General features: G+C 56.7%; 6 protein-coding genes and 2 pseudogenes across 23 annotated transcripts in view; 5 read left to right on the plus strand and 3 right to left on the minus strand.

Annotated features, from left to right (window-relative positions):
* BRD2 (bromodomain containing 2) overlaps positions 1-8,712 on the plus strand; it is an 11,768-nt gene extending 3,056 nt beyond the window's left edge. For 3 of the 5 annotated variants that reach the window (XM_084891080.1, XM_084891079.1, XM_084891081.1), the window contains exons 2-13: positions 1-937; positions 2,476-2,779; positions 3,407-3,544; positions 4,031-4,169; positions 4,249-4,463; positions 4,558-4,932; positions 5,424-5,552; positions 5,737-5,970; positions 6,099-6,364; positions 7,324-7,628; positions 7,787-7,909; positions 8,018-8,712. The exon at positions 1-937 is cut by the window's left edge and continues 344 nt beyond it. In XM_084891080.1, coding sequence (XP_084747206.1) covers positions 912-937; positions 2,476-2,779; positions 3,407-3,544; positions 4,031-4,169; positions 4,249-4,463; positions 4,558-4,932; positions 5,424-5,552; positions 5,737-5,970; positions 6,099-6,364; positions 7,324-7,628; positions 7,787-7,909; positions 8,018-8,154 — 2,391 coding nt within the window. In that variant the 5' untranslated portion in view covers positions 1-911 and the 3' untranslated portion in view covers positions 8,155-8,712. Of the gene's footprint in view, positions 938-2,475; positions 2,780-3,026; positions 3,119-3,406; positions 3,545-4,030; positions 4,170-4,248; positions 4,464-4,557; positions 4,933-5,423; positions 5,553-5,736; positions 5,971-6,098; positions 6,365-7,323; positions 7,629-7,786; positions 7,910-8,017 lie in introns of all 5 variants that reach the window. The other 2 variants (XM_084891082.1, XM_084891083.1) reach the window with 1 other exon arrangement.
* Positions 8,713-31,346: 22,634 nt separating this feature from the next.
* LOC311625671 (HLA class II histocompatibility antigen, DP alpha 1 chain-like) lies at positions 31,347-45,457 on the minus strand (annotated as a pseudogene). Its single transcript has 5 exons — positions 45,452-45,457; positions 45,164-45,245; positions 32,538-32,782; positions 31,955-32,225; positions 31,347-31,495 (listed from the first exon to the last, which is right to left on the minus strand). The product of its transcript is annotated as an HLA class II histocompatibility antigen, DP alpha 1 chain-like (transcript).
* A 5,102-nt stretch (positions 45,458-50,559) lies between these two features.
* On the plus strand, positions 50,560-57,368 carry LOC311625672 (HLA class II histocompatibility antigen, DP beta 1 chain-like; annotated as a pseudogene). Its single transcript has 4 exons — positions 50,560-50,658; positions 55,531-55,794; positions 56,481-56,759; positions 57,232-57,368. The product of its transcript is annotated as an HLA class II histocompatibility antigen, DP beta 1 chain-like (transcript).
* A 5,970-nt stretch (positions 57,369-63,338) lies between these two features.
* COL11A2 (collagen type XI alpha 2 chain) lies at positions 63,339-93,524 on the minus strand. Of its 4 annotated transcripts, XM_084891005.1 has the most exons (66): positions 93,280-93,524; positions 90,692-90,841; positions 90,355-90,565; positions 89,773-89,935; positions 88,048-88,239; positions 87,097-87,174; positions 86,418-86,480; positions 85,569-85,748; positions 82,954-83,013; positions 82,815-82,856; positions 82,576-82,638; positions 82,187-82,261; positions 81,643-81,729; positions 81,340-81,396; positions 81,129-81,182; positions 80,987-81,040; positions 80,838-80,891; positions 80,623-80,676; positions 80,490-80,543; positions 80,365-80,409; positions 80,170-80,223; positions 79,744-79,788; positions 79,524-79,577; positions 79,294-79,338; positions 79,127-79,180; positions 78,859-78,903; positions 78,635-78,688; positions 78,497-78,541; positions 78,250-78,303; positions 77,834-77,941; positions 76,537-76,590; positions 76,300-76,353; positions 76,146-76,190; positions 76,015-76,068; positions 75,897-75,941; positions 75,751-75,804; positions 75,612-75,665; positions 75,401-75,454; positions 74,829-74,936; positions 74,424-74,513; positions 73,873-73,926; positions 73,613-73,720; positions 73,432-73,539; positions 73,067-73,120; positions 72,937-72,990; positions 72,679-72,786; positions 72,496-72,549; positions 72,231-72,284; positions 71,908-71,961; positions 71,762-71,815; positions 70,521-70,628; positions 69,619-69,672; positions 69,429-69,482; positions 69,265-69,318; positions 68,885-68,938; positions 68,416-68,523; positions 68,279-68,332; positions 68,099-68,152; positions 67,850-67,957; positions 67,688-67,741; positions 67,427-67,462; positions 67,223-67,276; positions 66,870-67,137; positions 65,390-65,502; positions 64,967-65,173; positions 63,339-64,562 (listed from the first exon to the last, which is right to left on the minus strand). In XM_084891005.1, the coding sequence occupies exons 1-66, from the start codon at positions 93,350-93,352 to the stop codon at positions 64,422-64,424; spliced, it is 5,202 nt and encodes a 1,733-aa protein (XP_084747131.1). In that variant the 5' UTR covers positions 93,353-93,524; the 3' UTR covers positions 63,339-64,421. The 4 variants fall into 4 exon arrangements, with proteins under 4 accessions (XP_084747131.1, XP_084747132.1, XP_084747133.1 ...); XM_084891006.1 differs by lacking the exon at positions 85,569-85,748; XM_084891007.1 differs by lacking the exons at positions 85,569-85,748; positions 86,418-86,480.
* Positions 93,525-94,616: 1,092 nt separating this feature from the next.
* Positions 94,617-101,103, minus strand: RXRB (retinoid X receptor beta; the record flags this gene model as incomplete). Of its 8 annotated transcripts, none has more annotated exons than XM_084891169.1 (10): positions 94,617-95,720; positions 95,858-95,963; positions 96,306-96,397; positions 96,513-96,645; positions 96,839-96,968; positions 97,377-97,549; positions 98,863-99,042; positions 99,333-99,489; positions 99,967-100,214; positions 100,872-101,103. In XM_084891169.1, the coding sequence occupies 10 exons, from the start codon at positions 101,101-101,103 to the stop codon at positions 95,573-95,575; spliced, it is 1,599 nt and encodes a 532-aa protein (XP_084747295.1). In that variant the 3' UTR covers positions 94,617-95,572. The 8 variants fall into 8 exon arrangements, with proteins under 8 accessions (XP_084747295.1, XP_084747294.1, XP_084747298.1 ...); XM_084891168.1 differs by having other exon boundaries at positions 96,306-96,409; XM_084891172.1 differs by lacking the exon at positions 99,967-100,214 and having other exon boundaries at positions 96,306-96,409; positions 99,333-99,386.
* Positions 101,104-101,411: 308 nt separating this feature from the next.
* On the plus strand, positions 101,412-105,769 carry SLC39A7 (solute carrier family 39 member 7). Its single transcript, XM_084891183.1, has 8 exons — positions 101,412-101,553; positions 101,844-102,252; positions 102,340-102,508; positions 103,086-103,139; positions 103,262-103,414; positions 103,532-103,672; positions 103,878-104,074; positions 104,887-105,769. The coding sequence occupies exons 2-8, from the start codon at positions 101,848-101,850 to the stop codon at positions 105,157-105,159; spliced, it is 1,392 nt and encodes a 463-aa protein (XP_084747309.1). The 5' UTR covers positions 101,412-101,553; positions 101,844-101,847; the 3' UTR covers positions 105,160-105,769.
* On the plus strand, positions 105,769-108,020 carry HSD17B8 (hydroxysteroid 17-beta dehydrogenase 8; the record flags this gene model as incomplete). 2 transcript variants are annotated; one of them, XR_014795653.1, is made up of 9 exons in its annotated part: positions 105,769-106,036; positions 106,165-106,382; positions 106,471-106,587; positions 106,659-106,794; positions 106,884-106,969; positions 107,053-107,137; positions 107,351-107,393; positions 107,563-107,637; positions 107,815-108,020. XR_014795653.1 is itself a non-coding variant. In XM_084891218.1 (9 exons), 9 exons carry the CDS (start codon positions 105,769-105,771, stop codon positions 107,829-107,831), a joined length of 1,002 nt encoding a protein of 333 aa, XP_084747344.1. In that variant the 3' UTR covers positions 107,832-108,019. The 2 variants fall into 2 exon arrangements, 1 of the variants encoding a protein (XP_084747344.1); XM_084891218.1 differs by having other exon boundaries at positions 106,702-106,794; positions 107,815-108,019.
* A 999-nt stretch (positions 108,021-109,019) lies between these two features.
* Positions 109,020-113,845, plus strand: RING1 (ring finger protein 1). Its single transcript, XM_084891199.1, has 7 exons — positions 109,020-109,629; positions 109,732-109,852; positions 110,660-110,820; positions 110,917-111,132; positions 112,304-112,693; positions 112,832-113,102; positions 113,458-113,845. The coding sequence occupies exons 2-7, from the start codon at positions 109,775-109,777 to the stop codon at positions 113,557-113,559; spliced, it is 1,218 nt and encodes a 405-aa protein (XP_084747325.1). The 5' UTR covers positions 109,020-109,629; positions 109,732-109,774; the 3' UTR covers positions 113,560-113,845.
* Positions 113,846-121,896: the final 8,051 nt, after the last annotated feature.

The raw sequence follows: 121,896 nt of genomic DNA on the forward strand, positions 1-121,896 counted from the left end.
GGCGCGCTGGGAATCAGGTTTATGACGTAACCGCTCCAGCGGGCCAATAGAAGATGCTCCCGCGGAGAGGCGTTCCTCCCCCTGCGCCTGGACTGCGTCCCGGGCGTGCGCGCGCGCCGGGGGTGGGGGAAGTCTCGAGCGCGGTGGCGCGCATGAGCGGCGAAGCTCCGCCCCCCCGCCTATATATAAAGGGCTGGCGCGGGGCTCGGCGGCGCCATTTCGCGCTGGAGTGGAGCAACCTCTAGAACGAGCTGGAGGATTCTGCCTACCGATACAGAGCTTTCCAGTCGTCGGGGCCCGCCATTGCAATCCACATCCATCCGCTTGGAAATGGCCTTCGTCTCGGCCTATGACCGTTCCCGGCGGACAGTACAGACCCCATAGAAGCCCCCGGAGCTCCCCTTTTTCGGGCCCCGCCCAGTCCTCGGAATCTGTCCACCCCCTCTACTCCGCCCTCAAGAGGATTTCAAAGATGGAGGCGGCGGCTCCTTAAACCACTTTCTGTGTTCATCCGCCTCCATCGAGATTGAAACGGGACTTCGTCCGGCCCGGACAGTCCCCGCAGGAAGAGGGGATTCTTGCAGACCAACAGCGGGCAATATTGACGACGGTGTCTGGGACCGGGGGCCTTCCTAGGGTTGGAAGAGACTCCCCCCTCGCTCGCCTGCCTCTGCTGAGGCCGCCGCCATTTTCTCGCTGTCCGCCGCCTGCAGAGCGCGCCAAGCTACCGGGAGCTTTCGTTGAAACAGCGGAGGAGATTCTCTCGCCTGCCCGGTGGGGGGGTTGTCGCCTGGAAGGCAAGGGCAGCGGCCCCCCCTACTTGCCGGGTTATGCTGGACCGGGCGGCAAGGGGAAGCGAGGCCACCCGGACTTGCCGCGGCTGAGTGCAGCGCCGGTTCCCCGCGGTCAAGATGCTGCAAAACGTAACTCCCCACAAGTACGTGGTCGCGAGCGGGACGGGCGTTGGGGGGCTGCGGCACGGGGTGCGGGATCGGGAACACGGAACTGACTTGGGCGCGTTGCTCTTCCGTGGCGCGACTGTTGACTCGGGGCGCGCGGAGGGGCTTGAGCGACGGTTTTGGAACTGGTCGTGCCCCGGCCGCTGCGTATGGAGGGAGGACAGGTTGTCAATGTCTCTGCCACTTTCTCGGCGGTGGCCCAGTCTTAACCAAGTCGGTTCCAGCTAGGTTGGCGGCGGAATGTAATGGGAAGGACCACATTGATGTGGCTGCGGGTAGTGGGCCTTGTGTTTAGCGACGGTTTTTCAGTCCTTTTGAGATGTTCCCGGCCACAGCCAGTGCCTTACAGGGTTGCCATGGTGACAGCTTCAGGCACTGGCTACGGGAATTCCCAGAGTGGGGTAGAGGGATTATTGTTTAGCCCGTGGGTTTTTGTATCTGGGCTGGGTCATTAAACCCCTGCTTGTCTTACAGTGACTGGGTCGGTTTTGTGTGAGGGTGTGGAGTGTTTTGTTCGGTGGAGGGGACGTTTTGAATATCCTTGAGTTTCATTCAAGGTGGGAGGTGGAACTAAAGGACTCCTGTCTTCGGGTGTCAATAAGATCTCAGGGTAGTGATCTAATCTTGGGCCTGAAACACCTGGTCCAGAGGAGCACCAAGGAGAATGTAAAGCTGAACCACTGTTGGCCTTGAGTCTCCAGAGTTGATGCTCCAGTAGGAACTGTTGGAATCTTGTTTTTTGGCAAGGTGGGGGCGATGGTCTAACCCTCTCGTGACCTTGACTGGACAGCTCTATTTTTTGAGGCCCTTGGAGCGAGGAAACTTGATTTGCCAAAAATTCTGGGGGCTGGCAGATGGATTATTCCCGGCTGTGAAGTCCGACAAATACGCTCCTTGTCTGATTTTCTTTTTTAAGTTGGTATGGTTTTCCGTTAGATTTCCGGGGTCTGTTTTATACTTTGAAGTTAACTATGCAGAGCATGTGAAAGATGCTGATCTCTTCTGCCCGCATGGATTCTTAGCTGTCTCATCAGCATTTATGAAATTCTCCCTTTTTCGTTCCCTTCCTCTTTTCACCTGCTTCCCCCAGGCCCGACCACCATGGCAACCATTAGGCCCCTAGTGGATGAGGTCCTCAGGCTTGGAGCTTGAGTTTCTAGGCTCCACCCATTTTACTTAGGTCTCTTCCCCATAAGCCTGTGGTTCTCAAGTTATGTCCTAAAAGAAGCCATTTGTTTGTGTTTTTTTCCTAAGTAATTTTAAAAAACCAGATGATAGAACCTATCAGACTCCAGAAGGTAGGATCTAAGTACGTGTGCTAGAAAAACGGAAACAAAAACATGGGGATGGGGGACAAGAACAAAATCTCTGAGGATGTTTGAGGTACTGGTTGTAGTTAAGCTTGCCTACCTCTCACTAGTTCCCAAGCCTGGATTTATTGGGCGTGTAGTGTAAATGATACTCTTCCCTGGTTTCTATAGCTTGCCACATCTAATTTTGTTTCCCATTTTCACAGACTCCCTGGGGAGGGGAATGCAGGGTTACTGGGGCTGGGCCCAGAAGCTGCAGCGCCTGGGAAAAGGATTCGGAAGCCCTCCCTGTTGTATGAAGGGTTTGAAAGCCCCACAATGGCTTCAGTGCCGGCTTTACAACTGACCCCTGCCAACCCACCGCCCCCGGAGGTATCCAACCCCAAAAAGCCGGGCCGGGTTACCAACCAGCTGCAGTACCTGCACAAGGTGGTGATGAAGGCTTTGTGGAAACACCAGTTTGCGTGGCCCTTTCGGCAGCCTGTGGATGCTGTCAAACTGGGTCTGCCGGTGAGTTGAGGAGTTGAAGTGGGGAGGTGTGGGGATGGACAAGGATGTGTGTGAGTGGGGGTGGGCTGTCTGGTATAGTTACTGCGGCCCCTAGGGATTTCCCGTCTCCCCCCATTGAGCAGATAGCCACCAAATTTCTGAATTTTTGGTCCTTTGCCATTGATCCAACAGTTTGCTCTCTTGGCATTTATCTTTGTGCCCTCCGTGTGTCCTTCCTTAACTTTTGTGCCCTGGCTCCATTTTACAGATTCCCACCCCTGGTTGGGAGAGGACCACGGTGGCCAAAATTCTTAGCTTCTTCCTCTCCCTCATGCAGCCCATGGATAGCCAGCCCCAGAGGTAATGTCACAGGATGGGAAACCTTGCCGAGTGGGTGGGAGGTATGGGTGGTTAGAGAAAGACATTAGGGGCCTCCTGCTGGGTGTTAATCCTATTCCTTTTTTTTTTTTTTTTCCTGTCCTGTAGTTTAAACAGGGGCCGCAGTTTAGGGGACCCTGTACTCCTATGACACAGGGTATGTGCGTATGTGTGTGTGTTGGAGGATCAGTAATTTGCTTAAGAGAACGGGTATGCATTTTTTGGTGGCTCTGACCTTTTTGTTTTGGGTTTTTGTTTTTTGTTTTTTAGGATTACCACAAAATTATAAAGCAGCCTATGGACATGGGTACTATTAAGAGGAGACTTGAAAACAACTATTATTGGGCTGCTTCAGAGTGTATGCAGGATTTTAATACCATGTTCACCAACTGTTACATCTACAACAAGGTGAGTTTTTCTTGTGTGTTCATTAATAGACAGGAGAGATGGTGTTTTCGTTGCTGGAGTTTTGTCTACACAATTCCATTACCATAGTAGGCAGTAGGCAGGATCTAGAAAATATGATTCCCTAGGGTACCACTACCTCGTGATGTGGCTTCCGAAATCCAGGGTTAAAGGTCAGGTAGAACAGACACTCTTCATAGTTGGGGGTGGTGGCCCTGTTAGAAATTCCTAGAGATCTGAAAAGAGCAGGATCTGCTTTCCTTGTCAGATCTCCTTCCCTTATTTCTGAATTTTCTTTCTTGGTTGCATTTGAGGGACAGGGTTGAGAGAGAAATTGAGAATTAGTGTCCCGTGTAGGTAATTTTTAGTTCTTTGTGACAAACTTAATCTACAGGATCTACAGGTGATGATGCCTGAAGCTAGGAATTCCTTTGAGGAAAGGAATGTATTTCTTGCTAATATTTGAACCTTTTTGTCTGTTCTCTGTAGCCCACTGATGATATTGTCCTGATGGCACAAACGCTGGAAAAGATCTTCCTACAGAAAGTGGCATCGATGCCACAGGAGGAACAAGAGCTCGTGGTGACTATCCCTAAGAACAGCCACAAGAAGGGGGCCAAGTTGGCAGGTAGGAAGAGTCGGAGTTTTGCTAATGGGGGACCAAAAGATGGGGAAGATGATCAAACTAACCTCTTTTTCTCTTTTAGCACTCCAGGGCAGTATCACCAGTGCCCACCAGGTGCCTGCTATCTCTTCTGTATCTCACACAGCCCTGTATACTCCACCTCCTGAGATACCTACCACTGTCCTCAACATTCCCCACCCGTCGGTCATCTCTTCTCCCCTTCTCAAGTCCTTGCACTCCGCCGGACCCCCGCTCCTTGCTGTCTCTGCAGCTCCCCCAGCCCAGCCCCTTGCCAAGGTATACACCCATGGGTTTCTTTCGGACAACGGGGAGGGAAAGCTTGATTGAGGTGGACTGAGGTAAAAGGCTCCTGTCTTGCTTTTCTTTGCAGAAAAAGGGGGTAAAGCGGAAAGCAGATACTACCACCCCGACACCTACAGCCATCCTGGCTCCTGGCTCCCCAGCTAGCCCCCCTGGGGGTCTTGAGCCAAAGGCAGCACGGCTTCCCCCTATGCGCAGAGAGAGTGGCCGCCCCATCAAGCCCCCACGCAAAGACTTGCCGGACTCTCAGCAACAACACCAGAGCTCCAAGAAAGGAAAGCTGTCGGAACAGTTGAAACATTGCAATGGCATTTTGAAGGAGTTACTCTCGAAGAAGCATGCTGCCTATGCATGGCCTTTCTATAAGCCGGTGGATGCTTCTGCTCTTGGCCTGCATGATTACCATGACATCATTAAGCACCCCATGGACCTCAGCACTGTAAAGGTACCCACTGCATGGGGCAGATGGGACACGCAGGCAGTGATCGGAGCCAGGGAATCAATAAAAACTCAGTCACCTCCTACGGGAACTGCAATCTGTGTTTTAGGATTTTACTTTTACAAAATAGTAACCTGGCAATCAGTCAAGTGCTTGATAAGAGTCCCTATTTTCTGGAGTTTGAAATTGTATGGTGGGTCTTCAGAACAACTGTGTACATTTAAGTCCTGCTTATTGGGGTATTGGGTTAGGGTGGTTAAGGGGTGAAGGATAGCCAGGGGTCACTGACCCCTGTTACTTCAGAAGGATTTTTTCCCCCTAAACATGGATATTTCTTCAACCCACCCAAATTCCTTTGACTTCAAACTTGAACCCCAGGGCACAGGTCCTTATCACCCCCACTGTGCTCTCAAGAGGGCTGCTCTTGCGGTGTCGGGTTGGCAGGGAAAGGTGAGTCTCCCTGCCTGTGCAGCTTCTGATGCTGCCTCCTTCTGCAGCGGAAGATGGAGAATCGGGATTACCGGGATGCCCAGGAGTTTGCTGCTGATGTGCGGCTTATGTTCTCCAACTGCTATAAGTACAATCCCCCAGACCACGATGTTGTGGCCATGGCACGAAAGCTACAGGTGAGTGTCAAGATTGGAGTCGAGAAGGACTAGGTCTGGGAGAGAATTTTGTCATCTGCACTGTCAGTCTTAACATGAGGGTCTCTTAATCCTTCCAGTTGTAAATTGGAGCCGTGTCACCAGGTGGCTGGGTGCAGTCAGGGCATTATCCCCACCCTGGTTTTGAGTCTGCCTCTCTTTCTAGGACGTATTTGAGTTCCGTTATGCCAAGATGCCAGATGAACCGCTGGAGCCAGGGCCTCTGCCAATCTCTACTGCCTTGCCTGCCAGCCTGGCCAAATCATCTTCAGAATCCTCTAGTGAGGAGAGTAGCAGTGAGAGCTCTTCCGAGGAGGAGGAGGAGGAAGAGGAAGAAGAGAGTGAGAGCTCTGACTCCGAGGAGGAACGGGCTCATCGCCTGGCTGAGCTGCAGGAACAGGTACTTCTCTCTGTTCAGCTCATTAAGACACTATTGCCTTTCTTTGCGCTTTTTTTCTTCTCTTGGTCTCTTCGAATTGTTCTACTTGATGTATATTTCACATCTTGATTCTTTTTTTTCCTTTCTAGCTTCGGGCAGTACATGAACAACTGGCTGCCCTGTCCCAAGGCCCAATATCCAAGCCGAAGCGGAAGAGAGAGAAAAAAGAGAAAAAGAAGAAACGGAAGGCAGAGAAGCATCGAGGCCGAGCTGGGGTAGATGAAGATGACAGGGGGCCTCGGGCACCCCGCCTCTCTCAGTCCAAAAAGTCCAAGAAGGCCAGCGGCAGTGGGGTTGGCAGCGTTGCTACACTAGGTCCTCCTGGCTTCGGACCTTCTGGAGGAAGTGGCACCAAGTGAGTTGTAACAGGAGGATGCATCCTTCATTCCTTAATGTTTTCTGTGAACGGCCAGGTGACAGACAGACTTTGAGGAGCACAGGGTCTCTCAAAGCTACTCAACTCTTGACAGTTCGAAAGTAGCCATAGGCAATAAAGATATGAACATGAATATATGTTCCAATAAAACTTTATTTACAAAAACAAATGGCACAGGCTATAGTTTGACTACCCCCTTCTCTAAACCAGTAAATGAATACTTTTTCTTGTTTTCCATGGTAAAGGTTGGTTAATAGTGATTTGGGGAAGAAAGATGTGCTCACACAAGCCAGCATACCTATATCTAGTTCACAAAGCCCAGAATAAAATGGTTGGCATTCCCTAATACAGTGTCCCAGTAGCCCACCTCTGACTTGACTCATATGCCTTAATGGAAAACCAAGCTGCATCCTAGGCAGGAAATCTAAAGAGCATGGTGTCACAACAAGAGTAAGATACCAAAAAAAAAAAAACTTTGCGAGTATAAACATAATTTGTGACAAAACCATAAAAGGGAAGGCGGTAATGGTCTGAACGGACAAAGGAGGAAGGAGATCAGATGTACTCAAGCCACTGTATATATGCAGTTTCATTTTTTTACAAATCTAATGGTAACCATACACAAAAATCCCCAAACCAGGACACAGCTTAAAAAACGAAACCTAACACAAAACAAAGAGACATTATTGGATTGAACAGTAGGAGCCTGATCAGAGAGGTTAGCAGGGGTCCTCAAACTTTTTAAAGTGGGGGCCAGATCACGGTCCCTCAGAGAGCTGGAGGGCCGGACTATATGAACTACTAATTCCTACTGTAACACCTCGGCTGCGCTCACTGCCCAAAAAACCTGGCGGGCCGCATGTGGCCCGCGGGCCGTAGTTTGAAGACCCCTGGGTTAAAGGATGCTTCTCTAATTGAGAATTTTCTTTTGCTTGTAGACTACCCAAAAAGGCCACAAAGACAGCCCCGCCTACCCTTCCTGCTGGCTATGATTCAGAGGAAGAAGAGGAAAGTCGGCCCATGAGTTACGATGAGAAACGGCAGTTGAGCCTGGACATCAATAAATTACCTGGGGAGAAGCTGGGCCGAGTGGTGCACATAATCCAAGCCAGGGAGCCCTCGTTACGTGACTCAAACCCGGAAGAGATTGAGATTGATTTTGAAACTCTCAAGCCATCCACGCTTCGAGAGCTTGAGCGTTACGTCCTGTCCTGCCTTAGAAAGAAACCACGGAAGCCCTACAGTGAGTATGGGAGGGCCCGCCCGTCTTTGTGCGAGTCCCAGGACGGTTAGAAAGGCGGTAGTGGTGTGCATACTTGGTGTGCTCCTGTCAGCTGTCAGGATGGAAGGCTCTTGGCAACATGAGGTGCCGTGTCTTAGGCCTGATCTCCCCTTTTCCAGCCATTAAAAAGCCTGTGGGAAAGACAAAGGAGGAGCTGGCTTTGGAGAAGAAGCGGGAACTAGAAAAGCGGTTACAAGATGTTAGTGGGCAGCTCAATTCCACCAAAAAGCCCCCCAAGAAAGGTGAGTATCCCGTCCGTTCACCACTGCAAGGTCACTGTTCTGCTAACTTGACTGACCCTTCTTCACAAACGGACACCCGACTTACACATCTTTAACTTTGTCCTGCAGCGAGTGAGAAAACAGAGTCGTCATCTGCTCAGCAAGTAGCAGTGTCACGCCTCAGCGCTTCCAGCTCCAGCTCAGATTCCAGCTCCTCCTCGTCATCTTCCTCCTCTTCGGACACCAGTGATTCAGATTCAGGCTAAGGGCCCAGCCAGATGGGGCAGGAGGCTCCGCAGGACCGGACCCTTAGACCACGCTGCCCCCCGCCCCTTCCCTCGTGCTGTGACACTTGCTCATCTCACCCACTCCCCCCACTGTAGGAGAGCTGGCTCTGCAGGGGGGAGGGATGCAGGGACATTTGCCGAAGGAGGAACATAATGGACAAAATAAGGTTGCGTTCCCAGCCCCATTGAAATGACCTCTTGGGCATAGGGCCCCATTCAAAATGATTGGGACCGGACGGTGGGAGTGGGCAAAGACCCCAATGGGGGTTGCCTTGAGGCCGTAGCGGCCCTGTTGTGAGGTTGGTTCTAATTTATTTAAGCTAGGTAAGGCTGAGGCGCGTGGGGCCGTGGTCCCTTTGGCCTCCATGGGGAAGGAGGAAGGGGGAGCTCATTTTTTACGTTGACATTTTTCTACTGTTTTCCCTTTTTTCTTCGGCTCTGTTTGGGGCCCTTGGGGGTTTCTGTCATCTCCCCATTTGGTCCCCTGGATTGTCTGTCTGTTGATTCTAACTTGTAAATAAAGAAAGTATTATTCAAGTTCTGCGCTATCTTAACATTTGTTTCTGGGGTGCTTCAAAAAGAACGTGGTAAAATTGAGAATTTTGAGAAAAGTATTTTTGAGGTGAGAAGGTAGAAGTCCTCCTGTAGTTGGATGGCGTCTTGGTTTTTGTACAAACCTGTAGGCAGTTGCTGCTGGGCTAAAAGGAAATGCTTCTGCCCATTGTAAAGTGAGTTCCAAAGAGTGACCTTTGGGTCATGACTCCTGCCAGGTTAGGTGAGCAAAGCCAGCCCTTTGGCTCCTGCAGCAGACAGGTTTTCCGCAGCGCTGTGTGGGGGGAATGGGAATTGGCTACCTTGGCTTCCGATTATAGATTGACAGGGCCTGGTGTAGTTTACTAATACAATGACAACTGAGCGTTCCAGTCACACAAGCACCTCCACAAGTCTAACCCCTTGTCTTGCTAAGGGGAGGGGCTGGTATAGTTCAGGAATCTGGGACTTTTAGGCTCTGGAATTTGGGACTTAACAGACTAAAAGAAAGACTTCTAGCTTAATGTAATGGGCCATGTAAGAACCTAGATATTGTAATAAAAACTGAATTGGGAATTTAAAGCAAATGGCTTATTCCCCCATAAGTATGCTGGAAGAAAGAAGATGGAGATGGTAGTGAAGATTTTAAAAGCGATTTTTCAACCCTGCTTACGTATTTGAACTAAGCTTATTAAAACAATGCAATTATTTCTGTATTCTGTGGTTATGAATTCTCAGCAAATTGGGGTCTGCGCAACACATTTCAAAAGCTTAGGAGATGGTGATGTGCAGCAGGATGAAAACTACTTAGTAGTGTTGTTCAAAGTCCTTCACTTGGTTTTCATGGGGAGGAGACCCCCGGAGTGGGCTTTTTGGCCAGCGTAAGGGGTGCTTTGAGTGCCCTCAGCTAGCCCCCTTTGAGTTCTCGTGTTAGGAAAGATTTTGAGAACTCAGGTGCTTTACCAAGGTTTGTGTTAGTGGGCTAGGATTTAAAAGTCTTACGAATAAACGTGGAGGTGACAGGTTTATTTAGATTCTTGTCTAGGACTTCAGGCTGGCAAGGCAAGGTTTTGGAAGAGAAGGCCAAGTTCTAGGAAGAATAAAACAGGAAAGGGCCCAGGTATGAGCTGGATTGACTCCAAGGAAGAAGCCATTGGCCTGAGTCCAGGAGCTGAGCAGCTTTGTGGACAGGTCAGTGGGCGTGGTTCACAGGTCACCAGGAGTCAGCTGACATTTCAGAAGGAATTTCATGTTTGAGTTGGACTAGTTTGGGGAGGAGACTAGTTACAGAATCTTAAGGTAGACTGTAGTTCTATGCCTTATGTTCATAAGATGCTTTTTATTATAGTTTGGAAAAATTAAAAAATGTCAACTATCGAATGTTAGGTATGTTTCTAACATTGTACCTTTGGAGGCACCTTAGTCTGGGGTCCTGTAGACGGAGTTTCCTGAACCCGGACTTGAGGACCACTGTAAGTGCTGTGAGAAGAGCCTGGCTTGTCCTCAAGAAAAGGCTGAGACTGGGACGTGGCCTGGCCCTGTGGCTCACGCCCACCCTGCCACGTGAGGCAGTTTCCATAGCACGTGGATTTCCTCACCAGCAGCCTTTTGGTCAAGTCCCTGCCTTGTTCGCTGAACCTTGAGGTTTCGGTTTGAGCCAGTCTGTCCTGATTCACTTTCTCTGTTAGTCCAAGCCCCAGCTCTACTCTCTCCCGCCGTTTGGACGCTGTAGTGGTTACAGGAGACAGACTGAGTGCTATACTGTTGGGATAAGGCCTCCCACAGTAGCTGGTCTGCCCAGCTGGCACTGGGGGCTGGGAGTGGAGGGATCCTTCCCAGAGCAGCCCAGCTCTTGTCCTGACCACTACTGCTGCTTTTTGTTTCTTCCTCTCATGCCGTCTGCTCCCCTTGAATCCTATATAATAAAAGGCTAATATGCAAATAGACCGAACTGCCAAACAACTGAACAACCGGTCACTATGACATGTTCTAACCACCAGGGGGGGCTCATGCAGAACATGGTCTTCAGCTGCAGCAGGATGGTGGAGCAGGTGAGCAGGGGCACCAGACCAAGGCAAAGCGCTGGTCACTGTCAATTGGGATGAACCTCTGGTGGTTACTGAAAATTCTTTGCTCCCACATGCGGAGGTCCACCAGGCACTCGCACCTGCTGCCAGCATCGGAGCCACCACTTTCACCCACAGCCGGCACCAGCGTTGGCCTCAATTGGTCGGCATGTGCAAGCTACAGCTGTGGTCCTAATCGCCCCTCAGGCCTCTCCGCCTCCCCCTCCTGAGGGGCATTAGGGGCCGCAGCTGCCATTTAACTGGCGCTGGCTCTCATCCACTGCTGTCGCATGAGCAGGGTGGCGCTGTCAGTGCATGGGAGCAGAGGCAGTGGGAGGGGCCAGACGGTTGCGGAGGAGGAGCTGAGACCCGCCCCTGTGCCTACAGCAGCCTCCAGGCCCACAGTTCCTTTCAAGGTGCATGAATTCGTACACTGGGACCCTAGTGTTTCCACAGAAAGTATTTATTCAGTTGACATCTTTTGTTGAGTTTCCTTGCCTGCTTTTTATTTCCCAAGAAGCTCTACTAAGTTGAGGGGGTAGGGATGTAAATGGAAGACGGGGCCCTGTCTTCAAGAAGCTTGCTCTATCATAGGGTTCGATTATTAATCATGGAAACTGGTTTTACTGGTTGGCTTCCATGTGTGGCCCCAGTCCCGCCCTGCAAACCTTTCTCTTAGGTCCGTTCAGGACTGTCCTCATTGGGCTCCCAGGACGAGGACCAAAGATTCAGGGGGGGGGGGGGGGGGGGGCTGTTGTCCAAATAGCTAAGGGAGGTCTCCCTGAGCAACGAGAGGGACTGATAGCAAGCGGGAAGATGTTGGAATGGTAGGTGGGAACTGAGCTGACGTTTCCATGATCTCACATCCTTGCTGATAGTCTTTCCAGATCGCCTTGGTGCAAGCTCTTTCCAAATTCCCACTAGCTGGCCTCCAGCCCCGAATGAGACGGCTTTCTGCCCCATGGTTGGTGTGCTGGGAGTGAGGAAAGGGGCAACATCAGGTAGCTGCAGGGTGGTTTTGTGTGTTTTGTAATTATAAATGATCTTAGCAGCACAGTATGCAAAGATCTAAAACGAATTCATAGGAGGGGGTTCTGATCTGAGAGACGGCTAATCAGAGATGAGAGCTTGCAGCTGACGGGTGAGTGATGGCGGCTGGGAGGAGGAAAGGAGATGGGAAATGGCCAGAACGCAGGTGGCACTGAAGCAGCAAGAATGAAGGGAGTGCTTTCAGAAAAGTGGGCGAGCCACAATAAGGACTTGAATTTTTATCCCAAAAATCTATGCCAAGCACACGACTTACGAAAAGATAGAAACTGTAAGCTCATTTCGTCCTCATTTTGACTCTGTGAGGTAAGTCATTCTCTCATTTAACAGATGAAGACATGAGGCACAGAGAGAGGGTACTAAACTTGCCCAACGTGGCCCCAGTGAGTGCTGGAGGGGGGACTTGAACCCCAATCCCGTGGGCTGGTGGGCAGTGAGGAGACATACTTGGAAGCAATTGCTGTCAGGAGCCGTGGGTTTGTGGGTGGCGGGATGATGCAGAGTGCTCATTTAAAGCTGTCAGGCTCGGTCCACCAGTGAGGAGGTTTGGCATGGAGAGCAGCGATGGAGACGCAGGGACAGGCACAGGCCCGGAGCTTGCAGTGTGGGCATCTGACTGAGTGACTGAGGAGTGTTAGTGCCAGCTGGCGGCTGGGAGACACGTGGTAAAACAGACACAGGTCTCTGGCGCCACCTGGTGAGCATGACTTCCTCCTGAATCTAGTTATTTTGTGCCACCCTCCCCTCTGGGTTCTTTTCTTCCCTTTTTCTTTCCCTGTTACTTCAAGTTTGAAGCACAAGTTTCTCTGAAGTGCCTCCTGGGTTTCCCCGGCTCCTTTGACACCACTCCTCCCCTCACACGGCCCTCCTCCTCAGTGTGGCCACGGTCAGGCTCAGCCTCCCAGGAGATGCTGTGCTCCCTTTGGTTCTCCTCTCGCTCGCACCTTGTTGCTAAGCAATTTGACTCATTTGTCTGGAGGCAACGCCCATCCATGAGCTCCGTCCAGACTTTGCTCCAGTCTGTTTCTCAGCTGCCTGATGGCGATGTCCCATGGGCGCCGGCACTCAGCACGTGTCCGAAAACAGTCCGATTTCCCCCCTCAATGTGTCCCTCTGTGACTTCTCCGTTCCTGCACAAGCACTCGGAGAGAACTTGAAGTGTGCCAGACACTTCTTTTTGTTGTTGTTCTTTTTACAAACCCTGTGTCGAGGGCTGACTTTCAATAGATCGCAGTGAGGGAGCTGCTCTGCCCACATACGAAGCCCAACGCCAAAGCAGGTCTTCTCGAACGGTTTAGCGCCAGGTTCCCCAGGAGCGGGCGTTGCGTGAAGGGCGAGGGGGTGTCCCAGACACTTCTGACGCCTTTACAGTTCAAGTCCTCAGTAACACCATGAGGTAATCACCACCCTTTACAGGTGAGGAAACGGAGGCTCAGAGCGGTTCGGTAACAGCTCTACCATAAATAAGGAGGAGCAGAGCCAGGATTACTAATGTGCCGTATTCTCCTAGGCACTTGAGCCAGAGCTTGGTACTCTGCCTGGACTTCTGCCCGTTGCCCTCTCGCCCCCCTCACACCTGCTGAGCTTTCCTCTGTCATTTCTGTCAGCGCTCATTGGGCTGGACCATCGGGACTCTTCAGACCATTAGTCTGGTCTTGTATCCACAGTCTCTTTTCCATCTGATGAGTCCAGCCCTGACTCTGTAGCTGCCAGAGAGATGCTTTAGAGAACAAGTCTGACCATGTTGCTTATTACCCTTAAGGGGGAAAGCTCTCTGCAAGCCTCTCTATAGCCCTATTGCCTCTTCAAGAAATGACCCTCATTCGCCCTTCCTTGAACTCCATGCTCAACTCAGGGCAAAGATGAGCCTTCTCTTGTCTGGCTGGTGTGGCTCTGTGGTTGAGCATTGACCTAATCAAACCAGAACATCATGGTTTGATTCCCAGCCAGGGCACATGCCCAGGTTGTGGGCTCAATCCCCCGTGTGGCAAGAGGCAGCCAATCAATGATTCTCATCATTGATGTTTCTATCTCTCTCCCTCTCTGAAATTCATAAAAATAAATACATATTTATATAAAGACTAGAGGCCCAGTGCATGAAAATTCATGCACTGGAGAGGGAATCCCTCAGCCCGGCCTGCCCCCTCATAGTCTGGGAGGCAGGAGGCAACCTGGTCATCAGGGGAAGGTGACACCCCATCACACCTCTGCTGCTGCCACTGCCGGCAGCTCAAGCCTCGGCCAGCCCTGGTTACCTGAGCCTCAGGCATCCCTGGGCAGCTGGGCAGCCACCATCCAAGGCTTGCCTGCGCCTCGGGCCGGCCCTGAGCAGCTGGGGGCGCTGAGAGGACTGGGGGACTCCAGAGGTGGGCGGGCCCAGCCTTGTCATGGGCCTGCCACCCCGGTGGGGCTGAGTGGACTGGGCACCGCCATCTTTTAGGGTGTGGCAGTCAATTAGCATATTCCCTCATTGGCTGTGGGCGCCACCATCTTTGCGACAGCATGAGGGTCAATTAGCGTATTCCCTCTTTATTAGATAGGATGGGCCTGCTTGGGTTCTCCCACGCTGCTTATTGCCACTGGGCCTTGGCACGTGCTGTTCTCTCTGCCCAGAATATCCTCTCCCATCAGCAAATCCTACAGAATTTCCAAGAACAACTGGCTTCCTCCACTGTAAAGACTTTTCTAACTATCCTATCTTCCATCACATGCACGTGCACACATGCACATGCGCACACACATGCACACACACACAAGCCTACAAGGAACCTCACTGAGCACACGGGGCCCTCTCCATTCAACCACTGCCTTGTCTCCTGACTCCAGCAGGAGTGCCCTGCATTGCGTTAACATGGCCTCTCCATCGTGGCTGTTCGCAGCCTGGACGACTGCGAACAGACTGGCGAACAGACTGGCGACTTCCACTTTTAGTTCACACGTAAGACTTCCTTCCTCCTAAGCTTTGCCCCTTTGCGTGTTCATGGCTCCCACGGCTCCCTTGTGATGTGTGGGCTGTCTTTTCGTCACATGCTTACCCCGCCCGGTGCCACTTAAACGTAAGCATCTACGATGGTTACACCACCTCCTGGCATTTGTGTTCATCCAGGGCCCCTGCACAGGAGCTCCCCAGCCCTGCCCCAGGCCCTGCAGGCCCGGAGCTGAGGCTTGGACAGGTGTATCATCAAGGTGTGCTAAATGGAGGGCAACCAACTGCCTCTGGTTTGCCCCAGACACGGGACTTGCAGCAATAAAACTGGGGAAGTCCTGGGCAAATTGGGGTGAGTGTTCACCTCAGGAAAGGGAGACATCACATCACCTTGGTGGTGGAGGGGGACAGTGAGCGCTAACGTACACCAGGCATTTACGGTTTCCCAGGCCCCGTGCTCGCCACTTCCGTACCATCATCTTGTGCTTCTCAAGCCATCCAATTGCTGGTCATTAGATTCTATTGCCCCACTTAATAGAAGAGAAAACAAAGGCTCACAGAGATCTATTGACTTGGCCTAAATCACTGCTTCCAAACTCCACGCCTCTCTGCTGTGCCATGTGGTGGCAGGGCCATCAACTGCTTTGCCCAGGCTCCGCCTCACCGCCCTTGCCAGGAGTCCTCCCTCCCTGAGGACCAGGCCTGCCCCCTCAATCTAAGGTGGCCACGATAAGAATCACTCCTTGTGCAAATAAGAGGGACCAATCATCCTGCTAAGTTTGATGTATGTTTGTGTTCTTGTGTAACAAGTAAATATTTATACCTAATGACTCGAGTGTGCTTGCCAACTGAGGGTATTGATAGTTTTGTCGGTGAAGCAAAAGTTTGATTTGAAGTTGGAGGAGAAAAGGGATTCTCCAGGGATAAGGATTTTTGTCAGGTGTTCATTTGAGAAAAAAGACAGTGGCATGTTTCTAAAGTGATCCTCAGCCCTGGCCAGGTAGAGTGTTGCCCCATATGCCAAGGTTGTGGGTTCCATCCCTGATCAGGGCACATATATGAATCAACCAGTGAATGCATAAATAAATGGAGCAACAAATCAATGTCTCTCTATCTCTCTCTCTCTCTTTCTCCTCTCTCCCAAATTTTTTTAATTTGTTAAAGGTTGGTTTAAAACACACACACACTGAAACCTGTATAATTTGATAACCAGTAGTCATGCTAATAACTTCAGCTTTTAAACAATCTTACCAAATAATAAAGAAACATGTAAATTGGCCATACCTTCGCTATGCCCACAGCCAATTAGAGTAAGTATGCAAATTAACACAACAAAGATGGCAGTTAATTTGCATATATACTGGGTCCAGGGAACCTCCTTGCACCCAGGTCACTCCCAGCTGGCCATCAGGCAGAGGCTTTTGGCTTGGGAAGGGGCTGAGCCTGTAATTGGAGAGGCGGGTGTCTCCTTCCCAAGCCTAACGCCTGAGGCGGAGTCTACAATCAGAGGTGTGGAGGGGGAGGAGCCCCTTCCCAAGACTAAACCTGGGCAAAGGCTTTAGGCTTGGGGAGGGGCCGAGCCTGCAATCTCGGAGGGAAGGGAAAAATATCAATGGAAACATATCCTCAGGAGAGGATAAAAAGAAAAATAAAGAAAGGAATGTCATCCTATGAAAGTCACATCTTAGAAAGTTGTCATTGTTTCATGGTGAAGGGACTGGACTCTGTGTTGATGAAAACACCTTGGCAGCTGTGGTGACTGGCAGTGGCTGCAGCAGTGGGGTGATGGGGCTGGCGCCTTCCCCTGATCAGCCCAGTCGCCTCAAGCAAAGGGAGGCCAGACTGCGGCTTAGGTCCGCTCCCAATGGGGATCAGGCTTAAGCCATCATAGGACATCCCCGAGGGCTCCCAGTATGGGAGAGGGGGCAGGCTGGGCTGAGGGAACCCTCTTCAGTGCATGAATTTCATGCACCGGGCCCCTATAAATTCAACTTTTAAACAATTTTAAAATAAAAAAATAAAGTGATCCTCAACGAACTGCAACTGTCAGGCCTCAGAGAGTCTGTGGCTGTTGCAATTCCTGCGACTAGAAGAACGTGTCAATCGAGAAATACTTCCTCTTCTTCTGCTCCTGCAGCACAGACAGTATACTGGCACTGGCTTCCCTCAAAGACAGGTGACAGAGACGCAGGATTCTTCTGGTGGTGACCACCGGTCCTGCCTTATCCGTACCGCCCGCCAGAGCTGCTGCGAGGAGCCGGTTTCATGGTTTCCATCATCCTTTTTCCTCTCCAACGAACCATTTTTCCTGGTTGTCTAGTCTGTTCTTACGCATTTAACCCTAAGTAACCCCAGGGGAATGGAAGCTGGCGTTACTAACTGTGATGGTGAAAGGGCTGGCCCGCCCTGAGGCCACAGTGCTCCTGGGCAGGAAGGGCAGTGAGGGTGGTTCTGGACAAAGAGCAGCGTGGCCCCAGGCCCCTCGGGTTCCTGGGTTAGATTTCCCGTCGCACTGCTGCCTTCCCTGGGGAGCTCTCCTTATGTGGCCCCAGTTCCCTGGGGTGCTGGACTGGCATGCGTGGACTTCCCCTTAAACTCTGCATCCTGTGCTGGACCTGGTTCCAAGCAGATGACCCAGACTGCTGAGTCCCTCTCCTGCCCCAGCTGAGCCCCAGCATCCTGTCTTCCATCATGAGCTCTGACCTCGGAACTAGACTCCGCAGTGCCCTGGTGATTTAACCAGTGATTTGGCCAGGAAACAGCTGTGAGGAGCAGCTGAGCAGGGAGCTGGGGCTGAGAGGCCAGTTCAGAGAGCAGTCTGTGAGGGGGCTGTGGCGAAGGGCTCAGTCCAGAGCAAGGGGGGCATTTGTCGCCTTCCCCCGACTTGTACAACATCACAGAGAGACCGTGTTTCCCCAAGCCCGGAGCCAGAGAGGAGCCAGGAAAGAGAACTGACACCGAGCTCTTGCTGACTGCCAGCTATTTTGATGGGCACTCTCTTAAAAAACACACACAATTCAAACTTTTTGGGTGTCCTGGAGAAACCAAGATGGCAGCATAGGTAAACACCTAACTGCAGCCTCACACAACAATTTCAAAAAAATACAACTAAAATACAAAATGGACATTATCCAGAACTACAGGAAAATTGACTGACTGGAAATTCTACAAGGAGAAGGAAAGAGAAAACCAGAAGGAACATCAGAGGAGCTGTAAAAGCCTAGGTACAGAGGAGACACAGTGTGCACGGGGAGAGGACAGAGCCAGAGAGGAAGGGCGGCTGAGTGCCTGGCTGGTGATCCCTAGCAGGAAAGAGATAAAAGCTCCGGACTGTGCTGAGCCTCAGTTCGGACTGCACTGAACCCCACTTCTAGGCCAGACCCTGGGGACCCAGGCTCAAATGGAGGGAGTCTGGGCTATAAAGTGGAAACTCAGGGGAGCAATGAAAGGAAGTCCCGGAGGCGCGCACTTTGTGCACAGTGGTTGGACTGTTGACTGTGCTGCTGGATTGCCCTAGCGGGAAGGAGACAAAAGCTCCAGATACTCTGAACCCCACTTCCAACCCCACTTCCAACTGCACTCACCCCCAGTTCTGGGCTCATTGGTGGAGAGCCTAGACTGTTTGGTAGCAGGCGAAACTCGAAGGCACTTTTCTCTCAGAGGTGCTTGCAGTGAGTACTGAAGGACACTGAGGAACACTGAGACTCAGGAACCTCATAGGGCGGGGCTGACAGTAAACCAAGGCTGTAAGCTCCACCCTGAAACTCCGCCCATCCAAGCTGAGGACAAAGGCTTTTGCAGTTTTCCAAGTTTAGTCGAATAAGGCTGTCTCCTGGCATAGACACAGCTGATCCTCACAGCCAATTGGCCTGGAGATCAGTTCCTCCCAGTGATACTAACAACAATCAAGACTTAACTACAAAAGGCTGTACACACAGTCCACAAAAGGGTGCACCAAGAGTGTCCACCCCAGGTAACTGGGAGGCTGACCCACTGAACCATATAGGACACCTTAGCACACAAAGCCACCCTACCAACTCAGGGAAGCAGTGAAAATGCCAAGACAAGGAAACAGATCACAAATGAAAGAAATGGAGGACAAAAAGCAACTGGCTATAGAGTTCAAGAATTTCCTAGAAAAGGCCGATAAAATAAACGAGACCTATGAGGATATGAAAAGGGATCAACTAGAAATAAAGAATACATTGTCTGAAATAAAAAATATTATACAGAATCCTAAAAACAGAATGGAAGATCGCAAGAATCAAATCAAAGATTTGGAACATAAAGAGCCAGAGGACACACCTCTGCAGAATTAAGAAGACAAGAGAATCCAGAAAGTTGAAGATAATGTAAGAAGCCTCTGGGACAACTTCAAGTAAACCAACATCAGAATTATGGGAGTCCCAGAAGAAGAGAGAGAGCAAGATACCAAAAACATACTGGAAGAAATAGTGACAGAAAACTTCCCCCATGTGGTGAAAGAATTAGACTTACAAGTCCAGGAAGCGCACAGAACTCCAAACAAAAGGAATCCAAAGAGGACCTCACCAAGACACATCATAATTAAAATTCCAAGAGCAAAAGACAAAGAGAGAATATTAAAAGCAGCAAGAGCCAAGCAGGTAGTTACCTATAAAGGAGCACCTATACGATTGTCAGCTGATTTCTCAACAGAAACCATGCAGGCCAGATGGGAATGGCAAGAAATATTCAAGGTGATGAATAGCAAGAACCTACAGCCAAAAATCCTCTACCCAGCAAAGCTGTCACTCAGAATCGAAGGCCAGATAAAGAGCTTCACAAATAAAAAAAGCTAAAGGAGTTCATCACCGCCAAACCAGAATTATATGAATTGCTGAAAGGAGTTCTTTAGGAAGAGGAAGAAAATAAAGATAAAAATTATGAACAACAAATACGTAACCATCAACAAGTGAATCTAAAAACCAAGGGAATTAAAAAATCTGATGAACAATATTAACTGGTGAATATAATAGAATCAGAGGTATGAAAGGGGAGTGAGCTGATGATTCTAGGGGAAAAGACTGAACAAAACTGTGCACCTATGGATGAGGACAAAGGGAGGTGGGGAAAGGGCAGAGGGTGGGGTGGGAACCTGGTGGAGGGGAACAATAGAGGGGGGGGGAATGAGGAACATTTGTAATAATATGAACAATAAAGATTTATTTTTAAAAAAAACTTTTTTTATTTAAAATTTATTTAAAATTCAAACTTTTATTGCAGTCTCTTGAAAATTTTCAAATTTGAATTATATTTCTAACACCAAGGAAAATGATTTAAAAGTCTTTTAAACTATCTTTTTCCCCTAAGATCTCACACTAGAATTTCTTTTCTTTTTTTCCTTTTTATTGATTAAACTATTACATATGTCTCCTTTTTCTCCCATTGACCTCTCCCTGGCTGCTCCCACCCCTCAGCACATGCCCTCACCCCCTAGTGTCTGTGTCCATTGGTTATGCTCATATGCATGCATACAAGTCCTTTGGTTGATCTCTTACCATTGCCCCCCCCCCCACCCCCTCACCCTCACCCCACACCCTGCCTTCCCTCTGAAGTTTGACGTTCGATGCTTCTCTGTCTCTGGATCTACCTTTGTTCATCAGTTTGTTGTTCATTATATCCCACAATGAGTGAGATCATGTGATATTTATCTTTCACAGACTTGCTTATTTCACTTAGCATAATGCTCTCCAGGTCCATCCATGCTATTGTGAATTATAAGAGTTCCTTCTTTTTTACAGCAGCGTAGTATTCCATTGTGTAGATGTGCCACAGTTTTTTATCCAAATCTTAGCTATGGTGAATTGTGCTGCTATGAAAATAGGGGTGCATATATCCTTTCTGGTTGGTGTTTTTGGTTTCTTGGGGTATATTCCTAGAAGTGGGATTATTGGGTCAAATGGGAGTTCTATTTTCAGTTTTTTGAAACTGGTTGCACCAGTCTGCATTCCCCCCAGCAGTGCACAAGGGTTCCTTTTTCTCCGCATCCTGGACAGCACTTGTCATTTGTTGATTTATTAATGATTGCCATTCTGACAGGTGTGAGATGGTGCCTCATTGTTGTTTTGATCTCTCAGATGCTTAGTGACTTTGAGCATGTTTTCATATGTCTCTTGGCCATCTTTCAAAAGGTGTCTATTTTAGGTCCTTTGCCCATTTTTTGATTGGATTGTTTACCTTCCTTTTGTTAAGTTGTATGAGTGCCCTGCAAATTTTGGAGACTAAACCCTTATAGGATATAGTATTGGCAAATATGTTCTCCCATGCAGTGGGCTTTCTTGTTGTTTGGTGGGCAGTCTATACACTTATTTCTTTCAGTCCACACCACACCCCTATCACGTGTGCATTGCTATTCCTGTTGTAGAAAAGAGGAAACTAACTTGAGGTGCATACGATCACAGAGCTAGCGAGACAAGACAAGGCAAATTGCAGAGTTTATCTTTCTTCTTCTATACTGAAAGTTTTTGGGTGTGTTCTAGATAATAAGCAAGAAAAGAAATTCAGAAATGAAACTTAGAAAAAACATTCAGATATGGTTGACTCCATCTACTTGAATCAAAGAATGAGACTACAAACACATACACTTCTCTCTCTCTCTCTCTCTCTCTCCCTCTCCCTCTCCCTCTCCCTCTCCTTCTAGAGATAGAGATAGAGATAGAGATAGAGATAGAGATAGAGATAGAGATAGAGATAGAGATGGAGATAGAGATAGAGATAGAGATAGATAGATATAGATATATCCCTATTTAAGTGTAGCTTGCTGCCCAAGATTCCTCCATGCTGTAGGAAATTCGTATTTTCCCCACCAAGGCCAATTAACTGAGCTGAGCTGAAGAACTATTAGAAAGTGTGAAGAAATGAAGCTACCTCATTCCCCAAGTACAAGTACAATAGTTCCCAGTGATTGCTTTTGCAGTGTGAGGAGGAAGCAGGCTGAGTGGGAACTATTCATACCCACCATCCTTCCTAACCCTCCTTCAGGCTTGGGCTTAGACATGGGGACCTTTCTGAGGGGCCAGGCCAGTGGGAACCAGGGTGTAGGAGGGGAAGGTGGACAAGACCAAGAGAGGAAAGTGAGGTGAGGGCAATATCTGTGTTTGTATTGCCCATGTGAGAGGACAGAAAAAGGATGACAAAAACTATAGACCAGGAATAAATAATAACTTTGCAAGATTTTGGAAACTATGTATCTTCTGAATTTTGCTATTTTTTTTTTTTATTAACCTTGTCTGTTTTCTGATTAGGGTTGACAAGAAAATTTCAAACATGGAGAAAAGTACAAAATCACAAACCATCTTAATATTTTTACAGTTGAATTTATTCTTTTATTTTTAATTTATTTTTTTGTTTTGTTTTGTTTTGTTTTGTTTTGTTTTGTTTTGTTTTGTTTTGTTAATGCTCCCCAGAGGAGATTTTCCATTGACTTTTAGAGAGAGTGGAAGAAAGAGGGAAAGACAGAGAGAAACACATCGATTCGTTGCCTCCTGCAAGAGCCCTGACCAGGGCCCAGGCCAGAGAGGAGCCTGCAACCCAGCTATGTGTCCTTAACTAGAATCAAACCTGGGACTTTTTGGTCCAAAAGCTAATGCTCTACCTACTGAGCCAGACCGGCTAGGCAGATTTATTCTTGATGTTCATGAGATGTATATAGACAGTATTTTAGTAATTTTTGACTGCAGAACATTTTTATCAAAGGATAAAATTTAATGAGGCAATTGTCTCCAAGATAAAATGAGACTGTGCTCTGAACCCATGGTTGAAAAAGTTCTAAAAGAAGTGGTTACATTTTATGTATATACTAGAGGCCCTGTGCACAAAATTTGTGCAAGAGTAGGCCTTCTTTCCCCTGGCTGCTGGCACCGACTTCCCTCTGGCACCCAGGGCCCAGGCTTCCCTCGCAGCCCTGGCTTCATCCAGAAGGTTGTCCAGAAGGACATCTGGTCTAATTAGCATATTATGCTTTTATTATTATAGATTTAATAACCATGTAATTAACCAAAATGTTAAAGGCATTACATCATGCTTATTTATTTTAGTTAAAATAAAAGAACAAAATATTTAAAATATCTGTTATGAAAGAGAAATTCAATTATTCAATAGGAGGCACACATCAGCTTATGGGTTCAGATTCCAGTAATCTCTCTTTTCAAGTATAGCTCAGCATCACACACTATGAAAATTCTAAACATGGAGGAAAGCTGGAAAAAGTGCAACTGTCAATATTTTGCCTGTTTGTTTCAACTGTGTGAATTTGTGTATCTGAATCCATTTCAAAATAAAGGCATCATGGAATTTTATCTCTAAACTAGAGGCCTGGTGCATGAAATGTGTGCATGGGAGGGGGGCCCTCAGCCCGGCCTGTGGGACCCTCTCTCACAACCTAGGACCCTCGGATAGAGTCTCTAGGCCTGGCTGGCAATGAGGGCTTATTGAGGCTTTCCTTCCCCTGGCTGCCAGCAGATGGCCCCGCCCCCACTGCTGCCACTGTTTGCCATCTGTGCTGCACAGTACTCCCTCCCCACCACCAGTCGCCTGCCTCTGCAGATGACAGGCATAGGGTGTGATTGCTTGGCTGGCCTGGGCCTCTCTCTGCAGGGTAATCGCTGGCAGGCCCTGCACACCCACTACAGCTGGCTGGTGACCTGGGCCTCCCTCTGTGAGGTGATCCTGGGGGGGATGGCAGGGCCCCCTGACCAATCCCATAGTACCTGCCTTGGCTGGTCTGGCACCAGTGCATGTCATAGGTGGTTGTCCAGAAGGTGGTCCAGATGGTTCTGCTGTTCAGTCATTTGGACGATTTGCATATTACTCTTCTATTATTATAGACTAGGGGCCCAGTGCACAAATTCCTGCACCTTGAAAGGAACTGTGGGCCACAAGGCTGCGATAGGCACAGGGGCAGTTCTTGGCCCATCCTCTGTGGCCCCACCCAGCCCCTCCCACCATGGCCCCAGTCCCCTGTGTGCTGTCAGTAGGTGTGAGTGGTGGTTGCTGCCCTGATCGCCCTCAGGAGCAGGGGGAGGTGGAGAAGCCCTCAGGGGCAATTAAGACCAGCTGCTGCAGCTTGCACCTGCTGATGGCACCGAGTGATCAGGACCAACACTGGGCACTGGTAGCGGGTGCAAGTGGCAGCTCTCGCATCAGCAGTGGGTGTGAGCACTGGGCGGGACTGCAGTGCACGGGAGCAAAGAATTTTTAGTAACCACCAGAGGCTCTCCCCGATGGCAGTGACTGGTGCCCCGCCTTGGTCTGGTGCCCCCACTCACCTGCTCCACCATCCCACTGCAGCCAACATCTGCCATATTCCGCATATGCCCCCTGGTGGTCAGCGCACGTCATAGTGACTTGTTGTTTGGTTATTCCACCATTGGTTGTTCCACCATTCTGTCAATTTGCATATTATCCTTTTATTATACAGAATACTTTAGCATGAAAGTGTCTTGCTATGTAACCAGAGTACCATAATCATATGAACAAAACTGAAAATAATTTCCTAATTCATTGATTACCCATATTTAAATGCTCCAATTTGTCTCAAAAAGTGCCTTTATATCTATTTTCCCCCAAAGATGTTAAGAATCACCCACTAAATTTGATTGTAATGTCTCTTAAGTCCCTTTGAATCCCTCCCCACCCCACCATTTCTTGCACTGCCTTTTTAAAGAGACCTGGCCAACTGTCTTGTGGAATAGCTCACATTCTGAATGTGTATGATGTTTCTTAGTGGTTTAATTTCACTTATTCCTCTACCAACAAACTTTCAACCAGAGGCTTGATTAGATTCAGGTGAGAGGTGTTAGCGATAGCCTAACAGGTGATGCTGTGTGCTTCACTGTTCCTCTCTGGGAGCAGTGATCACTGCTTGTCCTTTGTTGGTGGGCCTGTGCGGATCACCGAGATGGTGGTGACAGCCTGCTCTGTAAAGACAGGTTCTCCCTTCGTCAATAGCAAACGATCTATGGGCGTGAGCCTTTGGTTCGAAGTGACTCTCCAGCTCCCTGTCATCTGTTCTAATGACTAATTACAATGCCTTCCCTGAGCCAGTGGTCACATTGGTGGGCACAATGCTGACGTTCTGACTCCATTATTCTGTCTGCATTGACCAGCTGGCAGGCCTCTAAAGGGAGAGCTGTTCTCACCCAGGGAACTACCAGTGTGCAATTCCTCCTGCAAGGGCAGAATACAAAGCTTGTTTCCTCGTAGGACCAGCTTTCCGTGTTAAAAGTTCAAACATCACATCTGGGTGACAATAAAGTGTTGGTGTTGCTTGTTCATTTTCTTTATTTGATCACCAGAGGCCCAATGCACGAAGATTCATGCAAGAATGGGCTTTTCTTCCCCTGGTTGCCGGCAGCATTGGGTCTGGCCAGAGCCACCTTTCCACCTTCCCACACTGCCCAGAAGCCCAGAGCGGCTGGGGTGGTGCAGAACGATGCAAGCATTCCGCCCCACCCCTGGCCACTTAACACCTGTGTGTGCAAATTAACACGACATCTTTGTTGGGTTAATTTGCATGCTCATTCCTGATTGGATGGTGGGTGTCTCAAAGGTACGGTCAATTAGCATGTTACTCTTTTATTAGGTAGACTAGAGGCCCGGTGCATGAAATTCATGCACAGGGGTCCCTCAGTCCAACCTGCACCCTCTACAATCCAGGACCTCTCAGGGGATGTCCTACTGATGGATTAGGCCCATTCCCTGTGGTTCTCTGCTCTCTGTGGGCCTGGAGGTTTTGCTGCAGCCATGGAGATGAAGCCCCATGCCCTGCTCTCTGCTCTCTGCCTGCCTCGCCATGCGCCATGTGAAGGAAACCTCAATGCCCTGCAGTGTGCTCTGTCTGCAGGCCTGGGGGCTTCGCCGACACCAACACACTAAGGAAGCCTCCATGCCCTGCTGTCCGGACTCTGTTTGCCAGGCCTGGGGCTTCCCTGCGGCCTATGCCATGCTAACTGCTGTCAGTGCTCTGCCCATGCTCTCTGCCCCTACACCCAAGTCTCTTCCATTCCCTCCTAAAGAAAGAGGCCAGGAGTAAACTAGGCACTCTGATCACTCACACCTCCTCCTCATCCCAAAGTCCTTGCTGCTCTCACGTCCTTCCCTCCCTGGCCCTGACCTCCCTCCTCTCTGCGCTCCAGTGGGAGGACTGGCTCCCACTGGGCAGGGGCTCTCAGGGGCTCTCAGTAGAGGCTGGGCAATAGCTGAGGTGAGAGAGGGAAAGGCTCCTGGGCAGGGGTGGGGGTGGGGAGGGAGATGGGCATGGCCAGAGGGAAAGCCCAGGGTTGGGGAGGTGATGGAGAAAGGTGTTCCCACATCATCATTTTTTCTCATGGCCCCAGGGAGCCATCCTTCCCCCAGGCCCGGGCCCACAGAAGGAGCAGCAGGAACAGAGAAAATCCCACCTGAAAAGAAAGTGTGAGGGACTCCTTCCTCTCCCTCTTGCCTGGTCTGGTCAATTTTATAAGTGAAACTTGTTACTGAAACGTAAAATTAGTGTTTTTAGGAAAATCTCCAAATATTAGGAATTGCAATTATTAATGTGTGAGCCCTGCAGAGTGGAACAAGAGAAGCTTTAAGAAATAAAGGTGCGCATGGAGGACTGACCCTGAGTGCTGGCCACGCAAAGCTGCTCTGACAAGTGCTGAGGCGGTGCTAGCATGGCAGCCAGCTGTGGAGCAGGCGGGAGCCCTCGGGACCTGTGTCCTCTTTGGAAAGTGAAATGAGCACAGACCTGGTCTCTGCCAGAGTCCGCAGCACAGCAGCATTAGCATGAAAGTGCAAAAGAGACACGAAGGCCGATGGACCTCAATCTCAGCAGGGCTGAATCAGTGTAGATTTCTCCTGCTGTGATGGCGATGACTCATGGCAATTTCCTGACCTGATCATCTTTACATTGTTTACCAGACTTTACCTTTGATCTGCCTGCATGCATTGCTAAAGGGAAAATGTGTAACCAAACTGAATAAAAGCAGGCAGGACCCAGACTCCTGGGTTCCTCTTCTTGCAAGAGGCTCCACCTGGCCTCCCAATGCCTTAAAAATTCATATTTCTTATGTAGTATCTTCATTGTGCATCAGCCCTCCTACAGGTCATCCTGAAACCCGCTGTGTAGGTTGAGGCAGGTCTCAAAATGTCATCCTCTAATAAAAGGAACCAGAGCTCTTCAGAAAAATAGCTGATTCCAGGGTAAGACATAAGCAGATGCAAGATGAGCCAGGAACACCTTGGAATGTGGGAAGGGGACTGTACCTCCCCAAGGGGGAGTGCATGGCTGGGCCACCTGAGCCCCAGCACCGCTGGCTATGAACGTGGCTGGGACAGTGTGAGCAACCATGCGCTGGATTATAAGCCAAAACACAAAGGAGGTACCCTGAGTCCACGCTCCCGTGGGGTCTCCTCTCCCTCTAACCTTGTGCCTCGGGGCCTGGAGGTGGGTGGGGTCCTTATTTCTCAGCTGCTTTGGTCCTCCCTCTTGCCTAACACCCCTAATCCATCATCAGATTAGAGCCCCCACCCCCTCATTGCAGGTACCCCCATTCCTTTTAGCACCCAGCTGGCTGTCACTCTCCCCAGACTCTCCCTCCTCGATCCTGATGCTTCCAGCACAATCAGACTGTGTCTAGGCCAGTCCTTGGAGCCCTGGGCAGTGTCCATACAGGCAGACCTGGGTGCTGCACTGTGGTTCAGGACCTTGGACAGGGAGACAGGGGTTAGTGGGCCGCCCATCACCTTGCAAACCGGGAGGCAGAGCAGTTTCTGGGCTGGAGCAGGAGCTGCTGCAGGAGAGATGGGGCAGGAGGTCAGAGAGGTTCCACGGGTGTGTGTGGGGGGGGGGGCGGGGGGGCGGTGCTGCAGGGGCCACGTCCAGGGCCCAAGTTGTCCTCTAGGAGCTCAGGGGGCTCCAGCTGACAGCCAGCAAGGAAAGGGGGCCTCAGTGCTCCTCCACAGGAATCTGCATTCAGACCACCAAGAGGACGGTTCCGTGAGGAGCAGAGACCTGCCCGTGCCTGGCTCTGGCCCCATGAGGACAGGGTGTGCAGCCTCCACACGGCTCATGATGACTGTGCCACAGGACAGAGCACGCCCCCCGGAAAGGGGCTCAGCCTGCTGCTCAGCCCCGAGCTCCTCCCCTCCTGCCCTCCCGCTCGGCTCTCCCTGGTCCCCACCCCCTTGTCGTCCCTTCAACCTTGTCATGGTCAACAGCCATCCTTCCACAGCGGTGCTGCCTGCTCCCGCTCTGCCACCGCCCCCCCACCACCCTGCAGGGCAGGGCAGGGCAGGGCAGGGCAGGGCGGCCTAAGCTCTGGAAACCGGTGCCATGACTGGGCCGGGTCTGGTAATGAAGCATCAGCACCCCAGGCCTGGCTCTCAGGGGCTCAGCCGAGGGCGAGGGCACAGTCTGAGGGGGGGAAGCTCAGTGTTGGGAGCCCCATCTCCCTGGGGTTTCACTTCTCCTTCTCACAACCTGTGTGCGGTCCTCCTTCCTGGATACTCAGGGCCCAGCCCCAGCTCTCACTCATGAGGTGTCCGGTTTCTAAAGAAGTCTATCGGCATCTCTGTCTCCTCCAGGGGGACTCACAGTCTCCCCAGACCTGCAGAGTGTGAGCCCCCAGTTCCCAAACCCTCCCCCTGCTGCTCTGGGGCCCTGGTCCTGACTCAGACCTGGAAAGGTGAGTGCGAGGTCAGGAGGGAGTGACCAGGGAAGGCGTAGGTCCACCTGCCACCACCCAGACCCCAGATGCCCACCTCTCTCCCCCCCACACATCCCCCTCTCACAGAGGGTCAGGCCGGCCTGCCGGGTGCACAGCTTAATGACGTGACATTTGATGTGAAATGATCACCGTCATAAGCAGTTAACACTTCACCATACTAGTTACCAATATTATTCTTGTAATGAGAACTTTTGAGGCTTACTCTCTTAGCAATACCTGAAATTAATATAATGTTGTATGTCAATTAAACCTCAAAAGAAAAAAAAAAAAGAAAACAAGAACAAACGAATGTAAACACACACACACACACACACACACACACACACACAAATAAATAAATAAAATAAAATAAAATAAAATAAAATAAAATAAAATAAAAATAACCCTCACACCGTTTCAACATCAAAGATCCGAACCGGGAACCATGGTTGCCCTGCAGGGCCTGGGCCCCAGGGTCAGGCAGGGCCCGTGCTCAGGCGCAGGCCCTGCCACAGGCCAGGGCGACCCACCCTGAGGCCAGTGATGGGCAGCGCCGCGCTGAGGCCAGCGCCTGAGGGCGGGCCAGAGGGGGAGTGGGAAGCGGGCGGTGGCTCCTCCTCAGCAAAGCTGGGCTCCTGTGTCCCCTCACGCTCCCTGCTCTGCGCCGGCACCCCAGACCACGCAGAGGAGGACGATGGAGTAGTTTATGTCCGAATTCCCCCACTGAAACTGCTCGTGCACATCCCCGTACTTCGCTTGGGGGGGGAGGGGGGAGAGGGAGAGGGAGAGCTCGGACCTTAACCACAATTGGGGCTTAGACATGAGTAAACCAGCTAGCACATGGGGCCTCCATGGTGGGCGCAGGGCCCTTGAAAGAAGATGGGGGAGTGAGGCTGGAAGGGTGGGTGGGGTAGCAGTGGGCACAGTACAGATGGCTCCCCGCCTGTCCTGGCCCAGCCCCCGCCCACCGTCTGTGCTCCGGGAGGGGCTGTGCGGAGGCACTAAGGGGAGCACCTCGCTGGAGGAGCAGTGGGTCTGGTGGAGATGGGTCTTCCTGCTGCCCAGGGAGAGGGCCAGGAGGTCAGAGGCCAGAGGGGCGGACTCCGGCTGACATAGGAGAGGGTGGAGGGGAGAGCACAGAGAGGAAGTGAGGAATCGTCCGAGTGAGCCAGCCCCACCTGCTTGCTCCCGTGCCCACGCTGAGACCGGGAAGTGCCCGGGCGGCCAGCGTTCTCTAGACCCACCTCCTGGCAGGGCCACAGAGTGCCGCGTCCCGGCCAGGATGTGTGCCCAGGGGGCCGCAGTGTGGAGCCCGGGAGAGGCCCTGGGGTGCTGCCCGCCTGCCACACGGGGTGTGTTGGCCCGGGCTGCTCCGCGGGCAGCCTGGCAGGGAGACACTCAGGCAAACGGGCTCGGAGACTCGGAGACCATGTGGCGTCACCACACTTCAAACCTCATCTTTTATTGACGTCTGTCTACAGGGGGCCTCGGCAGGCTGCCAAGGGCGAGAGGTCACAGACAGGCCTCAGTCACTGGTGTGAACATAGAGGCTCAAAGGGCCTGAGCTTTAAAGCAGGCCTGACCCTGGTGTCTCCCCTCAGCCCTCTTCTGCCACCGACAGCCTGTCACCTGCAGTAGGACAAACAGCGGGTTAGGACACCCCGTGGGCACTGACCCTCTTCCTCTCTCGCCCCCTTCCCTGCCTCCCCTTCCCTGCCTCCTCCCTTCCCTGCCTCCCCTGCTTCCCTGCCTCCCGCCCCCTTCTCTGCCTTCCTCCCACTTCCCTGCCTCCTGCCCAGGGTGGCAGTGGGGGTCCCAGCAGGTGTTGCTGCCGCAGGGCAGGCGGGTGAGAAGCCAGGCGCCCAGGGAGAGCCCTTCTCCCTCTCCAGCTCTCCCCAGACGGCGATGCCCACCAGTGAGACCAGTGGACAGAGGCGGGTGGAGAGGGAGGAGGGCGAGACACTGAGAGGCTGCCCTTAGGGGCTCCAAGGACCATCTACACTGCGGCCAGCGGGCACCGTGCTGCTGCCTCCTCCCGAAGCCGCTCCCTCTGGGATGAAAGCTCTCACCGCTCCTGCCTCTGCGGCCTGAGCCCACGCTGCGCAGCGAGGAGGTGCCCTGGTCCCCGTGCCTGCTCCCGCCGCTGGTCAGAGCCGCTGGTCAGGGCCGCTGGGCGCCCGCACAGACCTTTCCCAGCACCTGCGCCAGCACCCCAGGGGGCCTGGCCGATCACACGCCGCCTCTCAGTGGTCCCCCTGGAAGCCACATCACTGCCTACACTTCCCCAAGCACACCACGTGGCTGCACCAGCTCCAGATGAGATGCCATCTTCGAAGCAGAAAGTATTCAGTGGGTACCTACTGCTTACGTAATAAGTTACTCTCTTATAAGAGACGTGTGCTAAGCACCCACTGTGTGCCAGGAGCTGTGCATTATGGGTAAAAGAAGCTCCACTTCCTGAAAAGCTTTAAGTGTGTGCTGCTCAAACGAGAGCCTCTGGGGTGCTGGCAGCGTTTGCTCTCCTGGCGAGAACTTACTGGTCACGGCCGTGCTGATACTCACGGGTGCACATCCATGTCGTGTGTTTTCTACATGTCTGACACCCAGAACCAAAGTGGATCCATCACCTGCCAGGAGCCCTTGCCAAACTCCACTCACGAGCAACTCCTGTGAGCCCTGAGCTGCCCCACACACACACCCGCCCAGCCCAGGCGACCGGCTGGCGCCTCTGCCGCAGTCCGGCCGGCAGCCCGCAGACACAGCCATTTCTCCTCTCCAGAGCCCGCCGCGGGGCTGGCTGCTACGTGCCTGGGGCAGCGGGCCCTGGTGCAGGACACACACCCCCAGCGCCCGCCTCCCCTTTCCACTGAGCCCCTGCCCGCCCCCGGGGACTCACAGGGGCCCCTGTACCCGGGGACTGTCAGGCCACCTGCTCCTCAGGGCGATGGACACGGCCACAATCCCCACCAGGCCCACCAGCAGGCCCAGGGCACACACCACCATCTCCGCTGTCTCGGGCACCTGGGTGGGCTCCTGGGCCTCTGGGCACACAGGAAAGATGAAGTCAGAGGTGTGGAGAGCAGGAGCAGGCCTTGGGCGTGGGCTTTAAGGGGCCCTGGCTGGTGTGCCCAGCGGTTAGAGTGCCGTCCGGCGCACCGGAGCGCCTCAGGTTCCATGCCTAGTCACGGCACATGCCTGGGTGGCGGCTTCATTCCCGCCCACCCCCCGTCGGGCGCGTGCAGGAGGCAGCCAGGCTCAGTGTCTGTCTCACATCGATATTTCTCTCTCCCCCTCCCTCCCACGCTCTCTGAAAAGCAATGGGAAAAAATACCCTCATGTGAGAATTGAAAAAAAAAAAAAGAGTTAGAACCCATGAGATGGTGACTGGGCAGATTGACGATACGCCACGGGATTGAGGAAAGCCAGAGAGCAGGTGCGGAGGCGAGGGGGTGCTGGGCCAGAGACGGTGCAGGGACGGTGTTGCGGGTGCGGCCCCGTACCCCAGTGCCCGAGGGGCGGCCCGGCCCGGCCCCAGTGCTCCACCCGGCAGGCGTAGACGTCCAGGCCGAGGGCACGAAGGTCAGGTAGTGGAACCTGAACTCCGCGCTGGGCGGGAAGATGTCTCGGCCACGCCCTCCGTCACCGCCCGCCCGTTGCGCAGCCAGGTCACGTTGAGCGCGGGCGGGAAGAACTTGTCCACGTGGCAGATGAGGGTGTTGGGCTGGCCCAGCTCCACGGGCTCCTTGAGAAACACCGTCACCTCGGGGGGCTCTGAGGGGGACAGCCCTGGTGAGCCTGGGCCTCCGGCTGCCTCTAAGGGTCCACCTGGGGCCCAGTTTTCTCCAGTTAGGGGTCACCCTCTCAGGCCCCCCCCCCCCCCCCCCCCGCGTACCCCCAGGGCGCCCAGGTCAGAGTCACGGCTTCTTGTGCCCCTGACCCGGCTGCCCTCAGCCCAGCCTCTTCCTCGAATAGGAGGGCAGTGCCTCCTCTGACCCTCTGGATGCTGCCCCCTCACGGGGCCACCACGAGTGGGCTCCGGGCCCCCCACCTGCCGGGCTGAGGGATGAGCAAGGGTAAGAGTACCATTCGTGGCGCTGGTGTAGTTGGCCCGCTGGCTCAGGGTGTCCAGGTTCTTTCTTGCCATGGCGATGTCAGCAAGCCCCTCCGAGCATCGTAGTCAAAGGTGTGGATAAACTCCGGCAGCCTCCAGACCGTCTCCTTCCTGTCCAGGTCTACGTAGAACTGCTCGTCCCCGTCAGACTGGAACATGTACTCCCCAGACGGGCTGTGCGTCTGCACAAACTCCGCATACGTTGACACATGGTCGGCTGCAGGCAGTGCAAGGAGGGAGGTTGGCAGACGGGTGAATAAGTAGGAAAAGTAAACAGAGCACAGAAAGCCAGCAGATAAAGGAAGATTACTGGGAACATGAAGGAGTAACACAGAACACATGAAGTGCACAATGAAAGAAGAGAACTGGGGAAAACAATGAGAGAAATTACTATCTAAAATTCAGGTTCTTGCCCTAACCGGTTTGATTCAGTGGATAGAGCGTCGGCCTGCGGACTCAAGGGTCCCAGGTTCAATTCTGGTCAAGGGCACGTACCTTGGTTGCGAGCACATTCCCCATGGGGAGTGTGCAAGAGGCAGCTGGTTGATGTTTCTCTCTCATCGATGTTTCTAATTCTCTATTCCTTTCCCTTCCTCTCTGTAAAAAATCAATAAAATAGCCTAAACTGGTTTGGCTTAGTGGATAGAGCGTCGGTCTGCAGACTGAAAGGTCCCAGGTTCGATTCTGTCAAGAGCATGTACATTAGTTGCGGACACATCCCCGGTAAGGGGTGTGCAGGAGGCAGCTGATCGATGTTTCTCTCTCATCGATGTTTCTAGCTTTCTATCCCTCTCCCTTCCTCTCTGTTAAAAATCAATAAAATATATTTTTTTTAAATCAATAAAATATATTTTAAAAAATAAAATAAAATTCGGGTTGTTTCTCTTGTTCCTGAAGACTTAAGCATTGGGTTCTTTTTCTTTTTGCTCTTTTGATTGGGTGTTTTTTTGCTTCCTCATATTTCAAATTGTTGATTTTATTCTCAGAAACCTCTACTCTACTGTAAGTCCTTCTCGGTTGCCAGTTCGATTCCCAGTCAGGGTACATGCCTGGGTGTGGAGCTGATTTCTGGCAGCTGATCGATGTTTCTCGCTCTCTACAGGACACCTACTACACAAGACCACTCTACCAACTCAAGAGGACATAGCAACTCTACCCAATACATAGAAACAAACACAGGGAGGCAGCCAAAATGCAGAGGCAAAGAAACAGGTCACAAATGAAAGAAATGGAAGCAAGCAAACTACTGAATACAGAGTACAAAACAATGCTTATAAAGTTACTCAGTGATTTTTTTAAATATATTTTTTATTGATTTTACACAGAGAGGAATTGAGAGGGATAGAGAGTTAGAAACGTCGATGAGAGAGAAACATCGACCAGCTGCCTCTTGCCCACCCCCGACTGGGGATGTGCCCGCAACCAACGTACATGCCCTTGACCAGAATCGAACCCGGACCTTTCAGTCCGTAGGCCGACGCTCTATCCACTGAGCCAAACCGGTTTCGGCAAGTTATTCAGTGATCTTAATGTGAGCTTCAAGGAACATGTGAGCTTCAAGGGACTTAGTGAGACTTTTAGGATCTTAGTGAGAATGTCAAAGAAATGAAAAGTGACCAGTTAGAAATTAAGCATACACTAACTGAAATAAAGAATAATTTACAGTAGAGTAGAGGTTTCTGAGAATCAAATCAATTTGAAATATGAGGAAGCAAAAAAAACACCCAATCAAAAGAGCAAAAAGAAAAAATAATCCAAAAATATGAAGATAGTGTAAGGAGCCTCTGGGACAACTTCAAGCATACCAAAATTCACATTATGGGGGGAGTGGCAGAAAATATTCAAAGTGATGAATAGCAAGAAACTATAACCAAGATTACTCTACCCAGCCAAACTATCATTTAGAACTGAAGGTCAGATAAAGAACTTCACAGACAAGAAAAAGCTAAAGAAGTTCATCACCACCAAACCAGTATTACATGAAATGTCAAAGGGTGTTCTTTAATAAGAGGAAGAAGAAGAAAAAGAAGAACAAAAATATGAACAATACAATGGCAATAAATACATATCTATCAACAATTGAATCTAAAAATTAAAAAAAAAAAAAAAAAAGGAAATCTAATGAACAGAATACATTGGTGAATAAAATAGAATCAGAGGCATGGAAATGGAACAGACTGGTGAAGGAGGTGGTGTCGGGGGGCGGGAAGAGAGTAAACAAAGATCTTATATGCATATATGCATTACCTATGGACACTGACAACAGGGTTTCGAAGACCTGGGGCAGGGCAGGAACCGGGTGGAGGGAGGCAATGGGGAAGAGGAGGGGGGACATCTGTAATACTCTCAACAATAAAGATTTTTAAAAATAAGAAAAAGGCCAAAACCGGTTTGGCTCAGTGGATAGAGTGTCAGCCTGCGGACTCAAAGGTCCCAGGTTCGATTCCGGTCAAGGGCATGTACCCAGTAGGGGGTGTGCAGGAGGCAGCTGACTAATGTTTCTCTCTCATTGATGTTTCTAGCTCTCTATCCCTCTCCCTTCCTCTCTGTAAAATAAATTAATAAAATATATTTTAAAAATAAAAATTTAAAAAATTTAAAAAGGTAGGTTATGTAATTTTGTTCATAATAAGGCAGGATAGTAAGAAGCTAGAAAAATTCCCAGGCAAATGGAATGGGGAAACTGAGATAAGATAATTAAATAAGACCAAACAATTTGAACAACTTATAGCCAGCTAGTGAATCTGAGGACCTTACCTTCCCCAACCAAGAACACTTGAGAGAAAACGGTGTATACCAGAGAATACATAGCTTGTCACCCAGAGATAGAGGACGGAGATCTAATTAACGCCATCTGTGCCAGCCAAACCCAAGGACAGATGAAGTCAGGAAACAAATGATAAAAGCCTGATTAGAGCCAGACAAACCCAAGATAAAAATAAAACAGTAAAACAAACCAAAGAATAATCCCAGACTCCTTATCAGCTCATTTTGATGCATCAGCATATTAAAAACGCACATGGAAAGCTGATGAATATTCTGCTGAAACCCTCCCTCAGATTCTCACCTGCAGAAGAGAGAGAAAAAAGGTGCCCAGAGTATGCCCATGCCCTTTCTTGGGCATGAACTTTTTACTTTCTTTCTCCTAAAATCTAAGGGTTCCCAGGAGACTTGCAACCAGGGGAGAAATGGGCAGCAGCAGCTTGTCCTGGACTAACCCCTGATTCTGTCTCCAAGGCCCCTTTTCTCTGATTTTCTTTTAATTAATTAATTATTTTAAAATATTTATTGTTGAGAGTATTACAGATCTTTTTTCACCCCATTGTCCCCCTCTACGTGGTTCCCACCCCACCCGAGACCTTCACGACCCTGTTCTCTGTTCCCATAGGTAAGGCCTATATGCATATAAGACCTTTGGTTTATCTTTCCCACCCACCCCCAATTTCCCCTCCCCCTGAGACTCATCAGTCTATTCCATTTCCATGCCTCTGATTCTATTTTATTCATCAGTTTAATTTGTTCATTAGATTTCTTGTTCATTCTTTTGATTTTTAGGTATGTATTTATTGCTATTTTATTGTTCATGTTTTGTTTTGTTTTTCTTCTCTTCCTCCTTTTTTTTTTTTTCTTTTTTTTTTTTTAAATAAGTTTTTATTTTTCATATTATTACAAATGTTCCTTCCCCCCCCCCCACCATTGCTCTCCTCCACCAGGTTCCCACCCCACCCTCTGCCCTTTCCCCTCTCCCCATTGTCCTCATCCATAGGTGCACAGTTTATGTTCAGTCTCTTCCCACGCCCCCCTCTCCCCTTTTCCCCAAGAATCGTCAGTTCACTCCCCTTCCATACCTCTGATTCTATTATATTCAACAGTTAATATTGTTCATCAGATTTTTTTAATTTCCTTGGTTTTTAGATTCACTTGTTGATAGTTACGTATTTGTTGTTCATAATTTTTATCTTTGTTTACTTTCTCTTCTGAAAGAACCCCCTTCAGCAATTCATATAATTCTGGTTTGGTGGTGATGAACTCCTTTAGCTTTTTTTTATTAGTGAAGCTCTTTATCTGGCCTTCGATTCTGAGTGATAGCTTTGCTGGGTAGCTTATTTTTGGCTGTAGGTTCTTGCTATTCATCACCTTGAATATTTCTTGCCATTCCCTTCTGGCCTGCATGGTTTCTGTTGAGAAGTCAGCTGACAATCGTATAGGTGCTCCTTTATAAGTTACTACCTTCTTTGCTCTTGCTTCTTTTAGTATTCTCTCTTTATCTTTTGCTCTTGGAATTTTAATAATGATGTGTCTCGGTGTGGTCCTCTTTGGATTCCTTTTGTTTGGAGTTCTGTGCGCTTCCTGGACTTGTAAGTCAAATTCTTTCACCAGGTGGGGGAAGTTTTCTGTCACTATTTCTTTCAGTATGTTTTCGATATCTTGCTCTCTCTCATCTTCTGGAACCCCCATAATTCTGATGTTGGTTCGCTTGAAGTTGTCCCAGAGGTTTCTTACATTATCTTCAATTTTCTGGATTCTCTTGCCTTCTAGCTTCTGTGGAGGAGTGTCTTCTGGCTCTTCATGTTCCAAATCTTTGACTTGATTCTTGCGATCTTCCATTCTGTTTTTAGGACTCTGTAAAATATTTTTTATTTCAGACAATGTATTCTTTATTTCTTGTTGATCTCTTATCATTTCTTGTTGACTCCTTATTAATTCTAGTTGATCTCTTTTCATATCCTCATAGGCCTTATCCATCTTTTCTAGGAAATTCTTGAAAAACCTTATAAGCGTAGATTTGAACTCTATATCCAGACGCTTTTTGTCCTCCATTTCTTTCGTTTGTGATCTATTTTGTTGTCGCATTTCGCAGTCACAGATGGGACGGGGTTTCAGGGTGGAGCCTGCAGCTTTGGCTTCAGTCAGCCCCGCCCTATGCGGGTCCTTCAGTGCTCGCTGCCGGCGCCTCTGAGAGAAAGGTGCCCTCGATTTTCGCCTGCTGCCAAACAGTCTATGCTCTCCCACAATGAGCCCAGTATTGGGGTTCAGTTCAGTTGGAAGTGGAGTTGGAGGTGGCGTTCACAGCAGTCTGGAGCTCCAGTCTCCTTCCCGTCAGGGCAATCCCGCGGCACAGCCGACCGTCCCTTCTCTGGGGGCAGTGTGCGCGCCTCTGGGACCTCCTTTCGCCGCTTCCCCAGGTTCTGCCTTACAGCCCAGCTCCCTCTGGCTGAGCCTGAGTCCCCAGGGTCTGGCCCAGAACTGGGGTTCAGAGCAGTCGGGGGCCCAGCACAGTCGGAGTTTTATCTCCTTCCCGCTAGGGAACGCCCGCCAGGCACTCGGCCTCCCTCCTCTCCGGCTCCGTCCTCTTCGCGTGCGCCGCGTGTCTCCGTACCTTAGGCTTTTACAGCTCCTCCGCGCTTCCTTCTGGTTTTCTCCTTGCTTCTTGTTGTAGGATTTCCAGTCAGTCGACTTTCCTGTAGTTCTGGGTAATGTCCATTTTATATTTTAGTTGTATTTTATTAAAATTGTTGTGTGCGGCTGCTGCTAGTTGCCTACCCGAGCAGCCATCTTGGATTCTCCCCTCCTTTTTTTTTTTTTTTTTTTAAGAGAATTTGAATCACAGTTGCACATTCTAAGGCAAAGAATCCAGTGGAGTATTTTAATTTGTTTATTTCTTGTTGTTGTTAATCCTCACCTGAGGATATTATTCCATTAATTTTTAGGGAGGGTGGAAGAGAAACAATGTGAGATAAACTCATGGATTGGTTGCCTCCTGCATGTGCCATGACCAGGGCCCGAGCTGTGAAGGAGCCTGCAACCCAGGTATGTGCCCTTGACTAGAATCAAACCCGGGACCCTTCTTTCTCTTCTTAAAGAATACCCTTCAACATTTCTTATATTATTGGTTTGATGGTGGTGAAATCCTTTAGCTTTTTCTTGTCTGTGAAGCTCTTTATCTGACCTTCAGTTCTAAATGATAGCTTTGCTGAGTAGAGTAATCTTGGTTGTAGGTCCTTGCTATTCATCACTTTGTCTATTTTTTTTGCCATTCCCACATTTTTTTTAAATATATTTTATTAATTTTCCACAGAGAGGAAGGGAGAGGGATAGAGAGCTAGAAATGTCGATGAGAGAGAATCATTGACCAGCTGCCTCCTGCACACCTCCTATCAAGGATGTGCCCACAACCAAAGTACATGCCCTTGACCGGAATTGAACCTGGGACCTTTCAGTCTGCAGACCGACGCTCTGTCCACTGAGCCAAACCAGTTTTGGCCATTCCCACATTTCTATTGCTAAATCAGCTGACAGTCCTATCGGTGCTCTCTTGAAATAACTAACACCTTCCCTCTTTCTGCTTTTAAGATTCTCTCTTTGTCTTTAACTCTTAGTATTTTAATTATGATGAGTCTTGGTATGGTCCTCTTTGAGTTCCTCTTGTTTGGGACTCTCTGTGCTTCCTAGATTTGTAAGTATATTTCTTTCACCAGGTAGGGGAAGTTTCCTGTCATTATTTCATCAAATAAGTTTTCAATATCTTGCTCTCTCTCTTCTCTTTATGACACTCCCATAATGCAAATGTTGATACATTTGAAGTTATCCCAGAGGCTCCTTACACTATCTTCATGTTTTTGGATTCTTTGGGGAATTTTTTTTGCTCTTCTGATTGGGTATTTTTTGCTTCCTCATATTCCAAATTTTTTATTTGATTCTCAGAATCCTCTACTGTTGTATTCCTGTAAATTATTCTTTATTTCAGTTAGTGTATGCTTAATTTTTGACAGGTCCTTCTCTGTGTCTTTGACATTCTCACTAAGATCCTGAAAGTTTCACTAAGTCCCTTGATGCTCTCATTAATTCTCTTGAAGGTCTCATTAAATCCCTTGAAACTTTCATTAAGATCCTTAAGTAACCTTTTAAACATTGTTTTGAACTCTGTATCTGTAGTTTTCTTGCTTCCATTTCATTTAGTTCCTTTTCTGGAGAGTTTTTCCATTTCTTTAATTTGTGACATGTTTCTTTGTCTTTGCATTTTGGCTGCTTCTTTTTGTTTGTTTCTATATATTCAATGTAGGGCTGCTATGTCTCCTGGAGTTGATAGCGTGGTCTTGTGCAGTAGGTGTCCTGTAGAGCCCAGTAGCTCAGCCTCCCTAGTCACCTGATCTGGCACTTTAGGTGTGCCCTGTGTGGGCTGTGTGCACAGGCTTGTAGTTGAGTCTTTTTTGTTTCGTTTTGTTTTTATTGGTTTCAGAAAGGAGGGAAGAGGGAGAGAGAGCTAGAAGCATCAATGATGAGAGAGAATCATTGATTGGCTGCCTTCTGCCCACCACCAACTAGAAATCAAGCCCACAACCCAGGCATGTACCCTTGAGTGGAATTGAACCCAGGATCCCTCAGTCCACAGTCTGATGCTCTATCCACTGAGCCAAACCAGTTAGGGTGTAATTGAGTCTTGATTGCTGTTGGCATCGCTGGGAGGAATTGACCTCCTGGCCAATTGGCCATGAGGACCAGCTGCAGCTATGGTGGAAGAGCTGCTGTGCAGGAGACACCCCTATGGATCAGGACTTGCTTCAGGGGAGCTTTGGTGCTCACTGAGTCTGCCCCTTGTGTGTGTTGCTTGTGGATGTGTAGAGTTGTAATATGGTATGGTCTGAAGCAGGCTGCACTGGCTCTTAGGTCTCCAGGGAGGTGCAAAGTCAGCCAATACCTGGGGCACCTGGCAGGAGCTACAGAGCATCCTGCAGATGGTTGCTACTTGCATTGGGGTAGGACAGTGGTTGGCAAACCGTGGCTTGGGAGCCACATGCGGCTCTTTGGCCCTTTGAGTGTGGCTCTTCCACAAAATATCATGCTCTTCCACAAAATATCACGTGCAGACGTGCACATACAGTGCGATTGAAACTTCGTGGCCCAAGCGCAGAAGTTGGTTTTTGGCCTGGACGAGTCTATTTTGTTTGTTGTTGTTTTTTGTTTGTTTTTAATAAGTTTTTATTGTTCATATTATTACAAATGTTCCTTTCCCCCCACCCCACCATTGCTCTCCTCCACCAGGTTTCCACCCCACCCTCTGCCTTTTCCCCACTCCCCATTGTCCTCATCCATAGGTGCACAGTTTATGTTCAGTCTCTTCCCACATCCTCCTCTCCCCTTTTCCCCAAGAATAGTCAGTTCACTCCCCTTCCATACCTCTGATTCTATTATATTCAACAGTTACTATTGTTCATCAGATTTTTTTTAATTTCCTTGATTTTTATATTCACTTGTTGATAGTTACGTATTTGTTGTTGGATGAGTCTATTTTGAAGAAGTGAAGTTAGAAAACTCAAGGGGACAAAGAGCCTCATGTGGCTTGCAAGACGCAGTTTGCTGACCACGGGGCTAGGAAGTGCCCAAGGGAGACCCAGCTATGAGGCCAGGCTGGTGTTGGGTCCTGGGCCTTTTATTGATAGGTTTGGGACATGCTGACTCCAGCTGCTGTTTGTTTAAGAGATTTTACCAAAGTCTGAAGCCTGAGCTAGAACAGGCCATTCATATGGAAAAGCTGCTGCAAACAGCTTGGGTGGGGCTGCAAATTGGATGGAGTGGGGTCCCAGGGCAGAGCAAACAGTGTGAGCCATGCTGATGGAAACTCAGATATGGCTGCCTGTGAGCTCAGTGACGGGAGAGGTCCCAGCACAGGAACAATGACTCCTGTGAGCACTCCTCTCTGGGAGAAAGCCGCCCCCAAGTTTCTACCCCAATGCCAGACAGTCCAGTTCCTCCCCGTATGCTCCCAGGTTCCCCCAAAGATGACACCAGGCTCTGGGGCTCAGAGGAAGCGAGACTGTGTAAGTTCGTATGCGGGTCCCTTAATAGGAACACCTAGGACTTCAGCAGCCTCTATGTTACTCAGCCATAATCCCCTCTGGTTTTCAGTCTCCAAAGTTATAGGAACTTCTCTTCCTAGCCCTGGAAGCTTGGGCTGGGGGTCTGGTGTGGGGCTGGGACTTCCTGCTTCTCCTGGGAGGCCTCGGAGATATCCGCCCTCCGGATTAAAAACACAAAACATACAACTCTGCAAGTGAGTGTTGGACAAGCCCGTTCTGCAGCTCTGCCCCTCCTCCCAGCGTCAGTGTGCTTTCTTCTTTAGTTCTCTAGTTGTAGGACTTCCATTCAGCCATCTTTCGGGCGGTTCTGCATGACGGTTGTTCTGCATTTTAGTTACAATTTTGATGTGGTTGTGGGAAGTACAGGCATTACCTATGCGGCCATCTGGGTTCTCCTCTCTGATTTTCCAGTGAGCTGACAGCAGCCCCACCTTGACTTAGCTCTTTCACTGTGACTGTGACTTCCCAGTGAGCCAACGGCAGCCACTTCTCGGCTCACTTCTTCCCTGTAACGTTTCTAGAAAACCAAAGCAGCCCAGCCTTGGCTCTCTCCGTTGCTTCTCCTACGCCAAGTCCTCCCTTTGTTCCCAGCATTAATAAGCACACTCCCTGCATCACCTGGATTTGTGTTGTGAAATCTTCCTGCTCAAGTCAAGAACCCACACACACCCAGGGGCATAGCTCAGTGGTTCGTCGTCAACTTATGAACTAGGACAGTGGTCGGCAAACTCATTCGTCAACAGAGCCAAGTATCAACAGTACAACGACTGAAATTTCTTTTGAGAGTCAAATTTTTTAAACTTCTTCTAACGCCACTGCTTCAAAATAGACCCAGGTCGTGGTATTTTATGGAAGAGCCACACTCAAGGAGCCAAAGAGCCGCATGTGGCTCAAGAGCTGCAATTTGCCGACCACAGAAGTAGGAGGTTACTGTTCAAATCCCAATCAGGGCACATGCCCAGGTTGTGAGATCGATCCCCAGTGTGGGCATGCAAGAGGCAGCTGATCAATGATTCTCTCTCATCATTGATGTTTCTATCTCTTTCCCACTCCCTTCCTCGCTGAAATCAATAAAAATATATTTTAAATAAAAAAAGAGCCCACACACTACACCCCCATCTGAGGTAGACCCTCTCTGGGCCTGGGCCCTGTTCAGTAACAAAAACACTTTTATATTAGGCATATTAAAATTAAAACTATTAATATTCATACGACATTCACAAATTTTCTTGTTGAATTTGTGGCTAAGTATAGTTTCAATTGGAAATAAAAATTGTTGCATTTAAAATATCTATGGGATATTTTCTGGCAACAGGAAAATCTATTATTCTTACAGTAAAACAATAAAAGTGACAGCGTTTGGGGTTAAGAGAGACAGAGGGACTCAGGGGAAATGACACTACGGGGTTCAGTGGCCTAGCTCCCTAGTTAAAGATTCCCACTCACCGCTCCAATACGTGGGGAACAATTCTCTCTTTCGATGCTCCTGGTGGCAGGACTCATGGTCAGTGAAAGAATTCACTGGATTTAGTGGCTAGAGAACTGCTCACCTACAGAGAAGGAGAGAAACAGCACAGACTGGCCGAATGGATGAGTCTGTCCACCTTAGGATGTTTCATCTTTATCATTTTCACAAATTCTTAAAGCTGAAGTTCTGTGCATTTTAAAGCAAGCATGTTAATTTTCATTCAGTAAAAGAGAGAGAGTGAGAGAGAGAAAACAAAACCTCAGAACATTTGTTGTGCAGCTCCACTCCCCAGGGACTAAGGAGACAACTCAGAAGACGTGGTCCTTGTCCTCTGCTGCTGGGAATCCAAAGGATGAGGAAGACGGAGAAAAGCCGTCGCTGGGCACACAGACCAGTGCTGAGGCACACGGGCACACAGCTGCTGCCATGGAGCAAGCGGGGAGCATCCGCGGCAAATGAGAAATGAGCAGGGCTGCTGGGGCTGGTGTCACCGGGTTAGGGACGCAGAGAACAGGCAATGGCATCGCCCAGCAGGAGACAGGGCTCGGGAGTGGAGAGGTGAGAAAGCCTGGAGAAGTTCAGGGTCGGTGTGAGGGGCGCATGGTGGCCTGGCCTGTGTGCTGAGCAGCGTTTGGGCTGATTCCACAGCCCCTGGGAAGTGATGGAAAGCTCTCAATCAAGAGAGTGACGTGGCCCTGGCCAGTTTGCTCAGTGGATAGAGTGTTGGCCTGCAGGCTGAAGGGTTCCAGGTTCGATGCCGGTCAAGGGCACATGTCCGGGTTGAGGGCTCAATCCCCAGTGTGGAGTGTGCAGGAGGCAACTGAGCAATGTTTCTCTCTCATCATTGACGTTTCTATCTCACCCTCCCCGTTTCCCTTCCTCTCTAAAATCAATAAAATATATTTAAAGAGAGAGAGAGACATGGTCAGCTTTGTACTAGGAGGTGACAGCAGTGGGGAAGATGAACTGAGGGAGGCCATGTGAAAGCAAGAGCAGTAGGACAATCAGGTGAGAAGTGGCCAGGTGGTGGTGCAGGAACACAGGGGAGGAGGAGAGAAGGCGGGTCGGAAGGGCATAGGAAATGAGATCCCCCGGGGATCAGTAAGTGACAGATGGGAGGAGGGATAGGAAGGCCCAAGAGTGAAGAACTGAGGCATCTGACAAGGCAATGAGGGGAAGGACATGACTGAGAGACAAGAAAGTGTTCTGTTTGGGACAGGCTGAGTTTGAATTCCCAGGGGACAGCATGGCGTGGGTTTGAGGGAGGCTGAAACAAGTGGGTGGGTCTTGGGCTAGACTGGGTTAGACTGGGCTGGACTGGGTTAGACTGGGTTAGACTGGGCTAGGAGCCCTCTGGCAGGAGAAGTTATACGTTTGGATTGGGTCACCCAAGAAAGGTACAGGAAGTCCTAACAGCAGGGTCTGGGTGTGCGGTCCCATGTCCTGGCAACGTGGACATTTTTAAAAGGCTGAATAGGCCGAAACCAGTTTGGCTCAGTGGATAGAGCGTCGGCCTGCAGACTGAAAGGTCCCAGGTTCGATTCCGGTCAGGGGCATGTACATTGATTGCGGGTATGACCAGTGCAGGAGGCAGCTGGTCAATGTTTCTCTCTCATCGACATTTCTATCTCTCTATCCCTCTCCCTTCCTCTCTGTGGAAAATCAATAAAAAATATATTTTTTTTAAATAAAATAAATAAAAATAAATAAACAAAAGGCCGAACAGGATAGGCTTAAAGGGTAGGAAGAAAAGAAGTGTGCTCATAAGAGACGGGGAACGAGAGAAAAGTTCTAGGAAGGCAGAAGTGGTCTCTGCACACATGACTAACCACACAGGTAAGGTGCACGGAGAAGTGGTGCTGGTTTGTTGTTCGGAGGCCACCAGTGGGCAGACATGGCAGACTCCTGTTTAAAGATATTTTCCTTGGAAATGTGAGAGAGTCAGACAGAGACAAAGACAAAGACAGAGACAGAGACAGAGACAGAGACAGAGACAGAGACAGACTGTCCGGAGGAGGATGCAGAACTGTGGCTCTTCCGTCATCAATGCTGTGACGTGAGGCTCAGGAGACATTTATTAATCCCCTTGAGCCTCCGTCTTTCTAAAATGAGAATAATAAGCGCCTTCCTGAAAAGGTGGTTGTGAAAATGAAGTGAGGTTTGGCACTTGGTAGGTGCTCATAGACTGTTATGGCTGTTGTTAGAAGGAGAGCAAGAAAAGATGACCTCGCACAAGAGGAGCCCCCACCCGCTCTGCCCACTGAGCACTCACCCCTGATGGCCCCAGTCCCCCAGGGGCTCAGCAGGACAGCCAGGGCGACAGCCGGCAGGAGCATGGCTCTGGTCTGGCTCCTCTGTGCTCAGGTGCCTCTGCAGTGGCCACCTGGGCCAGACAGCAAGGAGGAGGCGGCGGCAGGCGGGAGGGGCTGGCTCGGCGCTTCCGGCCCTCCCCCTGTGAGGGAGAGGGTGGGGAGGCAGCTGAGGGGCTCAGCCAACCAGACCAGGTGGGAAGGGGAAAGAAGACAGGCCTGCTGGGAGAGGCGTGGGGAGCTGTCAGGACCAGCATGTGGGACTGGAGCTAAGAGGAGGGCTGCTGGAAGGAGACATGAGCACTTCCTTTTATTTTTTATTGCTTGGTTGTTGTTAATCCTCACCTGAGGATATTTTTCCCATTGATTTTTTTTTAAAGAGAGAAGGAGGGGAAGAAGGAGAAAGAGGGAGAGGGAAAGAGAGAGAGAGAGAGAGAGAGAGAGAGAGAGAGAGAGAGAGAGAGAGAGAGAGATTGGTTGGTTGCCTCCCACACCAGGTACATGCCCTTGATGGGGAATCCAACCCTTGACCCTTCGGTGTGTGGGCCGATGCTCTAACCACTTAGCAAAGCAGCCTTCCTTTTGATGGAGTGCCTGGAAATGTCATTGAGGTTTACCATGAGTGTTTTTATTTGTAGTGATTTTTTGTGGTTTTTTTGCATGGATAATTTTTTTTCAGAATTTCACATTAAAATTAATGTCATGTTAAAATTAATTGATTGTTATCAAATGATATTATTTTTTATTATTTTATACCCTTGATAATTCTAGAAAAAGTCTTTGATTATTCCAGACATATAAAGAGAAAGCAATGTTTTATTGTTTAATTTCTAATTATTACTCTTATTTCTTCTTCATACAATACTGTGGTGGTATAAGTCACCTTTTTAAAAATCTTATTTTTAAGAATAATTTCTCTAATCATTTCACATTAAGTCTAATGGTATATCTTTCCTTTATATTCTCTGTTTTATTACAGAGAGGTTTGAAACTATAATAAAGGGGAATGGAGCTTCCATAAATTTCTCTGGTATTTATTGTAAAACTAGAGGCCCGGTGCATGAAAATTCATGCACTGGAGGGGGGTCCCTCAGCTTGGCCTGCCCTCTCTTACAGTCCAGGAGCCCTCAGGGGCAAGAGGTGACCAGGGGAAGGCAATGCCCCATCACACCTCTGCTGCTGCCACTGCCGGCAGCACAAGCCTCAGCAGCCCTGGTTACCTCAGCCTCGGGCAGCCCTGGGCGGCTGGGGGACTGAGGGTACTGGGCACTGCCACCTTGTGGCTGTGGGTGCCCCCATCTTTGAGGGTGTGGCAGTCAATTAGCATACTCCCTCCTTATTGGCTATGGGCATTGCCATCTTTGTGATGGTGTGACAGTCAATTTGCACATTCCCTCTTTATTATATAGGATAGTAGAGTTTCTATTATTGGACTAAACAATGTGTTGTATTGATTAAAGAGTTTGTGGGGGTCTGAACTAGCCTAGCATTGTAATAATTAACATTGCTTGATACCTTCCCATGGGCAAGGCTCTGTTTTAGAGAGGATCCCAATTAGTCCTCCAATAAACCAGCGGCATAGGCACCACAGAATTCTCCATCCTAGAGAGAGGAACGGAGTCCTGGTGCTCCAGCAGCTTGGCCCTGCTTCGGCCTGGGGGCAGGAGGCAGCCGGAGGGCTTCCCAGCGGGGAGGTTTCGAGCAGCCCCGAGTCTGACCCTGAGTCTGACCACTTCACCGGAACGTCCTGGTCCCAGCAGCAAACCCAACTCCAGTTATCAGATGTGCTTTCACTCAGTGTCGGCATTTTAATAAGGTCCTTAGTAAGCTGGTGGGGAATTAGATTCTTTTGTCATTTTCTCTCTGAAGTTTGTGCAGGGGGGAGGGGGGATGTTCACCTCATTTTAAGAACTATATGTAAATTAGTTTTGGGGGGTTATTTGGCATTAAAACTTTACCCCCCAAAATATATTGAATTGTGCTGAAACTGGTTTGGCTCAGTGGTAGAGCATCGGTCTGTGGACTGAGGGGTCCCGGGTTTGATTCCGGTCAGGGGCATGTGCGTTGGTTGTGGGCACATCCCCGGTGGGGGGTGTGCAGGAGGCGGCTGGTCGATGTTTCTCTCTCATCAACATTTCTGGCTCTCTATCTCTCTCCCTTCCACTCTGTAAAAAATCAATAAAATATTTTTTTAAAATCAACCTTTATTGTTCATATTATTACAAAGGTTCCTCATTTCTTCCCCCCTCCACTAGGTTCCCACCCCACCCACTGCCCCCTCCCTATCCCCCATTGTCCTCATCCATAGGTGCACAGTTTATGTTCAGTCTCTTCCTCCCTCTCTTTCCCTGATAGTAAATTCCTTTTCAGATAGTAAATCAGTTACTTAGCATTTTCTCATATCAATAATACCTCCACATGCCCAATGATACATTTCACACAAAAGACATTTCCAAATAGGTCAACCAGCCTCATCCAGGCACCACCCAAGGCACTCACAGATCAACACCCCAGCCCTATACTAACTCAACACATCCAGATCTAAGCCTTCAGCACTTGATTCAGCAGACCCTCAAGTTCCCACAAAAGTTTCCAGCCATGTCTGAGAGGCAGCCGTGGGGCAGGGGCAGGCGAGGAGCGAGCTGTTCCGGGCCTGGATGCTCCGGGCCTGGCCTCTGTTGCTCTGGATCGTTCCACAACCAGCTGCTCCGGGTCTGGTCACTGCCGCTCCTGACCTAGTTGCTCTGGACTTGGCTGCTGCTGCTCCAGGCCTGGCCGCACCCGACCTGGTTGCTCTGGGCCCAGCTGGTCCGGGCCTGGCCGCTCCGGGCCTGGCCGCTCCCAGCCTGGGAGCCACTGCTCCGGGCCTGGCTGCTCCCAGCCTGGCAGCTGCTGCTCCGGGCCTGGCCGCTCCTAGCCTGGAAGCCGCTGCTCTGGGCCTGGCCGCACCCAACCCGGCTGTTCTGGGCCTGGCCGCTCCCAGCCTGGCAGCTGCTGCTTCAGGCCTGGCCGCACCCGACCCGGCTGCTCTGGGCCTGGCCGCTCCCAGCCTGGCAGCTGCTGTTCTGGGCCTGGCCACACCCAACCCGGCTGCTCTGGGCCCGGCTGCCTCGGGCCCTGCCGCTCTGAGTCTGGCCGCTCCCAGCCTGGATGCTCCGGGCTTGGCTACTGCTGTTCTTGGCCTGGCTGCTCCCAACCCGGCTGCTCTGGGCCCGGCCACTCCGGGTCTGGGTGTTCCTGGACTGGCCACCCTGGGCTTGGCTGCCTCCGCCTCAGGCCTGGCTGCCACTGCCCCAGGTCTGGCTGCTCCAGTGCTGGCTGTTGTTGCTCTGGTTCTGGCTGCTGCTGCTCTGGGGCCTGGCCGTTGCTGCTCCAGGCCCGGTTGCCACTGCCTTGTGCCTGGGCACTCTAGGCCTGGCCGCCGCTGTTCCAACATTCTGTCCTTTTTTTTTTTTTTTTTTTTTAAACGCATATATGTTGCCATGTTGGCTGGTAAGTTGAGTTCTGACTTAGTCTTTGATTTTTCAAGATCTTCTTTGTATTCTTTCTTAAGTAATTTTACTATCTTTTGCTCTCACTTGATTTCTTCACATTGAGAACTTCTTTGGCTTCTTCCTCCTTGTCCTGGGAGCTCAGCAGGTTGGCCTGTGGCACCCCTTTGTTCTCCGCGGGCTCCCGCGCTGCTCCAGCCTGTTGCCTGGGTCGGCGCCGCCCAGGAAGCAGCCCAAGGCCTTGGCTCTGTTGCCCGCGCTCAGAGGTCGAAGGCTCAGGGGCACCCCCACCCCGGGGGCCCCGTCGCCCAGCTCCTTGCCAGCGCCCGGCTGGCAGGTGTCTGGCAGGGGCTCCTGCTCCCTGTCGCATTCCTCCAGTCTGGAGCTTTTTTTTCTCCTTCCCACTAGGGGAGTCTAGCATCAGAGTCAACAGACTGTCCTCTGCGCACAGTGCGCGCGACTCTGGGGGCTCCGCTTTTCGCCACTCCCCTGGGATTCCGCCTCACAGCCCCGTCTCCCCCTGCTCGAGCCTGGGTCCCCAGGGTCTGGTCCAGGACTGGGGTTCAGAGCAGTCCGGACTGAGGCTCAGCGCCGCCGGAGGCCCTGTTTCTTCCGGCTAGGGTAATCCAGCATCAGAGTCAACGTTCAGTCCTCTGTGCGCAATGTGCGCGACTCCGGGGCCCCTGCTTTTCGCTGCTCGCCTGGGATTCCGCCTCACAGCCCCGTCTCCCCCTTCTGGAGCCTGGGTCCCCAGGGTCTGGCCCATAGCTGGGGCTCAGCGCTGCCGGTTCGGGGGTTCAGCCCAGGCTGGGGGTTTTATTTCCTTCCTGCTAGGGAACGCCGGGCGGCACCCAGCCCTCTCCACCTCTCCGACTGCGACCTCTCCGCACGCGTGCGTGCGAGCGCGCAGCATGTCTCCGTACCTTAGGCTTTTTTTCAGCTCCTCTGATTTTCCTTCTGGTTTTCTCTTTCCTTCTTGTTGTAGAATTTTTCAGTCAGTCGACTACCTGTAGCTCTGGGCGATGTCCACTCTACATTTTAGTTGTATTCCATTGAAATTGTTGTGTGCTGCTGCGGTTAGGTGTCTACCCAAGCAGCCATCTTGGATTCTAGCTCTAAAATATATATATATATATATATATATATATATATATATATATATATATATATTATATATATTGAATTGCAAGAAAAGGATGGTCCTTAGAACATCATTGGTCTATTCAAACTCTCTCAGATCCTCAAGTTTCTCAGGCATTTTACTTGTCTGTTCTCACTCACCTGTACAGAGTTACGGAGAAGGCAGCGCTACCATCCCCACCTCAAACGTGAAGAACGCGGCCCAGGAAGGACAAGAAGTGCTGCCCAGAGCTAGGCCTGCCTGGTGCTAGGTCAGAGGCCCCTCCCTGCCCTGTGCGGGAAGGCCAGGCAGGCCTCTGCAGGGAGGACACAGCCCTCCCATGGCTGCACCGAGCTCTGCGGGACAGTCCAGCCCCCGCCCTGTAACTGCCAGGGCCTGCCCACCCCCAGAACTCGTCATACGGGGGCGGTGGGAGGAGGGGGCGAGGCAGGACTGGCCTGCTGGTGTCTGCTCCCCAGCAAGGGAAGCACAGAAACGAGCCCGAGACTCACCCAGATCCTCACGCGAGGACCCTTTCCTCACTGTCCTCAGTGATCCTCACACCCTGATGGGTCCTGTGCTTTCCCCGCCCTCTGCCTGGAGGGACAGGCCTGCTCCTCGGTTCCCTTTCTGGAATCTGGCCACGCCCAGGGGGCAGGGCTGTCCTGGCTCAGGGAGGAGGGAGGCCCACCCAGTGCGCTCTGCTCCTTCTGTGGATCTCCGGCCAGGCCTTCCCCCGGGGCCCAGGATGGTGGTCCCGCAGGCCGCTGGGGCCCCCTGCATGGCCTCTCTGATGATGCTCTTGGTGATGTTGGGCTCCCCTTGGGCTCAGGCAGAGATACTCCAGGTAAGTGCAGAGCCGCTGCTCGGGGGGGCCTGGCTCAGGGGAGTGACGGGGGGGGGGCGGGGGGGCATCCCAGGTGGGCCCAACCCACAAAGGCTGTGGGCCCAACATCATCCAGGGGCCACACTGCCCCCCAGAGGCTCCCTGTTGATCCAACACGAAAGAGCTGAGGGCATGGGTTTGTGGATCTTGCTGGAAACTCCTTGGTTGAGATGGCCAGGAGACACAGAGGTAAGTGAAAAACAAGCCAAGGCACTTCAGTTCCTCACCTCTTTTCTTGAGGACATCAGGCTGATAGACCAAAGCAAGGCTGCGGACTGGACACAGTCTGACCATGGTTGTATCTGGAAGGAGTGACCGTCCTATCGGACAGACAGGGGTGGAAATGCAGGCCGTTTCATAGCTGGTTCACATTTCTGTTCCTGCTGGACACAATGCGCCTGAGGCCAGGAGTGGCTTCGGGGGGCACGGCCCTCAGAGGATTAGGGTGACATTCCAACATCGGAGACCAGAACAGGGATCCCAGGTCACACAGCCAACCGCGCTCCGGCAGAGGCCCTTCTGCAGGACCAGGCCAGAGAGGAAGCGGGACAGGAAATGGCCCCTTTGGTTCCAGCTCCCCACCGGGCCCGGCCAGCAGAACAGGGAACCACCGACCGAGTGGTGTATGTTAAAATCCCACCCTCGCCATCCCCACCTATAAGCCAGTCCCACTTCTCCCTGAGAATCAGGTCCCTCAGCGTCTTCCCCGACTTCTAGAGCTAACAGCATTTAGAACTTTCAAAGCAACCTGCTCAAACCCTCCCCACTGCACCCACGTCTCAGACAGAAGGAAGGAGAGATTTCTGTGTGGGGGTTTCTCTCTTTTCCGCATCAGCACAGAAAAGGAGCGGGTCCAGTTCCTGAGTGAAGGCGGCTGGGGATTAAGAAATAAAAGAAAGAGACCAGATAGAAAGATAGAAGCAAAGCTGGGAGCCAGGCGGGATGCCATCCTCTCTGATGGAGGGACAGTGACCCCCAGCCCACGCAGCCCATTTATTTATATAATCCCAAATATCAGGAAGTATCACCAAAATTAGGGTCAAAGGAGCTTATTTGCATTCTTGAGTAGGCCCCAGCATTCCTGGTGCTTGCCTGGATTTACATATCAAAGCCCGCTACAGCTGACACTTGGGCAAAGGTAAAAAGTCAGTACAGACAACATGTCTGCCTTTTGGGGGAAAGCATGTTCCCAGGGCGTGGCTCTGCATATCGCCTGGAGTTCAGCTGACAATAATTAAAGAAATGCCCATGTGCCTCCCAGGGGCCTCTCACCATTCTGACATGTACACTCAGGTGGGCAGAGACTGGCCGGGCCGCTTGGCTGTGGGGCTGTGCCTGCAGGTGAGAGGAGAAGTGGGGCGTGTGGGTCAGAGAGCAGGGCCCTGGGAGCAGCTGGGAGATGGGACATGAGAAGGGAGGCGGGCAGGAGGCACAGAAGGCCTCTGGCAGGTGGACAGCGGTGGATGGAGGGTGATGAGTGCACTGCAGTAGGGCGGGCTTCTTTGGGGTGAGCAGTGAGCAGCGTGGGAGTGGGGGTGGGGAGGCCAAGGGGTTCGGGTCAGTAAGAGACAGGAGATGAGTGTGCACTGTGTGAGGGCCGGCTGGGGAGGGGACGGGCCCAGAGCTCTCCCACCAATCGATGCTGAGAAACTTGCTGCGGGTGAGATGTGGGGTCCAGGCGCAGGGCACCAGGGGGTGGACAGACCCCTCCGCTTCCTTCTTCCCACTCCCCTGGGTGTCTGCACCTTCCCCCAGAGCCAGGAAAGAGGGGTGAGATAGAGACCTCAGCATCTAGCATGAGTTAATAAACTCCTGTGTGAGCCTTCAGCTGGGCCAGGGCAGCCCTTGGAGTCATTCTGAACAGGCCAGGCTCCTCTTGTCTCCAGACCTCACAGCTCAGGGGGGAGGGCTCTCGCCCCCAGTGAGACAGACACTGCGCTCCAGCCTTCCTTTACCTGTCTTATGTCGTGTTAGCGGTAGTCCTTCCAGAGAAGCGGATAGAACCTTCCCTTTTCGAGGTGGACAGGTGGGGACGCCAAGAGGGTGCTGTTTGTCCAGGCACACAGCTGGGCTGCCTTCCTCAGACCGGAGTCGTCACGTACTCTTAGCACGGTCTGCTCTGAAGAGATGGGCTACTTTACAGACGCTGTCAGGCTTTGCTCTGGAGAGCTCAGATGTTTCCAAGAGTTTCACAAACTCTAATATTTTCACACACACACACACACACACACACACACACACACACACACACACAAAGCAGCTTTGAGAGACCCTTGTGTGACATTTCTGTGCGTTGCAAATTAGATTTCATAAGGGAGGGGAAAGTCAATTGCTTTTAAAAAAAGAAAAAAAAATTCAAACCACTATTCAGGACCACAGAAATGTGTCCTGTCTGGAAACCAGGTGCGAGCCCTGTTAGTGGGACAGGAAACGGAGTTAGACGCAGGGAATGGAGCAGGGAGGCAGGTGACGACAGATGCCAGAGAGGCCCCACCCTGGATGGGCCAGGGACTCGGGCTGAGGGCAGGCACTGGGCATGGAGACAGGCTCGGGAGGTCGGAGAGGAATGAGCGCAGCTGGAACCCCGTGGGCGAGGCTGGTGTGGCAGCTTCAAGCTGGGGCAAGAGGAACACTGAGGGAAGACGGGGACGCTGACCAGCTCACCCAGATCAATCCTGGCCAGCTCTGCAGTGATAGAGACATGGCAGGCCCCTCACACCCTCCTCCTGCTGCTCCCAGAACCTCAAGGTTCCTTGACAGCTGCTAGCCGCGGGAAGAGGGCAGAGGAGCGCCACCCGGAGCCTGGGCTCCCTGAGCTCAGCCCTGCCCTGACGTGGTGATCCTCGGGGTGACATATTCTTCTGATTCCTTCCGCCTCTGGGCAGCATCGCCCTCATTTCTGTGGTCTGGGAAGTCCTGTGATAAATTCCACCTGCAGTTTCCATTTATGACACATTTTAAGTCATGTGGAGGAGCTGTACCCTAAGACTCCTTCAGTAGACATCCCCCAACTGGATTGCAGCCAGCCAGCCATTTGTAATCAGTTGTCTCCGGCCATTGTCACGAGCAAGAAGAGCAAAGATGGAGTATTCACACCTCCTATTTCAAAATATATCACAAAGCTACAATAACCCAAACAGTATGTACCAGCATAAAAACAGACATGTAGAGCCATAGAAAGAAATGGAGAACCCAGAAATAATCTACACATCTACAGTCAGCTGATGTCAACAAGAGTGCCAAGAACACCCTGTGGGGAAAGGTCAGTCTCTGTATCCACCCGCAGAAAACCATGAAATGACCCTCACCTCTCACCATATGCAAAAATCCACTCAGAGTGGGCTAACGACGTACACGTCAGACCTGAAACCATAAAACTCCTAGGAGAAAACAGAGTTAAAGCTTCTTTTTTTATTTTTTTTAAATATATTTTATTGATTTTGTACAGAGAGGAAGGGAGAGAGATAGAGAGTTAGAAACATCGATGAGGGAGAGTCATCGATCAGCGGCCTCTTGCACACTCCCTACTGGGGATATGCCCACAACCAAGGTACATGCCCTTGACCGGAATCGAACCCGGGACCCTTCAGTCCCCAAGCCGACGCTCTATCCACTGAGCCAAACCAGTTTAGGCAAAGCTTCTTCTTCTTTTTTTTTTTTTCTTTTTTTTTTAATGTTTTTTATTGATTTTTTACAGAGAGGAAGGGAGAGGGATAGAGAGTTAGAAACATCTATGAGAAACATCAATCAGCTGCCTCCTGCACACCTCCTACTGGGGATGTGCTCCCAACCAAGGCACATGCCCTTGACTGGAATATAACCTGGGACCTTTCAGTCTTCAGGCCGACGCTCTATCCACTGAGCCACACCAGTTAGGGCAGAGTTACAGCTTCTTGACATTGGTCTGGGCAATGATTTTTGGATATGACACTATCTCCATTTTAGATACTATGAGTCTATTTCTATTCCCTGTCTACTAACTTATTAGTGATACCCTCTGCTTAACAGAAGTATTAAATTTTAATGTAATACATTTTATTATATTTTCCCCTTATCTTAAAGAATAAAAAGCGAATACACAAATTGACCAAGCAGCTGAACAGCTGATTACTATGACAGACACTGACCACCGGGGGCAGACGCTCAATGCAGGAGCTGCCCTCTGGTGGTCAGTGTGCTCCCACAGGGGAGCTCCACTCAGCCAGAAGCAGGCTCACAGCTGGTGAGCACAGCAGCAGCCGTGGGGAGAGCTTCTCCTGCCTCTGCAGCAATGGGACATCCCCAGAGGCTCCCAGACTGTGAGAGGCACAGGCCGGGTTGAGGGCCCTCCCCCACAAGTGCACAAATTCCATGCACTGGGCCTCTAGAGTTCTTACATTTGCTTAAGAAATGCTTCCTCGCCTCCATGTTCATAACTGTATTCACCTGTGCCTTCTCATATTTACCGTAGAATCTACTATTTATGTTTAGGTTTTTAATCCTTCTGGGGTCCAAGTTTTGATGTTAAGTACAGATCTAGATTTTTTCCCCTTCATAGCTAAGCCAGTTTCCTCAACCCCATCTGCTGAGCAAACTCCCTTTGTTAAGTGTTAAATCCCGTATGTTCATAAACTCTGAGCCTCTGTTCTGTTTCAGATCACCGTTGGTAAATTTTGTGATTCTGTAGGATTTCTTTATTTACTTTAATTTTTTAGAAAGGGAGATAGAAACATCAATGATGAGAATCACTGATGAGCTGCCTCCTGCACGCCCCCTGCTGGGGATTGAGCCTCAACAGCAAAGGGCACAGCCAGTGGGCAGCCCACTTAGCCGGCTGGTCCTTCTGGCTCTCAGAGGTCCGCGTGTACCAGCGGAGGAGCAACTGCTACGAGTTCAACGAGACGCACCACTTCCTGGAGTGACACGTGTACAACAGAGACGTGTTCGTGCAGTTCGACAGCACCGTGGGCGTGTTCGTGGCTGCGACCGAGCTGGGGCGCACAACCGCCAGGAACTGGAACATCCAGAGGGAGTTCCTGGAGCTGCGGCTGGGCGCAGTGGACGCTGTGTGCAGACACAACTACAAGCTGGACAGGGGCTTCACCCTGGAGCGCAGAGGTGGCGGGCGGGGCGGGCCAGCTGGGTGGGCTTGGGGCAGAGGAGGGCGGCTCTCCTTCCCATCTCCAAGCCCCAGTCCCAGGCCGGCGGCCGGAACCCAAAGGGCTGAGCCGGGCGCAGGGGCCAGAGCACATGGGGAAGGGCAGACTCCGGGTTGGTCCAACAGAAAAGAGCTGAGGGCATGGGTGTGTGAAGCTTTCCCTGGTGAGATGGTCAGGAGACACAGGTAAATGAAAAACAAGCCAAGGCACTTCAGTCCCTCACCTCTTTTCATGAGGACATCAGACTGAGAGACCAAAGCAAGGCTGGGGACTGGACAGTCTGACTCCATGGTCGTGTCTGGAAGGAGTGACCATCCTATTGGACAGGCGGGGGTGGAAATTCAGGCCATTTCATAGCTGGTTCACATTTCCTTTCTCAACATTAGTTACCACGGCCTACGTTTCTGGAGAAAGGGCCAAATTTGACCCTCTCTTCTCTGCTCTTCCTGATTCGTGTATGACAAGGCTGTCCTTGGGACATTGCAACTTTATTGTTTCCCTGCACCGTTCCCCATATTCGGCCTCCAAGTAGCTTAGCAGATGAAATCCTTACCTTTAGCCTCTAGAAGCCAATTTGCCAGAAATCTGCTAAACGCACTGCGTTAACTGTCTGCATCGTCACAAGATCCTTTTTCCCACTCCCAGTCCAGCCGAAGGTGAACGTGTCCCCCTCAAAGAGGGGGCCCCTGCAGCACCCCAACCTGCTTGTCTGCCACGTGACCGACCTCTACCCGGGCCACGTTCAAGTCCGCTGGTTCCTGAACGGACAGGAGGAGACAGCGGGCGTCATGTCCACCAGCCTGATCCACACGGGGACTGGACCTTCCAGATCCTGGTGATGCTGGAGATGGCGCCCCAGCGGGGGATGTGTACGGCTGCCACGTGGAGCACCCCAGCCTGGAGGCGCTGTCACTGTGGAGTGGAGTGAGTCCCTCTGGGCTCCAGGCTCTGGGCTCCTCTCCCTGCCCCCCGGGGTCACGCCCCCATGTGCCCTCACCACTCCCTAGCTGAGGTCTAGGCTGGAGCAGCAGGGATGTGGCTGCCCTGGGGGGAGGGGGGGAGGGGGGGAGAGGGCTAAAGAACCTGTCCTTGTAAGGAAAGAACCACCTCCACGACTGGCCCTCAGCCTGGGACGCGGCCTCCCCCTCTGTCTCCCTCCAGTCCCTGTCCTTGGACTTCACGGGTTGACCAAAACCAGCATCCGCCTCCTGTGGGCGTCACAGCATGAGGCCCAGAACTTTGGGGTGCTTTCTACATCTACTCCGTCCCCACAGTGGTTCCAGGCTCCACCTGTCCTCCCGCTCCCCTCCACGGCACCAGATCAGGCTCCGGGAGTCGGGGGGGGGGGGGGGTTGTAGCAGGTGGAGGGAGACTGACCCCGGTCCGTCCTTCCCAGAGGCCCAGTCCGATTCTGCCCGGAGCAAGATGCTGGCTGGAGTCGGGGGCTTTGTGCTGGGGCTCCTCGCCCTTGTGGTGAGCGTCACTCTCCGCTTCCAAGGCCAGCGAGGTAAGAACCTTCTGGAAAGAGGTTGATATTGCCCTTCCACTGTCTCAGTCAGTGAAGTTGAGGCAGAAAAGCAAATGACAGAGCGCATGAGGCCACTGGAATCGGATTCGGGTCAGGGACGGCAGGGTGGGCGAAGACGCCTGGGTTGAGATCCAGGCCCCGCAGCACACCTGACGCTGCTGCCCTGCTGCCCGGCCTGCAGGGGCTCCCGCTGGGCCAGCTCACGGCTCCACATTGTGCTGCTGTCACTCCCAGCGATGTGGGCGTGGGATGCCAATGTCTGTGCCTGTCTAAGATGCTGTTGCTCTTTATGTGTCAATCACTAACTTCCCTTAATGCTTAAAAAATACCTTTTATTGGTGTTTTTAGAGAGTGGGAAGAGAGAGGGAGAGAAATGTCGATGTGAGAGCGATACATTGATCAGTTGCCTCCCGTATACACCCCAACCAAGGATGGAAACTGCAACCTGGGCACATGCCCTGACGGGAATCAAACCGGCGACCTTGTGGTGCACTGGAGGACATTCAACGCACTGAGCACACCAGCCAGGGCTGAGCCTGCAGCTGCTGCTAAAACTCACACAGGACAATGCGTGTCAATCACTAAGAATGTTTTCCAAGTTTAACAATCACCATAAGCTCAGGATTATAAATAACAGGCAGGAGAGCATAACATATTATTGTTATTTTAAAATATTTTTATTGATCTTTTTACAGAGAGGAAGGAAGAGGGATCGAGTTAGAAACATCAATGAGAGAGAAACATCCATCAGCTGCCTCCTGCACATCCCCTACTGGGGATGTACCCGCAACCAAGGTACATGCCCTTGACCGCAATGGAACCTGGGACCCTTCAGTCTGCAGCTGACGCTCTATCCACTGTTTGGCTAGGTCTATAGTTATTTTTTATATTGTTGTTTGCATCAGCTTCTGGGAGCAGACATCCCATAGCTCTGTGTTCATCAGATCTCCTTAAACTCCTCTGAGTCGGTCAGTGGGAAGTACATCTCCAGTTTCAAAGATGTGTGCATATCAGTTTTTCAGACATAGGCCGGGTTTAGAATAGTTCATTAGGGTTTTTTAAATCATTTTAATTAATATTTGAGACCAGGACAGAAGTCATATTTGTTTCTGTCATTTCATTGAACTGTGATATCCTGGTTCATAGGCTGATGCTCAACCAGGGAACCAGGGCTAAAGTGTTCTTTAAAACGGGGGAGTGTTAAATAGGTCCTGTCTCCACCTAGAGGCCAACAGCAGGACCTGGACTTGGAACCAACAGGAAGGGAACTTGTCAGCACTGTGAGAGGGTTGGAGTGACAGGCAGGCCTGCACAGGACGTGGGTCAGAACAGATGTGGCTGAACGTGTAGGCTGCGGCAGCACCACACCACCCACATGACTTTGCTTCATTCCCACTGGACGGCTGTTGTTGGGCTGGCTGCTGTCATTTTCTTACTGACAACCTCGAGGGAAAGGTCCGTGCCCCTGTATAGTGGGGTGCTGCACGTTTTAAAAATTCTTGTGGCACACCAGTTGGAAATCGCTGGTCAAGACAAACCCAGTAAACAGGAAATGGGGTTTTATTAATAAAGTACAGAACCTCCACAAGGACACAATCAGGGCCCACTTATCTACTAGGCATAGCAGACACCATGCATGAGGACACACAATATTTGTGGGGTTCATGAAAATGTTTACATCTTTTAAAATACAAAGAAACTTTTAGGATAAAGAAAATATCTTAATTTACAATATTAATACACTATCTATGACCAACGCACTCATAAAATATACTTCTGGATTTTTTTAGGAAAGTGTCCAGAAAGGACAAAAATGCCTAGGGCCCATGGACATGAGGGTCATGGACATTCACGTACTGAAGAGCAAAGCAGCAAATGACAAACTAGTAGAGGTGCTGACTCCAAGGACAGAGAGCCCATGACATCGTGGCTACAATGCTGAACATGACTTTGAGGTGGCCCCTGGGGAGGAAGGGGTGGGGGAGTGCAAGTCATGAAGAGGCTGGCTGGAGCATGCTGGTCAAATGCACAGAGAGGGGAAAGACGCAGACACCTCTTGGTGTACCTCAGTAATCCCACCTTATGCCCCCAACACTTCTCTACCCCTCCCCCGTGCTCCATGTTCACTGAGTGGACAGATTATTATGATCTCTGAACAAATAATAATCTGGCCACTCAGTGTAAATATACACATATTAGAGGCCTGGTGCATGAATTCGTGCATGGGTGGGATCCGACCAGCCTGGCCAGGGGGAGGGGACATGGGCGGTTGGCCAGCCTGCCTACTGGCCAAATTCCTGGTTGAGGGGACAATTTGCATATTAGCCTTTTATTATATAGGATATACACTTAGTGACCAGATTATTATTCATTCAGAGATCATAATAATCTAGCCACTCAGTGTGTACTGTATGTATACATATATTTCACTGGGCCCCCAACATGGAAAGTGGGTTCTTGGGTTCTCAGGGAGACAGCTGACCCAGCAGCTAAGCCAACCAGATTGGGCCTCAAGGAGCCTGAGCCTTGGCAGCCAGAGACACAGAGACCGAGAGCAGGTCGGCCGGGCGGTGGTTCCTGCTCCTGGGACAGAGTCTACGGAGAAGCCATGAGGTCCCGAACTGTCTTTGCTTTTCCCAATAGAATCAACCCTTCCTCCAACTCCCAAGTACCCCAATATTTCATAATAAATTCCCTTTGGAACTTAAACTGTTCTGAATCAGATTTTTGTAACAAAAATCTGTAACAAAACAAATTACAAACAGCTGTTTGTAACAAAAACTCAAAAAGCGCCAAAACTGGTTTGGCTCAGTGGATAGAGCATCGGCCTGTGGACTGAAAGGTCCTGGGTTCGATTCTGGTCAAGGGCATGTACCTTGGCTGCAAGCACATCCCCAGTGGGGGGTAGGGGGGGGGGGGTAGGAGGCAGCTGGTTGATGTTTCTCTCTCTAGCTCTCTATCCCTCTCCCTTTCCTCTCTGTAAAAAAATCAATAAAATATATATTTAAAAAAAGAATATAAACACTTGAATAAATTTAGTTAAAAAAAACAAAACTCAAAAAGCATGGGTGCGGACAGCTCTGAGGTCAGGAGGTAAGGGCGCTCTGGCCCGGTGCCAGCGTGTCCCGGTAACCAGGGCAGCGTGGCAGGGCCGCCCGGGTCTCCCCAGGGCAAAGGTGCCATTCAGCGGGAATAGTCCCTTATAGTCTACGAAGAGGAAGATGCTGGGATTGAGCAGCCCAGTCAGAGCAGAGCCCACTGGGAGCTAAATGAAGGAGGGGCCTTGCTGGGAAGGCGGAGAGGTCTCCTGCCAGCCTGTCGTGCCAGAGCCACCGCCGGCCCCAGGTCTGCTCAGCCAGGCCGGCGGCCTCTGCAGCTTTGCTGTCTGCCTCCATTGAAACACGGCACCGCCTCCCATCTTCTCCCAAACCCTGATATCTCCAAAACACGTTTCTTAGTTTTTAGTTTTTGTTGATTTGTTTCTATATATTTTTACTTTTGAAAAGTAAGAAAAATCTTGAGGTATTCATAAAAACAGCCACAAGTGGAAAGCTGCAGAGTTATGAGAAATCTCTAAGAGCACTAGTAATGTGTATACCTCCCTCAGGGAGGAGAGTTAGCCAGGCCGGGCACACACAGGAACACGGAGCTGGGAGCCGCACGGTTTGGCCGGAGTCTCTGGACTCCGAGCTCTGAGGGACGCAGTGGTGAGACCTGGAGCCTGGCGTTTGCTCCAGCCGCCGTAGTGTCCCACGTGGCTTCTGCTTTCATGCTTTGGAAACCCGCCCTTCTATTTCTTGGGAATCAAAATCATCAGCGTGGAAGCAAGATGCGCTCATAGACAGAGGCAGGACAGAGTGGACGGCACGGCCACCTGATGTGGGAAGGCGGCGCGGTGGCTGGCTCTCACCGAGGCCGACTCCTCCGGCTGTTTGGGGGCAGCGGTAGGAGGTGCCCCTCTAGGTGCCCCGGTCTTCACCCAATAATATGAACGAAGGGGCGGGTCTTCCCCACAAGCTGGCACTCTGCCAGCAATGCCAGTTCCCACGAAACTGCCCGGGAGATGAGAGAAAGATAACAAAGGTGCGGGGAGGGCAAGCACGGGGGGAGGGGGGGGGGGAACGCAGCACCCTGCACACAGGAGCTTCTCTCTGGGGCAGCTGGAGCCTTGCTTTGACCCCTCCCGTCCCTGTCTCCGCCACCCACCCTGCCCTGCCCGTTCAGAAACTGCACATCCAGCATCCAGCTGGCCAAAGCGGGAGGACGGGTCAGGAAGCCCAGGGCCTTCTGGGACCCGCAGTGTGGCCGGTACAGCGATCTAAGTGGTGCACATGTTACAAGTTGTTTTTGACCGTAAGTCAGAGGCCCACACGTCAGCCCAAGTCTGAGGAGCAGTTCCGGGCGTCACAGGCTAGCGGACCCGTCCCCAGCCCGCGGGCTCTGCGGCTTCCTCCTTCCTCCGCCCTCCGCCACCCTGACCCAGCTCCCTCAGCTCCCTCACCTTCTAACAGCAGCGAGGACTCCCTCTTCCTGGTTGGGGTCACGTTAAACTCCCTAAGAGGCCGTCAGGAACCCGGGCCCTCCTGCAGGCGGTTATGTTCTGGCCCAATCAAACCCCAGATCCTCAAGGTCTCGGCCTCTCTCTCTTGTGTCCCCAGAAGCCACTGAGCCACTGGCATCCCGCATCCAAGTGCGGGGAACCTGCACTAACACGCCAGCCCCACCCCAACCCCAGCCTGGAGCCCGGCCCCCACCCGCCTCTCCTCTCCCCGGGCGCCCCGCTCGCCCCGCGGCAGAGGCTGTGGTTCCGGCTCCTCCGGACTCCTCCGGGCCCGGGCACCGATCGCTCTAAGCCCGGCGTCTGTGCACCGGCCCGGGCCTAACGCCGCGCGTGCCTGTCACCGAGCGACTGTGCGGCCCTGCGTCCGCGGAGGACAGCTCCGAGCCTGCGTCAGACCGGAAGTGGTCTTTGGGCATCGCCCCTTTGGCTCCAGAGACGGCCTCCAGGGGTTCGGCTCCCTCCGCTCGCAGAGAGAAGCTGAGAAGCCTCCGCTCCGCAGGGCGTGGGGGGGGGGGGGGCGGGGACGGGGAGAGTGGGGGCGTCTACTTAGGTCTGATCGCTTCCTCAGCGGAAGCCTGGGAAGGAAGGTTGTCAGGATTGGGGATTGAGATAGAGGGCGTGGGGTCCCCAAAACCCCGTCCTGACCCCAAATAGGCGAGACCGGGCTTCCCTCCCATCGTCCCTTCTTGGGCTGGGGGTGGGAGTGGGGGATCAGTGGGGCGGAGGAGGGTGGAGGTTCTTGGGCGGCTCGGGGCCCTTTAGGGGCGACGGTCTGGGCGCGGCCACCAGGGGGCGCCAGAGGCGGGGAGACGCGGGCGCCGGCGGGGCGGGCGGAGGGGTTTCGCCTGAGATCCGTTTTCCGTGGAGGTTTCTAGACACTCACCCCTCCCCACCCACTCCACCCCATCCCACCCCTCCCCACCCATCCCAAGAGAGCTTTGCTCGGAGAAGGAGTTAGCCCCTGCACTGGGGTCTGGGGTTTGTCCTTGGGCTCAGGTCGACCCAGGCGGGGCGGTCGGGGCTCCGCGGGAGGAAGGAGGGGTGTCGGTGGGCCCAGGGAGCCCCTCCGGTGCGGACGCGGACCCAGAACGCGCCGCGCCCACCCCCCGGCCCCGCAGCCGGAGGGTGACTGGGCCGAGGTCCCGGATACGTGGAGCCGCCGGGAGGCCCCGGGGGAGGGAGAGGCCCGGTGGGAGGGGGAGGCCCCGGGGAAGGGGGAGGCCCGGTGGGGGGAGGCCCCGGGGGAGGGGGAGGCCCGGTGGGAGCGGGAGGCCGCTAGGGGGACCGACCAGGTCCCGGACGGACCGCGCGGAGCCGCCCGCAGAGTGAGCCCGGGGCAGGACGGAGGTTGGGGGCCTGGGGGGGGGGGGGGAGGCCCAGAGCCACAGGGGCGGGGCGGGGTCACGGAGAGGAGCCTCAGTCCCGCACCGGCCACCTAGGCCCCCCCAGGCCTGAGGCCCCTGAAGGGCCCGGGAGCCGGAGGCACGCCTCCCCTCCCCGGAGCGGGCCAGCGCGGTGTCAGAGGGAACCGGGACGCTGTGACACCAGCTGGGCAGGCCCTCCTGGGAGCGGGTGAAGCCACCATTTCTGGCCACAGCTGGGCCCGGAAGGATGGGGTTGGAGAGGGGTGTGAGGGATGGAAGTAACCACACGCAGCACACATCCACCCTGGGGGGAAACGGTCACGTTTTAACCATCAGCCAGAGCGGACGCGGGTACAGGGCTGGACAAGGCCCCGGAGGCCCCGAGGCCCTTCCACCCACGGCCGCACACGGTCCTCAGCCGCAGCCCCAGGGCGGCGCCGGGGAGGACGGCCCGGAGGCCAGGGGGTCCTCAGGGCCCAGCTGACACTTTGGTGCTTCAGCAGCCGGTGCACCAGCCCGCACACCCTCCCTCCCCGCCCCCCGAGTAGCGGTGTTCCCGCGAGGCCCGGGCAGGTGACGGGGAGCAAGTGTGCGTTTCGGAGCCAAACAGCCAGTAAGTGGAGAGGACGCCCTGAGGCAGGAGGCGTGTATTCCGTGTTCACAGTGGGTGCCGGGCGCTGGGCAGGAGTGGGGTTCGAGTCACTGGGGAGCCCTGAGGCCAGGACGGACCCGGTCATCCCTGCAGAGCCCGTCCCAGGTCCGCTGGTCTGGTTGGCATCTCTACCTTTGTTGTTACTCAGTTTTCCACTCTTTAAATAATTAATATAATTACTTTTAAATACAAAATACACAGTGTCCTTTCTTCTCTTCCTCTTGTTTGGGGTGGTTGGGAGGTGAGTCTTAAATAAGTGTGTCAGCTGTCTAACAGGTCACAGGCGCCAGGCGGGGGGCCCTGAGCCCCAGACGCCACCCCTCCCGGGGCGGCCTGGCACGGCTCCCCCTCCCCGGTCTGCCCTGACGGGGCTCTCCGCGCCCGGGCCCAGGGCCCCGCTGGCGAGGAGCCCTCCGGAGTGTCCGGGGCTGGTGGTGGGGCTCGGGGGCCTGGTTTCCACGGCCGGGGTCAGAGAGACGTCCTAGCCCATGAAGCAGACAGGCCCCAGCAGCACCCCGCCCCGCCGCGGGGGGGCCCCCAGGTCCGAGAAGGAGGCGTCCAGCACGGGCAGCTGCTCCAGCACAGGGGTCCGCACCTCCAGCACCGTCCGGCCTTGCTGTGTCTGCAGGGAGAGACGGGAGGGCGCGCTGGGCGGAGGGCACAGCCCAGGCGGCCTCTGAGCACAGCGAGCGGTGACCCCCAGCGCCCCGTGACGGGAAGGCAGGGAGGTGTGTGTGGGGGGGGGGGCGGGTCTTTGAGATCACGGCCTGTGTGGTGATTGAGTCTGTGTTCTCCACAGGGGTGTGTGTGTGTGTGTGTGTGTGTGTGTGTGTGTGTATGGGGGGTGATATTAGCTGGCATGATTCCCATGTGCATGTGCCTGGGTGACCTGTAGGGTGGTGCCCACTCCTGTCTCCGCTGGGCCACTGTGTAAGCGTGTGTACTTGGTGATGCTGCTGTGCACACAGGTGAGCCCCATTTCCATCCCCCACCCCACACCCCCTGAGCTCCTCCCGTCCCGCCCACCTGACAGCCGGCCGTGAACTCCTTGACGTAGGGGCTGGTGTCAGGGCTCAGCTCGTCCTCGTTGGCCCCCCGGAGCTTCAGGGGGCCGTCGCGGGCCGGGCCGGAGCACGGGTACGAGACGTCCTGGTGGGCGGAGACGCTGAGCAGCCGCAGGAAGGTGAGCTGGACCACGCCCACGGGGGAGCCCTCCGAGTCCACGTAGGAGAACTGGGGGAGAGGGCGCGGTCAAGGCCAAGGAGGTGGTGAGCACAGGGCTGCGGGGTGGTGAGCACAGGGGCTGCGGGTGGTGAGCACAGGGGCTGCGGGGTGGTGGTGAGCACAGGGGCGGGGGAGGAGGGAGGAGGAAGGCGCAGGCATGGAGAGGGCGCTGCCGGGAACTGGTCACGTGAACCCAGGCCCGCCCTCCGTGTGCGTGGGCCGCACCTGAGTGACATCGTCCCGCGGCTGCACGCACGTCTCCCCGCCCGCCGTGAAGTTGCAGAACACCCGGAAGGCATCGCGGGTGCAGCCCTGGTTGGGGTCCACCCAGTACTCTCCTGGGGAGGGGGCAGCAGCTCAGACTGAAGATGCTCTTTGCACCACATCCCCACCCCCGCTCCCTACACGCTCCCAGCCTCCGCCCCTGCTCTCCCACCGGAGCCCCTAGCACATCCGGCACTGTTCCCCCCACCGCCTCCATTCCTGACACCCCACCAGCAGCATGCCCCGGCTCCCGAGCACGATGAGTATGAGGCTATAGTTTTGCACACTATTGTGGCTGTAGGTTTGCACACATGTGTGGCTGTAGGTTTGCACATGTGTGGCTGTAGGTTTGCAATGTGTTGGCTGTAGGTTTGCACACATGTGTGGCTGTAGGTTTGCACATGTGTGGCTGTAGGTTTGCAATGTGTTGGCTGTAGGTTTGCACACATGTGTGGCTGTAGGTTTGCACATGTGTGGCTATAGGTTTGCACATGTGTTGGCTGTAGGTTTGCACACATGTGTGGCTATAGGTTTGCACATGTGTTGGCTGTAGGTTTGCACACACGTGTGGCTATAGGTTTGCACATGTGTGGCTATAGGTTTGCACATGTGTTGGCTGTAGCTTTGCACACATGTGTGGCTGTAGGTTTGCACATGTGTGGCTGTAGGTTTGCAATGTGTTGGCTGTAGGTTTGCACACATGTGTGGCTGTAGGTTTGCACATGTGTGGCTGTAGGTTTGCAATGTGTTGGCTGTAGGTTTGCACACATGTGTGGCTGTAGGTTTGCACATGTGTGGCTATAGGTTTGCACATGTGTTGGCTGTAGGTTTGCACACATGTGTGGCTATAGGTTTGCACATGTGTTGGCTGTAGGTTTGCACACACGTGTGGCTATAGGTTTGCACATGTGTGGCTATAGGTTTGCACATGTGTTGGCTGTAGGTTTGCACACATGTGTGGCTGTAGGTTTGCACATGTGTGGCTGTAGGTTTGCAATGTGTTGGCTGTAGGTTTGCACACATGTGTGGCTATAGGTTTGCACATGTGTTGGCTGTAGGTTTGCACACGTGTGGCTATAGGTTTGCACGTGTGTTGGCTGTAGGTTTGCACACACGTGTGGCTATAGGTTTGTACATGTGTTGGCTGTAAGTTTGCACATGTGTGGCTGTAGGTTTGCACACGTGTTGCTGTAGGTTTGCACATGTGTGGCTGTAGGTTTGCACACGTGTCCGGCTGTGTGAGCGCAGGCCCTGTGCACACGTGCTATCTATCCCTGCAGACGGCGGGCTGACAGCGGCTGCACATTGGCAGGACTGGTGCTGGTGGGCGCCAGTGTTCCAGTCCCCTCGCCCCACCCGACACCGCCCCTGACTCTGCAACACCACCCTCCCGTCACGCCTGGCGGCTGCTCGTCTCGCCATGTGCCCGGCTGGCACTGACCATCGGGCAGCTCTGGGTGGCAGAGCTTCAGGTCCTGGCAGGTGCGGCCAGGGCTGTCCTGGGTGCCTGTCGGCCGCCTCATCTGCTCGATCTCCTCCCGCAGGGAGTCCAGCGAGCCGAAGACCTCCTCCAGCGCCCCCGGGCTGCCCGGCGCGCCCCCGGCCGGCTCGGCCGCGTCTTCCTGCACCAGGCGGCTGCCGTCCACGGAGCGCCGCGTCTTCTTGGGCATCTGGATGGGCAGGGGCTGGATCACCTCGCCTGGGGGGCCCTGGCGGAGGGGCAGACGGAGAGGACGGGTGAAGCAGAGGTGCCAGACGGGGGACGCCGGCACGCGGGCCAGGCCTCTAACTCACCGGGTGTCCCGGAGGGCCCTGGACGCCCTTCTCTCCCTTCGGTCCTGCTGGGCCCTGCAAAGGAGTAAACGAGGTCACGGAGGGGTCAAGGCCACAGTGGGGTCAACTCCGGATCCAGGCTGGGAGTGCTCCCCCGAGGGGCACTGCTCTGGAGAGACAGCACCACGTCCGACTGGGGGCGGGCAGTCAGGGGAGGTCACTCACTGTGGCTCCTTTGGCGCCCTTGGGGCCGGCGGGTCCCTGTGGAAGGAAGAACGAGGAAGAGAGGTCACACGGGGAAGGTCGGGGCGCAGGCATAGAGGCAAGGCCAGGAGCCCACGGCCACAGGCAGGGGGTCAGAGGAGGGCGCGAGGGAGCAGGGGGCAGGGGACCTGGGGAGGGCGGAGCCACTGCGGGTGAGCCTGTTAGGCTGGCATCGCCATGGGAGCGGTGGGTGGGGTTCCGGGAGGAACAGGTGGTACTCACAGTGAGGCCCGGGGGCCCTCCGGGACCGATGGGGCCAGAGGCTCCGGGGATGCCCTAGGGAAGGGGGGACCAAGTTCAGCTGGTTCTCCCCACCCCCAGCCCACCCCCAGCCCACCCCCGACGGGAATCTCCACCTCACCCCGCCAGGACAGCCTCTCTCACCGTCTCCCCCTTCTGTCCGGCGGAGCCCTGCGGGCCAGGGAGCCCCCGGTCCCCCTTCTCCCCCTGCTCCCCAGGCGGCCCGATCAGCCCGATGAGACCTGGGTGGCCCTGGAGGAGAGGGCGGTCAGGGAGAAGCAGAGGGGACGGGCGCGGGGTGGGGGGCGGGGGCCAGGGCAGCGGGGACTCAGGTCCCAGCCCTCGGGGGGAGGGCGGTGGGGGGGAGACACTGGCCACTCGTCTGTCACTCACCTTCTCTCCTTTGGCCCCAGCATCACCGCGGAGGCCAGGGAGCCCCGGGGGGCCCTGTGGGGAGAGAGAAGTCACTCTTTCCGGGAGAGGAGAGCCCAAGCCCCCCACTTCCCGCTCCTCCAGGTTTCACTCCTGCCCCCTGCCCAGGCCCGCCCCCCCCCCCCCCGGCCAGCCACTCACCACAGGACCCGGGGGCCCGGCCTGGCCCGTGGCCCCAGGACGACCTTGCTGGCCCTACAGGTGGGAGGAGACCCCAGAGTGAGGCAGAGTGCCCCCTCCCATGGCACCCCCAGCCCAGCCTCCCCCTCCAGACTCACCACTGAGCCCGGGAGCCCCCTCAGGCCATCGGGACCCGGCTTTCCTGCTGGGCCTGCGGGGCCCACGGGGCCCGTCTTCCCCGGGGCCCCCACAGCGCCCGGATCCCCCTGAAACGCACACGGGAGGTGCTCTAAGGGGCAGCAGGGGGCGGGGAGTCCAAGGGCGATGGGGCGATGCAGGAAATGGGTCTGAGCCCAGGAGCCCGGGGGCAGGAGCAGTAGAGGGAACCCCCTTCCCACAGGGGCTGGGGGTGTGTGGACAGAGGACTCTGAGGAGCAGAGAAGCGGGAAGATGGGAGGGGGGGTGTGGACAGAGGACTGAGGAGCAGAGAAGCGGGAAGATGGGAGGGGGGGTGTGGACAGAGGACTGAGGAGCAGAGGAGCGGGAAGATGGGAGGGGGGTGTGGACAGAGGACTGAGGAGCAGAGGAGCGGGAAGACAGAGGACAGCACCCGGGCGCCTCGCCCACCTTGGCTCCCTTCTCTCCTTGGCGTCCCTCGGGACCAGGCGTGCCGGCAGGGCCCTGCGGGCGGAGGCAGGAGGCGGATGAGGGCACCGGGCCCATCGTGGGGGGGGGGGGGTGGGAGCGGGAAGCCAGGTGTGATCGTGCGAGTGGCCCGGAGCTTTGGTGAAGAGCCACGCCCCCCTCCTGCCCCGAGAAGCCAGCCTTCCCGCCTGCTGACCGGTGTGTTCACACGCGCCCCTGGCAAGAACTTACACACGGCACCCCGGAAACAGACACAGCCAAGCATGCTCAGCACTCACACACACACGTGCTCCAGCACACACACCAGGTCAGCCCGTCCCCTGCCCCCACCCAAGGGCGCCCCCAGGTGTCACCTCACTTACCCGCTTTCCGAGTGGCCCGGGGGGTCCATTCTCCCCAGTGGGACCAGGGGACCCCTAAGGAGGGAGGATAAGGGTGGGCAGGGTGTAGCTGCCAGCCAGGCCCTCAGGGGGCACAGAGAGGAGCAGGGCTGAGGGCTCGGCTCGGGGGGGCACTGGTCACTCACCGGCTGCCCCGGCTCACCGTCCTCTCCGCGGTCACCCTTCGCCCCATCCTGGCCCTGCGGGGAGGAGGCCAGGTCAGGGCCCGGCCTGGGGGGTCACCTGAGCGTGCTGACCCCCCCTCCTTCCAGCCGCCCGGCCACCCATGCCCAGCGGCCAGAGGCCTGTCCGCCCCCCACACTGGCCGAGACTCACGCGAGGGCCACCTTCTCCGGGAGGGCCAGGGTCACCGGGAAAGCCGACAGGGCCCTAGCGGGAGGGAAAGCAGGTCATACCGCCTGGCCGCCCAGAGCCACACAGACAGACCCCGTGGGCCCAGCACACCCCGGCGGCAGCACCCACACCCCCGGCCCCCAGCCCCCAGCCCCAGCCTCCAGCCCCCAGCCCCAGCCCCCAGCCCCCAGCCCCAGCCTCCAGCCTCCAGCCCCAGCCTCCAGCCCCAGCCCCCAGCCCCCAGCCCCAGCCCCCAGCCCCCAGCCCCAGCCTCCAGCCTCCAGCCCCAGCCCCCAGCCCCCAGCCTCCAGCCCCAGCCCCAGCCCCCAGCCCCCAGCCCCAGCCTCCAGCCTCCAGCCCCAGCCTCCAGCCCCAGCCCCCAGCCCCCAGCCTCCAGCCCCAGCCCCAGCCTCCAGCCCCAGCCCCCAGCCCCCAGCCTCCAGCCCCAGCCCCCAGCCCCAGCCCCCAGCCCCCAGCCTCCAGCCCCAGCCCCAGCCTCCAGCCTCCAGCCCCAGCCTCCAGCCCCAGCCCCCAGCCCCCAGCCTCCAGCCCCAGCCCCAGCCTCCAGCCCCAGCCCCCAGCCCCAGCCTCCAGCCTCCAGCCCCCAGCCCCAGCCCCCAGCCCCCAGCCTCCAGCCCCAGCCCCAGCCCCCAGCCCCCAGCCTCCAGCCCCAGCCCCCAGCCCCCAGCCTCCAGCCTCCAGCCCCAGCCCCAGCCTCCCAGGACCCACTAGAGGCCGCTCGCCGTTCCCTCGCTCTGTGGGTCTCGCTCTAAACCCCACGACCACCCCAGGGGCCTCACTGCCAGAGCCCTCCCCCCAGGGCCCCTGCCAGTCCTCACACCCCCGGCCCCCAGTCCCAGACCTCCTCCCGCCCTCGGACTCACCGGGTTCCCCTTGGGGCCGTCGTCCCCGGTGGGGCCTTTGGGCCCGGGCGGCCCGGCCTCTCCCGGCTGCCCGGACTCGCCCTTCTCCCCGCGCTCCCCGCGTGGGCCCTGCAGCGGGAGGGACAGGCGGGCCCAAGGTCAAGGATGAGCCCCTGCTTCCAGGACGCCTGCACCCCCCAGGCCCCACAACGGGAGGAGGCACCAGACCGGCAAGCCCACCGTCCCCGCCTTCCGCCCGGAAAGGGGGCAGGGCGCGCAGAGGCCCAGGGACAGGCCCCGAGAAGGCTGGGGCCCTGCTCCTGCTGAGGAGCCGGTCATGGGGAAGGGGGGCTGAGGGGGTGAAGGGGGGGCTGAGGGAGGGAAGGGGGGCTGAGGGGGTGAAGGGGGGCTGAGGGGGTAAGGGGGGCTGAGGGGGTGAAGGGGGGCTGAGGGGGTGAAGGGGGGCTGAGGGGGTGAAGGGGGGCTGAGGGGGTGAAAGGGAGAGGGAAGGGGGGCTGAGGGGGTGAAGGGGGGCTGAGGGGGTGAAGGGGGGCTGAGGGGGGAAAGGGGGCTGAGGGGGTAAGGGAGGCTGAGGGGGTGAAGAGGGGCTGAGGGGGTGAAGAGGGGCTGAGGGGGGAAAGGGGGGGCTGAGGGGGTGAAGGGGGGCTGAGGGAGGAAAGGGGGCTGAGGGGGTAAGGGAGGCTGAGGGGGTGAAGAGGGGCTGAGGGGGTGAAGAGGGGCTGAGGGGGTGAAGAGGGGCTGAGGGGGGAAAGGGGGCTGAGGGGGTAAGGGAGGCTGAGGGGGTGAAGGGGGGCTGAGGGGGTGAAGAGGGGCTGAGGGGGGAAAGGGGGGGCTGAGGGGGTGAAGGGGGGCTGAGGGGGGAAAGGGGGCTGAGGGGGTGAAGAGGGGCTGAGGGGGGTAAGGGAGGCTGAGGGGGTGAAGGGGGGCTGAGGGGGTGAAGAGGGGCTGAGGGGAGAAAGGGGGGGCTGAGGGGGTGAAGAGGGGCTGAGGGGGGAAAGGGGGGGCTGAGGGGGTGAAGGGGAGGCTGAGGGGGTGAAGGGGGGCTGAGGGGTGAAGGGGAGGCTGAGGGGGTGAAAGGGAGAGGGAAGGGGGGCTGAGGGGGGAAGGGGGGCTGAGGGGGGAAAGGGAGAGGGAAGGGGGGCTGAGGGGGTGAAGGGGGGCTGAGGGGGTAAGGGGAGGGGGGAGAGGGGTGGGTTAAGGGGGTGAAGGGTGGGGAATGGCACCTCAAAGCCATCACTCACCTTGGCGCCTGGCTCCCCCTGGACCCCAGGGGATCCTGAATCTCCTGGCTCCCCCTGCAAGGAGACTGGGGTCAAAATCCCCTGCCCCAAACTCCTCATGGTCCCCACACCTCCTCTCTCCGGGCAGGCCTCGCCCTCCCGCTCACCTTCTCTCCAGGGGGGCCCAGGTTCCCCACGCCTCCGGGGGGGCCTTGAGGACCCTGGGCGGGACAGAAACGGGTCACGGCTCAGGGGGGGGGGGGGTGCCGCTCCAGGGCGGGGCCAGGTGAGGCCCCCCCCCCCCAGGTCTCAGGGGAGCAGCGGGAGGCCTTCCCAGAGGGGCGTCTGAGATGAGACCGGTTTATCACGGGGCGGGGGGGGGGGGGGGGTGAGGGGGGGTGGGGGGGGGAAGGAGGGGAGATGGGGGCGGGGGGTGAGGCAGAGGACCGGCCACATCGGTCTGAAGGGACCAGAGGCCACGGGGACTCACATCAGCTCCGTTGGGTCCAGCGGGGCCTCGAGGTCCTGGGGGGCCAGGTGGTCCCTGGGGGGAAACAGATGCACCGGAGCTAGCAGGGGGGCAGTGGAGCGGGGGGAGGGGCGTGGGGGCACGGGGGGGCTGCACAGGAACGTGGGGGTTGGGCAGGGCAGAGACAGGGCAGAGAAGAGGGGGGGGCAGAGGCAGGGAGCAGGGTGCAGCAGGCTGGGTGGGGGGGTGACCAGAGGTGGGGCGGGGCCAGTGGGGTTACACTCACCATAGGGCCCACGTCTCCTGTTTCTCCCTTCTCCCCCGAGGGGCCTGGCAAGCCCTGCGCAGGCACAGGGCACAGACCGGGTGAGCAGCCCGCCGGCCCAGCTCCCCTCGGCCCCACCGCCTGCCCCCACGCCCTTTCCCGTCCCACGGCTCCTGGCCCCGCTCTCGGCCGGCTCCCGCTCACCTGCAGGCCGATGGGCCCGGGGGGCCCATTGAAGCCTCTCGTTCCTTCGTCGCCTTTGGCTCCGAAGTGTCCCTGAGGGCCCCGGGCCCCGGGCTCCCCGTCTGCGCCCTGCAGTGGGGCAGGGACAGGGCCCAGATGGCCATAGCGCACACCCAGGTCCCAGAGTCCCTCCTCCCTCCCACCCCCAAGCAGCCGGACCGTAACCGGCCGGGACCGGGCCGGGACGCGGCTCCGGCCGAGCGGGCGTGGGTCACTCACCGCGGCGCCGGGCTGCCCCACAGGCCCGATGGGTCCGGGGGGTCCGGGCGGGCCCTGGGGGAGAGGAGAGTCAGACAGCAGGCCGGCCGGGGAGAGGGGGCGGGGGCCAGGCTCAGCTCAGGGCACTCACGTGTTCGCCTTTGTTCCCTTTCGTGCCCTTCTGTCCGGGGTCCCCCACCTCGCCCTGCAGGGGCGGCAGGCGAGTTAGGGGAGGGGGACGGAGGGGGGGAGAGAGGGGGAACAGGAGAAGGGGGGAACAGTAGGAGGCAGGGGGGGATGGTAGGAGATGGGGAGGGATGGTAGGAGGCAGGTGGGACAGTAGGAGGCGGGGGGGGGGGACAGTAGGAGGCAGGGGGGCGGAGGGGGGGAGGGAGGGGGGGCAGTAGGAGGCGGGGGGATGGTAGGAGGTGGGGAAGGGGGGACACAGTAGGAGGCGGGTGAGGTTGTCAGAGCAGCACTGCCATCTGGGAAGAGCCTGGTCCGGGGCTCCCTCACCTTGTCCCCGTCTTCTCCTGCCCCGCCCGGGGGCCCAGCGGGCCCAGGAAGGCCCACGGGGCCCTGCACCCCGTCGCGGCCGGTGGGGCCGATGGGGCCCTTCTCGCCCTGAGGAGGTGGACAGAGGGGTCAGGCCTGGACGCCCCGTGGTGGGCGGTGCCCAGCCCCGGCCCACACTCACCGGGACGCCCTTCTCGCCGGCTGCTCCCGGGGGGCCCTGAGGTCCTGGGCGCCCGGGGGGGCCAATGGGTCCCCCGGACCCCGCTCCCCCGCGCTCCCCGGGGGAGCCCTAAGAGAGGAATGGAGTCAGACCCCGAGGAGGCCAGCCTGCACACCAGAGAGCCCCACGGCTCCCAGGAGAATACCCCAAATCGGAGGCATACGGCTGGCCCTGCCTCCCTGCCAGACCGGCCTCCATGCCCCCAGGGGCCCCAGACTCACCGCGGGCCCGGGGGGACCGGCCGGACCTTCATTTCCCTTCAAACCGGCTCCACCCTGCAAACCGGAGATCCGGAGCAACAGCTGAGACCGGCAGGGGGCACCGGGGCGGGGGCACCGGGGCAGGGGGCACCGGGGCGGGGGCACCGGGGCAGGGAGCACCGGGGCAGGGGACACCGGGGCAGGGGGCACCGGGGCAGGGGACACCGGGGCGGGGGCACCGGGGCAGGGGACACCGGGGCAGGGGACACCGGGGCAGGGGACACCGGGGCAGGGAGCACCGGGGCAGGGGACACCGGGGCAGGGGACACCGGGGGAGGGGGACACCGGGGCGGGGGGCACCGGGGCAGGGGGCACCGGGGCGGGGGACACTGGGACAGGGGGCACCGGGGGAGGGGGACACCGGGGGAGGGGACACCGGGGCGGGGGGACACCGGGGCAGGGGACACTGGGACAGGGGACACCCAGGCCAGCCCGGAGGCACGGGTGGGGGCCGGGGGGTGGGCTCGGAGAGGGGGTCTGGGGCTCAGCCCGGCGGCCTCGGGGTCACTCACAGCGGTGCCCGGCAGGCCTCGCTCTCCTGGGAAGCCCCGCAGCCCGGCGGGCCCGTCCTTCCCTGGGGCCCCCGGAGGGCCAGGGTCCCCCTAGGGGGAGAGGGAAGGTGGTGAGCACTGCAGAGATCACTGCCCCCTCACATCTCCAGCTCTCCCAGCTCCCCTCGGCCGGCCCCCACTGAATTCTGTTAAGTTGAACTTATTGGGGTGACATTGGCTCGCAAAGCCACCCAGGCTTCAGTGTGAGCTGGTAAGGCGGGTCTGCACGGCATCCGGGCCCTTGGCCCTGTCTCCTCCGCCCCCGCCTTGCCCGAGGTACGGACGTCACGGATTCGTGTCACCCTTGCTGGGCCGGGCCGTCCGGTGTTCCCACTGAGCGGCTGTGCCCCGCACCGAACTACTGACCTTCGTGCCTTCTTTTCCAGCCGTTCCCGTCAGCCCCTGCTCTCCGGGGGGCCCTGGGGGGCCTGGGTGACCTCTCTCCCCCATGGGCCCCGATTCTCCTGCTGCTCCCTGGAGAGGGGCCGAGAGACCCCAGTCTCAGACCTGTCCTTCCTCCAGGCCCGAAGCAGCAACCGGGACCCCTAACACCCCCCCTCACCCCTCACCCCTTACCCCTTACCTCTCATCCCTCACCCCGGCCCAAAGCAGCCACCCGGCCACCCTAACACCCCCCTCACCCCTCACCCCTCGCCCCTCACCCGGCCCAAAGCAGCCACCGGGACCCCTAACACCCCCCCACACACCTCACCCGGCCCAAAGCTGCGGGCAGTCCCGCCCACCTGTGCAGCCCAGTGAGGAGCCGGCACCACCTGAGCCCAGCAGATGGGAAGGGCCCAGGACACACTGAGCTCAGCACCAGAGCCCAGCCCGCCCCACGTGCCCAGCCCACCCCCCACCCGCCAGCCCCCCGGCCGGGAAGGGAGAGGACGGTGCCCCGGGGCCAGGCCGGTCCACTCTCCACAGGGCAGACCTACCTGCGGGCCCACCACCCCTGGGGGCCCAGGCGGGCCGGTCTTGCCTTGGAAGCCCTGAGAGGAGAGAGAGCAGTCAGGCGCCTGGAGGAAGGCAGGTCCACCCTCCCTGCCGCGGCGGAGCCCCCCCCCCCCCCCCCCCCGGAGGGGTGCTGAGAGCCCGGCAGGCCGCCCCGCGGCTCTGCGTCCGGGCCGCGGGGCCGGCACCACTCACCACTTCTCCTCTCTGGCCCGGGTGGCCCGGCAGCCCGTCCTTCCCGGGGGGGCCCTGGAAGGGGTCTGTGTCAGGGATTCCGCGGGAGGGGACGGGAGGAGTCAGGGACCGAGTGGGCAGAGGGCAGAGGGCAGCTCACCGGCGGTCCTTTGGGGCCAGGAAACCCGTTGGGGCCCTGAGGCCCGGGGAGGCCCTAGAGACAGAGCTGGGTGAGCGCGGGCCGCGGCAGGAGCTGGGGGGAGCTGGGGGGAGCCGCCCCCGGCTCCCGTCCCGGGCCACACTCACCCTCTCTCCGGGCGGCCCGTGGGGGCCGTCTCCGCCCGACGTTCCCTGCGGGGAAGCAGAGTCAGAGGGGCCGAGGGCAGGCTGGGGGCAGGCCGGGAGCCCTGCCAGGGCCACTCACCTTCGCTCCGGACTTCCCGGTGGCGCCCCGGGGCCCCCGCTGGCCCCGCGGACCCTAGAAGGGGAGAGGGGAGCGGAGTTGCCAGAAAACCCACGGCCCCTTTGGCCTGACCCACCGCTCCGGGCACTCACCGTGGGGCCCCGCTCTCCCCGCGGCCCTGACTTCCCGGACAGGCCCTGGGGGAGGGAGAGAGCAGGTCACCGTCACCGGCACTGGCACCGGCACCGGCACCGGCCGCCCCACCCAGCGCCCTGCCCTCCGCGCCCTCCGCGCCTCCCCGCCTACCCGGGCCCCCTTCTCTCCGCCGGCTCCGGGGAAGCCAGGAAATCCGAGGGACCCCTGGAAGACAAGAGGGAGAAGAGAAGTCAGGAAGGGGAGGCCCGGAAGGGCCACAGGTCAGGAGAGGTGATGGAGGCGGTGGGAGGCTGGCTCCAAGGCAAACCCTGCTGCTCGCCGCCAGCCCGTCCCCACCGGCAGGTGTCACGGGAGGGCACGGAGGAGCGGTCATGGGCATCACGTCACCTTGGGACCCTGGCGTCCGGGGTAGCCAGGCAGACCAGGAACTCCCAGCTTGCCCTGTGGAGGGACAGGAGCGATCAGGACTGGAGGAGCCACAGGCACCAGGGGGGCCCTGAGGTCCTGGGGTCCCCAACCCTCCGGGCCGGAGCCAGCCGCCCCAGCACCGCGCCCACCAGGCCCGGCCCGCCTCCCGGCCCGGCGCTGCCCGCGTGTAAGCTCCCCTCCCGGTGTCTGCCACCCAGTCAGGTTCCTGGGGGCTGTGACCTAGTCCCTGCCTGTCAACCCGGGCTGCACCTGCCCCTGCCCTGCCCCTGCCCTGCCCCTGCCCTTGCCCTGCCCCTGCCCTGCCCCTGCCTCTGCCCTGCCCCTGCCCCTGCCCTGCCCCTGCCTCTGCCCTGCCCCTGCCCCTGCCCTGCCCCTGCCTCTGCCCTGCCCCTGCCCTGCCCCTGCCCCTGCCCCTGCCCTGCCCCTGCCTCTGCCCTGCCCCTGCCCTGCCCCTGCCCCTGCCCTGCCCCTGCCTCTGCCCTGCCCCTGCCCCTGCCCTGCCCCTGCCCTGCCTCTGCCCCTGCCCCTGCCCTGCCCCTGCCCTGCCCCTGCCCCTGCCCCTGCCCCTGCCCTGCCCCTGCCCTGCCCCTGCCCCTGCCCTGCCCCTGCCCTGCCCCTGCCCCTGCCCTGCCCCTGCCCTGCCCCTGCCCTGCCCCTGCCCTGCCCCTGCGGGCCTCCACACAGCTGGGGACACCTCTGCCTCCGCTCCGCTCGCACCCCCCACCTCAGCCCCCTGCACCCCGGCCTCCGAAGCTGCAGGCTGTGGTCCAGGCAGCTGTGGGCTGCGCTTGGGAGCAGGGACTCCAACCCGGCGGCCTGGCTCTGCCCGGGCTCCGCCCTCCCTGGCTGTAACTAGGGAGCATCTTCACCTCCGGGGCCTCTGTGAGGCCGCACGTGCAGCCTTCGCCCGGGCCTCTCTGTCTGACGGCCCGAGCCCGCTCACCACTCCCGCCTCTCCTCTCGGAACGCCTGTGCCCTCTGCCCTGCGCCTCAGTCACCTAGGGCAGCCTCGGCCTTGTCCCCATCAGCCTGTTGTAAGCGCCTCAGGACGGGGACTTTTCCCTGGCTTCTCATCCACCACCCCTCAACCCACCAGCGTCCAGGAGGTGCCGCATACAGGAGGAGCATATTTAACGCACGGTCGTCTTCGATCGACGCACTGGCTCCAGCTGCTGGCAAGCCTGCCCGCCCTGCCCCCAGGCCAGGCCCGCCTCCCCCGTGTCCCGGAGAGCAGACACCGGTCCCGCCCTGTCACCTTCTCGCCCACGAGCCCGGTGGGCCCAGGGTCTCCGGTGGGCCCAGTGCGACCCTTCGGCCCCTCGGGACCATCCTCTCCTCTGGAACCAGGGACTCCAGCCTCGCCCTGCGCGAGAGGGTGAAGTGAGGGTCAGGGGCTGGGTGGGGCTGGGCCCCAGGGGAGAGGCAGGCCCCAGGGGCTGAGAGGGCGGGCGGCAGGGGTCCCAGAAGCCGTTGCAGGCCAGGGGCCACAGGGGGAGACTGCGGGGATCGGAGGGACTCGGGCTGTGGGGCTGTTACCCTGCTGGGGTCCGGCCTAACGGGTGCAGGGCTCCGGAGACGGGGCTCGGGGCCTCAAAGGGATCGGCCGGGGGCTCCAGAGTGAAGGATCGTTAGGACTCGGACTGGGGGGGCAGTGAGGGGGCTTCTACTCACCCTGTCACCTTTCACACCCATGTCACCTTTGAACCCAGGAAAGCCATCGTCGCCCTACAGAAGGTGGGAGAGGACCCCGATGACAGCGGGTCGGGAGGCTGCGACGGAGGGTCCCGGAGGCCGTGCGTGGAAGGCGGTGTCCGGAGCGGAGGGCAGAGGGGCAGCAGGAGGGCGGGGCGAGGGGGAGGGGACAGAGAGGCTGGTGGAGGCAGAGTGGGGGTGGTGGGGAGTCGGGCACACTGCTCACCTTTTCACCCTTATGACCCTTCAGGCCCCGAATTCCGTCCACACCCTGGAGTCAGGGCGCAGAGACAGCGGTCAGGGACGGGCTCCCAGGCCTGCCTGCCCCCGAAAGCAGCCCTCTATCTCCCGGCTGTGGTCTTACCTTGACGCCTCGGGGTCCGGGGTACCCGAGAGGACCCTGAGGTCCAGAGGGGCCCTGGAGGAAGACAGAGGGATCGGTAAAGGGGTCGGGTGCCGTCCTGGTGGCCTCGGGGCGTGGGAAATCGGAAGTGCCGTGGACGAAAACAGTCAGAGCCTCGTTCATGGCGAGACGGGGAATCCCAGGGACCTGAGGCCCAGGCTGGGGGAGCGCCCCGGAAGGCTCACCTGGTTTCCTTTGGTTCCTGGGGGGCCTTCCTTCCCGGGGTGGCCCTGGGGCAGGAAGAAGAATGTGTCCGCTGGTCCCTTCACTTTCCTCACCCTCTACACTCCTTCACCCAGAACGCCCGTGAGCTGACGAAGCCAGCTGACCACGCAGGTGCCACGGTGACCTCCCAGTGCAGGGACAGGGATGGACGGTCCCTGCGGGCCCTGGAGGCCGCTCAGTGGGGTGGGAGGCCAAGGGGTGTTTGGGACAAGAAGTGGGTGCACTCACCGGGAGTCCATCGGAGCCAGGCATGCCGGGGAGCCCTGGCTTCCCGAGGGGGCCCTGCGGGAGGCGAGGAGGTCCCGGTTCACACGGCTCAGTGTGCACATGGCTCAGTCCCAGCCAGACGGCCCTCCCGGCACCCGCCCGCAGCCCTGCTCCCACAGCGGGCTCACCTTCTCTCCGTGAGGGCCGATGGCACCCTGAGGCCCCGGGAGACCCTGTACGCGGGGAGAGAGAAGTCACAGGGGCCCCGACGTGGGGCGCTCTCTCCTGCAGCCAGCACCCCCTCAGAGCACGAGCATCAAGGACTGGAGACCCTTCACTTCCGGTCCCCACTCAGGTCTGACCACGGGGAAGCCCAGGGAAGCCGCTGAGGTCGGGGAGGGGCGGGCAGACCACTCACCTGGGTGCCAGGCGTTCCCTGCTGTCCGGGAGGCCCTGGCTCCCCTTGGGGTCCCTACAAACAGGCAGCAGGCAGGGTCAGAGGAGGCGGTGGCCAGTCAGACGGGGAGGAGCGGGCAGGAGGACCCAGAGGGCGAGACCCGGAGGGCAGGGCTCAGCGTGGGCAAAGGGAACAGGGTTGGCAGGCCCAGGGCCGGGTGGAGTCGCCATGCATCACTCACCAAGCTCCCTTTGGGGCCGTGGGGACCGTCCATGCCGCGCACGCCCTGGAACACAGAGGGGTGTGAGCGGGAGGCAGCCGCCCCGGGAGGCCCTGTGGTTTCCCGGAGGCCGGGCCGTCCCCAGGGAGCGGGTGGGACAGGCAGAGGCACCGGTCAGTCCTCCGTTCCTCCCAGACCTCAGCACACAGCCGGCCCAGAGCCGCAGGGCGTGGGGCTGTGGGGCTGTGGGTTTGTGGGTTTTTGTTTTGTTTTTCTTGATGATTTTTTTTCTGGCTCTTCTTCGAGCCTTTGGTGCCCCACACCAGAAGGCCCTAAAAGGGCCCCTGGGGCAGAGGCTGGAGGGGGAATGGGAGGGGAGGTGGGGCAGTCAGGAAGATGAGAAGTCAGGGGGTGAGATCAGGGTCAGGAGTCGGGGCAGTCACTCACCGGGGGTCCAGGAATACCAGGCGGGCCTTTAGGGCCAAGGAGACCTCGAGGCCCCTACACTCGGCGAGGAGAGGACAAGGCACGCATGAGTGTCTCTTTCATATCTATGTCCCTCCTCCGGCGTTCCCAGAGCCCCCACCCTCCTGCCCCCACTCCCTGCCCCCCCCTCCCGCGACCTCACCCCTGGACACTCACCGACTCTCCAGGCAGCCCCCGAGGCCCGATCTCCCCGTCGTCCCCCTGCAGGAGGAGGCCGTGGTGACGTGCCTCGCCTCCCAGCCTCCCCCAGGCCAGCCCGGCCCCGGCCCTGCCACACTCACCCGCTCTCCGTCCTCGCCAGGGGGCCCAGGGAGGCCGTGGGCACCAGTCTCGCCCTGGGAAACAGGGAAGGGGCTTCAGAGCTCCCAGCACAGACACCGGCCCTCTCCAACGTCCCCTGCCCAACGTACTCACCCGGTGCCCCTTCTCCCCGGGAAGGCCTGGGAGCCCATCAAAGCCGCGGTCACCCTAGGGGAGAGGGGCGGCCACGTGAAGCCCCAGGCCCTTTCCCACCCCACCCCCTAGTGCCCTGAGGGGGGAGCCACTTCCTGGGGAGCCGGGGAACCCAGGCTCCTGAGATGATGAGCTCAGAGGGCTGAGCTGAGCATCAGAGGAAGGCCAGCTGTCACCTTCACGCCAGGTTCTCCGGGCATCCCTCGGGCTCCGTCAGCACCCGCCCGGCCCTGCAGATGCAAAGGAAGTGTCAGAACAAGCAGGGGCCAGCCCTCCACCCTCGGTGCCATCTCCCACCTGGCCCGCCCCACACTCAGTCACTCACCCTTCGCCCAGCCTTGCCGGGAGGCCCGGTGAGGCCCTGAGGTCCCCTGGGGCCCTGGGGAGGGAAAGTTGAGGTCAGGGTTAACGGGCACAGACAGGGAAGGCGGCACTGGGTTGGGGATCAAAGGGGTGCGGGGTGTCACCTGAGGTCCTAGGTCTCCAGACTCTCCCTTCAGACCAGGGCTCCCAGGTTGTCCCTGTGAGAGAGAGAGGTTGGCTATATGGAAGGACATCTCCAACAGTGACCCCAAAACCTCCCAAAAAAGCAAAATGACTTTGGATTTGGGCCCTTTCCAGAACTGTCCATCCCCCCACACACAAAAAGAACCTCCTACCCCACCCCCCTTCGCTCACCAAAGGTCCAGGGCGACCTGTGTATCCCATGGGTCCAGGGGGTCCACGGAGCGCCATCTAGGGGACGGGGGACACAGCAGAGGTGAGAAGAGGCAGCTGGAGACTCCCTCCCCAGGACACCCTCTAAACTCACCCTCCCACTCCTAACCCGTGTTTCACCGCCTTAGTGCTCCGACCTCCCTCTCAGCCCCAAACCAGCCCAGACCTTCCCCTTCCCCCTATCCCTCCAGCCTACCCCCCCAACCCTGCTAGAACCTTTCCTTCTCCCCCACCCCCACCACAATGCTCTCCAGCCCTACTCACCCGCGCCTGCTGCAGGATCGCCTGGGCCTGAGCCTCCTGGGCGGCCACCACAGGGCCCTTGTCACCCCCGCCACTGCCAAACCGGAACTGACGGGCAAGGAGAGAAGGCCCAGTTCTTTCCAGGAAATCCCTGGGACCTTCCAGCATTTCTGCTCCTGCTCCCAGGCCGACACACACACACACACACACACACCGCCCCATGCCCTCTCCCAGCATCTTCCAGTGGAGGTGTTCAGATAATCACTGAGAGGTTTTCAGAAACTCAGCTTCTGTCCTCCTCCCCCGATGTCTAGCCTCTTCCTCCAAAAAGACTCTCCTTTGGTTCTAGACCCCTGAAATATATAATTTCCTGCTCCACTCTAGATGAACCAAGCTTGACTCTAGATCATATTGGGTTCTAGATCATCTAATGAGGCCCTAGTCACCTCCACCAAGAGGTCCATTTCTTTGCACTGATGGTCTTTAGAGACTCCTGGTTCTCGGTGACACAGCACAATCCCTGCCCTCCCCCGCAGCCCCTCCCAAAGCCCAGAAGACAGCTCACCGGGAGCATGAGGGATGTGCCGGGAGGGCCAGGCGCCCCATCTGATCCAGGGAGCCCTGCCCGGCCGGGAGGACCCTGGAGTGGGAGAGAATGAGGAGGGTAGGTGACAGATAGGGGAGTCTTAGGCCTAGAGTCCCCTGGGAACCCTCCTCAACAGGACAAATGCAGACTTCCCTAGATCTTGCCTGAGCCTCACCCCAGCCCTCTGGAGAAAAGTCAGAGTAAGACCCAAGACCACTGTCCTCCCCAACCAGTCTGCCCTATTTGCAAGCGCTGGGGACACCAGTCCCTGTTCATTGATCAGCCAGCTAATGAGAAATCACTAAGCACGTGGCCCCTTTAGTGGCTCCTCTGCAGTGCCCCCTCCCATACAGAAGACACTCCCTTACCCTCTCGCCGGGGTCTCCAACTGGGCCTGGGTTGCCCTGGATGCCAGGGGGACCAGTCAGTCCCTGAGGAACAAAGGAGTAAGGGGTCAGCTGTGGGCATTCGGAGAGAAAAGGGGATGTAGCTGAGGGGGGGGTCTCTACAGCAGAGAGAGCTCGGATTGGAAGAATGCTCTGGAGTTCTGAGAAGGAGGCCTGGGCATACATGGGGAAGACACGGATGAAAGAGTGTTCAGACTCACCGCAGGGCCTTCTGGGCCAGGCGGCCCCTCCACTAGCATTCCCTGCAGAGTCAGACGTTAAGAGTCAGAGGCCACAGGACTAGCACACCTGCCTTCTTCCCTTCTCCCCCTGCCCTCAGCTCAATGGCCAGTGACTTACAGGCTCCAGGACTGCAGGCTCCCCCTTCTCTCCCTTCAGCCCCCGGGGGCTATGGGCAGCCTGAGGGAGACACACATGTAACCCCCAGTGGGGCCTGTGAGCAGCCAGGACACGGGGACTCCGCCCACCCTTCTCCCCCCTCCATTCTCAGGACTTCTGGAGGCCTCCTTGAGCCTACCTCCAGCCCGGTCCCTCCCCCAAGATTCTCTCCACAGACCCAGGCCTGCCCAGGAGGCCTCAGGGCTCCCCACACCCCAATCCTCAGCCCCACCTCAGCAAAGACAACCTCCTCACCTCCCTGAGAACTTCTTTCAGGAAGGTCCCCACATGTTTCCTGGGAATCCAAAGCCCTAACCTTCCCAAAGCTTCTTCTGTAGGACCCCACCCTTATCCATACTCTCTCTGACCCCAAGAATCCCTAGAACTTTAAGAAACCATCAACTTCTGCACCCTTACTCCAACCCACCAAAGAAAAATCTCTCCAAGATTATGGATAGATTTTTATTGGAGTTTGAAGGGAGAGTATGGATCCATATGAGAATATGCTGTAATCTATAGTCTTCAGAAAAGAAAAAAAATGTATGCCCTTATGCACAGAATTTTCCCTAGAATTTCAAGGAGTTCATAAGCTTAAAAACTTCTTGGAGGTAAAACATCCATACTCTAAGTAGATTTGGAGGGCAATCCGCACTGATATCTGAAACTTCCACCCCGTAATAGGTTCTTTAAAAAAAATACAGCTCTTGCAGAAACCGGTTTGGCTCAGTGGATAGAGCGTTGGCCTGCGGACTGAAAGGTCCCGGGTTCGATTCCGGTCAAGGGCATGTACCTTGGTTGCGGGCACATCCCCAGTAGGGGTTGTGCAAGAGGCAGCTGATCGATGTCTCTCTCTCATCGATGTTTCTAATTCTCTATCCCTCTCTCTTCCTCTCTGTAAAAAATCAATAAAATATATATATTTTTTAAAAATACAGCTCTTGCCCTAGTTGGCCTGGCTCAGTGGATAGAGCGTCGGCCTGCAGACCAAAGGGTCCCAAGTTCAATTCTTGTCAAGAGCATGTACCTCTTGTCAGGCTCATGCAGGAGGCAGCCGATGGATGCATTTTTCTCACCTGGATGTTTCTCTCTGTCTTTCCCTCTCTCTTCCACTAAAATTCAATGGGAAAATGTCCTCAGGTGAGGATTAACAACAAAAAATACAGCTCTTGGGCTAAGTTGGTCAAGCCTCAGAGCAGATCTCCCTCAAGTCCCCACAGTTCCTCTCTCATCAAGGACACTAAACTCTCACCCTAGTGCTCATTTGTACGCCAAGCCTAGCAGTTGCCCCTCTTCCACACTTCCATTCAGGGGTCCACCCCCAACTCCGGGGCCAGAACCAAGACAAGGACAGGGAGAACAGAGGACATTCACCACCACCCGAACTCTCCCATCGGAATGCCCCCCGTCTCCATCCTGACCGACAGTAATTTCCAAACTCTCCCATATTACAGCGCAACCTCACATTTCCAGAAAGCAGCATAAAAGCAAGACAGCGGAGGGTGAAGGGTGGCAATGTTAGAGAAAGGAGATGTGGGACAATGCAGCGGGACAGAGAAGGCAGCTCTAACAGCAAGACAGGCCAAAGATGCAGTGGCGTAGACAGGAAATGCCCCATCTAAGAGGGAGTGGTTGGAGACACGGGGAACAATTAAGGGAGACAGAATGAAGGGACAAACACTTGGAAGCAAGAATGATGCCAGGGCCAAGAAAAATTAAACCTGGCCAAAATGGCTAGAAAGTGAACTGAACAAACAGGAAGTGGTTGGATAGACAGGAAGCAGCCAAGAAAAGAGACTTCAGGAAGTGGACCTTCAGTAACAACCTGGCTACCAGGACCAATGGGAGAAATTCACAGAACAGACAGAAAGTGAGTCCTGGATAGGAGCTGATGACAATGCAAGACAATTCTTCAGAAAACACAAGCAGCAAAGTGAGTACACACAGGAAGGGATCATGATAAATATCTAGGCCCACAACGGACCCTTTATGATTTGGATGGCCTGAGACACACTTGAAGTAGCTCATTATCAAAGGCAATTGTCACAGAAAGCATGAAAAGCTAGATTCGAAATACAAATAGTAAGTCCCTTTCTATCCAATACGGCACAGTCACCAAGACAGATGGCATGGCTGGAGAAGACCGGAAGGGACAGACAGGTTAGAAGGTGAGACACTTGGCAGCAACATGGATAAAAAAATTGTTTTGTCAAGAAGAAACGATGGAGACGGACTGAAAATGGGCATAAGGACCTTACCTTATTGACCAAAAGCTTTATGAAATCCAGCTCGATTGAGACAGGAAGTGACCAAAAAGACAGGAAGAGGCCATAATATATATTTTTTAAATCTCATTGCCCTGGGCAGAAGGATTCATAAGGAGTCACAGGGTAAGATATTGCACAAGGGAAGGAAGGAAGGAAGATGTTCAAGCAACACATACATCTTCTGTGGACAGAAACGGCAAACCACCAGTGGGAAGCAGCTCAGAGCCGACAGACAGCGATCAGAAACAACAAGAAGAGATTCTTGCGGCTCCACGGGAGGCCACGAAGACAGGAGGAGCGCCTCTCACTTACGGCTCCGGGGTGGGCTGTCTCCGCAGAGAGGGCAGGGCCAAGGTCCGTCTCCTCACGGTAATCGTCCCCATAGCCATAGGTGTAATCGTAGGGCCCTGCCGGGGGCTCTGTGCCACCCTCCCCATATTCCTCTGTCAGGAACCTGTCAGCTGTGGAGGGGACCTGGAGATCTGTCTGCTCCTTCCCGGGGATGGGGATGGGGAGGGAGAGGGGTAGACGGGGGTGTTAGGGCTGAGAGGAGTTTCCACCTGGACCCCAGGTGTGACAACTCCTCGCCCAAAGGATCCTGAGGGTGACTGGGACTGGAGTTTCTCTCCCAAGAAGAGCAAGGGGAGCAGCTGTGTGGAAAGGCGAAGGCCATCAGACCGGAATCGGGAGAGATGTCCGGCGGACGGGCTTGGTGGAAGAAGTGGTCACAACCAGAAGGGTGGCCGGAGGGCTGGACACAGAGCGGACAGTCCATGGACATAAGATAGACACAGAGTCCAGGGAGTGACCAAAGACGTGATGGAAAGAAGGGCAGAAGAGAAGAAGACAGCACTGGACAGAAAGTGGCTCCTAGGAACAGAACATGACACAGGAAGTAAAACCATTTGACACCAACATGAAGAGGAGGCTACTCCAGAATCAAGGAATAATGAAAGGAGACAAGGACACTAAGGAAAATGGCTGAACTGAGAGGGAGAGGCCAGCAGACCCATTGGGCTGGGCGGACCAGGAGACAGAGGCCGCAGTGGGTATGACAAAGAGCCCTCCGGCCGGAGGGGGCTGACTCGTCCAGATGACGGGGGCCTGAGGGGTGGGTCACAGCCCCCCGCTGCCCCCCGCTGGGTGGTGGGGTGGAGTTACCTCCTCAGGGGGTGGCAAGGGGCTGGACTCCAGGATTCCTTCCTCTTCTCCTGGGGTGGGGTACTAATCCCAAGGGGAGGGGAGCAGAGTGGGGGGGGAGGGGGGACGGGGTGGAAGGAAGGAGAGAGGTTAGCCAGAGGAAGGCGAAGCAGCACTGTGTCCCTCGCTGGGGCAGTGTCTCTGTGTGGGGGGTGGGGGAAATCGCAGATCTTGCAGCCCCTTAGGACAGCTGAGGGAGAATGCTTCTCCCAGGTCATGAAGATTTGGGGGCAGAGATCTGGATGCCCCGGCTCTACCTGCCGGTAACTGCTGCCTCTGGTCCGGGGGGGGGCCCGGGCAGTGTGGGGAGCTGCCCGTCGAGCTGGGCGCCGGGAGGGGGAAGGCTGGCCCCACGCTGGCCCAGAGCCTCCAGTTCGAGAGGGTCTCCAGCCTGATGAGGGGGATGCCTGCCGGGCTGCGGACCTCTTAGCAGGTGGGGTAGGCTTTCGGGGTGGGGTGCGACGCCCCCTGGGGGAAGCGGGAGCCCTGTGGGTGGGGCTCCGAGGCCGCTGCAGCAGAGACATGGGAGGCGACAGTGAGGAAACTCCCGTAATCTATTAAATGCATGGCTTCTCTCCTTGAACTGGGGGTCAGAGATGTGGGGGGGGGACGGGAGAAAGGAGGGGTCCCTCCAGTTTACCTGGTAGTCAGGGGTTGTCCCCGCAGTCATCTCATCGTAATAGAGGGGCCCGTAGTCATAGTGGAGAGGCTCAGTGGGCTGGGGTCCGGGGAGGGGCAGTGGGATAGGAGGAAGGCGGGGGTGGGGGGGTGGGGGGGGGACGAGGGACGTGAGATGGGACGGGATTGGGAAATGAGGTAGGGGAGGAATTGGAAAACAGAGTTGGGGATGAAAAGAGAGGTTGGGGGACAGGAGAGAGATGGGGAGAGGCAGGAAGGGGAGGTGGGTCCCGCAGGTGAGACAGAAGCAGACATAATTAAGAGATTGATGCTTCAACTTTAGACTACTGACCCCAGATCATATCTGTCACCCTAACCTTCAGAGCTCCACCAACCCGGAATCTTCTTGTCCTTCTCCCCCCCAGCCCCTTACCCTACGCCTCCGTGTGCAGGGGCCAGAGATGGCCCCACCCACCTTCCACCGGCTCACCACCCTTTTGGGATTCTCTTTTTCTTCTCTTCCTCCCCCATTTCTCCTCCTAGGTCTTTCCATTGCAGCTTCTTTCTCCCTGTTTCTGTCTCTCCCCTAATCTGCCCTTCCCTCCTGTGTCCCCAAGTCCCACCTGCACCCTCTCTCCCAATCTCTTAATTCAAGGAAGGGTGGGAAACCCAACGGCATAGTCCAGGAAGACTGGCAGAGGAGACACAAGGAGGGGACACAGCTCCCAGCCATGAGTTCTTCATAACAACTTTTTATTTTTAAGTGAAAATAAAAAGGTTGATGAATGAGGACTGGGGGTGAGTGATGGGAATAGGGAGGTATGACTGGGGATGGGCATAAGGAAGGGGCTAAAAGGAGCCCAAAGAGAATGGGGAGCTCTGGACATTGGGGGACTTCCTCTGGGGAGATATCTGGGAATCTCCCTCCCTGGGAGGGGGGTACTGCAGTTTGGGGTCCACCCAACTCCCTCACCTGTCTCTGGGGCTCCTGGTTTTGGGGCCTGTGAAGTCTCGCTGATGGCTGCTTTGGAGACCTCTGTGCTCGGTGAGACTGTTGTTTCTGAGGCCTCTCCCTCCAGTCCCGCTCACACTCCAGCTCCTTCTGTTCACAGGATCCATAGGCAGCTTGCACCCCCGGAGCAATGACAAGCTCTTGGATGTCACCCTGTAGAGATACGAGGAAGGGATGCCAATGGAAGGAGACAGAAAGGCCTTCAGAGCGAGACAAAGGGTATATACAGTCCGGGACAAAAGGCAGGAGGCCAGTCCCAGGTAAACTACATAATGGAAGGTCATTACCGGCCCTCCATGGCACAGCCCTGTCCAGTTCCCATTGGACCGTCACAACCACTGGGAAAGCCAGTGGCAGGGTCTTTATGCCACTTTCAGACACATTCCATTCTGAAAAGCTCAGAGGCAATGGCTGGCCCAAGGTCACTCACAGCGGTACAGTCAGAACTAGAATTCCGTCCAGCTCTGCCTGTGCCCCTGCCCTGCGGGGGTTGCCTGAGCCTTGTCACAGGGGCTTCTGGAGACAGTGGCCCAGCTTAGCTTTGACCTTCCACTGGCAGTAATGATGAGAAGTCTCAGGACTCTAGAAATGAGGGAGGGGGGTCCCAATGGCTTTTGTTTGTGCTCACATGTGGTGCTTAACACAACCTGCCTTGTTTGGAGATACTGGCTCATCTCCTTGGAATGATAGAAACCTTATATTATTCTTCTGTTTTCCCCTTGGCATTGATAAGCAGGTATTCAGAAAATGTTAACTGACTAGCCTGGTGGGTGGGTAGGTGAGTGAATGGGGGTTCAAATGCATGACTGAATTGGAAGGTTGATGGATGGTGGAATGAATGAATGAATGAATGAATGAAGTTGGTGAATAGATGGAATCAGATTGGTGGGTAGGCGGATAGAAGTGAATATGTGGATAAATGAATGGTTGGATGGAGGATGGGTAGATGAGGAGGTGGTTGTGTAAATGGTGGATCAATGGTTGCATGCATTCTTATATACATGGGTAGATGGGGTAGGTGGGTGGATGGATGGGTGAGTAGATGGACGGATGGGTTAAAGAGGACAGATGGATAAAAGAACAGATTGATAGCTAAGTGGATTGAAGGAGCAAGTGGCTGAGCAGGGGAAGGATGGGCAGATGGATGGATGGATGCAAACCTGGATGCTTGAGTAGGTGGGTGACTGTGTAACTGGACAGGTGAGAGGGTGAAAGATGAGTGGTAGAGAGATTGGTTGAATGATGGATGGGCAGAGTGATGAAGACTGAGTGACAAAATGAGTGGCTGCAATATAAGTGGACACCTAGTTCTCCTAAGAGAAAATTAGCCCTGGACAGGAAATGGAACTATACATTCAAGAGAGGAAAAATGAAGAGGTAGAGCAGTGGTAAGCAAACTGCGGCTTGTGAGCCACATGTGGCTCTTTGGCCCCTTGAATTTTTAGCAAAGGTGAGCTTAGGAGTACCCTAATTAAGTTAATAACAATGTACCTGCCTATATAGTTTAAAATTTTTGGCTCTCAAAAGAAATTTCAACCGTTGTCCTGTTGATATTTGGCTCTGTGGACTAATGAGTTTGAGGACCACTGAGCTAGGGCATGGGAAGATGGCATGCTGGGGCCAGAAGGATAACGGACACAAGATACGGGGCCAGAAATCACTCTGTCTTCTGGTTGCCCTGGTTACCTCGAAGACTTCTTCATCCAGGATGCGGGCACCGAAGATGACCACGCCATGGGTGTCCAGCACCGGACGGGCGCTTCGGGGGAGGGGCCGGGTGACGCGCTTCTTGCAGTCAACAATGAGGGTGACAGACTGGCCCTTCACAGCCACACCCACACGGTGCCACCTGGTCATGGTGGAAGAGGGGCATGTGACTGGCTGAGGAGGGGAGGTCTAAGAGCTGGGAGCAGCTGAGGGAAGGATCAGGGCCAATAGTAATAATAGTAATCACCGCAGCCAGTATTCATCGAGTACTTACAACGCACCCGGCACCAAGAAATACATTTCTCTTGATTGCATTATCCCTCTCTTACGAACACAGAATGGAGGCACAGGAAGGTAAGGAGCTTGTCCGAGGTGCAGGCCAGCACCACACCCAGGATTTACACTCTGAGCCACAAGTGACTGAAGTCTGGGCAGCGGGCAGGTGCTTGTGGCCAAAGGCTGGGCAGGGTTTTCCAGCTCAGGGAGCAGGGGCCCTGGCCAGTGGCCACGGGGAGTCCCTGGCAGCGCAGGCCGGCAGAGCCGAGGAACACACTAACTTACTTGCCATCTGCTAGGTTGAGGCCTCTGAAGACGGGCTGAGCTGGAGGCCGAGGCCGGCCAGTCTGGTCCTCGTACAGGAAGCGGACGGGCCGGCCGAGCTCCAGGCCCAGCTGCCGGACGCCCTGGGCGCTATAGAGCGTCAGGAGGGGAGCCTGGAGGCCAGGGCGCGTCCGGACCACAGCCAACAGAGAGAAATCTTTGGGGAAACCTCCTAGGACCCAAGAGAGACACACGCTGGGGAGTGAACGGCGAACAGAGCCAGAGCCCCCTTCCCTCGGGTGTCTAATCCCAGACCCCCCATGCCCGGCCCGCTCCCCTGCTCCCCCGTCGCCCACACCTGGGAAGAGCTGGCGGGTGGGAGCGCTGAGCTGAGCAGGTCGAGACACTCGGTAGGCCACATCAGCGGGACACACGCCTCTCGCCCTCCGGACACCATCAGGGAGGGAGGGGAAGCGCAGGGCCCGGAGCACATCCACGGGGGGCGCACCTGGAGGGGGGGGGGCAGGCCAGGCGGGTCACGGGGAGGGAGACGCCTCGGGAGGGCCTAGGGGGGACTCTGTGGTGCGGAACTCAACGCCTGGGCTCACACGCCCTCACCTGCTCCTGATGGATGGAACCTGGAGCCGCCTCAGGAGCACAGCGGGACCTGTGTTCATGCTCCCCCGCTCTCCCTGTCTCTGCCTAAGAATCTCTCTCAAGATCTCTCTCAACTCTCCACCCACCTCCCCGTCTTTCCCTCACTGTCTCTTCCTCTTCGTCTCTGTATCCGTTGGTCTTCTGTCTCCCTGTCTTTTCTATCCTCCTCCACTCCGCTCACACTGTCCCCCTTTTTCTTTCCTGGTCCTTCTCCCTCTCGCTGCCTGTCTGTATCTCTGGGTCTCTGGGTCTCTGGCCTCGGCCCACGTCTCCAGCACAAACAACATCTGGGCAATCGATCACCCTGGGCACGGCAGGCGCAGGGCGCAGGGGGGAGGGGGGGCAGAGGGGCGCCCTGCGGGGAGCAGGCTTCAAACAGCTGCAGCCGCCTGACGGGGAGGTGGGGTCGCTCCCTCAGGAGGCAGGGACGCCAGAAGAACCCCCAGGCCTGTGTCCCTAGCTTGAGGGACGGCTGGGGAGGGGGGTGGAGGGGAGCGTGCAGCTGCCACGGGGAGCCAGAGCGAGTCCAGGGCTGCGAGCCACACATCTGTGGATCCCATCAGAGTCCTTGCCCAAAACCCAGCGAGCTCCCCACACCTGGAACTCCCACCCTGTCCCCCCCGCCCCCGCCCCTCAGCACCCAGGACCCAGGCCACCGGCCTGTCCCCTGGCACCGGCTTCCTCAGGCTGAGACTCGGGAGACAGAAGGCACCACCCCGCTTCTGGCTCCCACTGCTCACACTCCTCACACCACCAGCTCCAGGTTGGAAAAGCCCCAAAGAAAGTTCCTGCTGAACCTTCACAGAAGCAGGGCCGGGCAGGCAGAGCGGTCTGGAGAGCGAGCTGGGCGGGGTGGCTGAGGTGGTGCCGGCAGGCAGAGAAAAGGCCCTTTGAGTCCAGGAGCCGGGAAACCGCGGCCTTGCCCCCCCACCTCACCCCCACCCGAGCCCGGCCCTGCGTGTGGCAGCTCCGCAAACACCAGCACACAAGGGCCGCTTTGAGACAGCGGTGAGTGAGAGACACACAGAGACTCAGAGACCCCAGGTCAGAGACCTCGGAGGCCGTGTCCACCCTCCCCCGCAAAGGGCAGCTCCGTCCTCCAGGGGGCTCCACGCTGCCCACCTGTCTCCTCACCTCGGCTCATCGCTGCCCCAGGATCTCCGGCCTCAACTGCCCCACCGGCTCCCCAGCAGCCCCATCGCCCCCTCCACGCCACCTCTGGGCCCCGAGGGCCCCCTCCTTACTCTCTGAATTCGCCTGTGGAGTCCCATCTCCACCTTCTCAGCATCTCCCACCTCCCTGCGCGAGGTCCCTTCCCCCAAGAAAGACCCTGGAGCCTAGGCACTGCGCACTGGCTCCGTTCCTGAGCTCACACGGCTCACGGCTGGGAAGTTCTTCCTTCTGCGATCTGATCTAAGTCCTTTCTGCTGCTACGCTGACCGCTTTCTTTCCAAAGCGGAGGAGAAATGAATAGTCAAGTTATATGCAAATCAGTCTCCAGAGTTTCCAGGAGTGGGGGGCGGCTTGCTCAGCCAGCCTAGCACCCAGGTGCTCTCAGTCCTTCTCACCCCCCCCCTCCCCGCCCCATCAAACCCCCTCTCCTAGGCGCCAGGAGCCCTGGGTCCTGGGAAAGGAGAAAAAGGCTGGGGTTGTGGACACCGGGGTCCCAGGAGAGCCCGGCTGGCCAGAGGGGGAGGGGCGGGGCAGGAATGCGAAGGGTTGGCTCCCACCTCAGACACCTGATCCCCCTCCGTCCAGCGGCCGTCCTGTTGGCAGCCAGCCCCAGTGCTCCCCAGAGCCAGCCGCGTGGCAGCATCGAGGGCACGGGGAGGGGGAAGGGGATCCTGTCCGAGGAGCCAACGGAAAAATAGCCCAGGCACCCCCGCTCTGCGCGGACTGGCTCTGTTCTCACCGGCACGGATGCTCCCCTGGGCCCCAAGACATGGATAGAGAGTCCCGAAGACATGCACACCCCCGTCACCATCCATCTCCCCTCGCCCGCAGGCTGGACCCCACGGCCTGGCCGCTGTGCTCTCGCCAGGACCCCAGCAGCAGCCCCCCATGGCCCTCTAAGCTGAAGCCCCACCTCAGCCTCAGCCGCCCTCCCGTCAGCTCAGTGGAAAGGAGCCTACGCTGGCACCGGGGTCCAGGGTCCTGCCCTCCACCCGGACCTTTGGTCCCCGGAGCCCCGGCGGGATCAGAAGCTCGCCCCGGGCATTCGCTGTCCCGGCGGGTCCGGGGGCTCCAGCCCGACGCCAGGACGCCAGGGCCGGGGCGCGGGGCGCCTACCTGCCCGGGCCGGGGCCCCGCTCAGCCCCAGCACCAGCGGCAGGAGCAGGAGGAGGCGGCCGCACCGCTCCATGGCCGGACGGACGGGCGGGCGGCGCGGGCTGCAGGGACCGAGGCTGCCCGGGAGGAGCGGTGAGCCCCGCTGAGCCGGCCGGTCCGGGGGCAGAGGCTGCGGCTGGCGGCGCTCAGCGGCCCAGCTCCATGCAGCGAGGCGCCGTCGGGGCTCCGCTGCTCCCTCCTCGGCGGCCGCCGCTCCTGTGTGTCCCCGGCCACCCCGGCGGCCGGAGCCCCCACGGCGCCCCCGCCCCCGGCCAGCCCCCGCCCCCGGCCGCCGCCCACACCCGCCAAACCCCACCCCGCCTCCACCTGGCCCGGGCGGGCGGGGGCTCCTCCTGACCTGCTCCTCGCGAGGACCAGGGGACTGTCCCCCACGATTCTTGGGGAACCCCAATATCTCCCGCACGCCCCGTCCTTTTCCAGGACCCAGACCTGCAGTCACAGGCCCCCCTTCCCTCTCCCTGGGGGCCAGGACCCTCCTTCGGCAGCGTCCTGGGTGGGGCTTGGGTGCAGGGGGAGGGGATGGGCGGGCCTGGGGGTCGCTGCCCCCCCATCGGGTCCCCATAATTACCTCCCGGCCGCCCCGCCCGGGTAATGACAGAGCGGCCGGCGGTATTTATAGCCGCGGCGCGGACAGCGCTGGGGACCCGCACCCCACGCGGCGGGGGGGGGGGGGGCGCCCGGGGGCGGGGGGGGGGTACCCGGGGCCGGGGCAGAGGTCTCGGGGAACGCGTAGGGCAGAGGTCGCAGACAAACGGGTAGCCAGTGCCAGGAGATGGAAGGGGGCGGGGGGTCCCCGGAGCCCAGGTGGACAGGGACCCAGGGAGAGCGAGGGGGCAGCGGCCGGGCTGGAACAGGGTCACTCAGGGACAAGAGGCCGCCTCCCTCCGGGCGGGCCCGCGGCCGCGGCGCCCAGGAGCCCCTCGGCCGGGCCGGGCACGGCGCCGGGTCTGCCGGAGCCCGGGCAGCGGAGACGGAGACGGAGACGGAGACGGAGACGGAGACGGGGCAGGCGAGGCGCCGCCGCCCGCTGGCGCTAGGAGGGCGCAGCGAACAAGGCGCCTTTGAGAACCGCCGCCCCCCTTCCTCCCGGCCGCCCCGCCCCCCGCCACCACACCCCCTCCCCCTCCCGACAAAGGGCGCCTTGTGTCCCCCACCCTGCGCCGCCCGCGGGCCCCAGGGAGCCTCAGGCACCGTTAGTGTCAAGGGAGCGTGTCTGGAGGTCCCAGCCGCCCGGATACCCACACCCGCGAGACGCAGCACTGTCCACGCCAGTCACCTCAGGCCAGAAAACAGCGTTTTTAATTCGAAAGCGGTTTTATACGAGAGGGAAAGAGGGAAAGAAACCCCGGAGAAGAGCTGCAGGGCAAAAATCATGCAGCCCGGCACCCATCTCCACAGGCCGCCCCTCCCCTCGGTGCAGACGGCTGCCCAGCCTAAGGTGTGCCCGGCCGGGACACCCTGCCACGCAGCCCAGGCCCCTTCCCGTTAGACGGGAAGAGATAGGCGAGGGGTGAGGCCAGGGCCCCAGGAGCCCAGGCCCCCGCCCGGAGGCCCTGCCTTCCCAAGCCCACCTCCACCACTGGCATCGAGTCAGCGGGGCGTACAGTACTTCTTTGAGTCTAACTGTAAGTCTCTATCCTCAGAGGAAATTAAAAATAGCAGATGGGTCCTACAGCCCTACCCACCCTTCACCACCACCACCTTGTTCTCAGTCTGACTGCGGGAGGTGACGTGCGAGTGACTCGGACAGCGACGGAGCAGCCCTGATCCGCCAGCCATGGTGAGAGGAAGGCCTGTCGAGCCTTACTCCAATGTCCGTCATGGAAGTAATGGGGGGCCGGCCCCCCAACATCCATCTCTGGGAGAGCTCCCATATCCGCTCCCCAGACGGAGCCAGGGAGGCAAGGGAGAAGGAAGCAAGGCCCCGAGCAAGGCCAGTGCTCTGTGCTGGGAAGAGCATTCCGGGCTGGCGAGAACGCACCCCGGCCACGGCGGGCCCAGACAAACTCCGAGAAGAGGTCCAGCTCTCACAGGGTCTGGGGTCCCCTCTGACTTGGGGTATCAAGCAAACCCCTTGGAGGGTTGATGATCCCCTGGAGGTCTCGGTCCTGCTCCCTAGTCCTCACCCCACCAACACTCCAGGCACACGGCCCCTCCCCACCCTGCCCCCAAGGCTCGGAGTCCCCTCGGATGTGCACTCCTCCAGTGTGGGAAGCACCACGTCTGTCCGGGCTCAGGCCAGCTGGTGGGGCGCCTCGAGCATCTCCATGAGAAAGGTGTCGATGGGGGTGTCGCCAATGAGCTTGAAGAAGAACAGATGCTCTAGACACTTAAGGCCAATGGACCTGAGAGCAGGAAGACGTAGCAGCAGCTTAGCAAACCTGAGGTGGGGGCGAGAGAACGGGAGTGAGAGCTGGGATCGCATAGGCCCTGAACACACCTCCACCCCTGTGGCCCCCCAAACTCCACCCCCCTGGGATCCTCAGTCCCCACAATCCCTCACCCCACCCCTCCTCACCGTCCCTGCTGCTCAGGGTACTTCTGTTTGCAATAGGTCTCCAGTGACGCGTACACCTTCTCCCGCAGGACCTCCACCTCACTGGGGTTGGAGAGGCCCTTGGCATCTGGAACAGCAGGGGAGGAGGAGGAGGAGGAAGAGGAGGAGGAAGAGGAGGAGGAGGAAGGAGGCGGCCGTCACATCAGCCCAAACGGGGCGATGTGGCCCACATGAGCAGCTGTTGCCTTCGGGCCCTCTACTGGCCCTTCTCCGGATGCCGGTCAGGGAACTGGGTTTGTGGGAGGGGTCGGAGGGGAATGCATTAGTGGACAGGGGATGTGTTGGGTTATGTGGGAGATTTCCGGCAGAGGGTCGCACTGAGGGGAGAGCTGGGTAACTTAGGAGTCTCCGGAGAAGAGGAGGCTCCAAGGTTGCTTTGGTCTGGAGAGATGGGATGACCTCCTCTTACCTGGATTGAACAGAATGATTGCCCTCAGGCAGCCAAGCTCTGTCTTGTCCATCCTCATGTCACGCATTTTGGACACTAGCTCTGTCAGCACCCTGGAGAGGGACCTGCAGGTCACTCAAAGGTCACAGCTCAGCCAGCCTTGGACACGGACCAGCCTATAGCCCCACCCCCTCTACCTATAGGCCAGCCCAGCGGAGGGCCACTGACCGATCAAAGATGGCTCCCACGCCTGCGGAATGGGCAGAGTTGCGGTGCACGTGAAGACCTGTGGCAAGGAGGATGCCATCTCGGACATCAATGGATCGATGGGAGAAAGAGGCAATGAGGAGCTCATTCCAGCCTGGGCGGGAGCAACAGGGGCCAGGGGCCAGAGATCAGGCCGTGGGATTCAAAGCGCACCAGGGGGAGAGAGGAAAAGGAGGCCAAGTCCATGAGCCTGGCTCCCCGAGTATGCAAGTGTGCACTGGGGCCACTGAAGGTCATGTCAAAAAGGGTCAAATGTCAAGAGGTCAAAGGGACCCAAGGTCACTGACCTGCCCGGAGCAATATGACCTGGTCATCCAGAGGCAAGGAGGAAAAGTGTGGGATCCTCTTCGCCCACTCAACAAGCGTGAAGAGCTGTTTGTCAGCTGCCTGGCAGATGTTAGTCACGGGGTCGTTGGGCTGCGGGAGATGGGGTGAGAGTTATGGGAGGTTTGGAGGTACGCTGGGAGCTCCCCTTGTAAGACTTTGACACCCGCTCCTACAACGTGGTATATCTCTTCAAGCCCCATGTGACCGACCCCTGGGATTCCCAGGGCCTCGTCAGGCTTTTCTCCCGGCATTTGTGAGAACACTGACTTGGGACTTGCCTGTGGTTCTGCCAACCAGTGGGCTGTCTGGAGGGGGACAGAGGACACATTCACCCACCTCAGGTATTTAAGAGACCGGGTTTGGCAGCACCTCCAGTTCCTGGCAGTGTTAGGAGGGTTGTGAGGGGGAGGAGGGGGCGGGGTGGAGAGGCAGGACAGACCTAGGTTCCCACTCCCCCACCCCCATCAGGAAGGAGAGCGGATTGACCCCATCACTCACGCTGCTGCCGCTGCCCCCGGTTCCCCCGGGACCCTCAACGCCCTGGTCACTCTTCTGCTCCACGGCAAGCTCTGCCTCCAGGATCCTGTCCACAGGCATCTCCTCGGGGGCTCCCCCAGCCCCCTCCCCGTCCCCGTCCTTGTCCTTCCCCCGTTGCCGTTCCTCCTGTACCGCTGGGGGGGAGGGGACAAAAAGTGGACAGTCAGCAGCCTGCCAGGAGGAGATTCTGCAGTGTCCTTAGGGCCTTACCAGCATCTGATGGCCCTAGGAGATATTTATAGAAACTGGGGAGTCAATACAAATAATAGAGACTAGGGACCTCTGGAAGAGGGGTTGTAAAAGGGCACATAAACCAAGAAGGAGAGGATAAAGGAATTAGGGAGAAAGCTAACATTTAAATAAGGGCCAAGCACATTTTAACATTCACTCTATTATAACAACCCTATGAGTTCTTGTATCCATTTTCCCTTTTTTTGTTTTGTTTTGTTAATCCTCATTCAAGGATATTTTCTCCATTGATTTTTAGAGAGTGGAAGGGAGGATGGGAGGGAGGGAGAGGAGGAGGAGGAGAGAGAAACACTGATCGGTTGCTTCCCTAAATCCTGATCACACGTGCCCCGCCCATTTAAGGTGGGGATCCAACCTGCAACACAGGTATGTGCCCTTGACCAGGAATGGAACAGTGGACCCTTCGGAGCGCAGGCCAATGTTCTAACCACCGAGGAACACGGGCCAGGCTCTTGTCTCCATTTTTAAAGATGAAGAATTTCAGGCCTAGAGAATTAAATAGCATGCCCAAGTTCACACAATACATGGTAAGTCATACATCTGAATCCAAGAGTGCCTGACTGCAAATCCTGTGCTCTCTGACCCAACACAGAGGCAGTGGAAGGAGCACTGGCCTGGGTCTTCAGCGACGTGAGTTCTCATCCCAGCTCTACCACTCGTTTACTGCGTGGCCTGGGAAGAGCTAGGCCTCGGGCTCATCTCTAAAATGAGAGATTTAATCAAGATACTCTCTCTAGGTGCCTCTCAGAATTCCAGAGGCAGACTGAAGAAGATAAGATTTAAAAGGGGCGGTAGCCCTGAGGTCTTCATAAAGTCTGTAGCTTAAGAGAGTGGACTCCCAGCATTTGGAGGAGACCAGAGAGGGAGCACTGGGTCAGAGAGGAAGGGCTGCTCAGGTTAGGGAGGGACACAGAGAAGCCCGTCACGGGAGGAAAGTTATCCACCCTCACACCAGACTGGGCAGGGTCACGGGCACAGGCCAGAGGCAGAGGCAGAACCATTAAGAAGGAAACTAAGGGATCAGATGAGGGTTTCAGAAGAGCTGATGAGGAGGGGAGAGAAATCAAATATCGCCCTCTGGAGGAGAGAAAACGTCCAGTCTTCCTGAGAGGTGAGAGGTCCTAACCTCCCTCCTCCCTCCGGCCTCCTCCCTCCTCCCAGAGGGCAGCCTGGGAAGCCTGGGTGGGCGGGCCCTCACCTTCCCTCTTCATGCCCGTGGCCAGGCACTTCTGGTAGCGGCAGTACTGACAGCGGTTGCGCTGGCGCTTGTCCACTGTGCAGTCCTTGTTGTCCCGGCACGAGTAGGTCAGGTCCTTGCGGATGGTGCGCTTGAAGAAGCCTTTGCAGCCCTCGCAGCTGTAAACGCCATAGTGTTTGCCTGCAGGGGAGGGGACGGCAACAGCAAGGCTGCATGGAGATCGCTCACCACTGAGTCCTCTGCCAAGTCTACTCTGTGTTTAGCTGGGAAACGAGGACGGGGGGGGGGGTCCAGTCCCCTCTCCCCTCTAACCACCCACCCCATCTGAGCTTCGGTTCTTTAGCTCTCACTGGGCCTCCCCTGCTCACTTGCTCCAAAGAAAGCCCATGGGGCCCTGGGAATCCCACGGGGATGGTGAAAGGCAGACAGGGTGCCTCTCTTCCCGTCTGCTGGTCTCCTGAGCCCCATACCTGAGCTCCGGTCCCCGCAGATTGCACACAGCCGTTTGCCAGCCCCAGGGCCACCTGGAGGGGGTGGACAGTGCAGGCCCCGGACCCCTAAGACTGGTGGCTTCACATCTTCAGGGGGGCCAGACCCACCCCCAGGGAGCGACACTGTTGAGTTAATCTGGGATAGGGGAGATAGGGAAGTCATGGGGAGACTCACTGGGAAAGAGAATCAGAGGAGACGGAAGGCATGCCCTAACACCCAGGCAGGGCCCTGCACTGCACATCCCAGAGGGCACCGTTACACCGGTCTGCGTGGAGGGCCGGCCTGGGGCACAGCCCGGAGCCTGGGCACACAGTGTCCCTTGAAATAGTGCAACACAGTGGCCCTGAGGTACGTATCTCAGAAGGGCAGATGGGACCAAAAGGGCAGAAAACCACCGACAGATGAAAGGACATTAGGAATATTGGGGTTCCTTTGGGATTGGGGTGGACACATGCACTGCAAGATCGGTCACCTCAGGGGGTCTCACAAGCACAGCAGGCCTGCCAGAATTAGAGGTCTGGAGGCCACTGGGTCATGGGGAAGTTCACACGAGGATCTCAGGTCACAAGGAAATGAAAGTGGAGAGGCAGAACGTGGATCACACCCTCTCACCTGGGGACTGCTGACAGGCCCGGAGAATCCTGGGGGAGCTGGAGGGGGCAGGCCAGGGGAGCCCATGGAAGAGCTGATGACGGGGAAGGGGGAGCCCAGGGGAGGGGGTGGCATCGGGGGTGGCGGTGGGGCCCCAGAGCCTCCAAGGGAAGGGGCTGCTGACGGGGGCAGAGGCGGCCCAGGAGGAGAGTGGGGAGGAGCACCCTGGGAAAGGGGATTGGGGGAGGAACTGTCTGGGCTTCGGGAGTCTGGGGGAGGGGCACACAGAGGCACAAAGACACACAGACAGGAGAGACAAAAAGAGAAAATGAGTCCTCCATCATTCAACTGAAGACTTTTTCAAATCCTCCACTGCTCCCTGCCCCCCACACACCTACCCCGTTCCCATGCCCAGATACACCCGGTTATCACACAACAGTTCAACTTCTAATTGTGGCGACAGGAGGGATTCACAAAGGAGAGAAGGACAATTCAGGCGAGGAAAACTCCAAGCAATGTATTTGGTCACCCCAAGCCAGACGCCCAAGCCAGTCTCCTGTGGGTGGGGCAACACGTGGGCTAGGCCCTCCACTCCCATCGTGGCCGGGGCGCGCAGGAAAACAAGGCAGGCGGGAGACACCTCTCCCAGAACGCAGGACCCGCCTTCCAAAGCCAGGCGCCTCACCCGCCAGGACTCCGGCCCCAGCCCCGGAGGGCGGTGTGCCGCCCCGGAGCGCAGGGGCCGGAGGGCGGAAGCTTCCCCCTCCCCGCCCCGCCCCGGAGGGAGGGCGCCAGGGCCCCGGGGAGGGAGGGGACGCGTGTTTACAAACAAGGGGGCGGGAGCGCAGGGGGAAGAGCACCCCGAGAGGGGGAGGGGTGCAGGGAGCGCGGCCCCTGGCTCGCAGGGCCGCTCGCTGGACACTCACCCCGCCCGCTGTCGCCCATCGCGTCCAGTCCAGGCTCCCCCGGCTCCGGCTCCGGGGTTTGTTGTCCTCCGGCCGCCGCCGCCGCCGCCGCCGCCGCCGGATCCAGCCAGGGCCGTCGCCGCCGCCACCGGGACGCGACCCCACAATGCATTTCTCTTCGCACCCCCACCGGCCCACACTGCCCCGCGGCATGCCGCTGGGGGAGGAAGGGCGGGCGAGCAGCCCAAGACATGGTTCCAGGCTGAGCGCCGGGATAGCGAAGAGGTACCAGAGATCCCCAGGGGCTGACTGAGCGGCCAGCTGAGCACGAAGCAGCCCTAGAGAAAGAGACTCCGGCCTGACCCGGGTCGAATTAAGCGCTTTGCTTTGCTCTGCACCAAAATGACAGCGCCGATGTGGCAGCCATCTTGGTACAGAAGGGAAGTCGCCGAGCTAGCTCCCGCCCCCTCGTCTAGTTGAAAACGGAGGAGGCGGTCTCCGGCCTGGGAGCCGGCCGCGCCCACCCTCCCCTCAAATAACCTCCGCACCCGCGCACGCGCGCCGGGGCCGGCCCCCCGCCGCCGGAGCGCCGCCATATTGGTAAAGGACTGGAGCCTAGAGACGAGACTTCCTGTTCCCGCGAGAGCTAGAGGCGGGACTGCCACGTCCGAGTAGACTTGGCGTGGAGAGGATCCCGGAGCCGGTGAGCATTCCCCGCTTTCCCCCGTCCTTTCCAGGCTTTCCCCACCTCATCATAGAGACGAGGGCCCAGAGAGTCTGTAAGCGGAGGCTCGGAGCTTAGCGGGTGTCCCGGGCCCTAAATCTGGAGGAGGTTCGGAATAAAAAGAACGAGTTGGGAACCCCGAGGGTGGGGGCAACATGGAATGGGGGAGCGGCTCGTAGGCGTGGACGGAGGGCGCGAGCGGAGAGAGCGGACCCCGCACAGGTGTAGAGTTGATCAAGTGGAGTCACTGTTTCTGTCCCTCTGGTCAGCGTGATGGCCAGACGCCTGGGGGCCCCCCTCTGGGTGGCCGTGGGACTGCTGACCTGGGCGGCCCTGGGGCTGCTAGTGGCCGGACACGAGGGTCACGGCGACCTGCACGAGGACCTGCACGAAGACTTCCATGGCCACGGCCACGGCCACTCACATGAGGATTTCCATCATGGACACAGCCACGCCCACGGCCATGGCCACACGCACGAGAGCATCTGGCATGGGCATACCCATGGTCACGACCACGAACATTTGCATGAGGATTTGCATCATGACCATAGCAAAGGCCACTCCCATGAGAGCCTCTACCACAGAGGACATGGACATGACCATGAGCACAGCCATGGAGGCTATGGGGAGGTTCCAGGCAACAAGCGGGACCTGGATACTGTCACTCTCTGGGCCTATGTGAGTCCCTAGGGGATGGGGGAGAGAGGGACTGGTTCTGGATTTTGGGAAACCCTGCACACTTGACCCCTGACTCTCCCTTACCAGGCACTGGGGGCCACAGTGCTGATCTCTGCAGCTCCATTCTTCGTCCTCTTCCTTATTCCTGTGGAGTCAAACTCCCCCCGGCACCGCTCTCTGCTCCAGATCTTGCTCAGTTTTGCTTCTGGCGGACTCCTGGGAGATGCCTTCCTGCACCTCATTCCTCATGCCCTGGGTAAGTAACCTCAAGTCACTACCTCAAATCCTATGTAATAAAAGGCTAATGTGCAAATCAACCAAACAGCAGAATGACCGGTCGCTATGACATGCACTGACCACCAGGGGGCAGACACTCAACACAGGAGCTGCCCCTGGTGGTCAGTGCACACCCAAGGGGAGCACACCCAAGGGGAGCACAGCTCAGTCAGAAGCCACTCAATGAGAAGCCAGGCTCATGGCTGGTGAGCGCAGCAGTGGTGGTGGGGGCCACCCACCTCGGAGGCAGTGCTGAGAATGTCCAACTGGTGGCTTAGGCCCCCTTTGCACAGCCTAAGCCATCAGTTGGACATCCCCAAGGGCTCCCGGACTGCCAGAGGGTGTGAGCTGGGCTGAGTGACCTTCCTTCCCCCCACTTCTCCACCCCCCACCCCACCCCGTGCCTGAATTTCATGCACCGGGCCTCTAGTCTTAATATATTTTGTTCTTTGGGTAAAGGGTTCTTCCCCCTTTGTGATCTCTGACCTTCCAATATTTCTGCAAACATATCCCCCTGGGGCAGGGATTTTCTCATCTGCCCTTTCCTCCCCTTTCAGAACCTCATTCTCACCACCTTCAGGAGCAGCCGGGACATGGACACTCCCACAGTGGTGAGGAAGGGGAGGATGGAGATAGGGATTGGGAGCTGGGAAGGTTTATCCCTCCCAATTTTTCTACACCTGAGAGTCTGGAACCCACATCTCCCTTAATATCTCAATGCCTCCATTCCCAGGCCAGGGCCCTATTTTGTCTGTGGGACTGTGGGTCCTCAGTGGAATTGTCGCCTTTCTTGTGGTGGAGAAATTTGTGAGACATGTGAAAGGAGGACACGGACACAGTCATGGACATGGTCACACACACGGAAGTCATGGACACGGAACACAGGGTAAGCCCAGGAACAACCTCACTGAAAGCCGCCTCACTCACCTCAGACTCCCTTCGTCTCATGGCTCTTAGGTGCGAGGGCAGTTCCCCACTCTTATCAGCTCCTTCCTTCTCTCAGAGCGTTCTGCAAAGGAGAAACAGAACTCCAAGGAAGAAGAAAAGGAAGCAGAGGGGTTGAGGAAGCGGAGAGGAGGGGGCACAGGGCCCAAAGATGGGCCAGTGAGACCTCAGAATTCTGAAGAGGAAAAGACAGGCTCAGGTGAGGTCCAGAGTTGGTAGTAAGCCTGGGCACGGGGCATCGTCATGAATCACATGGAACATGCGCAATGGGTAATGGCATGTCCGGAAAACACCGAAGGGCTGGTTGAAGTGGTCTCTGGGGGAAGATGTGAGAATGACTGACCAGGGCTGGGATGGGGTGATGGGGCCTCTAACTGTTCTGTCTTCCTTTCCTCCCGTGTAAGATCTCCGCGTATCAGGGTACCTCAATCTGGCTGCTGACCTGGCACACAACTTCACAGATGGTCTGGCCATCGGTGCTTCATATCGAGGGGGTCTGGGATTGGGGATCCTGACCACAATGACTGTCCTGCTACATGAAGTACCCCACGAAGTTGGCGACTTTGCCATCTTGGTCCAGTCTGGCTGCAGCAAAAAGCAGGTGGGTGATGATGTGCCTCCTCCCCCTACTCCCCTTCATCCACCCCAAACCCAGGTCTGCCTCTCCTTTCAAACAAGTCACACTTATTGACAATAAGCCTAGAAATGAGGGCAAGTTCGGTTCCTTTTTTCTATTGCTTAGTATTTCTTTTTCTTCTTTTTTAATCCTTACCTAAGCACATTTTCTTTATTTTGAAAGAGAGAAACATTGATTGGTTGCCTCTTGCACATATCCCAACCAGGACCAGACCTGCAACTTAGGTATGTGTCCTGACCAGGAATAGAACCCAGAACCTTCCCTTGCACAGGACAGCACTCCAACCAACTGAGCCACATAAGCCCCGGGCACTTAGCATTTCTTGAACTGTGGTCCATAAACCATCTGAATGGTTTATTGGGTCTTTCAGACCACACTCCCCACCCTGGATTACTGAATCAAAAGGTCTGTGAAAAGGACCTTTTGATATCTAAGACTTTTCAGAAAATGCTTATTCTAGACCTCCTCCTTTTTTCTTTTTCTTTTTTTTAACTTAAGAAGGGAGAGAAAAGCATCAATGCTTAGAGAGAATCATTGATTGGCTGCTTCCTTTACTCCTACTGGACATGTGCCCTTGACCAGAATCGAACCCGGGACCCTTCAGTCTGCAGACCAACACTGTACTACAGAGCCAAACCAGCTAGGGCTTTATCGTACCCTCTTGTTTCCAAAGACAAACACCCTGCCCATGTATACCTACCTCCTAGCAGCCATGTCTAAACTTCCGATACCCTTTAGATGATGCTGAGTGCCTCTCTCTCTTTTCTGCCCACCAGGCAATGTGTCTGCAACTACTGACGGCAATAGGGGCGCTGGCAGGCACCGCCTGTGCCCTCTTAACGGAAGGCGGGGCAGTGGGCAGTGAAGTTGCAGGTGGTACAGGTCCTGGCTGGATTCTGCCATTCACTGCAGGTGGCTTTATCTACGTAGCAACAGTGTCCGTGTTGCCTGAGCTGTTGAGGGAGGCTTCGCCATTGCAGTCACTTCTGGAGGTGCTGGGGCTGCTGGGGGGAGTTGGCATGATGGTGCTGATTGCCCACCTCGAGTGAGAGGTGGGATAAACTGCCCCCACCCCAGCCCCAAACCGTTAGCCTCTGAAGTCCTCTGGGTCTGGGGTCTGTGGAGGTTGGGGGCTCTGGCCAGATTCATCTGCCAAAGGGAGGAGTTGTTTCCTAGGGAAGTAGTCATTTCGGCATGAAAGCAGCAAGATTTGACAGTCTTATAGGAGCTGAGAAGATGAGCATGAGAGGCCAGAGGGACCATAGTGTTGGGCATGTGCTGACCATGTTGTTGGGTGTGGGGCTAAATGGGGCCATGTAGAAGGCTGGAAGAGACCATTGATGGCGGCCTACCGGGAGTCTCCTACCCCACCTGTTCTCGGAGAACCAAGCTGCCCCACACAGGTTTCTCCAGCCCCTCCTCCCTCCCTCCCGCCTATGGGTGGAGGCTGCAGGGAGGGCTAGAGCTCTGGGAGTCCGGGCAGCAGGAGTCGCGATAAACATCTACTAAACTTCAATCGTGTGTCTTGATTTGGATGGGGGGGAGCTTTAGTTGCTAATCTCGTTGCCTGATTTTTGTTTCTAATATTTTTTATATCTGTTTGGGTCGAGTGGGTGGGGTGGTGACCGGAAATAAAGTCCTCGGATCTTCCGCCCCGAATGCATTCTTTGTCTTTTGGGGGGAAATGGGGGCCCCTCATCTTCCCACTCCTCGTGGCCCCAAGTAGCGGCGCCTGGCCACGCCCCCGCGGTGGGAGGTCTGCTCGGGCGGGTGGCCGCCAGCGGCTAAAGCTGCCGCGGCTGCCATTGGCCAGGCTTTGCTCTCGCCACGCCCCCTCTGCGCCCGGATTGGCTCCGGGCTGGTCCCGCCCACGGCCAGCCATGGCGACTCCGCTCCGCCTGGGCTCCGCGCTGGCCCTGGTCACAGGTTGCGGGGTCCCCTTTCAGGGCGGGTTGGGGTGCCCTTGGCCTCTGCAGCCGCTGGCCCGGATCCTACTAACCGCCTGTCCACCTCTGACCCCTGCCCGCGCCCACCCCGCGTGTTCTCGCCCGCAGGTGCCGGAAGCGGCATTGGCCGCGCCGTCAGTGTGCGCCTGGCCCGAGAGGGGGCCGCCGTGGCCGCCTGCGACCTGGACGGGGCAGCGGCCCAGGAGACCGTGCGGCTGCTGGGCGGGCCGGGGGGCGAGGAGGGGGCGCCCCGTGGGGCCCACGCGGCCTTCCAGGCTGACGTGTCTGAGGCCCGGGCCGCCCGGCGCCTGCTGGAGCAAGTGCAGGTGAACGCGGGCGACCTCGCCCTCCAGGCGCTGCCCTCCACCGCCCGTGCGCTTGATGGTTTTGGTGTGTGACCTCCCTCTTCCGTAGGCCTGCTTTTCTCGCCCGCCGTCTGTCGTTGTGTCCTGCGCGGGCATTACGAGGGATGAGTTTCTGCTCCACATGTCTGAGGATGACTGGGACAAAGTCATAGCTGTCAACCTCAAGGTGGTGACCAAACCTGCCATTTCTGGCCCCTTTCTCTTGAGAAGGGAGTTGCAGGATGACTCTCGCTCCAGCTGATCCTTCTCCCTTGTTACTCTCCCCCGTCCCCCCAACTAGGGTACCTTTCTGGTCACTCAGGCTGCAGCCCAGGCCCTGGTATCCAGTGGTTGTCGTGGCTCCATCATCAACATCAGCAGCATCGTAGGGAAGGTCAGGTGGAGCTGGGATGAGGTCAGGGCCCAGAGAGGAGGGTTCTCCTGGGGCTCCTGGTTCATCCCAGCTCTCTGACTCACCTGCAGGTGGGGAACCTGGGACAGACCAACTACTCAGCATCCAAGGCTGGCGTGATGGGGCTGACCCAGACTGTAGCGCGGGAGCTGGGAAGGTTGGTCAGACACCGGGGCTGTGGGAGCTCCGAGGTCATCGTTCGGTCTTCTCCACAGTCAGCGGCTGCTCTCCCTCCCACAGACACGGGATCCGCTGTAACTCTGTCCTCCCAGGGTTCATTACCACGCCCATGACACAGAAAGTGCCACAGAAAGTGCTGGACAAGGTAGGCCATGGGCGAGGGCAGAGAGCTGAACGTGCAGAGGCCCCGACACTGTGGGTTTGAGAGAGCCAGAGAACGCCAGACACAGCGCCTGGCTAGAAGCCAGGAAGTGCACAGGAATGAAGACAGAAGAAAAGAGGGTCAGGACTCAATCTACAAAAAAAAAAAAAAATCCATAAAAGAAACTTTCAGCCACTCATGAGGGTTTCCTTACAGGTGACCGGACTGATCCCGATGGGACATTTGGGGGACCCTGAGGGTGAGCTCTGAGTGAAGGGAGGCTCTGGGGAGCGCCCTGCATGAGGTCCCAAAGCCTATGGTGTCAGAGGGTCTCACAGGGCTTTGGAGGAGGGTTCCGGTGAGAGAGGATGGCTCTCTGGGTCGATGGGGGTGAGCAGGAGCCTGCCCTCTCCCCACTCCTCCCATAGACGTGGCAAATGTGGTCGCCTTCTTGGCATCTGATGACAGTGGATACATCACCGGGGCCTCAGTGGAAGTCACTGGTATGAGGCCACCCTGGGGAGGGGGAGGGCTGGGAAGAGGAACCCCGCTGACCTGTGAGGGGAGTCTGGAGGCGCTGAAGGAAGGGCCAAGCTCCCGAGGGCCAGGGACAGAGGAGGGCGCGCCCCCACCCCATTTGTCTCCACCTGTGCATCTGTCCATGTTTCTGCCCCTCCCAGGAGGACTTTTCATGTAACTGCCTCCAGGACCGGGACTCTGCTCGCCCCCCACCACTCTAGGCCTCCTGCTGCTGAGGACTGAGTTCCCAGGCTACAAAAGAGGTGGCAGTGTATGGCTCAGGAATGCTGAATATGGGAGGCAGGGGTGCCTGTGACCTTAATAAATTCCAAATCCTCTTCCCTGCCACCTCCGGTTCTTCTTGTGTCCAAGCCCTCAGACCCTTCCCCACCTCCCCCTCTCCCCAAAGGATTGTTCCCTTTCACCGCCTGGTCTCCCAGGGCAACCCCTGCCGCCGGGTGTGAGGAGAGAGTGTGTGTCACTGTGTATTCGTGACAATCTGGGTCTTTTTGAGGGAGGGGGTCTTTGCCCCACCCCCTACCACCGGTCCTGCAGCCCCAGTTTCCTCGCCCCAATACCCTGGTCGTTGTGCTCCCCAACCGGGATTTGTTCATGGCCCCATCCCAGTGTCCAGTCTGGCCTTCGGAGGGGGTCTGGAACAGGTGGCCCTCCCCCACCGCTCTCCTTTCTCTGAGTCCCCCCTCTCCTTTCTCTCCACCTTACAATAGCTGCAGCCGGCCTGGGGTCGGCTGGGGGGATTACAGGAGGGGGCCAGGATTAGGGGAATGGACCGGCGATGAAAGGAGCTGGAGGAGAGCAGAAGGGAGGGGGCTGGGAGGAGGAGGAGGGAAGGGAGGGGGTCTGCGCTAACCGACTCCGGAGCCCACATAAGGACTGGCCACGGACTGAAGGAGAGGACAGGGAAGTAGGGGGTAACCGGGGGAAGGGGCGAGGGGACCCACTGCTGCCCTGTCCCAGAAACAGACCACCCCCTGGCAGCTGCAGCCCAAGCCCGGGAGCTGAGGCTGGAGGAGACGGGGACCCCCTCACGGTCTTTCCCCCCGTGTCCCGCTCACCCCTGCCCTCCGTGGGGATCGCGCTGCCCCTTCCTCTTCTTTCCTCCCGTCCCCTTCCTTTACCGCCCAGCCCCGGCGGAGGCCTCTGCCCGCTCCCCCTGCAGACACTCGCCCCTGGGCCCGCACAGCGCACCCCCTCCCCGGCAGGGGCCCCATCTGTGTCCCTCCCGCGTGGCGCCCCATCCCGTCCCTCCGCGCCTCCCCCCGCACGGGCCGCGGCTCCTGATTGTCCAAACGCAATTCTCGCGTCTCCGGCTCGGCCGAGAGTTGAGTCTGGACGTCCCGAGCCGCCGCCCCCGAACCTCGAGGGGGAGCAGGCCGAGGGGCCGGGGAGCCCAGCGGCGGGGAGCGGGGCCCGGGCGGTCCCGGCGCCTCGGGACCTGGCTGCACTCTCGGGGCGGGAGGCTGAGCGGAGGGTCCGCGCAGCTTTGTCCCCCAATCCGGACCGGGCCGCCAAGTTGTGTGCGGGACCGGGAGCCGTCCCCGAGCCGCCGGGGCCGCGGAGGGGGGGGGGCCCTCCGGGAGCCCGCGCAGGCCCCGCCCTCCGGCGGGAGGCCCGGGGGCGGCAGAGCCGGTAGCCGGGCCGGCGGGGGCGGGGGCCGCGGCCCACGTGGCGGGCGCCTCGGGGCGCTGCTCCGGGCGGGGCGGGCGCTCCCCGAGGGCGGGGACCGGGGCGCCCACGTCGCGTCCCACCCGAGCCGCGAGCGGCGGTGACGTCCCGGCGGGGGGAGCGGGGCGGCGGGGCGGCGGAAGTGACGTGGGCCTGTGCCTGTGCCGGGCCTGCGGCGGCGGCGGCGGCGGCGGGAGCTGCAGTCGGAGCGGCGGCCGCGGACCGGCGAACTCGGCCCGGGAGTCGGACCGGGCGCGGCGCTGCGGCGGCTGCGCGGGCGGCGGAGCGGGGTGAGGGCCGGCGGGCGGGGGACGGAGGGCGCCGGAGGGCGCCGGAGGGCGGGGTCTGCGCGGGCCCCTAACCCGGTCCCTTCCCTCCCCTCCCCCTCTCAGCCCTCCTCCTCCTCCTCCTCGGCGGGGTCTGCGCTCCGTCACCATGACGACGCCCGCGAACGCCCAGAATGCCAGCAAAACGTGGGAACTGAGCCTGTACGAGCTGCACCGGACCCCGCAGGTGACGGTCCCTCCGCTACTCCCGCCCCACGCCCCCGGCCACGGCCCGCGCAGCCTCCTCCCCACCCTGGGCCCTACCTTCTGACCACCTTAGCCTTTCAGACCGCGTCCACATTTATTTTCCTTAATTCTCACTCACAACAGCCAGAGAGGCAGAGCACACATTGCTGCCTCTTGTGAAAGGTGGTGAGCAGTTCCGTGTGGCGGAGGTGCGGGAGCCCTCCTGGGAGTTTTCTGAAAACGGGGCTTCTCACACAGCAAGGGGATGGAGCCCAGACCCTGACATAGGGAGCGCCATGACCACACTTGGAGAAACTCTGCTGAATAAGTCCCCAAGCCACAGATCTGTGCCCCCTCACCCTCTGGTGGCTCTCCAACCTCAGGTCCTCCTCAAAGCGCCTACTCTTGATTAAGGGACATTAGTTCTCTTCTCCATTCCCTCCGATCAGTAGCTCCTCTCTCAGAATTCCCATCTTTCTCAAGTGGCCAACACGGGGTATCCAGATTCTGCCATCTCAATGTATTTCTCAAAACTCCCATTTCACAGGCCACTTGTCTGTTTGTTTGTTTGCTTGTTTGTCTTAGAGAGAGAGGAAAAAAGAGAGGGAAATACCAATTTGTCCCACTTATTTATACATCCATTGGTTAATTCTTATCTGCACCCTGACCGGGGATTGAACCTTCATATCAGGACAATGCTCTAACCAACTGAGCTACCTGGCCAGGGCAGACCAATTATTTCTAAACTCTTTACCCCAACCCACCACCGCCTTAACCACCACCGCCTTCCCCTCACTGGTGCCTCCAGGAAGCCATCATGGACGGCACAGAGATTGCGGTCTCCCCTCGGTCTCTGCATTCGGAGCTCATGTGCCCCATCTGCCTGGACATGCTGAAGAACACAATGACCACCAAGGAGTGCCTCCACCGCTTCTGCTCCGACTGCATCGTCACGGCGCTGCGGAGCGGGTAACGGAGGGCTCCATGGAGCGGGGGTTAGAGGTGCAGCGCTGAGGCCTCAAGGCCCAGGCGCCTGACTGCTCGGGCCCCCTCTCTCCGCCCCAGGAACAAAGAGTGCCCCACTTGCCGCAAGAAGCTGGTATCCAAGCGGTCTTTGCGCCCAGACCCCAATTTCGATGCTCTGATCTCGAAGATCTATCCCAGCCGGGAGGAATACGAGGCCCACCAAGACCGGGTGCTCATCCGGCTCAGCCGCCTGCACAACCAGCAGGCGCTGAGCTCCAGCATCGAGGAGGGGCTGCGCATGCAGGCCATGCACAGGTGCGAGAGGGGCTGTACATGCAGGCCGTGCACAGGTGCGAGAGGGGCTGCACATGCAGGCCGTGCACAGGTGCGAGAGGGGCTGCACATGCAGGCCGTGCACAGGTGCGAGAGGGGCTGCACATGCAGGCCGTGCACAGGTGCGAGAGGGGCTGCACATGCAGGCCGTGCACAGGTGCGAGAGGGGCTGCGCATGCAGGCCGTGCACAGGTGTGAGAGGGGCTGTGCATGCAGGCCGTGCACAGGTGCGAGAGGGGCTGTACATGCAGGCCGTGCACAGGTGCGAGAGGGTCTGTGCATGCAGGCCGTGCACAGGTGTGAGAGGGGCTGTACATGCAGGCCGTGCACAGGTGCGAGAGGGGCTGTGCATGCAGGCCGTGCACAGGTGTGAGAGGGGCTGTACATGCAGGCCGTGCACAGGTGTGAGAGGGGCTGTACATGCAGGCCGTGCACAGGTGCGAGAGGGGCTGCACATGCAGGCCGTGCACAGGTGCGGCCGGAGAGGGGCCGGGCCGGGCCGGGCTGGCGGGCGGACCCACGGGCCAGACTTGGGTGCTGCCTGCCGCCTGCCGTCTTGTAAGCCAGCCGCCTAGGAGCTAACGGAGGCCTGATGGCCAGGCCTGGAAGTCATGGCTGTAAACGCAGCTTCTTAGCAAGAGGCGCTACTATTCTTAAAAGGAAAACAGCTCTCCTTCTAAGTTTCTACAAATCAGAATAGTGGAGTGGTCTGAAGTGTAAGCTCTGGACTCATTGCTGGGAATTAAAACACCCCCTAGGCCAGCACTGCTGGGTCTGTAATGTGTATGCAGGTTACCTAAGGGTCTGGTTTGAAATGCAAAGTGTGCTTCCGTAGGCCTGGCGTTGGCCTGAAATTCTGCATTTCTGCCAGCCTACGCTGTAGGCTCCTTTGAAAGGCAAGGGACTACATGATTTCAAACAAGTTATTTAACCTCCCTAAGCCTCCGTTTCCTCAGCCATAAAATAGAGGTAATTACCTGTATTATGGGAGAGGACCAATGCAAAATGCATAGCAGTGTGCTTGGCAGGTAGTCAGTATTTAATAAAGATTAGGTGTCACCTTTAAGATTCCCCTGATCTTTTCAACCTGAAGTTTAAAGTCTGAGTCTTCTTATCCTTGATGCTTTCTAACCTCAACCGCTTGCTTCTACAGGGCCCAGCGTGTGAGGCGGCCGATGCCTGGGTCAGATCAGACGGCCACGATGAGTGGAGGGGAAGGAGAACCGGGGGAGGGAGAGGGCGATGGGGAAGATGTGAGCTCAGACTCTGCTCCCGACTCTGCCCCCGGCCCCGCCCCCAAGCGACCCCGTGGCGGGGGCGCAGGGGGGAGCAGTGTAGGGACAGGGGTAGGAGGCACTGGTGGGGTGGGTGGGGGCGCTGGTTCTGAAGACTCTGGTGACCGGGGAGGGACTCTGGGAGGGGGTACCCTGGGGCCCCCAAGCCCTCCTGGGGCCCCTAGTCCCCCCGAGCCAGGTGGAGAGATTGAGCTCGTGTTCCGGCCCCACCCGCTGCTCGTGGAGAAGGGAGAATACTGCCAGACGAGGTGAGTGAGAGCCCTGTCTCCCCAGGCCGCTGGGAAACCAGACCTATAGCCTCCCCAGGGTGGGCTTTGCCCGCCAGAAAGCCCCACCCAGCGCCCGGTGAAAGCCCTGCGCCCCGCCCTGAGCGCGCTCTCCGCCAGGTACGTGAAGACCACGGGGAACGCCACGGTGGACCACCTCTCCAAGTACCTGGCCCTGCGCATTGCCCTGGAGAGGAGGCAGCAGCAGGAGGCGGCGGAGCCGGGAGGCCCCGGAGGGGGCGCCTCCGATGCCGCGGGACCTGACGGTGGGGGTGAGGGCGGGGGCTCTGGCGGAGGTGACAGCCCTGAGGAGCCTGCCTTGCCCAGCCTGGAGGGCGTCAGCGAAAAGCAGTACACCATCTACATCGCCCCCGGCGGCGGGCCCTTCACGGTGAGCCTTGGAGGCCCCGGGGTGGGGGAGCAGGGAGCTGGCTGGGGCCCCACAGCCAGCATCCTGATTTCTGACTGACCCCCTCTCCCTTCCCCTCTCTCCCTCCCTCCTCTTCCCCTCCCCTCTCTCCCTCTCTCCTTCCTCTTCTCCTCCCTTCTCTCCCTCCTCCCGCCTCTCCACTTCCCCTCCCCTCCCCTCTCTCTCTCCTCCCTCTTCCTTCACGTGTCCCCGCTTTGCCCCATCTCCTCATTGCTCCTTTCCTTGCCTCCTCCCATGGTCACCTCACTCATTTCCTTTCCTGTCTTCTCCAACTTCATTTCCTCTTCCCTGCCTCTTCCTCCCACACCCTCTGCAGACACTAAATGGCTCTCTGACCCTAGAGCTGGTGAATGAGAAATTCTGGAAAGTGTCCCGACCACTGGAGCTCTGCTATGCCCCCACCAAGGATCCAAAGTGACCCCACGGGGGACAGCCAGCGATGGGGACCGCAGGGCATCCCTGTGTCCTGGCCACCTCCCCAGCCCTGTCCCCGGTGCCCCCAGCCCAGCCAGCCAGCAGGAGGACACACATGAGGACATGTGGCTTTTATACAAAGTATATCAGATTCTTCTATATTGTACAGATGCACCCACATCTACTGCCTTTTCTATTGCCCAGACTCCCGTCTCCACGAGGTGCGGGAAGGTGAGACCCTCCTCCAGCCCTCCCACCGGCGACAACAAACGTGCTTTTCCTCTTTCAAACCTGCAGTCCTGTGTGTGTATGGGTGCGCTAGAGGGGGAGGGGGACCGAGATGGAAAGCCGGGACATCATGCAGAATCAGCCTTGGAGCCGGGAAAATGTCTGAGGTTGTTAAAGGCCGGTCCTTCCCTTATCCTGAACCTCCGAATAGCAAATAAAACCGGGAGGGGGAGGGCCGGCCGGGAGGCTGGTGGAGGCAGGACGGAGTGCAGGGCTGTGAGCTTAGGTCCTACATTTGCCCCTGAATCCTGAGTGGCCCGGGCTGAACTCGGAGTTCCAGTTCCACGCGGAAGGCGGAAGGCAGGGGGTGGCGGGTTTGTGGAGGGGACAGGCCCTGCGGGGGGAGGGGGAGACAAGCTGGTTCTGTAGCTGGGGGGGGGGGGGCGGTGCGAGAACCATCTGCTCCACCTCCCAGCCTGGGGCCCGCGGGGAGGGAGGCCGCCCAGAGGTGGGGGGGCGGGGGAGGGAGGCCTCCCCGCAGCCGGGCTCCCGTGGGCGGGGCGGTCCTGCCGGTGGGCGGGTGGGTGGGAGCAGGAATCGCCTCGCCGCGGGGCTGACGGGCCCACTCCACCGTTTGGGCCCCTCACTTCCTGCTTCCGTCGTGCCCTTGGCGCCCCCACCCCGATCGCCCCAAATCCCCGCTGCGCTGGGCGCTGCCCCGCAGGCGGGGAGCCAGCGGGGGGGAGGGGGGTGTGAGCGGCCGGCGCCTGGTGCTCGCTCGGGCTCCCAGTTTGTTCCCGCACCGCTAGCCCCCCAGGACCGGGGACACGGGGACCCTCCAGCTCTGCGACCCGCGGCCACCCCGGCCTGCTGCCCGCAGGATAGACCGCCCGCCCTGCCGTGTGCTCCCCCCGGACCCGGACCCCCGACCCCGCGACCTGCTGCCCGCAGGATAGACCGCCCGCCCCGCTGTGTGCTACCCCCGGACCCGGACCCCCACCCGGGTTCCCGGGATCGGCGGGAGGCGCTGCTGGGATTTCGGAGGGAAACGCCGAGGGGCCGGGGAGGGAGCCCCAGAGCTGAAACGCGGTGGCTTCGCTGGTGGTTCCGGGAGGTCTGTCCCCCTCCCGCCGGCCGCTTCCCTCCGGAGCCGCCCCTCCCCCTCCCGGCTCCCGGCAGCCCCGGGGCCCGGCCGCCTCGGAGACAGGCCTGTTGGGGTGACCCGGCGGGGAGGGCCCGGAGGCTGGCTGTGAGTGTCCCTTTCCCGCCCCCGGGAGGAGTGACCGGGCGCACAGCCTTCCACCCCGCTTCCCCGGGTCCCCACCTCAGCCCCGGCTAGGCCGGCAGGGGGGAGGGGGCGGTACACAGTGCACCGGAGAGCTGGAGGGCTCTGCGGGGGAGCTGCCGCATGGAGGCAAGCAATGCCGGGGGGCGGGTGGGGAAAGCGCTGCCCGCAGCCCCGGCCCCGGCCCGCTGGCCGGTTCCACACGCCGTGCGCCCGCGGGGACCTGGTGTCACACAGACATCGTGTGGTCCCGCCTGCCAGGGCCCATCAGAGGCGGTCACAGTGAGCACCGGTGCTGAGTCCAGACCCATCCGTGTGCCCCGTTACATCTCCCTCTGTCCACCCCCCACCCCGCACCGGCCGCCCTCTGACCCCGGCGGCGGCGGAAGGCTGCGGGTGGGTCGGAGAGTCCTTTTGAAATGCAAATCGGACTGTCTCCGCGCCCACTGAAGCTCCTTCCCTCCCGGTGTCCCATTGATCTCCGGTTAAAGACCCCGTCCCTCCGGGCTCAGGCCCCCAGGGTGGTCCGCCAGCCTCTCCGGACTCCTCACCCGCAGGCCCCTCCGGGCAGAGCTCTGTGCCAGCTGGGCCTCGGGCTCTCCACTTCCCACTGCTAGGCCTCTTCCTTCTTCAGATCGCAGCTCCTTACCCTCTCCCGGGAGGTACCCTAACCTGCCTTTCAGGGTCACAGTCCCCTTTCTGAGCTCCCACACCAAAGCACCTCTCCCAGCAGCTGCAGCCCAGTCAGCTCTGCACACCCACTGCGCACACAGCACAACCGGGAGTGTGCGTGTCCGGTGAGCACAGGGCATTCCCGGGCAGGGCCATGGCCGCCGTCTCACCCTGCACTCCCTGGCCGGGAGCTGAACTCACCACAAACAGTGAGCTGAAACATTGGTTGGAAGGACGCACACGCACTGGGGTCTGTGCAGGGCGCTAGGCGTTTCAGGCCTTAGAAGCAGCGGGGTTAATTTGGCAGCAGCGGCACAGGATGAGGACTGGGAGAGCTGGGGCCGTAAGGTTGAAGCACTGGTGGCTGGTGGCGTGGCCTCCCGCAGGCTGTGGAACCTCTCCGAACCCTGGCTTTCTTATCTATAAAGTGGGACCGCCTTCAGAATCCAGCCAGAGAGAAGAATGAAAAAAAGCACCAAACTTAGAAATATGGGTAAATTACCAGGACAATTAAACGTGGCTGAGTCCTCAAAGGGGAAGTAAAGTCACAGGCTCGAGGAACAAAGGTGACCGGAGGCCAGAGGACGATCTGGCAGGGGCTCTGGTTACTGGAAGGGACAGAAGGGGACTGGTTCTCTGGGGGGGACGGGGGGGCTGAGCTTTAGCCACCGGGGGCAGGAGGTGAGCTGGGAAATGAGATGACAGGTAGTCCAAGGTGACTCACGAAGAAATAGAAAACCTAAGCAAACCTGTGAATTCTAATAAATTGAACTAGAAACCAAAAAGTGCGCACACACAGCACCCAGATAGTTTCATAGATGTGTCCCCCAACTCTTTTTTTAAAATATATTTTATTGATTTTGTACAGAGAGGAAGGGAGAGAGATAGAGAGCTAGAAACATCGATCAGCTGCCTCTTGCACACCCTTACTGGGGATATGCCCACAACCAAGGTACATGCCCTTGACCGGAATCGAACCCGGGTCCCTTCAGTCCCCAAGCTGACGCTCTATTCATTGAGCCAAACTGGTTTTGGCGTCCCCCCAACCCTTAAAGAAACTGTTTGTTTATATAAACTGCCCCAGACGCTGGAAAAAGAGGGCCAATCACACTTATAAGACTAAAAATCCTAAATAAAATATCAGCAAACCGAATCCAGTGGAGTTTATGCAACTGTGTCTATATATGTGTGTGTGTACATGCATATGTGTGACAAAGAAGGGTTTATTCCAGAAATGCAAGGATGGGCTACTTTAAAAATTCATTACTGAGCCCACTATGTGTGCTCAGTGGCCGAGTGTAGATCTATGAACCAGGAGGTCACGGTTGGATCTGGTCAGAGCACATGTCCAAGTTCAGGCTCGATCCCCAGTGGGGCGTGCAGGAGGCAGCTGGTCCATGATTCTATCTCATCGCTGATGCTTCTCTCTCCCTCTCCCTTCCTCTCTGGAATCAATTTTTTAAAAATTTAGCAAGCAAATAAGGAAAGAAAGAAAGAGAGAAAAGAAGAGACAAGGCAGGAGAAAATTAGCGGAAGCTATGCCAGGCAAGACTCCCCAGAGGGCGAGGAATAGAAAGAGCTTCTGATGTCAACGTAAGGATACAGGTTTTTACTATTTCTAGTCACCGAATGGCCAGTAAACATGGAAAAGATTCCCAACATCACCGGGAATATAGAAATGCATATAAAACTGTGAGATGCTGCTGTACACACATGGAATCAGCAACAACCATCACGCTGCCGAGGAGAGAGAAACATCGATTGGTTGCCTCTCGAACCAAACCTGCCTCAAGGTTTGTGTCCTGACCGGGAATTGAACCCACAACCCTTTGGTGCAGGGGTCTTCAAACTACGGCCCGCGGGCCACATGCGGCCCGCAGAGGAGTCTGATCCGGCCCGCCAGGTTTTTTGGGCAGTGAGCGCAGCCGAGGTGTTACAGTAGGAATTAGTAGTTCATATAGTCCGGCCCTCCAGCTCTCTGAGGGACCATGATCTGGCCCCCACTTTAAAAAGTTTGAGGACCCCTGCTTTGGTGCATGGGCCAATGCTCTACTCACTGAGCCACACTGGCCAGGCATCATTCATGTTTCAAAATACACAAAACGACCATACATGTTCAGGAAAACAAACATTTGTTAAAAGTACAAAGTATGCTCGAGGAGGTCCCCACACTTCAGAGTGACAGCTGCCCCCGGGGAGCAGCGATGGGCGGGCTTTCGCCACTACGCAGCACTTTGTTTATTTTTAAAGAAAAACAAAGCAGCCGGCACTGGTTTGGCTCAGTGGATAGAGCGTTGGCCTGCAGACTGAAAGGTCCCGGGTTCGATTCCGGTCAAGGGCATGTACCTTAGTTGCGGGCACATCTCCAGTAGGGGGTGTGCAAGAGGCAAATGGTCGATGATTCTCTCTCATCGACGTTTCTAACTCTCTATCCCTCTCTCTTCCTCTCTGTGAAAAATCAATAAAATATATTTAAAAAAAAAAAAAAAAAAAAAAAGCAAAGGAGGCGGCTCAAAAGTGAGGGCTTGCTCGGCTGGGTTGCTGTGAGGACTGAGGAGCCTGTAAACGCAGAAGTGAAGGTTCCTGTTCATCTCCTCGCAGGCGGAGAGATCAGACGTCCCTACCTACCGCCCCTCTCTGTGAAAGCTCACTCCCGGGGAGTGCCTATTCGCTCACTTCCCTCCTCTGTGAAAGGCGTGTGTTAAACATGCCTGGCCCAGGCCAGGTGGCTCAGTGGTCAGAGAACTGGCACCTGGGGCCAAAGGGTCGCAGGTTCAATTCCTGGTCAAGGGCAGGGACCTCGGTTGCAGGCCCAATCCACAGCCCTGGTCAGGGAGGCAACCAATGGATGTGTCTCTCTCACAGTGAAATTTCTCCCTCTCTCCTGCCTCCTCCCTCCCCTCGGTGCTCCCCCAAAAAAGTCAGTGGAAAACGTATCCCCACCGGAGGATAGTGCCTCCCCTCCCGCATCGCGGAGAGCTAAATCAGCGCCTGGGGGGCCGCTGCTGTTGGGGTGACGGTGCTCTGGTTACGGTCACAGGTACGGCTTCCAGCCGCGTGTCCATTCTTTCCCACCTCAACTTGTAAGCTCTCCTAGGACCTCATTTGGCAACGCAAGTGCCAGTGTTGAGAAGACCTGGTTCCCTTCAAAGACCTTCACGGACAGCAGTCACCGGACAGCGGTCACCGGCAGGGCACGCCCCCCACCTGGAGGGGCAGCTCCCGGTCCAGACAGAAATGATAAATCCCAGTTTTCTGTAAAATCTCTCCATTTTTAAGTGTTGCGATTAATTAAAAAGAATAATAAAAGCACATGTGAACCAAATGAAATACTTGAAAGGGTGTGAGCTTTGGAGCCCTAATGGAGCTGGCCCAGAGACAGATGCAAGAGCAGGTCGTGAGAGTGATGGCGCGGCGAGGAACAGCAGGGAGGGTGCGGATTGAAGATGACAGCCTGTCCTCGGTCACTTCCCCCCCACTTCGCCCCTCCCCTGTTCTGGCTGGCCCTGGCCTGTTTTGAACAGAACTGGGCATGTGTGATGGTGTGACTGCCAAGGTTGGGTCCTATGAGATCTGCAGTTCCCACTGTTGCCACTTGGAACTTGCCCCTTTGCCCCCAGCTGCCATGCTATGAGGAAGCTCAGGCGGCCACGGGGAGACCTACACGGTGCAGACCTGGACCACGGACCACACAGGGCCTGGCTGTAGCCGGCAGCCAATGTCAACGGCTGGTCAGCGAGTGAGGCCTCTGGGAATACCCAACCCTGCAGAGCCCAGCCAACGGGAAATGCAGACCTGCAGGGCACCTGCAGAATTGTAAGGAACAAGCACTTCTTTAAATATATTTTATTGATTTTTTACAGAGAGGAAGGGAGAGGGAGAGAGAGAGAGAAACATCAATGATAAGAGAGAATCATGGATCAGCTGCCTCCCGCATGCCCCCTACTGGGTATCGAGCCCACAACCCGTCATGTGCCCTGACCTGGAATCAAACTGTGACCTCCTGGTTCATAGGTCGACACTCAACCACTGAGAAACTCTGGCCAGGCAATAACTTCTGTTTTAAGATACCACATACTAGGGTGGCTTGTTGAGCAGCAATAGATAAAAAACAAGCAGAATTGCCGAAACTGGTTTGGCTCAGTGGTAGAGCGTCGGCCTGAGGACTGAAAGGTCCCAGGTTTGATTCCGGTCAAGGGCAGTACCTTGGTTTCGGGCACATCCCCAGTAGGGGGTGTGCAAGAGGCAGCTGATCAATGATTCTCTCTCATCGATGTTTCTAACTATCTCCCTTCCTCTCTCTGTAAAAAAATCAATAAAATGTATTTTAAAAAACAAACAAACAAACAAGCAGCATTAGAAAAAAAAGAGGCCTTACTCTGCCCAGAAGATTTGAGATATCAACTAATTCTTTCAAAAGGTATATATTGGCTGTGAGTTTGTTATTGATGTTTTTTACAGAGAGAGGAAAGAAGATGGGGAGAAGGAGAGAGAAATACTAATGTGAGAGCACAACATTGGTCCCTGCAGGCCCCCCACCAGGGATCCAGCCACAACCAGGCATGTGCCCTGACCAGGAATCAAACTGGCAACCTTCTGATGAACCAAAAGATACAGAGACAGTAAAGCAACAAGCAGACTGTCAAATTACAGCGGGGAGGGGAGGGAGATCTGGGGAAGATAATAGAACAACCGAAGGACTTGTATACATGCATATAAGTACAACTAATGGACACAAAACTCTGGGGAGGGAGGAGTATGTATGGGGGGCAATGGTAAAATATGTACACAGATAATAATTTAATAAAAAAATTAAAAAAAAAAACTGGCAACCTTTCAGTCCAGGGGACAGAGCCCAACCAACTGAGCCACACTGGCCAGGGCTTTAAGTTATTGTTTTTTATGGAGGAGGGAGTGGGTGGTGAGTAGTTAACTTTCAGATGGAGAGGAAAGCACATGCACAGCGCGGGTGATGAGCAGCATCCTTACGGAGGTCCCAGGTAAGTCAGCTTTGCCAGCTGGGGCCTAAACACCAAACGGAAGGATGGGCAATAATATCTCTAACCTTTCTCAGCACGAACTGTGTGCCTGGCGTGTGATAGATCTTCACAGAATCATATAAATCCTCATCCTCAACATTGCTCTCTTTAGTGCATGAGGAAGGTGTGGGTGACGGGCCAAAGTTCACACAGCTGCCTAATGGCAGAGCTGCGGTTTAAGCTGCTCCATAAGCCGCCCAATGGCAGAGCTGCGGTTTAAGCTGCTCCATAAGCCGCCCAATGGCAGAGCTGCGGTTTAAGCTGCTCCATAAGCCTCCGCTGCATCACAGACACTGTGGCCTCCCTTAGAGTCAGCCCGCATGCCGTGAACGGCCGGTGCCAGGAATGGGCCCGGAGGGGAGAGCAGCCACGGAGCAGCTGCGAGCAGGGCAGTGAGATGCCGGTTTTCACTTGGGAGCTTCTCTCTGGCCGTTGCCAGAACTAGAAGCTGAAGTCAAGGAAGGAGACATTTCCGAAGGTCCAGGTGGGGCCTGAGCCGCTGCATCCCCCTTCCGGGGGACTGGCCAGGCCCCCTGTCAGCTTCAGAGCAGAACCAAGATCAAGGTCCTTTCTGAGGTGAAATGAGCACTGAAAGCTGTGTCCCCACCTGGCAGGGAAAACGGGCTTCGAATCCTAAGCCCAAACGTCCAGCATGAGACTTAGGTTGAGGTCAGAGGGCCGAGAGGCAGGAGCTGGGAAGAGGCCAGATGGGGGGAGTAGGCCAAGCAGGCGAGGTCCCACACAAGGCCGCGGACTCTAGGGAGAGCTGTGATCCACCTGTGAGGCCGGCAGGCGGTGCCGGGGGCTGGGAGAGGCCAGAGGCAGCCTGAGCTGGCCCAGATCGCAGCTCTGGTCAGAGGCCCTGCGGGAGAGCAAGGGCGGGCCTGGGTCCCGTCCAGGCTTGGGCCGCTGGGTGGCTGGGGACTTGACGGAAGCCAAGCGCAATGGAAAGGAGCCTGTTTGGGAGAACAGATGAATTCAGGTTTGAGAATGGTCAATGCTTGCTTGATACAGTTAGACTGAAGCACTGAGCCCCTGTGAACGGTGAACGGAGCGATGCAGGCGGCACTGCCTGGCAGTGCAGGTCCAGAGGGAAACCCGGCCAGAAACAGGCCTT

Source organism: Pipistrellus hanaki, assembly GCF_964339955.1.
Source record: "Pipistrellus hanaki genome assembly, chromosome: 7".
Lineage (NCBI taxonomy): Eukaryota > Metazoa > Chordata > Mammalia > Chiroptera > Vespertilionidae > Pipistrellus > Pipistrellus hanaki.

Coding starts and splice junctions, on each gene's coding strand:
- COL11A2 (XM_084891005.1), bottom strand. CDS start 93,352: ATGGAGCGGTGCGGCCGCCTCCTCCTGCTCCTGCCGCTGGTGCTGGGG. Junction 81,041..81,128: donor CTGGAGACCTAGGACCTCAG/GTGACACCCCGC, acceptor TTCCCTCCCCAG/GGCCCCAGGGGACCTCAGGG. Junction 76,354..76,536: donor CCGGACGCCAGGGTCCCAAG/GTGACGTGATGC, acceptor CTTGTCTTCCAG/GGGTCCCTCGGATTTCCTGG.
- SLC39A7 (XM_084891183.1), top strand. CDS start 101,848: ATGGCCAGACGCCTGGGGGCCCCCCTCTGGGTGGCCGTGGGACTGCTG. Junction 102,253..102,339: donor CTGTCACTCTCTGGGCCTAT/GTGAGTCCCTAG, acceptor CTCCCTTACCAG/GCACTGGGGGCCACAGTGCT. Junction 103,415..103,531: donor TCATGGACACGGAACACAGG/GTAAGCCCAGGA, acceptor TCCTTCTCTCAG/AGCGTTCTGCAAAGGAGAAA.
- RING1 (XM_084891199.1), top strand. CDS start 109,775: ATGACGACGCCCGCGAACGCCCAGAATGCCAGCAAAACGTGGGAACTG. Junction 111,133..112,303: donor CGCATGCAGGCCATGCACAG/GTGCGAGAGGGG, acceptor TTGCTTCTACAG/GGCCCAGCGTGTGAGGCGGC. Junction 113,103..113,457: donor CCGGCGGCGGGCCCTTCACG/GTGAGCCTTGGA, acceptor CACCCTCTGCAG/ACACTAAATGGCTCTCTGAC.